General features: G+C 49.8%; 3 protein-coding genes across 3 annotated transcripts; 1 reads left to right on the top strand and 2 right to left on the bottom strand.

Moving 5' to 3' along the window:
* Positions 1 to 905: 905 nt before the first annotated feature.
* On the bottom strand, positions 906 to 32,323 carry CD81 (CD81 molecule). The gene is made up of 8 exons (XM_084264198.1): positions 32,198 to 32,323; positions 21,000 to 21,114; positions 9,054 to 9,151; positions 6,022 to 6,096; positions 3,284 to 3,391; positions 2,295 to 2,396; positions 1,874 to 1,963; positions 906 to 1,173 (listed from the first exon to the last, which is right to left on the bottom strand). Exons 1-8 carry the CDS (start codon positions 32,261 to 32,263, stop codon positions 1,111 to 1,113), a joined length of 717 nt encoding a protein of 238 aa, XP_084120324.1. The 5' UTR covers positions 32,264 to 32,323; the 3' UTR covers positions 906 to 1,110.
* Positions 32,324 to 41,136: 8,813 nt separating this feature from the next.
* On the bottom strand, positions 41,137 to 70,682 carry TSPAN32 (tetraspanin 32; the record flags this gene model as incomplete). The annotated part of the gene is made up of 8 exons (XM_084262719.1): positions 41,137 to 41,232; positions 43,456 to 43,539; positions 45,060 to 45,152; positions 47,470 to 47,571; positions 60,298 to 60,372; positions 67,040 to 67,137; positions 68,463 to 68,577; positions 70,635 to 70,682. 8 exons carry the CDS (start codon positions 70,680 to 70,682, stop codon positions 41,137 to 41,139), a joined length of 711 nt encoding a protein of 236 aa, XP_084118845.1.
* An 8,054-nt stretch (positions 70,683 to 78,736) lies between these two features.
* On the top strand, positions 78,737 to 79,258 carry ASCL2 (achaete-scute family bHLH transcription factor 2; the record flags this gene model as incomplete). Its single annotated transcript, XM_084262716.1, has 1 exon — positions 78,737 to 79,258. One exon carries the CDS (start codon positions 78,737 to 78,739, stop codon positions 79,256 to 79,258), a length of 522 nt encoding a protein of 173 aa, XP_084118842.1.
* Between the last annotated feature and the right edge of the window lie 42,638 nt (positions 79,259 to 121,896).

Genomic DNA, 121,896 nt, shown 5'->3' with positions numbered 1-121,896 from the left:
TTGAATGGGTGATTGATGCAAAGATGAAATTTTAAACATGTATGCATATGGCTGGGGAACACCCAAGCGTCATCCTGCAATATACAAATGCAAGATTTCTAAGATTAAGGACTTTTTTTTTTTAAGTTTTCTTCTTTTTTTCCAGTATCATTTGCATACAAGCATTAGCTTAACAGTGGAAACTTAGTACAGAACTAGACTCTTCCAAAAACATACATCTATAAAGAAACATTGAAGAAGGTTAAAAAAGTTACTTAAATTTCAGTTTGTTATATTTGAAAAACTGGAGCTAAATTCACTCCCAGCCACTGACCCTTTAATGTAACGAATCAGTGGAAATGAGCCAATTTATAAAGTCATAGCCCCAAGAAAAAACAAAAGGGAAAAAAAAAAAAAACCACAAAAAGACAAAAACATCCCAAACTCTTCAGAGTACAAAAATTTAAGCGTGATTTCTGTTAAGGACTGACCTGGTGATACAAACCAGTCAGGGAGGAACAACACACTGGCGCTTCCCCGGGACGCATCGCACCCAGGCGACGGAGGCTGTTTCCTCTCCTCTCTCCCAGGCTTTGGGCAATCAACCAGGCTTCCCTACAGACAGCTTGGAAATGCCAGGGAGTTGGGGTGACAGTAGGAAAAGATGAGTACAAGCGAACAAAAATGCTAAATCCTGCTTCAGCATCCTATTACGCATATTAAAAAAAAGTCAGTGTCGAAAAAGAGAGTAAAAACCAAGGCAAAGTTTTCTGCTAACAGGCTGCAGCCTTCTCCTTTGTACATCTTCCACCAACGTTGTTTCTGAGTTAACAGGGGTGGGGAAGGGGGAAGAAGGACTTGATCTCCTGTGACAGCAGCTTTCCCCATCACACAAAACTGATGTGTAACTAACTCAGCCACAAGGATACGGGAAAGTATTATTTATTTAAAAAAAAAAAAAAAAGTACTTCAAAATAAAAAATGATTAAGTACTGCATGGTAATATTGGAAGTATATATACATAGTTTTCTTTGTCTTTTGTTGAAATGTCTCCTGGTCACTTGGTAGCACTTGGGATCCTCTCTAGCGCCGTCCACCCTGCACCCCCTTTCCCTCCCCGGCTCTCACGGCTCAGTAGACAGAGCTGTTCCTTATGCCACAGCACAGCACCATGCTCAGGATCATTTCGAAGATCTGTCAGGAGACACAGGGGCACCAGTGAGGCACCAACCCGTACGACATGGGAGCTCCCCCCTGTCCCAAGGTCCCCCCACTGTGTGTACACACACTCATGACAGAGATAAGGGCAGAGATACTCTGTCTTCACTGCTGTTTTTATTAGGAGTTGGCCAATTTGGGATATTATGTTCTCCCCTCTCTTGCTGGCAGCAGTGGTGGTATGTTGCAAGCCCCCCAGCTACGCAGCAACTGCTCTGAGATTCCTTTGGCATCAAAGTTCAGCCTTTGCACAGGCACTGGGTTACTAGCCCATGCCACCCACTGCTCACTGGGGAGCAAACCCCACTGTGGCAAAGAAAGCAAATCCCCTCCCATTGCAGACCCCAGTGACAAAACAGTGACCTGAAAAACAAGCAGTTTTGGAGGCAGTGAGGAGGGTTGACAATCCTCTGCCCTTCTGGACAGGGTTGCAGGTGCTCCTGCTCTGCTGCACTCTCCAGGCACCTGCCCTAATGTCCTGACTCCATAGGGGGATGACAAAGCCCTTGGTCTCACATCCCAGAGCAGCTGGAGTGCAGAGAGCCAGCACTGCATGCTGAGCCACAGGGGCATCCAGAGGAAAGGGACAGATCCAGCCCAAATGGAACAGGACTGGGGCACCCCAAGGCAGCTCTTCTCATTCCCCAACAGCAGGAAGCTCTGCAGTCACACTTACCATTATCACGGCGACCACGATGGCAGCGATGCCGATCAGGTACAGCTTCCCAGAGAACAGCTCGTCAATTTTTTTGTGGCAGCTCGGGGGCTGAAGCAGAGAAGCACACCGATCTGTTAGAGAGCCTGCTTTCCCCTCACCCACCCTCAGCAACGCAGGTCTGCTTCTCCCTGGTCCACTCACATTCCTGGATCCCAGCTCTAGGACTTCCCACCAGACTTGACCCATCTGTGCCTGACAGCCCCATCAAACAAGAACAGCAAAGGCAGAGCAGACAGGAACCTTCAACATACCTCTAACACCATCCCAAAATTAAATGAAATCTCTACCCTTTATCCAATTCCCAGTTAATCCCCAAATTTCCCTGGCAGATGGGGTTTCCTTGGAGGAGCCGTGCTGAGCAAAGAGCAACTGTGCCTACCTCATGTAAGAAGTCCGAGATGAGGTCCTTCCTTGGGCACAAATCTTTTTTCCACAGAAGATTGTTAATTCCTATTGGGTTATCAGGACCACAGCAGTCCAGCTACATGGAAAGAGGAAACCACAACAGAAAAACAGCATTATCAGACAGCACACACTCATGCAGCGTTCTCCCCACCATTAAACATCCTCGAAGCCAACCAATACTGAGAAGGCATCTTGGAGGGGGAAACAAAGGCGGGGGGATGGCGGAATAACTCTCCAAGTTTTATGTTTTTCTTTTCCGTGCAGATTCTTGCTACAATAATCCCAGACAGGTCTGGCATTAGTATCCTGAGATTTTGTTTCCTGCTGAGCAGAGGAAGCACTGGGATCGGTTCCTCAGAGCGACATTTTTCTTATGCTGAGTTTTACTTAAATTGGGGGTGCTGAGGTAAAGGAAAAGCAACTTAATTAGCGCTTAGGCCAGGCTTCCCAGCACCGCGTGAGAGGGCGCAACTCTGTTTCTTGACATATAAAAAAGCAAACACAACAGGGTAAGACCTGCGTGTACCATGACCTGCTTTAGATCCTGCTTTTCCCATTCATTTTCCTGACCCTGATTTTCAGTTCTCTTCTCTCCCACATTCTCATATTTTCTGACTTCAACAAAGTCCTACAGAGAGAAGATTTCTGCATAGAGCTTGGAAAGCAAGCAGGAAAATCCCAGTGCTGAGATTATATTTGATCCAGTTTACTCCTACGCATCAAAAAAATCCAATGCTGCCTTCATTGCCTGCCTGAGGAGGACTTGCAGTTTGAATTATGTCCTCTGCTTTGGCAGGGAGGGGTGGTTTATGTACAGCAACAGTCGCTCCCCACCACTCAGCCACTGACAAACCGCAGGCAGAAGTTAACCAGGCATGATTCCCAGCACCCAGGATCTGCCCATCAGCAGCTTTTTGACCGACTGCACAAGCAGAGCACGCAGCGAGACCCAGGACATCTTACCGTTTCATGGAAGGTCTTCACTACAGCTTTCCCATTGTTCATCTCTGCTTCTCCCATGAGCGCTTGCTGAAACGCCTGATCATAGAACTGCTTCACATCTTTGGCTATCTGGGAAAGACAGGGGAACAACTCCCTTTTAGCCAGAGCAGGAAGGAGGAAACCCATCCTGCAGATGTGCCTGAGAGGGACAGGTTCCCTCCAAAGGCACTCACAAGTAGATGAGCAGCATTTAAATAGATCTGGATCCAAATTATTTGCACGGGTGCATAAAAAAAAGACCTGTCTGTCATAAGGCTCGAGTCCCTCCAGCTGCAGCGTGGTAAGAGCAGCAAATACCAAGACCCTCATCCACCAGCCAATAATACCCAAGTGCCCCATGAGCTCTTTCTAGCAGGCAGAGACAGCCAGAGCCTGGAGGGTGAACCGCAAGACCTGAGATGTGCTGTTGTGCTCAGGGATGCAGAAACGGCTTGTTCTGATCCACCCAACACGCAGAGACAGAGCAATGCACTTCCCACCATGGCGGCAGAGGCTGGACATGCTGGGGATGTCAGGAGGACGTGAGGGGCACAAGCAAGGTCAGCTGTAGGTATGGGCACTGCAGCTCACTGTCTGGCTCAGAGGGGATGGCAGGAATTTGGGAGACACTACACAGGCATCTTGTTTGTCCGAGAAGCTCAGGTGCTTTTAGATGGATGTCAAACTCTATTTGGGTCCCTCCCTGAAGCTGGGCACTCCAGTCTTGTAAATGGTTTTATGAGAAGTCTCCTCTGTACTCTAGCCCTGCCACCTTGGCTGGTAAACTGCAGCCACCCAAGGGGGTCTGCTCCACAATGTGGAAAACCCCTTGTTTTTAGGGAAAACAGCCCTCCAATAACTTGGGAGAGATGGATGAAAGGAGCATATGCAAGAGAAGCACATGAAAAAAAAAAACCCAAGCAAGTATGACAGGGAAAATGCTTTCTAGAACATCTGCTCTTGGCAGTGCAGGCTGGATTAGCACAGGAAAAAAGAAACTGCAGCAAGAGGCAGCATGATTTCAATTATCCCAGCATTTCTCTGTCACTGCTAGAAAAAAGTTTGCTTTGGAGGGTGACGTTCTCCAAACAAACAATTTGAGTCTGGTACAATGGGGAGGGAAAAAAAAAATCATGCTACTTCTTGCCTCCCCATCCTGTATTTAATGCATCTCTAAGGTGGCAGGCTGAGGGAGAAACATCCTCCAGCTTCATGGAAGAGCATCCTATGTGACAGGAGATGACCTTCCCTCCCAAGGGGCTGCAAACCAAGGTGGAATGGAGTCCCTCCCTGCCAGGAGCAGCTCTTGGTGGCTGGGATTCATTCAGCGCTTCCCTCCCAAGCCAGATCACCCCCGAGATGCCCCTGACTGAGGCGAGGAGAAGCAAGCTGCCTGCCTTGGGAGGGGGGACTTCCAAACAACCCACTCATCATCATGGCTGCAAGAGCAGCTGAGGCCAACAGGCTGCCATCACTCATTTTAAACTGCAAAACTGATTTTACGTGGCTGAGGTCATCACTCTTGTATTAGCAAATTCTGAACTTTATGCTTTGATGGCCAAACGCGTGGAGGGCAACAGCCATGGGGTCCTCCCTTACTCAGGCTACACGTTTTGGACTCGAATCAGGATTCACAAACTAACATCTGCAGGAGGCACAGCCCCTCAGCAAAGGTTAATTAGCTCACCAAAGTTGCTAGGAAACAGCACCCTTCCTGCCTAATAATACATTTAGCCATGGAAGAGTAAGAGTTTATTCCGGTGAAGTCATCCTCTCTTTGGTGAATGACTTCGAGGGTGTTTCCATTCACAGCTGAGCTAGTCATCTGTGGCCTACCAGCATGTGAAAGCTGAGCAGGGCACCACCTACTTACACAGCTGACTTAGTAGTAAACACATTTCCTACTCTGCCAGAGTCTCTCCTTGGCTTTGAGTAGAAGCTGTACCATTCTCCCCTCCACACCCTCGATGGCGAAGTGATCAGCACCCAGCCTGCTACTTGCTGCAGCGTGGCCATGGTTGCTGTGCATTCAGTTTTGCTCTTTGAGACCAAACTCTGCACGTGTGACCGTAGGGAAGGGAAGGTGAGCAGAAAGGGAAGGTGGAAAGCTGAAAATTTTCAATCCTACCCTTTAGCTAACACCTCCTCCTGCCATATGACCTCATCCAAGCAGTCCCTAGCAGGTGCCTGGCACAGACACGATTTCTACCCCTCACGCGTGCGCAAGCTCAGCCCTTGCAGAGTTGCATCCCAGAGTGGGTGATATGACACCATCAAAGAGCAATCCCATTAATGCCAACCCAGGCTCTCCCCAGACGGTATTCCCTCCCTTCAGGGCCACATGACTGGGTTTGTGCTTTGGCTCTTTAGTACCTAGGATGTGCAGATGGCTTCCCTTCATGACTTCATCTGTGAATCAGCTCACACCGTGACTGCCAGTGTGGCAGCAAGGAGGAGACCCAAGCGCGACAGGGCTATTTTTATTCCAGACATTGCACTATATACCGTAAGGGGCAGCTGCTACCATCAACTGCTCACATTTAAAGTTCATCAGCTGGGCCCAAGAGGAGTTAGGCAACCTGCCCGGATCACATGGCTAATGCAAACCCCCGTGACTCAGGCTGGGAGCCGCTTACGAGCAAACCAGCTCATGCCGGGATCTGCTGGGGCTCTGCCCCAGCCTCCCAGGAACACAAGCACAGGTTTTGGAGTCATCTTACTTGGTCTTTGTTGACAAATCCCCAAATTCCAGCTGCAACTTCACAGGCAAACAGGATCACCAGACAAGTGAAGAACTGCAAAGACAAATCAAGAGACGGACGCTTAATGAATCTGGCTAGGAGCAAAAGCTTGTAAAAATTTAGGTAGGTAGAGCGGCACCTCTACTGATGGAGGAGACCAGAGCAAACACACTGACTTCAAATCATATTGTGTCATACACACGCTTAGCCCAAACACATATTCTTAGAGTTCTTCAGATGCCACCCCACATCCAGTATTCCCACTGGGATGGCTGAATGGGTACCAGCAGCGCCTTTCCCACACAGGGGCTGTCAGGGATGAGGATGCCCGGTACACCTAAAGGCACATTGGTCCTCTTCATGCATCTGCAGGACCATCCAGACAAGCTTCTTGCTCCACCACAGATACTCTGAGGACAGGAATTGCCAGTGCAGGGTTAAAAGCACATTTCAGCTGCTGAGGAGCTGCGGGGAGTCGGGGTGTGATTTATGGCCAGTTCTCTTGGCATCCACAGCCCTGCAAGGCTACTGCAGTTTTTTGCATAAATACCAACACTGATGTTTTCCCACAGTCCCACCCTGCTCGTGCAATTCCAGCATTCCTCCCTGCCACCACCACCCCCTCCCCCCACCCAAAGCCTTCCCTCCATCTTTCTGTTCAGATCCCAGAACATGTTATGACAGTGCCATAGACTGGACATGGGGAGCTGTAAAGCTTATACATCAGAGGCAAGTGAGAAGGCACAGACAGGCAGCCACACACAGCCAACATTACCTCTGTGACAACATCACCCTCAGTGACTTCTTCCTGGGAAAAGCCCCAAACTAGGAAAGTTGTCATGGCATTAAAGAAGCAAAAGAGGTGAATGTAGTCAGGGGAAGAAAAAAAAGAATCACAACATGGGGTGGGACAACAGCCCCTGGCTCCTGGGCAGTCTCTGTTCCAGACACATTCAGGGCGTCTTCTTCAACAACAAATGCCATGACCTGTCTCTCATGTGCAAGAGCAAAGGTCTATCACCAGAATGGAAACAGGACTATTGACCAGACAGCAGGAAAGGACTTCCGACATCCATGAACAACCAAAGGCTATTTAAACACCTATCTATCCCTGATTTTCCAAGAACGTCTTTGGGGGATTGGGCCCCACATCCCCCCACCAAGGAATGACATTGCCCTAAACTATGGGCACAATGCCAACGTAATTCTCTGGTTAAGCACTAGGGCTCACTCTTGCAGAGGTTACCCTCCAGCAAAGGATGGCTCATTTATCCCAGGTATGAAGGTACCACTTCCTGCAGACAGTTCTGTAAACTGGCTGCAAAACACTAGAGATGAAGCTTGATGCTATGGAAACACAATGATGTTCCTGGCCAGGTGGCCAGACATGCCTCCTGGGGAACAAACTCTGCTCCAAGCGAAGCGGTTGTCTCCTGGCTTCCTCACACCTTGCTGTTCAGCTTCCAGCTTCTGACACGGGATTTTGATAGCATGGAGCTTTCTGGTACTTTCCCCTTTTGCAGTATGCCCATAGCCACTCCATCAGCTGGCTGCAGGAAAGGGGAGAGCGTCTGCTTCCCTGCAACACCCTGAGGAATGCTGCCTGGAAATGTCCTTGGAGCACAGGTGGAAGCCTTGGCCTGCGGGAAGCGGCATCATGAAGTGTTTCCAGCCTGCTCTTGGCAAGCCAAGGTGTGATCAAACACGAGCAGCACATGGCAGCTAGAGCTGCTAATTTCAGCCACAGCAGCCGGTTTCCCTGTCAGGGCTCAGGTACCTTGTACCATGTGCCCTTCTAATCCTCTTTCAAAATTCAAGAGGCAGTGAGGAGTAATTCACGTTCTGTAATCGCTTGTGTTAACAAAACCCCAAAATAATCCGAAGCTGCCAGACCTCACCACGACAACCCCCCGTCATAGCACCAGCTCCTCCTTTTCTCAGCAGCAGTGTTAATGCCCGCAAACTCCTACTGACAGCCAGAAGCTCTCATCCACCGACATTCAGAAGTGCTTTACAAAAGCTGGTGAGAAGCACCCCCTTCTTACTGGGGAACAAGCACCTAGACACGAAACCATCTGCGGGAGCGAGGGAAAGCGGCTCCATTTCCTCTGTCCCAGCTGAATCCACACCCGTGAGTCACTGAACCACCACCAAGATTCTTCCTTCCAGCCCGCGGAAGCCAAGCGCTGCAAAGCCCTTCCAGTATTTCTTCCAGTATTTCTTTTTGTGATGTTTTACCCCCTCTCTATTTCTTTTTTTTTTTTTTTTTTGCACTGAGTTTAAAGCTGAACCACATGTGAGGACTTGCTTTAAATAAATGGGTCTCCCTTACCCCCAAGGCAAAGGCTTTTGGTGTGGCTACAGTTTATATAATTAAGCTCATCCCGTGCCAGGAATCCTGAGCTGCTGCCTCACATCAAGGACGCCTGTAGCACTTCAGTAATGGATTTTCCAGGATGTACCTAGATGTCCTTGCTAAGTTATTGTGGGAAATCTTGCTGTTTCCTTGCCCAAACAGATAAAAATAGTAAATGATTCCTTAAAAGAACTGGAATCGCCACAGGCAGCTTTGAAACAGAGCAAAAGGGGGAGCTGAAGGGGACATCAGGTAAGAAAAAGGGTTTAGTGGTGTTTGGTAAGACGGCCAGATACTGGGGGAATAAAAGCAGGGGGAATTGCACATATAACAGAGAAGATGAATCTCCCAGAATCCTCCTGTTCACACCTCTTCTGCTGTGCTGCTGCCTTCAGCCTCCGTCCTGCAGCCGAGCAGAAGCTGGAACTTGCAGCATGCCTGCCTGCTCAGCCAGAGCTCCAGCAGGTGTGGCAGCAATGCCCACAGCCAAACATTGCTGCCTTGCTCCGTGCAGAGGCCCAGCTACTTCCCACCTACGTGCTCAAGCGTCCTCCCGGCCCCATTCATTGCAGAAGTCTCCAGGCATGGATGCACGCACGCTGCCCGGGAGGGGCCTCACGGTGCCAAGCAGCATCCAAAGCTTTGTGTCTCTCACCGTTCCCAGAAGGCACTGAGACTCCTGAATAGCGCCGTAGCATCCCAGGAATCCCACGAACATCATGACAGCTCCGACTGCGATCAGGATGTAGATTCCTGCAAGGGAAAGAGACAGAGGTGAGCATGCTACCACAGAGCTTCGTGCGGCAGCGTGGCAGTGCCTGGCCACATGTGCTGGCTCCCAGAGCGGCTAATTACAGTACACATAATTAAGGCCTAGGAGATACAAGTAGAGGTGGCAGCAGGTATAGTAGAACTTACATGAGTCAGATCTCAAAGCAACTGAAGCTGCTAACAGCAGAACTTTAAAAACCCCATCACCCCCAAAGTGAGAGCAGAGAACTTGAGCGACAACGGGACGCAGCAGGCAAGGCAAAGGCTTTACAGTGCCCTCAAGCTGCACTGCAGGGCTTCCCATGGCATGCATTCTGTTTGAAATATTTAAGCAAAGGACATGAAAATGATTAGTGAGCGCATATTTTTAAATAAACAATAAGGCATATGGTTTATTTATATTGAACATCATAAGAGTATTTACCCAGCTAACATTTTAAAGATGGACAGGCCACAAAACTGAGGGAAAAGCACTGCTTAAGTGTCCCATTCAATACAATCTGTCTTTTGTTTGTTACAGGTTCTTCTACGGAGAAGAACGCATGTTTTACTTCAACTTTTTAAATCTGTACAGTCAACTTACTCCATAGCTAGTTCAAAGCTTGGAAACTAGGTATTAGGAGGGCACAGAAAACAGAGGAATGGAAGGGTTTTTTTTCATCCAGGAAACAAGAGCGTGGCTCAAGGCTCAGGTCTGCTGCTGCTAGTAATCACCATTGCCTCACCAACCATGAGATTGGTGAGACCACAGGGATGACTTGGCCAAAATGGTAGAGCTCAGTCTCCTTTTCCAAACCCCAGAGCTTTCTCCTGGCACATGCCGTATGTTCAGCGCAGTTTTGGTTAACTAATATTTTCAAGTGTTGTGGTTCTACCATTTTAATAAGCGTATCTTAGCTTCCACTCGAAAGCAGTTTGACACAAGATAATCAAATAAATAATTACAAATGAGACAAGACCACAGTCACCATTTCTAACCGACACCAAAGAAGAAAAAAAGAATAATCATATGTGGGGCATCCCAGAAGTAACAGCAATACAGTGAATCATGCTAGCGCTTGGGAGACGTATCACTGCAATTAAATGTTTTCTTTTGCTCAGAGTCAAAATGTTTTTATAGTTATTAATCAGCCTGTCAACTCTCCTTTAGATACAGCACTGAAGTATAAACACAGCTCGAGATTAAATCTGCCTGTACATGGTCGACATGTTTAAGGTTTTTCTTATCTTTGTAGCTTTTAAACAATCTTCTGATAATTAAAGCACAAAGTGTAAAGGGTATGAGCTGAGAGCAGAGCTAAGCCAAGGCAAACCCTTCTCTAAAAAACCCCAGATACATAACAACAGCCTCCACTTGTTTAAAATCCCCTTAGGGGTAAGTCAAACTTGGAAAAGGGTCAACTTCAGCTCCTGCTTCTTCCCTCTCTACAACAAAAGTCACCAGCACCCAAACAATGCAAGGGCCAACTCGGCGAGAGGTGGCAATGGAAACGCGGCCCCAACAGCCCAGCGCTGGGACCCTCTGGATGGGTTTCTCACCAGCACCACGCTCACACAATGCCTCCTGCTATATTTAGGTGTCACAGGAGGGAGGAAGCCAGCTGCAGGGGAAGCGCCGGCACAATGGAGCATGCTGACCCTGCAGGAAGACCCTCGTCACAAAACCTGACGATCTTTGTGGCCGGTGACACCAACATCCTCACGACAACATTGCCAGCAGAAGGAGGGGAAGAAAAAAAAACCCAACCCCCCCACACCCCAGGAGTTGAACCCCTGATGGGTATCAAAGGGGCTTCAGCAGCATCCCGTGGCCAGAAAAACCCAAATGGCAGTTGGGCTGCTGAAGCCCCTGAAGAGGGGACAGGTCACGTCCCCGCTTGAAGGTGCAAAGGGAAGGGAAAGACAAGCAGAAGAAACCCTGCAGGAGAGTTTCTTGGAAAGGACGGGCCAGCAGTTAAAGTGTGGCGGGCCTGTCTGACCTAGTATTAGGTGATTTTATCCAAGCAGTTGGAGATGGCACGGACTGGAGGGACCAGTGGTGTCAGCGGGTGGAGAGCCAGCGTGGCGAGCTGCGGGATAGGGTGTGCACGGGAAGAGGGGCCCCAAAGGGACTGGAGGTGACGGGAAGGCAGGAGCACATCCTGCAAAGGGAAGGTTGTCTGCTGGATGCCTGCCAAGCTCCAGAGAGCTACATAACTGCTGTTTCAAGGAGAAAAACGTATCAGTAGGGGTCTCTCAAAAAACACTCTCTCTGTCACCAGAACCTGCTAACACCCAAGTACCAGCACTCATCACTCCGGCTTGTACCAGTGATGCTGCTGGTTTAGGTTTTCAACCCAAACCACATCATTTTTTTCCATCTTATAGCCTTAGGTGGCTCCACGGGAGAGCCTTCATTACAAGTCCTTCTGGGAAAATCAACTTCCTCATCCCTGTCTGCGGCAGCTTCTCACTTCTCCTATGTTAGGAGAGATGGAACTGGGCTGGGGGCAAGTCATCTCAACATCTACAAAGTCACCAATTGTGCTAATCACCTTGGTTGATGGGTAATAAGCAGATGTAGCCCATCTGGAGACCAAGCAGAATGATGCTGCAGGGATCCCAATGACCAAGTCACTCCCACAGATGGTCAGAAGATTTTATTCTCAAATTCTTCAAATTAAACACTGCAGAAAACTTCCAGGCTGAACAAATTTAGGCAGGAGATCACAGAATCACAGAGCAGCCCAGGCTGGAAGGGACCTTAAAAGATCATCTGGTATAAGCTTTTGTGAGAAATGGAGCCTACATGATACTATCCAGCACCCTGTCCAATTACACCTCAAATCCTCCAGCAATGGGCGCTCTACCATGACCCTGTGGAGCTTGTTCCAGTGAATGATTGTTCTCACTGTAAAAATTTTAAAAAGTCTTTCTTATATTGAGATCATCAGAAGAACATAAAGAGCTGCTGGCAGCTCGGAAAGATTTGCTCTGAAACCTAAGAGATAAAAGCCCAGTGAGAACCTCAGCTGATGGAAGAAACTAAAAAGGAACAGAGACATTTGCCAATTTATAGAGGTCTTCCAGAGGCCTCTGTACTTCCTTCTTGCTGGGATTTGTGCAGCCTTGAAAAAAAAAAAAGTCCAAAACCAAGTCCGACCTGCTGAACTCCCACCCCAGACAAGGCTGTGAAGACCTTGGACAGATGAGCAAGGTCCCAGCTTCGTGCTTCTCTACCCACTTGTGCTTTGCCAACTCCTCCCCAGAGCCAGTGCCGCTGTCAAGCAAGCAAACGGCAAGGTGAAAAGGAGGGAAGAGAGGATGATGTGCACTGAATGCTGTTTCCTGACCGGAGCTCAGTGGATGCAACCAGTGGGGTGGGAGCAGCAGGAAAGCACAACCAGGCAGGGGAGAGCGCTGGCAATGACCGGCCTGAACTCTGAAAATCACAAAAACCCTGGAAGGCTTTTGGGATAAAGGCCAGCTTCATTCCTCAGCACAAACAAGTGGCCGTTACGGAGTCGCCTTATGCTAGCGAGGGCCAGAGCCCTGCAGCCTCCTGGGAGGCAACAGAGCAGGACTCTGCCCCGGAGCTTATTTGAAAACAAGCACAAAATATTCAATGCAACAACGGAGTCTCGTACAATGAGCGCTAGCAGCATTTCTCCACAGAAATACCATGCTGAAGGCTGCAAAAGCAAAGACAACCAAAGCGCCCAACCACACACTTTGGATGGTGCCTGCTTTCCAACACCCACCCTGAGGGGCCAGGCGTGGGTCTCTGCCTCCAGCCAGGGTGCCAGGCAGCTGAGGGGCTGTTCCACAGCAGTCACAGCCCAGATGGGAACAACCAAGCCCTTTTCCCAGAACACAGCCGGACACATCTTAGCTTTCATTCCTGGCAGACAGCAAGGATGACAGCCGTGGTCTGGGGCTCCACATCTGTGAGCGAGGCACCTGTCATCCCCATCCTGAATGGCACATTATGTCTTAAAGCCAGGGGAGACTTCCCCCAGCCCAAGCTTCCTCACCATCTAAGGATCAGAGCTGGAATTAACTCCTGCTAGCCTGTCCTGAGTGAGAAACTCTTCCCTGGAGCAGCATCCACTACTTCAGGGCTCCGCCCGAAGCGGGACATTTCCACGTAAGCAAGGCTCCATCTGCCTTTCACATGCCACATCTCAGCTTGTTTGTACTGCTGCTCTCCCAGGGGTTTTCAAACAAGAAATGCTGTTTGCCATTAAAAAAATGGAATCAAAGAGGTATAAAATGCAAACCATAGTGCCTACAGACAGGGGGAGATAACTTGAGGAACAGCCAGAGCTGCAGCAACAGGTACTGCGAGCAAAATCTTAGTACCAACACGCCTCCACATCCCTAAGCAGCGTCACAGAGTGATTTCTAACCCTACGACACAATTCTCCGGATAAGGCAATAGTAAACACGATTGCCAAAGCTGCCAAGTGTGTAACCAGCCGCCTACAGAAGTGAGCTGTGAGCCTCAGGACCTGTAGCTTGGAGCTGGGGAAGGCACAGTAGGACACGTAGGGGTGGGTGCTGTCAAGACTGCCTGGAGTCCTCCGTCTTCCTTTTCAGATGAAGCCTTCAAACGGAAAGCTTCAGGAAAGACACTAGCCAGTTTTAGTTTCGGCTCCTCGTTGCAGAGAGATTCAGCGTCCTGTCTGAATTCAGAGCACAGCAACCACGACCAGATCTCTTTACTCAGAGCATCAGGATGGAATACATCAGAAAAAGAAGCAGCAATGGACCAAACATTATCCCCATTCCCCAACACAATCACGGCACGTGCAGTAGCTGTAGCAACCTCCTAAAGCTGTAGCCCGATGGAAAGCCCCTGAACGTCAGGCTCAGGAGATGGGCAGTCACTGAGCATGTCTCTCTAGATGGTGTTGGGGGGAAAAGAAAAAGCAGCCAAGAGCGCAGCTCACGCAGGTGATACAGGACGGAGGGCCCTCTGCCTCAGGACCAGGTAGGAAGCAGGATGCCCAGTCCTGGGAGCAGGGAAGGGAGATAAAAAGGAAGTATTCAGCATCAGTACTTCCTCTGGCATTAAAGCAGCATACATAGTGGTGCCTGCAGGGTTGTGAACCCCATGTCCTCTCCCTGTGGAGAAGTTTAAAAAAAAAAGTAAAAAAAAAAATTAGAAAAAACAAACTTTAAAAAATAGAAATAATGAAAAATAAAAGGAGGAACATGCACAGCAGAGTCCCTCTAAAACAAGCAGGGAGTGGTCCATCCCTAGCCAGCCCTCCCCCTGTGCCCCACCATCCCCATCAGAGATGCCGTGCAGTTCCAGGCATGGGCACTCCCGGGCAGCACCCTACCTCTCCCCCATTTCGCTCCTTTCCCAGCAGCTTTAACTCTTTAAGCTAATGGAAGCCAGTCTCTTCCCCTAGGTCACCACAGCAATGTTTCCAAAAGACAAAAAAACCCACAAAACCCCAAACCAACCAAACCCTGTAGCACCACACCAGGCTTCCCAGGAAGCTCAGACAGCTCCCCACACCATGCCTGCCCCCTGCCCCCCGTGGGATGTGCTTTAAAAAGGGGCTGAGAACAGAGTGAAAAGAGATTCCTGTGTTTACTGTCCCAGCAGACGGGTGCTCGGGGTGGGGGGGGGGGGGGGTTGTGACACACACGCTGCACATCCAAGAGTTTTGCAGGCCTTGTAGGGAGGGCAGGCGGGCTGTGGTGCCTACCCCGCTGTGGGTCCTGGCCTGGAGACGCTGAACACGACGGGGCTCATCACCAGCCCTGCTGCAGGGAAGGGTGGGGCCATCAGAGGTTGCCAGAATAAAGATTCCTTCCTACACCGCACCACAAAGCCTGGAAGAACACCCTCTCTGTAGGAAGAACTCCTGACCATGACATCCCCAAGCCACAAAGAAGCACAAGATACAGGCAGGGAATGGAAAGTCCCTCCAGGATGGGTTGGGAGCGGGAAAGTGGTGGCTGCCCCAGCCAGCAAGGGAGGGTCTCCTGGACATTTTTGTCTAACTGCTCAGTGGAATTGGCCCATCAGTGCTTTTTTGGAAGTGGAGTGGAAGAGAGGGGGTAGAAAATCAGAGGGTTTTGCTGGAAGACGACAACTGGGAAGCCCCTCTGTTCCTCTCCAGCCCCCCTTTCCCAAGAAAAACATTGCTGCTCCGCAGCTGCTAATGACTTCCAGATGGAGCAACAGTGTCGCAAAGCATGGAGCGCTCTCCTGGGGCTGCATGGCTCACATGGGGAGATAAAAGGCTGTACATGCTTGCCCTTGTCTGCAAGAACAAGGCAAGAAGGAAGCAAAGGACACACCTCTGTCAGAAAAGCAAAGAGGAGGTGGAGAAAACCCCAAACAATGTCCTTGTCGGCACACCCGTACCCAAACAGACTCCATGCAGAGATGCTACGTTCAGATTTCTTCTTTTCTGCCTACCCCAGAGATGCTGGAAGGAGGCTTTAGTTTTGTAACATCAACATGCCCTCCAGAGCAGGGTGGAGGCCTACTGCGTGTCTGCAGGACTGGGACAGACAATGGTGACGCAGCACAGGAGACCCAGGCTGGACACGCTGGCTCATTCTCTTTTGCCTCAGCCTACAATACTTCTAGAGATCAGTAAGTGCCCTGGGGTCTCCCTGACCACCCACAGAGCTCAAATCTCACCCAAGGATTTCTTGTGAACTTTGCATGTGTAAACACGTGTCAGGCCTTCAGGCCTTCAAAGGAAAGCTGTCGAAGCTACAGGTTTAAACGGCTCTGAAGAGCAAGAAACCACCTTGGGCACAGGTCCCCATGGCACAGCCAACAGGAGGGGACAGAGGAGGACAACTACACTATTGGTAGTTGGGTAGATCTGAATCCCAAATAATCCAAAGGCACCAGTTTAGAGCCTTAATTCATAACCAATTTGAGTCTGCAGAGTAAATGAGTCCCAGAGGGTTGCCATGAAGGTAGACTGAATTACAATGAAACACAAGTTGCTTTTCTAAAATAAATTGAATTCCACGATAAGAATACACACACAGAGGATGGTTTGCATTGTCAGCTATATTGTGCAAGCCAGTATCGACAAAGTGTTTTTCCTCAAAACTATTATTTTTAAAAGCGCTGATGCTGTGTGCATCCTCTGAGATCGCTGTAGTGCCTCACACCAAGGCGGGAAAAAACCCGCTAGAGTTTATTCCAGGACCTGGAGCCCAGGGTTCCTGGGCTCTTCTCTAGCCCTTTCAGAACAAGCTTTGCCAAGGATTTGCTGTTGAGTCTAACCCCACCATATACAGAAGCTGACACTGCCTTTGAGAGATGCCTAGTATTCCTGTAGGGGTGGGGACAAAGATGGGAGCATGAAGAGAAACCAAGGCCTCCCCATTGCTCATGGCAGGTCCATACTCATTGTAGCACTCCTGGCTTCCAGAGCCTTTGCACCACACCAGAGCTCTGCGCAACAAGCCCACACTTCTGAATCCCTGGACATCACTGTGGTTTATCCAAGGCAGTCCTGAGAAGGCTAATTAAGACAAAACCTGCTGTTAGGCATAGAAGGGCAGGCTCCTCCATGACTGCTTAGCCAATGCCAGTCTGTCTGGATGATGTGCTGGAATGCTCTGCACTGATGGCCACATCTGGGACCCATGGTAAGAGGGACTGAAGTATCTTCACGTGCTGCAGGGGCAGCAGGCAAGCCCGAGAGAAGCTCAGGCAGGTGCCCTGATCCCTACCCACATATATGCTGCTGCTCTGCAGTCCCTCCTCTCCATGAGGGTCTGACCCCCCCTGAGGCCAGCAAAGCCTTATGACAATACTTCCAAAATTCCTGAGGACACCCACAGGAGGTTGCCAGCAAGGGCCACTGTGCCGACTTCAAGGACAAGCGTGCAGATACGACTGCAGTTCAACTCAAATGTTCATGCGTTTGTGAGAAAGACTTCAAAGCATCCCTGTGCTTTCTGGCCCATTTCTTCCAGCCCCGTCTGCTTGAAAAGCAGCTTGAACTCATTTCCAGGGCAGAAATCATTATCCTGGATTGTATTTGTACGGAACAGGACGGAGAAAAGTCTGTGATTCACCTCGTTAGAGAGCCTGCGTTCCCATTAGCCAGTCTCCCCTCCAGCACTACTGCAGCACACTGCTTCACAGGCATGCTATTAACGTTAAAATTAGCCCAAATCCATTGCTGCCCCCAGCCACCCCCTACCCCCTCCACATACCCCCCTCCCCCACACCCTAGGCTTTGCTGCCTGGTCTGCTTGGGGAGTGGATCCACAATCATCAGCCTAGTTGCCAAAGGAAAAAAAAATCCATGATAACAAAACCCCCACACAAATAATGAAATCAAAACCTGTTGCATCTGTTGGGGATGCGGGGAAAGGGCGTGTCAGCGGCAGCCTTGGTGGCTCGGTTTAACCCACCACTGTATGCCTGTCCAGATCCTTACACCCCTCCCAAGGGGTCCTGATGCCACTGCACCCTGGGGAAGGGACACTGCCCACCAGAGGATTTACTAATAAACCACAAAAAACCCTAAACAGAATCCAAACCAACCTCCCTCCACTCCAAAGCTACATGGAAAACCGCACCCCAGCTCCAGGTGCCTTTGCACTCTTCCTCCCCGCTGGCCCCACTCCCAGGGCCGAGCTAATTAGAGCCACAGGTCATGTCGCCCTGTCCCTCACTGTGAGCAGCTGGATGCACATTTCCTATTTTGGATCTGGAGGGCGAGAGTGAAGCGGAGACCGCCCGGCCACCACGCTCCGCTCCTGGCTGGGCAGCTTCAGGAAAGCAAGGGAAGGGCAGGCAGCAGGGATGAGCACCTGACAATGCTCCCAGCACACCGGCAGCCAAGCCAGGGGGAAATGTGAAATCCAGGGGTGGTGATTTAAGGCAAACGAGAACCGTGGCTTTTGTCCCCACCCTCCTGAAATAATTTCACCTGCAGCGGCTATCTCTGGCATCACACAACCAAATCCTTGAAAGATGGGGATCCTGACATTACCCTGTCCTATCTTCACTACCATCCCACCGAGACAAGGCAAAAGCAGTAAATCAATCCAGGGTCACTTCCCTCTTCAGGATCCCCAGGGGCTCTCAAAGTCAGTGATACCACAGCACCAACTTACTACAGAGAGATCAGAATGCTCAAGTTTGTACTGGTGTCCGCAGAGACAGACCAGCTCAGCCTTTTCCCACAGGTTCTCATAACTCCTTGAATCACAGTTTTGTTCTTCCTAAAAGTGGTGCTTCAGTGCAGAGTCAATAAATATCCAAGGTAACTGGCTGTTAGCACCCAACTTATCTGTGCCTCTACCTATCTTGACGGGATGTTTCCTGACCTTTCAACATTTCATCCTCCAGACACAGAGTTAAGCCAGTGCAAGAGGCAAGGAGGATTTTAGTTTTGCACCTACAAATAAATGCATGTTTTCCCTTGTAGTCACAAAAGCACTGAATGACGGTGCTCCAGCTATCCCCATTCCTGTTTCTGCTTGGTCTTTACAGTGCTGAAGCAGTTAACTTGCCATGTGCTGAAGCGTTGGCGCCACAGCCAACATGGAAGTGCCAAAAGCCAAGACTGCAACAAGTGGTTAGGGGATCAGATGGTTTAGGAGCCACGCTGAGGAAAAGCCCACAAACAAGAGCTCGTTTCATACCCTCCCAAGACAGCCCCACGAAACAACTCGTTGGATGCAATGCCAAAGTGCCGGGGCGAGGGGGTGGTGGTACTGCTTGCAGGAAACCCCAAGCCCAGGAGCTCCCTCCTCATGGGCTGGACAGGTGAGTCCTGTGCCTGCAGGGGTTGCAGGAGTGGCTGCCTGCGACCATCCAGCTGCAGGGGAAGCTTAGAGCAAGGGCTGCTCCTCTCCTCCTACTCCAGTGTGTAACTGGACCATTTCCTTCCCCAGCAGCTCCCCCCTTCGCCAGCAGCAAACTCTGCATGGGAGAGGAAGGAAGCCCAATCCGTGAATGGGGGCTGCAACCAAGAGACTTGGGCACCATCAGCTCACCATGGTGAAAATCTCTCCCCAAAGAGAGCTATCCTGGTAGCTGCCCTGGTCCCCACATCCTCCTCCTCCCACTTCCCCACTGCCATCAAATCCAACCCACTGACTGGCTGCGCTATCTTTCCTCTCCTGTAGCACAGACATGCTGGGAAAAATGGCTTAACAAATCAGCTTTAACTTTGGGACAGGGGAAAGGACACAAACTAGGAGACACAAAACCACCACTTTCTCCATTCCTCCTCATCACTGAGTACAAACATCATGGTGCAAGTCTTCTGCCTCTGACAGTTTTTATTGCCTCCCCCTGTCCTACAGCACCACAGCAAAGCTTGTCTGGCCTTTGAAAGCCTCCTGACAGATGCCAGGGCCAGCACCCCACACCAAAAGCAGTTTGTAGGGGGAGGGGGGAACCAACAAAAAAAAAAAACCAAACAGCTCCAGAAGCTCCCAAAGAAAGAACATCATGCGTATGTTGGATGCCAGAGGAGAAAAAGAAGGGAGTATCAATTGTGGAGGGAAAACAAAACTAAATAAAAAAGTGGAAAAAAGGAAAAGCAAAAAGAAATCCCAGCCTTCAGACTCCAGAGGGCTGGCTGGGAGAGGCAGCAGCTGAAAGAAATGCTCTGCTATTATTACTGCATGGAAATTACAGCTGCCAGAAGGAATCCAGGCCGATCGGTTGCTGAATATAACTTTAAAAAGACAGCCAGCCTCAAATCATGAGCGTCAGAAAGCCAGCGTGGTGGGGAGACCTGCAGTCCGCTCCCCATTGTCTTCTAAACAGCAAAGGCTGAGGACAAGGACAAAACGGAAAGGGGTGAAAGAGAGGGAAGCACTGGGTCCTCGCTCTCCAGGTCACTCCGGTTTTAGGAGAAATTTGTTAACCAGGGAGACATCCGTTGTCAGCCCCCAGCAGGAAAGAGGTGTTTGGGATGGTTCCTGGAGAGAGTTTAATTTCTTAAGAGGTCCCATTTCTCTTTTTAAAATTGAAAGCCTACAACGCAGAATTGCTCTGAATGCAGCTCTGGGTGTGAGGGGGAAGACAGCAAAGGAGGAAAACCCACCACTATTTACAGAGCAAGCATCTACTGCACAGACAGGGAGAGGACTCAGGGATGCTGTTTCGTGGGCGAGCAGGGAAAACCAAAGGAAAACCCCTCCCAGAAAGTAATTTCAGGCACAGGTGAGAAGAGGACACTGGATGAGATGGGTCCTCGCCCTGGTAGCCTGCACTCCAAGCCAGCCCTTCCTGCAAGCCACTCCCTGCATCCACAGGGGATTGCTGGGGAATAGGGCAAAAATAGGGGGGTTGATCTCACAGCAAGCCCATGTGCTGTCAGATTAATAAAAAACATGCTAAGCTTAACTGTTACACACAGAGGCTCCACCTGCCCCTCCTGGGAACACAAGTCACAAGCTTGCCAAACTTCACCTTCCACTGCCAGCCGCTCTGTCGGCTACTTTTACATCCCTTTGGACAGGAAACAAGACACGCTTCCAAGAAGACCTCCCCCCCTTCCCAAAAACGTACTCCAGCAGCAGGGGGGGGGAGAGATGGGGGACTGCAGCAGAAAATAGCACTGGAGAAAACCCACTACCCCCTAACACGTCCTTTCACGCTTTTAGCTGCCGTGACTTTGGATTCTGCACGTGGGCCATGGCCAACAGGCAAAGAAAGCTTTGACTGGCATGACAGGAGTGATTTTGGGGAGCACATGGGGAGCAGGAGGTATTTTTAGTCTGACCTCCTTGCTGCTCACCCAGAGCTTTCCTCCCCGCTTTCGGGCACGCTGCCATCCCCCTCCCAGGGCATGACACCCACGCAGCATCCCCCAGAGCTACTTACCGACATAGAAGGTGTTGGGGGCCTGCTTGTCCCCCAGCTGCAGGTAGAGGATGTTGGTTGTCTGCGAGTCATGCCGGAGCCACAAGGCCACTCCCAGGATGATGCCTCCGGCCAGCTGGGGAGAAAGCAGAGGGAAGCAGGTGTTACCCACTGCTCCGGCCGCACCACCCAGCGCGGCCATTTTCAGGCAGGGGCAGACGGCTTGCTCTTCACCTTTCTGCAAACTCTCATGCACTTTGTTCACATACAAGAACACCCTTCCCAACCACCGTCCCACGTCTGCAGTGTTCTTTACACCCCGTGCCACTTGAGTCACACAATTCTCCCCTGCTTTACAAGAAGACCCATCAACTCTGGGGACGTGCAAAGCCCTTTCCAGTCCTTGCTGGCGATTTCTTTCCTATTAAGGCGGAAGGCTCAGCTTCACCCAAGCAGCACGAGATGTGCGACTGAGGCTTTTAAGAGTTTTTCAATGGAAGGCAGGATCAGCCCCGACCACTCTCCTTTCCCAACAGGCTGCCACCACCCCATTTCATTTCTCTGTGATGTACAAACAGGGTTAAGGGTTTTGTCTAATCTGCTGAGAACTGGGTAGGAAGGAAGAGGAGAGTGGCTCAGAAAGCGAGGGGAGCATCACTTTCCCTCTGCCCCCAGTCTTGTGTATACATTACTTCACATCCAGGATCAGGCTTCCAGTTGGAGCACACCTAGTGGGACAGTGCTTTCTGCACCCTCAAAGTCTGGTCCGCCTTGGGATGACGTGTCCAACCGACACAGCACCAAAAGGCAGTAAAACTGCAGCAATGCAGTTAAAGGGCAGAGACACTATGGCTTTGAACTGCTGCCATGCCTGCTCACAGGGGATCCTAAATGCCTCTGACCCCTCTAAAACACACTCTTCACAATATCAACACCTCAACATTTAGCACAGTGTTTAGGAAGAAAGATACCTAAGAAACCACACTCAGTGGGACTCAGTAACACTTCCAGTAGCATCTCTGTGTTGCATCCCGTTGCTCCATATACCTCCCCCGTCCCAGGTCTTGGGGAAGTCCCACATCAGTAGGAGACAGACAAGGATTCACACTGGCTGACCTCACAGCATTGCTTTGATTAATATTGAGTTTTCTTCGGAGGTGTCCCAGGAGCACGGGAACCCTTGTGGCCATCACTTCCACTGCTCAGTTCACTGTTTAATTTCACAACCTGACAGAGAAGCCTGAACGCAGGTCCCCATGGGCAGACTGTGAGCTGAGACCATGTTATGCTGATCCTCTGGCACATACAGCTTTCCTTAATACCCTAATACAGGGATTGAAGCAGAGCAAAGCCTCAGTTCAGGCCACAGCACAACCATGCCACTTTTGGAGGCCACCACGAAGATGTTCAATGGAGCTGAGCAGCTCTGGAGCAGCTCTGTGAGCCAACAAGGCTGAAACCGCTGCCTTGGCCACACTTCTTGTCCTGTGGAAGAACAGAGCGCTCATGCACACACATGTGCAAGCAGTTGTATGTGACAGAGCCCTAGGGGCAAGGATAAAAACATACTTCATACGTGGGAAGAGGTGTTCTGCCCCGAGTATCAGCCCAGCTTACCACTGGAATGGTCATTACACTTTGTGTCATCTTGACATAAATGACTTCCTTACTGTTTTCTCTTCCAGGGAGCAGTGGAGAATGGCAGCAGAGGACAGGAGTGGATGGGGGACACTACAGCAGGGAAGGCATTACTGAGAGGAACTTGAACCAGAGTATTTCCAGAAAGACTTGCTATGTTCTCTGTGACACCACCACCACCCTTCCATTTAAAACCATGGGAGAAGAGGGAGGTGCGGGGTGGGGAAATAAGCAGTCATGTTAAAAAGAAAAAAAAACCCTCAAACACCAAAAAAAGCATTTAGCATCACATCTACAAAACGCTGGAAGCATCTATTCAAATACTGATTTAAGTTTTGAGTCTCCTAAATCCCTGAAGCTATTTGTCTATAAAAAAGGAAGAGAACTACCAAAAAGTACAGAGGTAAAACCACCCTGCTTTTCAAAAGGGTCCAAGTCAGGTCAGCTCCGAGCATGGGAGTCACCACAAAGGTCACATTTAAAAAAGAACATAACCCAACCAAACCTGCATTTGTTCAGCAGAAGTCCAAAGTCCCTACTCGTGCAAGAAGCGCGGCAGAGCCTTGGAGAGTGCATGAGGACTGGGATTTGGAAGACCAGCTGTAGGGGCAGGAGTCCGGCTTTGCCCCTCTGGAGGTCAGCTGGCATTTTGTGCTGCCACAAGTCTCAGCCCTGATGCTTTTACAGGGGTGCCACCGAAGCTTGGGCAAACCCACACGACTTGTGCAGAACTCACAGGACAAACTGACCTTGGGGCTTTCCACTTCCTAGAAGGAGAAAATCTCCCAACAGCTCCCCAGAGAGGGAGAGAAGCTTTTATAAGCCCCTCCCCAATTTGACCCCCAAACTAACCAGTTTTTAACAGCACAGCAACCAGTACAGCTTCCCCACTGACACTGTCCCTCGTCCTCCCTGTACCTGGGAGAGCCCAAGGTTCTCCAAATGCTTGGCTAACAGAGAAGCATCATGAAAGCTGGTCAGTGCTCCAACCCAGCTCCAAATAATGCAACTTATGACTTTGCGGAATGTTACCCAAATCCAGCCTGGCATGGCTCATTTATTGTCAGAGGACGTAACGAAACCCATGTTTAATCTTCTCAGGAGAATGCTCCCAAATTTAAGAGTGCTTAAAGTAAAGATCTTTCCCCCTGCTACCCACAGCAAGGCTGGGGAGACACCAGTGTGATGACCAGCAGCTGCTTTCCTATCTAATTTGCCCCAAAACGCCTGAGACAGAACCAACAGCAGGCTGCAAGCTATCCTCAAAATATTTCTTAATCACTTGGGAGCATCGGCTAAAGGGATAGAGCCTTTTCCAACTCATCAAAGCCACAGCAGCAGTGAGGTCTGCGTACAGCAGCCAGCTGAACCATCTCCAGATGTTCCCAGTTTCAGCCCAAATACGCCCCAGGAACACCCCACGCATCCCGCACTGCCCGACTCCACTCCCTTTTGTAACAGAGCACAGAGGACCTCTGAAAAGAAGTTTTAATCCAATGGCGGCTGGATTTCTTAAAAGAAAGCAATGTTTGCTTACTAATGAGAACAGGGTTTAGGCTACAATGAGTAACTCTTTCCATGAAAGCCATACATCCTTCCACCACCAAGAAGCGCAGAACACAATTAGGGCATCTTTCTTCCCAAAACAAAGACAAGAGGGAGAGAACCTCATGAGCTCACAAGAGTAACCCTGCCTTCCACTGCACCACCTTGCTCAGGATAATCTCATTTGCAACACGACTACTTGTTCCAGACACAAGCTGGTTATTTTCTTCCCTCCCTGTCCTACAATCGCTGATGACATGGGAGCCAGAAGGACTCCAGTCATCAATGGCAGCATCACATGCTGGTCTCCAGGCTGCCATCATCATACATTAAATATCCGTGTCCCCCCGCCAGAGGTATCCATGAGCTCGTGCAGGTTACCTCATCACTCTGTGCTTGCCCAGCTAGTCAGGCAGCAACATCTTAGTGTCTGGGGCCATCACCCGTTGCTGATATACCCCCAGAGCCCAGCACAGCTCTCCACTGAAAATTCTGGGCCAATAATCTAAAGGCTGCAGCTTCAGCCACGCCAGCACTGCATCGCTTAGATCTGCACCGAGGAGCAGACCTGCCCTGCTGGCCATGCCCCTGAAGGCGCCTGCAGAGGTGGACGTGGCTGAAACAAGCAACTGCTCGGACTCCAACTTTCCAGAGTTTTAAGTGTTACTAACTTTTTTGGCTACTTTTTCAGACTTGCACTTTCCTTTGCTCTGGAATGTTTCAAGCTCTTATCCTGCTGCCTTTCTTTGTATGACTTTTTTTCATTTGAAATCCCAGAAACATACTGCCCAAATCCCAAAAGAAAACTACGCCTCTATGAAAATTACACCTCCTCCATCTTTACTACCCCTTCACTGTGAGCATAGAAGGGCACCCAGTCCAGGGCACAGGATCACTGCTGCATCACTAGTGCAGCCCAGGATGGCGATGGCCCTGGAAATTGCAACCCCACTGGCACGGCAGAGGTGGCGCGTCAGACTCCAGCGTTTCCTCTTTACTGCTATTTTCCAGCTTCCAGAGATTTATTGCTTATTCCACAGACAGCCAGATTTTTCCAGCTGGATCCTGCCTCCCCAAGGCTTGCTTTTTGCGGGGATGCCATTCCCGCTTGACACAGCCAAGGGAAGCCCTCATCAGATGCTGCCTAGGGAAGCAAAAATACAGCCCTCTGAAAAGCGATGGGGTGGTACTCCATGGGATGGGGTACCACCATCTGAGCATCACAACAACAGCAGCTGTGCAGCCCCAGTTTGCTGTCCCATCCACTGTGCACATAATGGAGCTCTCCCCTTCCCCAGCTGCACCATTTGCCCTAAAATCTCCCAGATCCATCCGGAGGGCAAGGGAACAAGTCCATCTTTTACAGCTCAGTCTCTCCTCCCCTCCCTAAGAAATTCCTATGATTCAGTGGTGCAAGGAGTGACCCTGCTGCTCCCATCTCTACCTGTTGCTCCCCAGACACTCGCAGATGCCAGGACATGCATCAGTCCACACTCCCTTCCAGCCCTTCTCCTCCTCCCTTGCCTCCACCCCTCTCCAAAATAGGTTTCCTGGCAATGAAGTGGAGGACGAAGAGGAAGTAGTCCTGGCTATAGGGTGGCTTGTCAGGCACGTGAAAGCAAAGCAGACATCCTGCAGCTCAAGCCGTCTGAGGAGGGAAGTGGAGGTGCCAGCAGTTTCCCAATGCCTTATTTTTAGCAGCGACACTTCCTGCAGTCAAGACACCACTTCCCAACCCACACAAGCTCAAACGCCAGGAGACTGTCCTGCCTTGCTGCAGGAATGCCACTGGCAGAGCCCACATCACAATGCCCGTGAAATACCACAGATACAAACCAAACAAGAAGCGGGATACTGCCAAGAAAGCTTAATGCATTTTAGCTGGTTTATGCTTCAGACAGATGATTAGAGATTTTTAACAGATTTTCCTGCTTCCCTTACACTGCCTGGAAGCCGAGCCCTTTGAGGGGACAGCATCTGGATCCCACGCAGGGAGCCCAACAGGGGCTACCCACGGCTCCTCTCCAGCACGGTCTTGAAAGCAGCCAAGTTGGAATAAAACCAGATCCTGTCTTTCTAGGTGCGAGGAACCAGTTTGCAGCAGGATGAAACAGCCGGCCAAAAGCTGAAGCATCTTGCCGTGCAAGAAGCCCCTCCATACAGCCAGGAATGAATTGCTAATTTTGGGGGGTGAATGTTTTGCTCCTGGGTCATTTGTTAAGTCTCTAGGTGGAGCAACAGGTATCGTATTCTCCATTATGTATGGTGTAAATAATGAAACCACTTTGTTGCTGCACCTAGCACAGGGTGGGGGGGGATGAAGCGAGGAGCTAGTGACTCAGAACCAGACGGAAATGCTGACTGAAAGGCAGGACAATCCCTCGCAAGATGTGCGCTAGGCCCTTGCAGGCTTTTCGCTCCCACCTCAAAGAGCAAGGTGGTCAGAAGAGGGATGTGGGACTGCTGGTGGCAGACAGACGTGCTTGAGCAGTGCCAGGCCTGCCCACACCCCGCCTTCCTGGAAAGCGGGTGAATTGCTCTGCTGCCACAAGTAGCTGTGACCCGCAGAAGTGTTGAAACATCGCGGGGTGCAGCGGGGGCCTGACAGCCAAACAGCAGCCCACGAACCTGGGAAATTTGATTTGATGCCGTAATGGTCTTCATGTTACGACGGTAGGACTCAAGCCAAAAATTCACTGAAAATTCTGAAGTGAGAAGCGCTACAGATTGTCCCCATGCCGCTTGTCAGGGTGGACTGTAGGAAGCCCTAAAGCGCTAGCATGCCAGGACTGCTACAAGGCACTCCGGGTGTCAGTGGGGAAGTGATTTAAATGAGACAAATGTGGTTGCAGTTTGACAGTCACACAACATAAACACTTCGCCGCCAAGCCTGGCACAAGCACTAGGAAGCTGCAGCAAGGACTCCTTTCGAAGGTGTAGGCAAGGTCCGGCCATCGCCTTCTGCAGCCATCGCCATGCTCAGTGGCCACCAGACACCAGGCTGAAAGTTTGCTGGCAAGGCCCTGTGCAGAAGTTGCTGAAGCAGGGGGGTTGCGAGGAGCCCTGTGCCCCGCAGGCAGGAAGGTGGAGGAAGGCAGCCTGCAGCCCACTCCCAGCAGCAGCTATTAATAGAGCTGCTGGACGGGACGAAATTCTCCACCAGTGCCTATAGTTACCAGCCCCACAACACTGTGGGGCTTTTCAAAACAAGCTCCAGAGGAGCACTCCCAGAGGAGCAGAGGCCAAATAAAGCCTGATGCATGTGAGAAGAGCAGGAATCCGGCACCAAACTCCAGAAGCAGGGTCCTCCAATGGGTAGCACCAAGTCCTCAGGCTGCTCCCCACTCCCCACAGCCTGATCTCTGCTGCACGTAGAACACTGACATCTACCAGAAGGGTTTAACCACCCTTGGCAGAGAGGAAAACAATTCCAGATATCACTTTAAAATGAATTTGGCCCCATACTTAAGCATTTAACTACAACAGTAATACGACTGATTTCCCTTTTAAATAATACAGTGGAAGGCACTTGCACAGTACAGGATCAAAGTGTTTCTCAAGGCGCTGTACGTGGGTTAATGCTTTTGCAGGAGATAAGCATTACAGGGGTTGACAGAAGAATAACCTCAGGAAAACAGGGCAATATCCCCTCTGGCTGCCAGCGACACTCCCTGCAGCCCAGCCCAGCCCATTAACTGAAGTCAGGCACCCACCTCTTCAATAACGCTCTGCATGCAGAGGCTTCAAGAAGATGTTTCACAGGCAATGGTAGGACAGCATTCACTTGACAGAGAGCCCAGAAACACATCCCAGAGCCATCAAGCGGTAAAACTTGGGTCCCGGTACTGAGTCTACTACAAAAATCTCTCCCTTGCCCTTCAAAGACAGGCATTAAATAGCTGCAGGGTCCAACTCACATAGAAATAAATCCACTTGCCTATACATCACCCCAGGATACCAAAGCCAAAGTCAGCTGATGAAGATGCTGTTTGCATGGCTCTCTGTGACTCCCAGGGAGACCAACAACCAAACCAAAGCCCGCACACCGCAGCAGCACAGCCTGCTAGCTACAATCACAAATGGCATTTAAACAGCACCCCCTGCAAACCTACACCCAAAACAGAATGCTGTTGCTTTGTGAGTCTAGGTAGTCATTCTGAAGCCACGCCACACCATGTCAACGATCAGCCCTTCCGTTCCCCATTTAAACACGTTAAGTGCGGTAAACAGCCACCCTCCTCATCACATCAGGATGCAACCACAAACTGCTACCACGGCCTTCCACAGTCATCTCTCATAAAAGAGTCGAACATTTTTGCACACACTTTGCAGACTCCAGGGGACAGCTGACAAACTTCCAGTGTTGCACAAGAAAACTCGCCTCCTTCACTCCATCTTTTCTGACTACAGACATGTCAGACTTTCACTTCCACCTTCCCTCTGGCTCTTGCCCTTTGTCCCCATTGCGCCCCAACTGCACCACACACGAGCACAAAAAAAACCCCAAAACAACCAGTTACATAGTGCATGGAAAATGGCATGAGGAGCAAGCTCTTCCTTTTAATTAGACACCTCTCTGGTAGGGCAGTCAGCAGTGCTCTAGACCTGGAAGGCTGCCATGGGCTGTATTAGCTAATAAGCTGGGCGATCCTTCCCCGAGCAAGCCAATTTCTCCTTGGTTATGTTTAATTACATTTTAAAATAGCTCTCTGGCTTCCTTTGGCCTCTCCAGGGACTCTTTGCAACAGTGGTCAGTTCAGCCACTGAGCTCTGCTGTCAGATTGGGGTAATTCAGGAGAGCAGTGGAAGTCCGGGAGCCTACCAAGAGTGGGACAGGGGAGCAGCTGGCATCCCACCACGTGCCCAGAGTGAGCTGGGACTGCCTACTGCACCAGCATCAGGTACCAACAACGCTCCCTCTCACAGGGAGCATTGCCTCACCACTGGCCACCCCACGGTTTTGGGACAAATTTGCAGCACAGAAAAGCTTTTCCCTTACCAGCCCCCTGTGTCATGAAGCAGGTGAGATCCATAGGTACTGCCCATGGATACCCCCACCATCTTGGGTGCTGCTGTGAAACATGCGGGGACCCCTTCTGTTCCATGATGGGCACTCGTGTATGTGTGGTCCAGTCAGCTGACACCACTCCCTCCTTGAGAGCCACCCTGGGCTGCGCAGGTAATCCCAGCAAGCCTGCCACCTTCTTTACAAAAACACATGTACAAAAGAAAAACCATCCCCAAAATGAAATGAAACCAAAGCAGAGAGGGCTGCTGAGGCACCCCAGGAAGCTGGCAGTAGGGCCGCCTTTTGCTTTTCAACACAGCAGCTTTGTGAAACCACTCCTACGCTGCCAGGGGGAGGAAAGGGGAGGGGAGGCAGAGGGGTGTCAGTTTATTTACACTCTGGCAGAACTAATTAAAAAAACTTATCAGAGATTCTTTCTTATTTGTTAACATTGTTAAGGTTGAGAATTGCTTCCTTTCTTCCTCTCAGGGGCTGGAGCTGGCTCCTGTGAAGCACGATGAGGCGCTGCCAAACTTCGGGCTCTGCCTCCTGCTTGTTTTCATCAACAGCGCCCAACCTCGGCTGCGCACAAGGCAAACGATAAGCAAATGAGCGTGAGGAGCCCAATTGCCCTCTTGCATGGTAACCAGCTGGCAGGGCCACAGTGTGCCCCATCTTGCACCTCCCTGGGGTCATGGGGTTCTGACACAGCCACCCTGCAGCAACGGTGCCCAACACCACATCCAAACTTTAAAGGCCACCTCGTAAAAAGGATCTTTGTGCTCTGGTGGCGACCAAGACATCCCTCCTCATCTGGGGACACAGGGTTGGCTGCTTACTGTGTTCCCATGGTGGCAAAACTAAAATTCCCCTCAACTACTGGTATAAAATAACAGGACAAAGGGGCTTGAAAACCAAACGACCTGGTGTTCCAGCCACCCTTCTTTGGTCAGCCAGCCTTGCAGAAAGCAGCATTTTTGTTTCTAACAAAGCCAAGGCTCCCTGTCCCCACCAAAAGTGGTCCAAAGGGACTGGCTGCAGGTGAGTCCAGCTGGTGGGTCCCAGCTCACAGGCATCCTTCCTTGGGAGAAGCTGAAGCATCTCTCACCAGCAAGTTGTGGGGAACAGGCATCCAGCTCCCTTCACGGGGTAGAGCAAGGCACCAGAAGTCCTAACTGGGAAATTAAATGGACAGACTAATTCCGCTTGGAAGCAAAATGCCTGTTTTGCAAGCACACACTGGGTTGAGCAAGCTCACTTAGGAGCGGTGGCTGTGCCGAGCCTCCTGCATCCTTCCTGATGCCCAGGAGACCCTTCCTCCCTCACAGCTACAGCCAGCAGCTTTGGTGACAAGAATGGCAGGAAATTAGGACCAGAAGGGAATAAAAAGCCCCAGGATAAGCACAGTAACTCTGAAGGAACAACATTTCAAAGACAACCCTACCCGCCTCTGTCCTGCCATTTTAAGTGTGAAGTGGTTAAAAAGAGCCACCCTGGACTGTCCCGCATTCATCTTGCGGCTGGCAGTGCATCGGGTATCAATTAACACCGCTGTCGTCAGAGCTCCTCATCTGTCCCCTGGTCAGCGTTATACCCAGAAACAAGGCAAAGAGGCCTGAAATCAGACTGGATTGGGCAGTGCTCGCTCCCATGCAGCAGTCAGCCCTACAAGTAAGCCTCCTCAGGAGCTCCTCCATGCACCCCTGGGGAGAAGGCAGGAAGATGGGCAGAGTAGCTCTCTGTTCTGAGGCAGGGCTCAGTCTGGAAGACATTGCTCCTGTTCCCACTTCTCCAGCCCTCCTTGCTACGCTCAGTGCCGTAAGCAAACGTTAAGAAAACCCCCAAATTCCCTCATCAACAGGCCAAGGTGTCAAATGAGTGGCACAGCCTGACCAGGCAGGCAGTGTTCAGCAAGCAGAGCCTGGCCCCTGCCGGGTGGGGCCTGCCGTGAGAACACCAGCGTGTGGGGGAGCAGAAAGTAACCGATTTAAAAAAATAAATACAATAAATAGCAGCCTCCTTGTGCTCATTTCATTGCCCCCGGGTGCAGAAGCAGGGAAAGAAGCGTTTCTGGCCACGCCAGCCTCTCGCTGCCAGAGGCTGTTTCCAACCGGGACGGACCTAGTTTGCAGGGAAAGCAGGATACACTGCTTTTTGCTACATTAGCTGCACGTCTGTATGGATTATTTCATGAGAAACTTTCTCAGGAAAGTTAACCTCTCCAGCCTGGGTAAAATTTGCATCCTAAAGTAACTTCCCAGGCGGCAGAGGCAGCAGTCCCCAGCTCGGGCACAGCCCAAAGGCAGGCGCCGAGGCAGGCTCCGGACGAGGTGCCAGGGCTGCTGAGCCCCGTCCGCTCCCAGCCAGCTCCCAGGGCGGCGAGCGCAAAGCCAGCCCCGACCGCCCGTATTTTTTTGAGCTCCCTCGGCTCCTCTGCGGCGGACAGCCGGGCCAGCACCTCTCCTCCCTCCGCCTGGCAGCATCCATCTATCTAGCTATCCCGCCCTCCCTCCCTCCCTCCTCGTCTGGCCGAGGAACGTTGCTTTCCCAGGTCAGACCCACAGCAACAGGGCGTTTGGGAGCAGCAGCCCCCAGAGAACACACCGACCTGCTGCGGCCCCCCCGCCCCACACGCCGGAGTAAGGCAGGGCCCCCCCCCCCCTCCACTCGGAAAGGATGCATATAAACATATCTTTATATACATATATATATGAAAATATGAATATATATACATGTGCAAATAAATATGCGCATACATATGTATGTATTTAAAAAAAAGCAAAGGATAAGCAGTTTAACGACCCCTTCCCCCCCACCCCCCCCGCGCCAAAAAGACAATAATAAATAAAGCAATCCCTAAGGCACATCCCAGGCAGCAAATTTTAACGCTGGGGGAACAACGGCGACGGAAAAGGGGTTAAAGCCAGGCGCAAAAAGCAAGACGAGCCATATTGGAGCCCCGTTAATTTAAAGCACTGGGGCGGCTCAGTCCCCCCTGCCCCCGCCGCCGCGGTGCCCCGGGGCTCACCCAGAAGATGAAGTTGAAGACGAAGAGGAGGTATTTGATGCACTTGGTACAGCCTTCTACCCCCATGGCGGCTCGGGAGAGGCGGGCGATGCGGGCGGCGACGGCAGCGGCGGCAGCTCCCCTCGATCGCTGCGGTCGGGCTGGGGCGGCGGCGGCGGCGCGGGCGGGCGGGCGGAGGGAAGCGGCCCCGCCCCCGGCCCGCCCCCCGCTCCGGGCTGGGGGCCGGCGCATGCTGCCCACCCCCTCCCTCCCCCCAATCCTGGGGCCGTCTGGGGTTTTTTCCCCTTTTTCCTCTCCTCGCGTGTCCTCTTTCCGTTTATTTTTCCTGGATTTGTGTGGGTTTTTCCCCCTTTTTCTCCTCTCCAGGGGTAGTGCACCACGAAGACTTTCCTACAGGCAAGTGGCAGGTGTTGGGGGGGGGTCCTGTAGCACCACCAACTCCTAAACCTGACCAGCATCCTTTAAACCTCACCGCTGTCCCCAAAAATCTGACCGGGCAGCGTGGGGTGCATGGGGATACCACTGGGAATGGGCGCAGGGTGCATCAGGAATCATATTTCTATATACAGAACTTTTAGGGTGCATCCATGAGGCGACCCCCTCCCCTCCACAAAATAAAAGGGGAAAAGGGTTATTTGACATTGAATCTCACAGTCTAGAATTCAAGGAACCATTTTCCCATTTGCTTACCCCTCCTATTTTATCCTCAGATGTGATCTTCCATACATTTTTTGCCTAAGCTTCTGGCTTTATTGCTGCAAACAATTGCATCAAGCCACTCAGGACATTTTTGCTCGGTTACGGGGTCGGATGAGCATCTGGGGGGTGTCCAGGACACTAGCTTTTCGGTTGCTCACGTGAGATGTATGTGTAACACTAACATGGGTTTCTCAGCACTATGGAAGAATATCATGCATTGACCTAGCTGAGAGAGAGTTCAAGGGCTTCTACAGGCTTAGGGATTCAGTCAGGTTGTGTGTCTCCTGCAGAAAGTAAAGAGATCTGGTTCACACTCGCCAACAGTTCAAGTCAGCCCTGAACATCTGGGAGGTGTCTAGGGCTGCCCACCAAAGAGATATCATTCACATTCACCAACAGTTCAAGTCAGCCCCAGTGGCTTAGAAATTTTAGCTAAATTTTAGTTAAAAAAAAAAAAAAACAAAGCTGTACAACAGCTTTTCCCAGTTTCCCAGTCGTTTGGCCAAGCCCCTCTTTGGCCCACTTGCTCACCCCTAGAAATACAAATTGCTCTCACCCCATGTTATACTTCCAGCAAGATTATTTGCTTCTTCTAGGGGCAGGCAATGAAAGCGTCAGAGGACTCCTGGAAAAGGCAGCAGCCAGCAGCTCCAGCAAAGGTCAGGATGTACCACACTAAATACAAACTCAGTGCCTGCATGCTGTGTCGTACCTGGAAACCTGCCCTCTTTCTGCCTGAGTACCTTCCTCTAGCAAAAACGTGTCTGGTAGGAGCTTCGGAGCCAAATGCTTCCACACTCAAGTCTTCCCTGCCATGCACCCTGTAAGCAGGCGTGTGCTGTTAGCTACACACACACGAGTTTCCTACACATGCAGGCTGAAAATGAATCAACTTGTTCCAAACTCATCCCACTGCCCTGAGGAATGAGTCGCTCCTGGGGTCCATTGTGTTCATCAAACCCTTCTTTGCCCCTCAGTAATAGCCCATGGCACTCTGCAGAGGTGGAGACCGGGGATGAATAGAAGTTGGCCCCATTCCCCAATTACTTATGCTGGGTACGTCCCTGATTGCGAGCTTGCCATGGATGCATAAACCCTTTGTCTCTAAGCCACATTCACTCATCCAGCCTTATAAATGAAGGCAAAGGCTCACGAGGCTATTTATGCACATAACTGCTATCCCAAATTATCAGTGTGACCCATCTGGTTGCAGCAACAGCCGTAATCCTGTGTGGCTCCTGCTCATCCATCCAAAGGATAACAGCAGGATCACAGAGCTGCTCACTTGCTACATCACAGCATCCCACAACATCTTATTTTCTGAACTTTCATCCATTCCAGCTATAAAGATTAAAACAAAAATAGACACACACAGAGCCCCAAAGAAACAGAGAGGTTGGAGATAGGAGGCTACATGAACCAAGGAGCCTCTTGTACACTCATGTGGCTGTTTCCAGAAAAACTCTTGGAGGTGCCACTTGGCCAGTCCGTGCGAGGGAGAGGAAGGAACGAGCTGCACATCGATGAGGCCTTCAGCAGCCCTGCCGGCTACGGAAGAAAAACCAACTTTTGTGCACTGGCGAGCAGGCAGTCCCAGCTGCAATCACTGCCACAGAGTTGGCATTGACGCTGCTTCCAGGGAGCTCAACATGGCTTTTTTCTTTTTCTTCTTGGTCACAGTTTCTTTTCTTTTCTTCCTTTCTGGCTTTTATTTTTCTTTTATGCTGGGAAGTGCAGGAAACTTAAAAATGAGATGTAAATCTTTTCATACCCTCAAAAAATTGTATTAGCAGACAAGTTGAAAACTTCTGGAGCTTTCCTTCGGAGCCAATGCTGCCCAGGGCTCAGGTACAGATGTAGCTCTGGCAAGGGGAGCAGGAGGACACTGCCCCACCAGCTCCTGAATCAAGACGCTCCCACTTACAGGCTAAAGCCTACTGGAACTAAACCGGGTTCACCCATCTTGCCATACCAAGAAGATCCTCTCCAAAACTTGGGAAAAAAAAGGGATTTTCAAGCTTTGTTGTGTTTTGGTTGTTTTGGGGTTTTTTTAGCAGCTCAGCTGGGAACATTTGAAAACTTTGACCTTAATGTACAGGAAGAAAAACAAGTGACTATGGAACAGTGTCAAGATAACGTGTATTTTTTTCCCAAGCTTACATGTGATTTCAAATGTTGTATATTCATTTGTCATGCTGTATTTCTTGCTGTAGGGCCCATGAAGTGCAGAACCATGTTTCAAAGACTCTCAGCGGCTTTATCAACTCTTTATAAAGAGCTGCTGTATAAGTAAGTAAAGCTAATTTGTACAAATTCAGTCCATGTCTCGGTGTCACATGCTGGTATCAAGTGTAAGCGCTATGAATAGAGCTGATGACTTCCTTCTTCCAGAGGACAGGTTCGGCTCTGCAGAGCAGCCAGCTGCAGGCAGGTCTGCAAAGAAGCTGCCAACCTCCCAAGCCTTGCACCATGCAAAGAAAGAAAGTGAACTCGAAAGGGGGAGGGGGGGAGGCGGGGAAGAAAAGGCCCTGAAACCCCCAATAAAAAAAATATCTCTTTGCCCCTGAGCTGCCATTTGATTTTGGTTTTGCAGCTGTGTTTTGGAGGCAGAGTGCAGGAGCAGAGAGTAAGGCACTTTTGCTTTTCCTGTCTGCTGCACTTGGCATGGCGGCTAGGGCCTTGTGCTGTGGGGGAGGAGCTGTGAACCTGGTTATAATTGTGCTTGTGAGTTTTGGCAAGGCAGGGGCCTACCAGCAGCACTCTGCCACCCAGTCCCTGGCACTTTGAGCCTGCTTCTCCCAGGGAGATGCTCACCGGCCTTCCAACAGCTCTGCCTTAAGAAAACTTGTTTTAATAAAAGTGATGGATGATGCCTCCTACGCATCATGCCTGGGAAGCAGGCAAGCAGGGTTAAAAAGGTTAACATCAAGGATCTAAGCACCTAACACCCTGGGTCTTCAGGAGATCTGGGAGAGCAGATGGGAGTCCCTTGTCCGCTGGCACCAGAGACTTGCTGCCAACGCCGTACTCTGGCTGCATGGCCTGGGCTTGCGTGGAATCTCCTCTGCCCTTCTCACAGCCGCTGCAAAAATCATGGACAAACCATGGGAATAAAATGCATGTCATTTTGCAGGTGAGGTCCTACTTGGCTTTTAACCACTGAATCTTATTTTCTGTGGAAAATATGACAGAAATAGCTTGGATTTCCAATTTACCTGTGATGGTAAAAAACCCCAAACAACAAAAAAACCCAACAAACAACCCAAACAACAAAAACATAATAGCAGTATCACCAAAGTCTTCAAATAAGACATTTGGGAGATGCATGAAAAGCAGCTCAGAAATCATCCTCTGAGAGGCCGAGAGTCCCAGAGCGCATGAGTATAACTTCCTAGGCGGCTGACCAACAATACACAATACTGTTTTCCAAGGCAGGCACCTGATCAAGGGCAACCTGCAGGGTATAGACTGATTTCTGGAGTTCTGTCACCTCAGGAGAGGCCTGCCTGCACCCCTGGGAACCAACCAATGCCTTCATTTTGAGAAAAAAAAATGTTAAGAATATCATCCCCACATCTAAGGGGACATCTCCAGAATATCTCTTCTGTGTCCCAGAAGGAGTGACTGGCACCTGCTCCTCCAGAAGTCCCCATGCCCAGCTCTAGCAAAATCATCACTGTGATAGCCTGGGAGTCACGTTTGCCTCACAGCTGTTGTTTTTTTTTTTTTTGGGGGGGGGGGGGGGGCAAGTGCTGGCAAGTAGAGACCTGTGGCTGTGTCTGAAGTTTCTGCTTCTAATAAATTCAACAAATGGTTCCCGTCTGTGCCTCTGTCTCTCTGACATCTTTAAATATTTATGTCAATGTATCTATGGTGATGGTCAGGTTATATAAAGGAGGGGGAGGAGGAAAAGGAAGAAGGAGGGGTGGTGGGGCAGGAGAGCATCAGCAAACGCTAGCACAGTCACTCTCTCGTCTCAGCTCAGGCTGTGCTGCTCCCAAGCCCAGAAAGTGAACGCTCATTTTTCTCAGGGCATTGGAGAAGGCCAAGCTGCAGCTGGGCTTAGCTGTGCTTTGCAGGATGCCATGGGGGAGAGCGAGAGCCCAGCCCATCAACGCAGAGAGCTTCTATTGTATAATCAATGTATAATTCATTAGTAGGTGAATAAAGACTGGAATAGCTTATGGCTGATGTAACGGGGCTAAAAAGAAAGCAAGCACGTCCGTGAGCAAGCTGGTGCACACGGGGTTAAACAATGGCACTCCGTGATGCTGGGGAGGTGGGGGGGTTGCCTTGGGATAACACAAACAACTCAGCTAGCCGGCTGCCACTGACTCCAGGGAGAGCTACATGGGGATACACATCTTCCTGGCCAAGCTGCTGGGAAAGGCTTTTCCTTTTCCCGTGCTGGAGTCTCAGGGAATAGCATCTGGTGGACAGGAGGGGTTTAGGTGTGGGTGGGCATCTCTGGGCTCAGCTGAAAGTATTTCTCCCAAGATGTGCGGGCTCCTCAGAAGGTGAGCCACTGCCCTGTATCCCTTCAGATAAACAGATGGGTTTTGTTTTTCCTCACCACTCTTCTGGCAGAGGTAGATACACATATTGTCTCCAGGCACTAATTTGTTTGATGGACAACCCCAAAATGCTGGGTGACTGAAGATAGCCCTAGATCTGTGCTGGGGGCGAAAGGCACATCTGCAGTGGCAGACACTAGGGCAGGTAATAGCAAAACATTTTGGAGCCAAGCCAGGACACCAGGAGGCTAAAAGATTCCCATTCTCACCACCAAATCCCTCTAGAGTCAATGAATTGCTTGACCTGTGCTTTTTACAAGTGCTCTGAGCTCCTCAGGTTTGTTTGTTTGGTTTTTTTCCCAGGTACTGAAAAACCCAATTTGCAGAAGCCCTGAGCATCCTCAGCTGCACCCTGCTCACCTGCAGTTCTGCACAAAGACACATAGAAACTGGCATCTACCACCCTCGCAGCAGGCCCTGGGAAAGGTCTCTTGGCTGGGAGGCAAGCTGTGGTCAGGCCACTCACAGGCACACAGAGAGCCCTCCGTGAAGCCTCAGGGAAAAGGAGCACTCACACTGGCAGAGCAGGACCTCATCAGCACATGGGCAGTGAAGGACAGAGAGGAGCACAAAATGTTTCTGGGTGAGACTCCCCAACTCCTTAAGTGATCACCTGGTCTTAGGTTACTCCCTCTTCCCATGTCCTCAGATAGACCTGTGGGGTTTTTTCCAAAATAAAAAGGTAATGCTAATTAGCACAAGCTAATGCTTACCCACAGGGAGGCCAAATTGTGACTGCTAAACAGGTGATCTTCACAGAGCTAATTGATAATTGCTGGGTCTTAATTGACAATTAAGTGGAGCCAATTCACAGTTAAATATCTAACTTTGCACCTTTGGTAGCTTTTTTTCCCCTTCTTCTTTCCCCTCTTGCCTTTGCCTACATAAATATGGTTTCTCTCCTACCACAGTTTGGGTGTTGACGTGCTTCCATGTGGCTGCTCACAGCTTCCAATTGTACAAGCCCAGGAAGGCTTAGTGGGTCTGGAGGTGTTTCCTAGCCTGGCTGCTGGCTTTGTATCCCCACTGCTCAGCTCCCAACGAAGTTTCTCTCTTGCTCTTCCCAGCACTGGGCACAGAGACAGACTGGTGCAAGTCATGTTCCCATCCCTGCCACAAGCTTCAGAAATCATTACAGAGGTGTGAAACAGCAGCTGTGCACACCCCCCCACATGGCAGGTGCTGGAAAGGTGCCTGATGAAGTTTCAGTGATCACAAGCGATTCAAGGGAAACAAGAGATGGCAGAAGGGGATATGATAGACTTTCAGGCTTCTTTATCATATAAATGCTACTCCTGTCCATAATATTCCCTTTACCTTAAAAAGGTATGGACACCTAAAGTTTTAGCAGTCCTGGTGGTGAAGTCTTAAGAGAGATCTCTACTCCTCAATGAAGCTGTAAGCAGGTAACCCACAGCAGTAAGAGGCACCACTGCTTTGCTCAATCTCCAATGTTTTTTTGGAAAGGCAGAACCTCATCAGCTGTCCAGCCAACGCAGTGCAGTGGGCAAGACTTGACTATGTAGTGTTTGAAAAAGTGAAACTGTGAAGATTTATTTCATTACAAATACTCATCTTTATTGCTTACTTATTGAGTATTAGGAATACTCATCTTTATTGCTTAAACAAGCTGCTTTTTCCTGCCCCTGCTTGCATTACTCCTTATGAGGTTACTGTCTGCTGCCCCAGCAGCTGGCTGAGGGTAGGATGAGGCTGATAAGCAGCTCCTTTCCCTCCAAGGAACCAGCTCCATCCCCTCCCTCACGGGTGCTAAGGCGTGTTGCTGGGACAGGCGAGTGCCAGCTGCCCAGGGAATATCTCCTCCCAGCACGGAAAGACTTACTGAGAGCTCTCCATGACGCAACCCCCTGAGCGATGCAGGCAGCCTCATGCACAGCAGAAAAAGAAAAGGAATGACAGCCTTTTGCAAGAAATTCATCTTTATTGAAGCAACCATGAGTCACAGGAGCTGCCAGCTGGCCTGAAGAATAACAATAGCAGTGGCATGGACAATAGCAGCTGGAGCTCACAAGGGAGATTGTCTCTCTCTAGAGAGCAATATACTTAACAGTATGTACATGCACACACACGTGTAAGTGAATCTTCCTCCACTGCTAAAAGTGCGTATGTTGGCAAATGTGTATCACCACTAAATCCCTGCTAGAAAAAGGCACGTTGGTGACTGCCAGAAGGTAGCTTGAGTAATACTCTGGAACAGTTGGAACTTGATCCTGCTTCCAGTGAAGTCAATGGCAAAGCTTCGCTGGTTCCAAGGAAGAGCGATGAGGAGCATTAGCCCTTCACCTCCCCAACACAATTCTTTCCAACGCAAGATATCTGCAGCCATGCCACGATGTGAAGCAGGTGCTGTAGTCTATACTGCTGTTCTTGTACGTGTAGCAACCCCTACACAAGGGCCAGGACCTGTCCTGGACATCAGTATGGGGGTCTCCACATTTAATCTCAGCAAACAATTGCTACTTACTGTTTTTGATGGCTAAAAGCCACAATGAAGGTTCGACAGACATTTCATATAGCCATATAGCTTACAGCAGGTTTTCCAGCAGCTGCTAAACTATTGCAATGATGGGTTTCAGATCTGGAGCAGCTCTGCCTCCTTGCAATAAGTGCAAAGCACGCCAGGGAGCTGTCTGAGCACCGATTTCTCCAGTTGATTGAGGCTTTTTAGATTTCTGTTTATTATTAATAAGGTGATGCAAAGAGGACATGGTGTTGGACATTGTATTGTTTGACTTGGGCAGAGATCAGTCCTGTTCTCTTTTAGACATTGGCCCTATGTATATCTATAATATCAAAGTCCCTTTGTATTGCCTAGCAGCGTTGTGGAGTCGTGGAGCTAGATAAACATGGATATGGCTGGAAGCTGAACACGCCCCTGTGAAATCAATGTGGCATCAAACTCTAGGAGGTTGACTAAATCCCAAGAATTAATAACGTATATTGCATTAGCAAGGAGGGATGTGTACTTATGCTGGTCATTCATTTCAAAGCTCATGAACTGCTTTCTGATTTTGATCCTGATCTCTACCGAGAGCTCTGTGAATCTGGCAATATTTGAAAACAGGGGGAAAAAAATACCTGTGAATGGTTGTTGGGTGCCTACATACTTGAGCATGATCAGAAATGTGCCCAAAGTCAATCATAATGAGTGCCCAGGCTTGGAGAACACATTTCCCATCAGCAGTGACACACTTTGTGTCCATGCACTTGCTGACAGCACAAGATTGGTCCTGGGCTGTGATCCAAAGCCATCTTCCTAGAAACACTGCATCCTTGGGAGTCACAGGGAACTGCTCAGATGACAGTGCAAGAGACTGAGCTTTTCTCTCTGGTTTTGTTGGGGTATGTCCATCATGCTGGTGGAGCTACAGCCCATAGGTGATCAGCATCTCTGACCCCAGGTACACGTCTCAGTCCTCGCCATGTTTGGCAAAGGTGCAGAACTGCTCTTCTGAAGAGCATCTTCCGCTCTGACCAGCATCAGAAATGCACAACAGCTAGTAGTGCAGGAAGGGGAAACGTGGGCCACGTGTCCCACCACCTGACCCCACACAACGCCTTCCCAGGGGGTTCGGTGGGTGACTTCAGACATCTTCCTGCACCAAGAGCTGGCTTTGCCTGGAGGGATGCCTGGGCAGTGGGTTTCTACCTCTCTCGTAGGATGTATTTGCCTTTCCGGTCCAGGTTGCTGCTGAAATGGATGGAGAACCAGAGGAACGAAGTCAGGATCATCCCATAAATCTAGAAGGAAATAAACAAGACAGGCACACAGTTAAATGCTGAACTGGTTATTATGCTCCATCTGTACAAACAAGTGATCATGAATGTTGCCTGTTAGCCCATTTGGCACTTCTGAATTTATGTATTGGGATGTCATGTTCTTCTTGAGAGTTGTTTTCCAGTAAAATTCCGACATGGGAGGAAAAAATGTATTGAACGTGCAGTTAAAGCATCAGATTGGAATTAGCACGGTATGGCTCAAGCCCTGTCCTAAAAATACCAAGGAATGGGAAGAAACTAGGAAATTCAGATTTCAAATTCCTGCCACAAAAGATTCCTCAATGCAAACAAACATATCCCCCAGATAATAATGGCCTTTTGTAAAGATAATATAAGGAAAAGGAAAAAAAACCCAAAACCAAACCAAACCTCAGGTATTGTTTGGAGCAAAACCCCCAAGAACGCAAAAAGCCCTGACAAAACCCAACCCCCACCCCATGCACGTGCAGGGCTGGGAATACAAAGGACAGTGTACTTCTGCTGTATTGTGGTATATCACACATCAGGATTTACACAGGCGCCATATCAAAGGTAAGGCTGCTGCTGTAGGAAGGAGAGGGAGGGCTGTAACAACTCGCCCTTCCCTAAACGCCTGCCTTAACATGCAAGTGCCTTCACTTGCAGCTTGATCTGGGGACACGTGTGCATTGTTGGCCGAGGGACGGTGACATCAGAGCAGCTCTAGCCCTCATTGAATGCTTCTGTTGCATCCTGCCATCACAATAGCAAACCATGCAGTGAGATTTCCTCTAGCACATGCATCAAAGACAGCTGCCTTATCTGGCTAGAGCATCAAGCTGTGAAAAAGATATATATGTATCATAAAAACATTCCCCCTCTTGTCTGTATATAGCTACAGAAAAATTCCTCCTATACATGAGAAAAATTAGAAAGTGACACCAAATATTCACGTGAGTTCATCTCTCCAGCTCCATAGGAATGCCTGATAGTTTGCCTAGTTTACTACTAAGCAGTATAAAATGCAAAAGTGTTTATTCTTCTGGGCTTTATTTAGATAGAGAAGAGTCTTCTAATTCTTAACTGTACCAAGGCAGACACAAGTAGTTAAACAATCTCCAAACACACATTCAGCCAGGAAAGGTCACCCCAGCTGGGAAGCAGCATGGAGATATCACAGCAGACCAAAACTCCCTTCATGGTGAAGAAAGTAGTCTCTTGGCACGTAGTCCTTTCTAGTGTGCTTCACCACACATGCAGAGCCCTTGTGTAGAGGTAATTATGGTGATACACCTTTGCCAAGCAGTGGGTGGGCATATAAGTGGGCTTGTTTTAATTAGCAATGCTCTTGAGCTCCGAAGGGACTGTTCCCATGCAGCCACCAAGACACCCCTCACTGCTGAAGGACACACTGCTCTTGCAGCATTTAATTTTTTTTATTTTGTCCTCCTCCAAGTAAGACTCTCAAATTCAGAACAGAGCCCTTCTAGCCAAGCCATTCTCCAAAGATGATCCTGCCCCTCCTCTGCAAGATCCTCCTTCAGAGATGGTGCCTGGGAGCCCAAGCAACAGGCCCTGCTCCTCTCCTTACCAGCTTGTGCTTCACCCACCCACTGCCTGAGATTCACCTTACCAGGTTCCTTAGTGGTCATTAATTGGATGAGGTCTTCCCTTTCTGCACAGGTCTCCAGCTCCATGGCTGGTGCTCAGTAGCTTTCAAGTCCTTTCAGCTTCAGCTGCATGGAGTTCCCAGGCAGAGCTGGGAGGCAGCCAGTGAGCGATAGGCAAGGAGAAGCAGTAAGTTTCCTAAAATTTTAAGCTTTTACTGCATCTCCTTTTCCACAATTACTACTAGCTTCCTACCTGATCCACGTCCAGGTGACACGGCCTCTTGCTTGCAGGAGAAGACGTGCAGGCAAGTCTGGGCAATGAAATGCAAATGCTGCTGCAGCCTGCTCCCCATTCCCAGCTGCTGTGCCTAGTTTGGGCAAAAAACCCATGCAGCGAGCCTGTTGCTGCAGGAAAACCCCTCCCATCCATCAGCTTAGCTAAGACAGGTCCTGGCCCTTTCCTCAGTTCCATGGTGGAGACCATCACCACTTGTTTCTCTGCTGCCTGTCTCCAAAAATCACACAAAATCTTCACTTCTGTGGGCTACTATAGGATACACTTTCTCTGATGCAGCCTGCCTCTGAGGACTAAACGCGAAGGAACAGACATAGCTACCGTGAAGCCGATGGTGATGCCCAGGAGTGCGGAGACAAAGCCCATGTGCTTCTTCAGGAAGTCCTGGATCTGTTGCAGGCAGTCCTGGGAGGAGAAAGATACCCTTTGCATCAGTTCACTGGGCAGCTTCATCCCCCTCAACAGCACTTGCCACAAGCCCAATAGAAAAGGAGGCAAGAGGGGGATGCAGCACTGCAGAGCTGGGCTGCTTCGTGGGCAGCTGTCCTCTTTTTCTCTCTTCCCGAGTGGCAGCAAGCAGAAAACAACTGTGGTGTATTTTCTATTGCTACAATATGCCTACAATTTTCTAGGTATGATGCATTTTGGACTGAGGGGGATGCATACACGCACAGGTGAGGCTGGTCATGCACAAGCTTTTTCTCTTTCCACCCGCTGGAAAATGGAAACAGGGAAGTGAAAAGGTGGAAAAGCAGAGCACACCTTAATGCTAAATACGCTCCCCAAAGATACTGATGAATGGTTCAATTTTGCAAGGTGTGACAAGCGTTAATATACCTCTGCCTTAAGCATGCCAGCAAGCCCATGGGTATTCAGGAGGTGCTGGCCAAGAGAGCCGTTTCAAAAACAGAAGAGCACGCCCTTGGCAAAGTGATTTGCAGAGTGAGGTAAGAGCGCTCAAAGCCAGGAGGGAAAGTGCTGCAGCAACCAAACTCTGCAAAAGGCAACCAGGGGAAATGGAAACCATTAGCCACGGGGAAGGAGTGGGACAGAGTCACTATACAGTGCTCAGTTTTGCTCTGCTCTCCAATCCTGCTCTTTGAGCACAGTTCAACCCTGATTCAAGATGTGATGTCCTGGGCTGACGTGTGCCTGCGCACCAGCAGCCTGTTAGCACTGGACATCTATGCTTAACAATGTTTTTGTATAGCTTTAGCAACATGGTTTTGTTTTTCCTAGGCAAAACAGACATATTGCTGCTGGCAACTTTAGCTACCTCAGCTGATTTGGCTACTCCAGTGAAAGAAAAATAATCATACAGTGTACAATGTCTACATTGTGGCTTTGGGACAAAGGCAGTCTGATCTCGGTGGCTTCTTTGTCAACCTCACTGAGATACTACAAAGAGAAGGAATGAAGTGTACTTGATGAAGCTACTGCTGGGCATCATCATCTGCTTCATGAGAATCTCATTTTAATACCTGTTTAATGCTCCTGGGGAAAAGGAGTTACAGCAAATCCCACATATGCTGTTAGTGGGACTTTTATTAAGCCTCAGAAACTAGCATCTCAGGGAAAAGGCCAACAGATTTTTTTTTGAGCTCAGATACGAGCTCATGATGTCTCACATTCTCCACATGCACAGGAGATAAGGAGGAAGCTGGAGGGAAGTGACAGGCTGCAAACACAAGAATTTTGAAAACTTTTTAGAGCTGCAAAGGAAACCACATCTATAGGTCTGAGACCTGCTGATCCACTGGGGCTCCTCCATCAGGTGAGATGCCTTCTCATTGAAACAAAACCCCAACAAAATGAACCCCAACCCACGAAAAAGCCACAATTCTCATTAACAAACACCAGTGAGGTTTTAACAGCTAGCAGGTAGTGGCACAACCCTTCATGGGGGGAAAAAAACTTCCCCTTACCTGTCCTGCATCATGCACCTGGCCAGGTGGGCACATCTTGCGCTCAATATTCGTCATGTCCCCAAAGGGAGAATGCTTCCCACAGCACAGGAACTGCAAGAGAGGAAGAGGTCTGCCAACTTCCCACTGGGACACTCCCCTTGCCACCAGCTGCTAAGGAAGGAGGTGCCCCACAGCAATGGATCACGCTTCCTCCCTGCTGCCCCAGGTAGGGCTACACAACCAGGGCTGCAAGGAGCAAAGCACATTGTTTTGCAACCAACAGCTGCATCAGTGGAGGTTCGATTCAGAGGAGGTGGATGGATGTGGCCCCAGACTTGCCCATGCTCATCTAGGACTGCTGCCTGGGGTTGGGACCAAGTCTGTGGTGACTCCAGCTCTCACAGTGGCTACTCTGGAAAACCCAGGGATGCAGACACGTAGGTTTCCAGCATTTGTTATGGGCTAGGGGGTCCCCAGCAACACCCACTGTGGAGCTAGTTAATTACAGCTGGAGTTAACCAAACAGCTTGGAGCTCTAGCAGAAAGAAAGAAAGAAAAAGGAAAAAGAAAAAAGGAGTAGAAGGACTGTTTCTCCATCAATTAAAGAGGCTAAAACAAGCAACCTATGAAGTTGGGTATAGTGCCTGGTTCTTATTGCCAAGGGAGACTCTGGGTGTGCTGTTCCACATCACCATTGAACCTGGTCATGGCTCCGAGGGCCACCACCATAGTTGCAATGAGAAACATTTGCTCTTTTCTGTGTTTTGAGAAGCATGGATGAAAGCAGTTTTGGAAAGTGCTTGTTATGAAGACTTAAGAAAACAGGGAAAGATAAAGGGAGTTATGTGGGAGGTGTCTGAAAACAAGCTGACCTTCCTATCCAGCCCTGCTGCATACCACAAACTCACTACCCAAACAGGCCCTGCTGAGTGAAGAGACATGTCCTTTACTCAGCAGGGAATTGGGGGTTTCTCACTGTGGGGGGACATCCTCACCCATTTCCTGTGACTTCGAGGGCAAATATTTTCCATGTGGTATAAACAACCACCCTCACCTATGTACTGCACTATGGAGAAGTCACCTCTGCCAACAGCACACTGGGTGATGGGTTTTGGGAACTTACTAGAAGCCACTAGCTTTGCAAGAAGCCATGTAGTCTCCAGTCCTCATCACCCATAGGCTTAAAGGTAGACAGAAATAGATTCATTTAGATTAGAAATGATCCTTAAGATCATCAAGTCCAACTGTTAACCTAGCACTGCCAAGCTCACCACTAAACCATGTCCCTAAGCACCGCAACTACATGGCTTTTAAATACCTCCAGGGTATTTAAATCACCTCCAGGGATGGTGTCTGAACAACTTCCCTGGGCAGCCTGTTCCAGAGCTTGACAAACCTTTCAGGGAAGAATTTTTTCCTAATATGCCATCTAAACCTCCCCTGGCACATCTTGAAGGCATTTTCTCTTGTCCTATTGCTTGTTACTTGGGGAAAGAGATCTACACCAACCTCAATACAACCTCCTTTCAGGTAGTTGTAGAAAGAGAAAACATCTCCCTTAGGCCTCCTTTTCCCCAGGCTCAACGACCCCAGTTTCCTCAGCCATGCCTCATAAGACTTGTGCTGTAGACCCTTCAAAAATCTTGATGCTCTCCTCTGGACATGATCCAGCACCCCAGTGATCTTCTTGGAGTGAGTGGCCGAAAACCGAACACAGCACTTGAGGTGCAGCCTCACCAGTGCCGAGAACAGGGGAACAATCCCTTCCCTAGTCCTGCTGGCCACACTATTCCTGATACAAGCCAGGATGATGTTGGCCTTGGCTGCCCAGGCACACTGGTGGCTCATATTCAGGTGGCTGTTGGCCAACACCCCCAGGTCTTTTCCACCTGGCAGCTTTCCAGACACTCTTCCCCAAGCCAGTAGAGTTGCCAGGGTTGTTGTGACCCAAGTGCAGGACCCAGCACTGAGCCTTGTTGCACCTCATACAGTTGGTCTCAGCACATTGTTGCAGCCTGCCGAGATCCCTCTGTAGAGCCTGCCTACTCTCAAGCAGATCAACACTCCCACCAAAGTCAAAATACTTCTGCTGGACAGTATGGAATTTCACCCCTCCTCTCTGACTGGGGACACTAGAGACATGTATCTACTTTCTCATATCATAGGGAGTATGGCCAAGGGCCTTGCTGAGACAGACAACAGATGTATCAACTATAGGGTGGAAGCTCTGAAGATGGCCCTTTCCTCCTGTTGACCATATGGTTGGTCAAACCTGGGAAAGGAAGGGAAGAGAAAACTTTGCAGCTGACTGGAGGACCCAGATCCCAAGGGAAAATGTCATGGCAACATCCATGAGCACAGGCATCAGACCCAGCCTGCTGAAAACATAAGGAAGATACCTTAGAGCAAAGGCTGAAAGACAACTTACTGCTTCATGGATGGCAGTCAGCTCATGCCTCCTGAAGTTGGAGACATTCCTTCTCACCTCCTCGTACACAAAATCGTACACATCCATCATGCTGTCTTCCACCTGTGATGAAAGCAAAGATCTGTACATGCAAACCACTGACCATAGTCATCTCTGGAGGGAAACACACTCCTCTCACATTCCCCTAGAAGTTATTCCATGTATAGAAAGACAAGCAGTGCAGCTATTAAGCGACCAGCACACAGCAGCAGGGGCTGGTGTACAACCCACCATGTGCCAAAGGGCATCTACAACACAGTGAGTCTCATGAGAGAGGCTGCGATGCTGCATGGGTACTGCCTCCTGCTATGTGTAGACTCATCAACATCACCAGCTGACATCTGGAGCTTTTGGCCAGGTTTGTATTTGGTGTCAGAGAACTCGGGTGCCTGTGACCAGCATACCCCCAAATTCCTCTGCTCAGCAGGGATGACACCATCTCCCCATCCTGATGGGGTCTGTAAGGACAGGTACACATAAGCATGAGGTGCTGAAATACAAAGTTCAGAGGACCTCAGATAGCTGGTGGCATCCCAGTGACAGAGCAGTTCCTTTTAAAAGAGCCAAAAAAATTCAGTAGTGAATCAGACCCCAAATATTTACCAAGCGTGTGAGAACTCGCAGCTTGACAGATCCCAGCCAGCTCCTGCTTGGGTTTCAAAGGAAAATATGACAACTGCCTGCAGTGCAAAACTGGAATAAAAACTTTATTCCTTCCTTTTGTCTCCCCTCTTTTCCTCACCAGCATCAATCTGAACAGGTCTGTAGGCAGCGCTTGGCTTTCAGAAGGGGAAAAAAAATCAGTTGGTGAAACAGATGGAGCGGCTGGACCCTCAGGAAGGGATGGAATGGAGCTGTTTCTCAGTGAGGCTTTTCAGCTCAGTCTTAAGGGGCTGCACTTGGAAATCAGGAGGAAGAAACCCAATGCTGTGTGATTCATGGCAAAGCATGGTGATTACAGCCATTGCTGCAATATTGCTCTACCCTGCTTGGCTGTCTGAAATGAAAACAACCAGTGGAGGTTGACAGCCAGCGAGGGAGAGGGAGGCTGAGAGGATCACTTGTATCTGACTCAGCTCCGTGTCACCGAGAAAAGACTTCAAAGGCTCACACTAGAGGATTTTCCATGGTCATCATGGCACAGAAGTGGAGGGGCTTGGGGGTTTCTCAGTGTTTATCTGCCATATCCCAGGATGCTCCATCACCTATCATGGAGAAACTAGTAGGTGAGGCCAGAGCAATCCAGCTTTAATGAGAGAGGTTTGAGGATGGATGGGATACAGCTATTCCAAGCCAAGGAAAAAGTCCTCAGTAGCAAAGTCTGTGGTGTTGAGGTGTCCTGCATGGGTGAGGAGAGAGGATGTGCATTTTGTCAACCCCTATATCAGGCTGCATTGTGTGGCTTGGGCACAGCAGCAGGACAAAATCTCAAGCAGACTTGTGCACTGTCCTTTCTCTAAGCAGACTTTAAACCCCAATAAAAAACATTCAAGCTTTTCTAACTTCTTGTGGTCCATGAAGTAGCTTTCCAGCAGCAGCAATTAAATAAATGGATTCAATAAAACCAGTGTCTATTTCCACTGAAGAATTGGATTAAGAATAATGAAAAAGAATAATCTTTTGACCTCCTCTTCTGGCCTCATGTTGCTGAGGAAGGAAGAACAGAGCAGCTGCCACTTTAATACAAGAGATTATTATCTTTTGAGTATCCCAACTCCAGTATAAGATGTGGGAATAAAAACTATTTGTGTTGTGACAACATGCCTATGTATCTCAGTAAGATGATGGTGATGCACATGTAATTTTTGCCTCTTCAGGATGCTGAGCTTCTCTCCCAAAGGCCCAAATTTGGATGCCTTCAACTTTAAAATGGGTTCAAAAGCAAGTTGCTAGGTTCAGGCAAGAGTTTAAGGGTTGAAAACAATTCTGAAGTTTAACTATTTCTACTGAACATGGAGCCAGGAAATGCTGGGACAGTCAGTTTTAAGCCCTCTGCCTTGCCCAGGCACGTTCCCCAAAACCTCATGAAAACTGGCAAAAATGCCCGTTGACTGCAGCGGTTTTGGGGCCAGATTTGCTGTTTGCTTTACAACTGTATTTGATTAAACCAAGGCAAGATGAGACTTTGTCCAGTGACATTTCATGTTCACAGACCATCAGAGTCTCCCCAGAAGCAGAGCAGGCTCTGACCATGCCACAGAACCCCCATTCACTATGCAGGACAGTCAATGTGCGTTAGTGTTCTGTCCTGATAATAAACTTTGGGGCCTAACTGAGGCTGATGTCCTCCTCAACAGCTTCTCAGGTGATCCTTCTACACTGAGCAACTTGGGTGGAGGGCAGCTGAGCTGCCCAGATGTTGGCTGCTGCCACACTGGTGAGCTACTGCCAGCCTCCTAAGCTATGAGATGATCAATTTGGTCAGTAGAGATCCTGCCTGATGCAGTGGGGCACGTTTACACTTTCCTCATTATTTTAGGTACCATGTAATGACATTAAACATCAAGACAAAGGCTGTTTGAAGGATAAGAGTGGAAAGAACTGAAGGAACAAGATGCCCATAACAAAACCATGGGAGAACATGATTCCAACCATTAGAAAAAATATGGGAAGAAACCATGAGTCACTGTTTGACAGCCAGCTCAACTACAGGGATGGCAATGATGATGAAGGTGCTCTCCAGCAACATAGTGACCCCTGTTTCTGTGCTTGCCTGTCAGCTGACTTCTCAGTTATCTACTGATTTGTTTTAATTTTTTTTCATTTTGTCATCCAGTCTCCAACAACAGAAAGCACCAGGGATTAAGTGGAAAATGTTTTATAGCAATAATTTCCTTTTAGAATGTGTGTCTGGACGAGCCTAAGAATACGATTTGCTCATTAGTCACACTCAGTATTTCTATCTAGCATTTATATCCAGCTATTATCCGAATGCACTATGCAGATCCTTGTAAGGGAATATGAAACTACATAAACATTTTTTAAAGGGTGAATTGACTGTAGTTCCTCCACATCCTCTTTCTGATTTCAGCTAGGATCATTTGATTGTGAAGGGGGAAATTGCTGTCTTCACACAAAGCAGAAGTCTGTTTTCAAAGATTACTGCAGAGAGCTTTCTCATTTAAATATTTCAGAGGTAGGTAAAAGTACTAAATCTCAGTGTTTATCACTGGTTGTTTGCTTTTTTTTTGCAGGAGACCATGCCACAGAGCATACCAGAGGTCAGGTTTAATAAGAGAAGACATAAAAAAGCAAAAGATTGTACTAATGAACCATCATCTTTACAACTTTTCTGCCTGGGATGGGGTTACATGTATAGTTGGAGCTGCAGCAGAGCTCTGAAGCACCAGTCATGCATGGCAGCATCTATCCAGCCCATAATGGCCTGCTAACTCTTGCATATCTAACAATGTAAAAAATAAAACCTGAAAGCATGCCACAAAGTCACCAGGTGGTTTCATGACCTATTTCTATTTATAACATTATCTTATCCAGCAGATGCAAGTTCTTGCCTATATTTTCCTTTGATCTGGGATGTAGCAGTGAAGATCCAGACTGCAGCACTGCTTTGTTCTCAACTGCCAACCTCAACAGATTCCCATCGCACATTCCACAGACCAGCAACTCTCAGTCCATTGCCTCAAAATAGTTAATTTTTTTTCCTGTTTCTCACACCAGGTGTTGGAGAGGAAAAAAAAAAAATGTATATATAAATAATTAGAGTGCTTTCTTTCATGGTTTAAGCAACATGATGCTGTTTGAGTGGTTATACTGAGAGGGTTAATAACATGCTTTAAGAAAGCTACAGCTGTGCCCCAAGCCTTAAGTCAGACAGCAGTCCATGCGTAATGGACCGGTACAGCTGGAGAAGAGAAAGTCTGTCTGGGCTTATTTTTGAAAGGTCTTACTCTCACCTCACATGTAAGCATCGTTCTGGTCAAGTGGATTTCCCTTTTTTCAGTGATGTGTAGCAACCCACTGCAGGAGGAGTATTTCTGGACTAAGCTCTCCCTCGGAAGGAAACAGTCAATGCTCATCAGTGCAAAAATCACTGAAAGCTGAAGATGAAGCAGCAGCTGGGCTTTGGCTTAAGAAAAATCCCCAGGTGTAAGTGATATGGAGGTTACACCTTACAGTCATTCTTTTCCTGGAAGATGCTGGGTGAAATGTTCCAGCTCTAGATTAGTCAAATAATTGCTGCCTCCCATTTCTGTCCGCATGCCTTAATGAAACATTCATTTAGGGACGTTATTGATGGGTTGTTGGATACAACAAATGGAAAATCACCAATGAGATTGATGTGGCTGACTCAGTAGAGTAGCATTTTTCACTTAAAGTAAAAGAAAGGAGGAATTTTTATATTGTTTATCATCCTCTAAATCCTTTATGCCCCAAGAAGCAGAATTTATGACTGCGGGTAGGCATTTATGCTCAGCCATTAGTGTTCTTGCCCCTGGATATTAGGAACTAAAGTAAATTTCAGTCTTGCCTCCTTCAAGAGGAAAATTGACATTTTTGACTTGGGTTATTTATTTATCAAGGATAATTTTTACCTGTAATTGGATTTGAAAAAGGAAGAGCAGATGAGGTGGTCAGCCTTCAGTTCCTGAACCCTTTGCAAGCCAGAGGTGTCAATGAGTTCCCCCTCCCACTGCCATCAAATAGATGTGCATCAGCAACCTGAGCTAGTTGCTTTGATGCATGTTGGAAAACTAATGTCGTCTTGTATGAAGAACAGTCTGAGACCTACTCAGCAAGCCACCTCTGCAGCACTCATTGGCCAAAAATCTCTTCGAAGAGCTGGAGCTCAAGGAGAACATAGTGAAAGGAGGTGACAAGGTGTTTGCAAAGACCATCTGATTCCTTTCTGATTAACAGGAACACTCTTGACACACAGAAGAGGAAGGCAAGCACAGCAAGCAGAAAGAAGGTCCTCCTCTCCTGTAGGTCTTTGTGCCTTTGAAACTGAGCACACATGCCACAGCCTCAGAAGAAACTGCAACCTCAGCACTTTATGTTCCTTCAGTGTGGCCAAGAGGGATGTAGTCAGTAGCAGGAATGCACATGTTCACAGCATGTCAGGGCAGTGGGCTGGGGCTCCTTGCATTTGGGTAAAGCAATGATGCAGTAGTGATAAAACAGAGGAGGAAGAACTGCTCCGTGTGCCTTAGCCGGGTTGCAGAGCAACTCCCACCCTGTGGATTGAGCACGTGGCAAGATGGGCTTGACCAGGCCTTCACTGCCATATCCAACACTGCCATTACAACTTGCCACAGCATTATGTTTCCTGCCAGACAGGCAATTAATCATCACCAGCAAGTTTTTGCCTGAAATCTGCAGATCTGGTGCTGTACTCGTTGTAAATAGCACCAGCCTCAGTGTATCAAGGTCCTCTTGGGTTTTGGGGTTGTTGTGGTTTACTTTTTGTTAGGTTGAATTTGTTTAAACAAACTTCAAGTATTTCAGTCCATTATAGCAGAACTACAAAACCAACAGGCTGCCAAGGGCCCCCATCATTCAGACACATGGCCCAGCAATTCATGAACCCCCCCCCCCAATATCACGGTCAACTTATCTCAGCCATCCCACCTTTCTCACCTGCAGCACTTGAAACCAGTGCCAGGCAAGACTGTTTTCCAACAGAAAATATTGAAAAACACAGTTTTAGCTTAAAAGAAGTTGTATCAGCCAACAGAGCTTGTCCTGGGTCAGCACTGCCACCTCTGAGCTGGTGGTGGCCACCACGCTGCAGTGAGCATCCTACATCCCACGTGAAGGTTGGCTGTGCCACAGCAATGGTGACCATTCACGGGGCCTCGGGTACCACAGCTGAGGCTGCGGAGACGGGAGCTGCAGCTCAGGCTCTGCCACAGAAAGCAGCAGAAATGGGGCCGCGCGGGTTCAGCGTCAGGGCAGCGATAAATTATAAAACTCATGAGCGCAAATGCCTGTGTGGCACATCAGACAAAGGACAGCAGAGTCTTGCTGGGGGGAGCAGGCCATTATTGTGCGATGAGAACATAAACACTAGGAAAAGAGTCACGATGTTTAAAAGCACTAAGGAAGGGGGAGGGGGTTTCCCCCTTTTTGTTTTTTCCATAGACTTCAGAGACTGGGAAAAGCTCAATGCTTACTTTAAAGTGATTGTGCCTGGTAGAGTAACAGCAAGAGCAAGGAGACATCAGATCGTTCAGTGTTTTGGCAGCCAAATCACTGCTTTTCAAAGATGCTCCTGAAAGACCCTCATGAGTGGCTACAATTCTGATCCACCGGGTCAAAAAATGGAAGGAAACTACCTGCATGCTTCAGGTCTGGCTTCAGGAGGCACCTGAACGGGACCCCGTGAGAGTCTGCCCCAGCACACACAACCTGTGGGAAGAACAGGAACAAACACGCCCTGGGGAATCCACAGGCTTGGCTTGCCTGGAAGGACCTCTACAATCCCCCTGAAGAAATTACCTGGGAAGTGCGGGGTCACTCCTACACACCCACAAGCCACGCATGTGCAAGTGCTGATTTTGTGGACACAAAGCCAGGTTTTGTTCCCAGGACCCCAGCAATGCTGCACCTGGCTTTGCAGAGGTGCTGCTTAGGAGGAAGAGTGGCAGACAGAAGGCCAGTGCTGACCCCATATGCAGGGAAGGAAGCAGAGAAGCTGCTCTTTTCCAGTACAGGCCCCAGGTGCAGCAATGCCTGTTGTTTACAGCTGCAACTGTTAATTCCAGCTCTGCACCCCAAGCCTTGTTAGAAAATCACCACCTCAAAGAATACCACCTTGCTCGCTACCAAAAGCATGAGACTCTTGTTTCTCCTTTCCAGAGGTGGGAAGAGCAAACAGGCTCCTCCAAAGAAAGTTTCGAGCCGACCGAGACTGCAGGAGAATCAGCGTGTGGGTGGGTGATGTGTGTTCCCCATCCCAAAAACCAGCTCAATCCTTGTGTTGATTCTCTGAGCACGCACAGTGCAAAGCGAAGAGGCTGATGGCTTTCCGTGCATGCACAGTCAGAAGCCACTGATGAAACCTCCTTTTGAAATCACCCAGCAACTTGAGAGGCAGTTTAAAAACTCAGGGGTTACACCCCTGCAGCCAGTGCAAACCCCAGCAGCCTCTGCGCCCACGGGACGTGGGAAACGAGCACAAGCAGCTATTTGCATAAACTGCAAAATCTTCCCTGAGTTGGGAGGTCACAATTCACTCAGTTTTAAGCTAACTTTTGCCTGTGAATGAATCTCTCACTAACAAGCTTGTTCTGTTGCAAAACCCCTTTGACGTTGCAATGATTGTGTGAATCCACTGAGTCACCCTGCAATCCTGACCAGGGCTGCTGGAAGGATCTCCTGAGCTGCTGCAGAGAAGGGGAACAGCAGAGGATGGTGTGGCACTGGAACTCCTCTGGCCTCTTTCACAGTGGGGTCGAGAATGAAACCCCAGACCTGTTTTTGTGTTGTTTAGCCATGGTACCAACAATCTCTTAGACTGCAGCTGCATGGCGACCCATTCCTCCAGGCTCTGCAGGTAGGTTTTTAAATCAGTTGTACATGGGTGAGGAGAGAAGGAAAGCTGGAGAGGAGGAGGAGGAGGAAGCAGAAGCCTTCCCTACCAGCTGTGCACAATGTAGCATAAATCTCTCATGTCCTTCTCTGCTCCCAGGTCCTAGGTGCATTGGACTGCACTGGCAATGACAAAGAGACCTCACCTAAACAGGCAGTGGTTTGTGGTAAAGGAGCCACCAGAAAAATAACTTTGGAAAACAAGATTCAGCTCTGAATTCAGCTCTGAATCTGAAGATTCGTGTCTTCAGGAGCCAGGACTTCCTAAGGTACCCCTGTAGAAGTCATCCTCCTTGCCCTTTCTTGCACATCATCATCTCATACATTGTGATTGCACCACCCACATCAATCCTCAAACAGGCTTGTGCCACTTTCCTACCAAGACCACGTTTTGGCCAGATGGCCCACAGGGAGGGAAATCAACTGAGCTCCTCACCCTTTTGAGACCCTAATCTGCACTAGGTTGGATATGGAAAGGGATCAACTCTCTCAAGTTATTCAGGACAGACAGAAAAGTACAGTAGAGTTTCAGAGGGCTTAGAGACAGGGCTAGCCTGTTTTTGGCTTGAGAGCATGATGACGCAGAGGTGAAGGAGGAGTGCTGGGTGCAGCAGGTGAGGACGGGGCTCAGGACCAAGCTGAGATAAAAAATACCAGAACATGAATGGCTCAGCACTGCTGCTAGCAGGAGAAAAGGTCCTTCAACAATTACAGAATCACAGAATTACAAGGTTGGAAAAGACCTTTAAAGATCATCAAGTCCAACCATTCCCATCCTAAACTAAACCATATCCCTAAGTACCTCATCTACCCTTTTTTTAAACACATCCAGGGATGGTGACTCAACTACCTCCCTGGGCAGCCTGTTCCAGGCCCTGACAACTCTTCCAGTGAAAATTATTTTCCCTAACATCTAATCTGAACTTGCCCTGGCACAGCTTTGTGCAATTTCCCCTTGTCCTATCTCCTGTCACCTGGCTGAAGAGACCATCACCCACCTTCACCTGGCAATTTATTTATTATTTATGTAGGAGAATAGATTACTTCTGGATTACAAATATTTTACTTTCAGATTTTCCTCCAAGAAGATGACCTGCCTAGAGAAGTTTTCACACTGCTGCAAATGACATCAGCTCCTTTTCTGTTGGTGCCACTAACTAATAGGCAAAGTGTTTCCTTGTAAACTGGGGGGCGACCCTAACAAAAAGGCTGCCTGATACATGCTGGCAGGAGAAGGAGAGATCTGGGATGTTACTCTGACTTGTTTGTTCTTTCATTGTCTTTTCAGGCCCTACCAAGCAAACATACTTTGGGAATGAGTAACGTATCAGTTCCTCATTAAAAGTACTTCAATGGAAAGAGATTAACAGAAAGAGGTTGCTGCAAAGCAGGCTGAGAAGACAGTACAGAGGAGGCCTGGACCTCACAAAGCCCATTCGCTGGTAACATCGATGGGTTATCAGAGCTGAAATGATTATGATGCTGAACAGAAGGATCAACCTTTACAGGGCAAAGCATGTTAAACCTCAGATTCATGTTTGTACTTGTTGTTTTAAGAGTAAAGACAGACGACACTATCTGTGATGCAGTTAACCTGAAATTAAAACTCATGGCTTCTGCCTGAGAATTTGTTCAGGAGCTACAGGAGGTCACGAAAGCAGAAAAGAATGTGAAACGAGACAGGTGGCATTTTGTTTACAGTGCCCATGTCTGAGAATATGGAATATTCACAAATCCCTTTTCTTTTGGTCTTGTCGCCCACAACTTCTCTGTAAGCAGCGCTGTAAACACAACTCTAAAGGATTCACAAAGGCAAAAAGGGCACCTTGCTTTCATCATGTTCAAAGGACACTTCTCTCTGCTGCCTCTTGAATACAGCCGTCAAAATCAGTTTTCAATTGAAAATTGGGCTTTTCCATTTTGGATGGTTTTCTGTAAGAAGGGTCTGCTTTATGAAGGGAATTTAGAGGGGTTTTTTTGGGTTTGCTTTTGGGTTTTTTGATCAAGAGGAGTGAACAACTAAGAGTATCTGCCGTGGTTTGGTGCAGGAGGGACATCCTGGCTTGCAGAGGGAAGGGGAGGCTGTTTTCAGCGCTGCCTGTGCTTGGCACCTTGCCCATGGGGAGGGGGAGGACTGGATCTACCAACACCAGCACCCAGCTGACATTTCCAAACAGAGCAGGCTGACTTTCTGTCTGGCTTTTCACTGGAAAGTCGATGTATTTACCATGGGGAAAACACAAATTTTTTGTTTTAGCCATGAACACAAGGGTAGTTGGCCCTTCGGTGCTCACACAGTTGCTGATTCAGGCACACCTAATGGGCATGTTCATCCATATTCCGTTTTACATCCACAAATCCTTTTCTTTTCTTAGTAGCTGTGTACAACCTGTCTATTTGGCTAGGTTTGATTCCCCTCACCCCCCCACATTACCACAACTAGCAGTTTCTGACAGCACTGAGAGGCAACTTTGAAAAAGTCAAGACAAACGTACGTGTCTGTAATGAGACTTCAGGAGCTTTGCCCCTGATCCATTTGGTTTTCTGTGCCACTGCACTGCCTGTCTTTCTGTCCCAGAGGGCAGTCACATACCCATTTCTCTCTCACATCTGCATTTTTCTCACTAGTCAGACAGGTTACTTTTCAAGAGAACCCAAATTTACATATGTTTTGTAAGTGATCCTCCTAATTAAGTCTTTCCTCATTTATATTCCTTGTTTCTTTTTGCATTTTAGGAAGCAGAGAAACCCAAGACGATCTCTAATGGTACTTTAATTTTTCTGTTGTCAGAAGCACGGCTGGTTTTCTTTACCCAGAAAGTAAACACTTCACAAAAAATAACCCCTCATTTTGCCTAGTGGAAGCTGTTTTGCTTTTAAAGAAGCCCAACCAACTCCTCAAGCTAACCGTAACACATGGGTGCATTTATGGGCAGGGCACTCAAAGCAAAAAAAAACCCAACAAAACACAGCAAACCCCAAGAAAATAACTTGAAGTAAAACCAGATGTAGTGATCAAGAGATACAGAGAGAATATAATTCTCCTTTAAATATTTTCAGCAACATTTTTTTTTAAAAGCACATCCCTGTATTAACCCAATATACAGCCTTTCCTTGCAGCCTTTTTACAGTACACGTTTGTGGATTAGAAAGAATAACTAAATAGTCTGTTTGGATAATGCAACTTCACAAGACCAATCAGACACACTTTCTGGTGCTAATTTTCCTTTACTAACACAGCTTTTGTTTGTGCCTCTCGTTGCAAACTCCTGCAGCAGGAAGAAAATGTGCTCAAGGCCTCCCTTCTGTATTGGTCATGAAAACAAAATTATTTCCGTGTTTCCAGTGAAACACAGCTAATTTGGATAGTTTTGCCTGAAATCAGGGAAAATACACAGAGAGGCTGTGGAAAGACTCATTTTCATGGACGTCTCAGCTCTGATTGAATCTGCTTCAGATGAGTGTAGAGATAGAAGATGCTGTGCCATCAACACTCACCCTAACATTTCCAAAGCATCTGGACAAATCCAAGGAGGAGAAATCAACTGAGAGCATTAAAGGCAAAGGCATCAGCAGGTGCTACCAGCAGGTGCCTGAGCCACAAATTGTTGGCATCCGAAAAAGCATTGCTTTGTGCTCGTTGGGTCTTTATGCTCTTGCCTTGGCTAACAGCTGGTGAACCTGTCTGAGAGCAGGTACCTTTGGTCTGATCCAGTGTGACCACCTGCCTGTTTCAAAGGATTTTCAACTACCGTGGCCACTGGTCAGCTCTGGACAAACATTCGTGAGAAGCAGGATTTTACCCCTCACCTCACCCTTGACTTTGCCTTTTAGACTTCTGATTCTGGAAGGACTGGATTTCAAATTTTGCAGAACACTGAACCATTATGGGACAGGGCTTCCAGTCCCTGAGAAGTGCAATTGCCACAGCCCTGCCATGGATTGAATCGCTGGGGTTGTGATGGAGTTGTGCTCCTCCAACACAGAATGAAATCTCACAGACAGCCTTCTGACAGACTGGTCTTCGATGCCCCACAACATCCGTGACCCTAAAGAGATGAGCTGGTAGCATTAACTTGACCCTAATACATTGGGAAGATTGCAGGATGTGGCACCTGGCTGGGGAGGAGACGGGGACTGACCCACTGCATGAAACATCTATTCAGGTCCCAAACACCTGATTACTGTTACAGATACTTGCAGATATTTCATGCAAGTATCTGTTTAAAAAAAAAAAAGTAATGATTTTTTTGCACTCCTAAATACCCTAATTTTTATATTTTTTTTAGTCTGAGGGATGCAGGAAGGGAAATTAATATTGAGCAGCAACAAATTCCTCTGAACGGGAAGAGGAATAATTATACAAAATCAAATTATATCAGATAGGGAAAGGGTTAAAGGGGAGCCTACTATTTCCTACTACTAAATACTATGTCCAATTTCTGTTTCCCCCAGTAGCCTGTTCCCTTGGACACAGGGGTATGGCAGCCCTGGGGTGAGCATACTCATTGCAACACACAGGGCTGTCCCTCAGCAGTTCTGCATGCTTCAACTCGGCATCCCCCAGCACCTGGCATCTCCAACACCATCCATCTACCACAGCAGCAGCAAGCTCTGGGTTAACAATTCAAACCCCAGCTTTCTTGCAAATTCAACCTCATAAAATCTTCTTTCTGGTCCAAGGTGGCAGCAACCCAAACCACCATTGTTCACACGCGTGTTTTTACTGCACCGCTGCTGCTGGTTACTAAACACATCTCCTTGGTGTATCTCCTGGCCACTGCCAGAGACAACCTGAGCAGCCACAACCTGCCACTGCCTTTGAATAGAGGCTCATGGCTGATGTTAGCAAGAATTAGAGCTGCCTGGAAATGACTTTTGAAAAGTCAAGCATCTCATTTAAAACAAAACAAAAAACCCCAAACAAAACATCCCTTGCAGAAAAATCCCCAAGCTATTTAAAATGAGACTTGGATTTTGTTTTGCCTTCAGTGCAAAGCGTTTGCCCCCCCATGAGTTTCCATGACTTCTCCCTTCAGATAAGCCCTTTGGAGATGTGGCTGATGAAGGAAGGGTTCTTGCAAAGGATGGATGCGACAGAGCATGCATCTGATAGACCTCAGCATGGACAGCTTAATTACCACCAGATGTCCCTTTTATGGGAGAAATAGCTGCTACAAAAAAAACTCTCTCTCTCTGACAAGATGCTGGTGGTATTTCCTAGCAGCCAATGCTTACCTCTGTGCTGTGCGTGTATTTCCAGCAGGCAGCTGGGATCAATCCATTGAAGGCCAAGGCAAAACAGAGAAATCCCTGAGGATAAATACAAAAAGCACCATCAGTTACAGCACGGGGAGAAAAATATCCATCTGAAACTGCTGTTGGGTTGTCTCTAATATGCTTGTTTGAGCAAGTTTAGTTACAGCTAAACATCACCTTCTTTTAATATCCTTCGTAATGCCGGTTACTCTCTGTCATGAGGCTTCTGATTAAACCGTGGCAATTTGAAGGGATTGACCAAAAAAGCACCTAGAGCAGTTAACCTATTCTGGTCAAGTTTCCCTTGGGAGAAGAAAAAAAAACCCCAACCCTAAAAAACCCCACAGAGACAGATATTTAAAGTACAGGCCTCTTCTGCAGCAGGACTGTGCCCCACAATAGCATCCCCTTACTCACAGGATTCGATCTCCTGCATTTAAAACTCAGCTACTGCTTTCAAAGATGGGTAAACCCTCATGAATAGTCCATAAAGAAGCAAGTAACTGGGATGGAGACCAACCAGCTCTGGAAAAGGAGCTGGACTTTACCCTCCTAACAAAGTGGCAGCTGCACAGCCAAGCCACCTTCCTTAAATCAGCACCATCTTAGTTAGACTAAAGGATGACAGGAATATAATCAAGGCCAGAGGCTGACCCTGAAGTGTCTAAACAATAGCGGCAACGAAGACGCAGGAGGCGACTTGACTTTTGTCTTCTTTCCTAGGCTTGCAGAGCTGGAAGTTAGATGCGTTGTCTCCTTATTTGAACAAATCTGATAAGAAAACCCCCAAAAAAACCCCTGATGTAAACAACTCTTGCCTGTTGTGACAGCTGGACCAAAGGATCTTGTTCACATTTTAAAAAAAAAATAAATAAAAAGAGGAAGGAAGGAAAAAAGTGCCTGTAAAGCTTTTGAAGGCCAAATGGGCTCATCAAATATGAATCCACAGCTTAATCCTGGAACGGCAAAAGATGATGAATAAGCAGCAGTCAAAAATCGTTGCCCTTACAAGTTTTTCTGTGAAGCTGTTCCTCTTTCAACACGAAGTTATGTAGCAGAAGATTACCCAACTGACTGCAGCTTATTTTGACTTCACAATTTTTTTCCCATGACTGTTTTAATGGTATGATATAGCTGAAATCACTTTTAAAAGATTAAATCTTTCAAGAAAAATTGCTGAATTCAAATCTAGGGAGAGGAGGAAGAGCACTGCTGTTACCAACTCTGCTTCACCAAAAATCTTTTGCTTAAAGAATATGGTTTAGAAAAAAAGAAAAAAAAAAAAAGCCTAAACTCCTCTGTATGCAGCAAGAAAGGAAGAAGTGTTACTTTACATCCTGGAAAGGAATGTGAACAGGCCAAACAACTGCCTTTTTCTGGTCCTTGTCCATCTGCTGCGGGCTGCTCCCAGCAGGATGATGCCCTGCCTGGGGGCTTTGCTCCAGGAACAAGGCTGACGTCAGCATTTCCCCCCTCACTCCTGGCTCCCTTGTTTCAGGCTCTGCATCAGGAGGCACTTGAGAAAACCCTGGTAGGGCTCTTAACGAAAAACATTAAATTATGTATGTCTGATCTCTCCTCTTCTGATTTTTTGGCAGCTGCCTGGCTGTATGGTGGTGAGATCACTCGCTGCCTCGCCAGGAGCCAAAACAGGGTAACAGGAGGAGCGAGACCCTAAAGGAGAGGAAAGTCTTGATCAAATGGTGATGTGAGAAGGGGGATGTAAGTAGCAAAGATAGGGAAGAGCAGGCAGAGTGAGATCCCACGGATCAATCCACAGCACAACCTAGGCCAAACCCAGTCGGGGTGGGTGGCTCAGCCCCTGCAGGTAAGGCTCAAATCAGAGCAGAGGAGGTGAGGTTACACGGGTGTTTCAGGTTGCCCCTCACTAGGACCAAACCCTGTAACAACCCTCCTCCAACAACTTCCTCTCCAAACAAGCAGCATAACAAAGTCAACATTTCCACCAAAATCAAGCTCAAAGACAAAGAAAAGAAGAGAAGATTATGGCGGATGACAAAATCAGCACCGATAGTGGTGTGAAAGCTCTTCCACACATTGTTCCAGTAAGTTGAGAGGACTCAACATGGACTTGGAGAGTGGGAAAAACAGCATGCCAGTGGCATCACACACATTTCTCCCCCCATGCTCTACCTTCCTTCCCCCCACCAGCACTTACAATGTCTCTCCAGGGCCAGAAACCCCAGCAGATTAAAATCCTCCTTCTCACCTTCCTTCCTCAGCCCCACCCCACATCTCCATCCTTCATCTCCAGCATCAGCTCTTCCTTTACTTCTGTCTAGTTTCTCTGGGAACACTGAGATGCAGCCTCTTGGGGACCTACCCCCCCATCCAGCCGCTGTGGAGAAATTACATGGCTCTGAGAACATCTTATAAATGAATTATAGCCTGCTTTTTCACTTCTCAGCCAAAAGGCTTTTGGAAGAGTAACTTTCTAATTACATTAGAAGACATTTGGATGAAAAAAGAAAAAGGCAACATGCAGTTTGCATACAAAATGTGGAAGGGTCAAGGCTGGTTTACCATCTCCCAGACCATCAGAGTGGGCCACAGGCTGCTGCTTGCTCCCTTTGCAGGAGGCAGCCACATTAGCCCCGTGGAAGGCTGTCACCAGCCAGACATCAATTACTCTTTTATGAATGACCTTGTTTCCATCCTTGCTGCAAGGAACAATTTGTCTTCTTCGAGGGACTTGGCAGAAACAGCCTCTTATCTGTTGGTGGGTGTATCTTTTAATTCACCTTTCTGAGGCTTCCCCTTCAGTTAAGGGGGTTCCACTTGAGACAAGGGAGGGATCATGTAGCTCAGACTGGGTTTGGCAGCTCTGACAATCCCCTGCACACCCAGAGAAGGACCTGATCTGTCCCCTGCTCAGCTCCAGCTGCTTTTTGGTGCCAATGTTGCCATTGCAAGGGCCAGTTCCCTGCCAGGCTTCACAGCTCAGGGGCAGGGAAGAGGGAAGCTTATTTCAGATTGCATCCATCAGGTTGCATCCTTCCCTCCCTGACCATCTGAAAACACATGACATTTTTCCCATTCCACACAGCAAACATGAGGCAGTGATCTCAGTCCAAAGGAGGAATCCATCCTCAGCTCCAGCTGAGCATGCAGGCTCTGCCCATGCCTGCTCCCCAGGGAGTACCAGCACATGGATGCCTCCATGGGTGAGAGAACAGGAAAGAGATTCATTGTGCAAGGAAGAGGCACTGCGGTGTTATTAAGGACCCTACACACTTGCCTACACTGATAGACCTGGGAACAGTAAAACAAACAGCTTCTGCTGTGCACTGGCCATACCGGCACATTGTTCCTGGTGCAAAACTGGGTTATATCAGGCATTCACTGAAGCTTTTTTATCCCCACAAAAATGGTTTGAAACAGCTGCTCCATCCTGAACACAAACTTTGGTCTAGAGAGAAATTTTAGGCTGGAAAGTTCAAGCCTAAGAATTTCAGCTGGGGTATTCTGATTGGCATGTTGCTCCCTGCTTTTTTTTGTTTCTTTCTTCCCCTCTATCTGAACAGCACACGGTGCTTTAAACCCCACTGGAGCCCAAGTCCTTTCTACAAGCAGTACTAGCAAAACTGCAGTTTTCCTTCCTTCTCCTCCCCTGCAACAGCAACATGGCATTCAGGGGCCCCGAGAGCCACAGGATGTTTATGTTGAGGACTGACTGCATGATGGACCATGGATCACCGGAAAGTGGGGCCTGCAAGAACCAATAAACCTGACACTACTCTCTCCCTGTTTAAGAGGAACTTTGGGGATAAAAGTCTGGGATTTTTGAATGTATTTTTTATCCTAAAATCTTCAGAAACCAGCTTCCTCGGTGCCTCAGTGGATGCACAGTGATGTCCATCTGCTTTGGTGATGTTGCTGCTGCTGCAGTGAAACAGTGAGTCCTGAGACATGTGTGCTTTAACCCATTCCACATGTACTGGACGGCACCAGTAAGGCCTGGAAAGACCAAGGCCCTTCCTCTGTATACGCACAAACCTCCAGGTAGCCAGGTAGGGTCAGCACACATAATTTAAACAGACAGAAAAAAGTCAGTAGGGAAACCAAGGCACAAGATGGGGATGGGAATTCACCCAATAGGACAGTGACCAGGGCAATGCTCCTCTAAGCCCCTCTGCATCCCGGCTAGCATTTCCCCAGGGCAGCTGGTTTACCAAGTGGCATTGTGGTGGATTAGCCACATCGAAGCAGACATCCCCTGAGAATGGCTCCGTTTCCCATCCAGCCACAGATGTCAGGCACCAGTACTAACGGTGTCTTCCCTCTTTGATTAAAGAGTGAATTAAATGGCCTGCTAAACGAGAGACGTGCTTGCAGGGGAGGAAAAGGCCTCTAGAATCAATAGTGGGGGAAGGTGCAAAATTCTCTCTATTTAACAAGCAGAAAAAACTGCTCCAAGTGGGGGTACTGGGGGGCTGATCGGCACTGCCAGCTGCAGCCTGGTGGGGATCAGCAGAGCACGGTGCAACACTAAGATGTTTCAGAGCCCCACCAGGGACCCTGCTCCTGCCTGCGACTACCTCTCGCTGCAGCCATCAGGGGCTGGCCCGCCCTGCCTCCTGCTCTCGCTCGCAGACCCGACATTAAATACGAGCCTCGGGAGGGGGTAGGAATTGATGGGAAAACAAGCGGCGGGCTGGCCCCTGCTGTAAAATACCGCAGAACGGGGCGGAGGAGCAATATAGAGGAATTAGCAAAGCTGCCATGTGTGATTTAAGATGCTGATGAGCTGCTTGCACAAGAGCGAGCAGAGCAGAAGGTTGCTGGTGACTAGCTCTGGGGGATTTCCCAGACCCCTTGCTAATTTCTGAAGGGCTGGGGGCATGCCACCCCCTTGCAATGGCTGCGGTATCCGGTCCCTTACCCGGTTCATTTCTCCGGCATCTCCCGGCACCGCGGAGCTCGGCGGGCCCGCGGCCCCCTCCAGCGGCGGAGTCAGAGCCGGGCGGGCGGCCCCGGGCAGCGGCACGGCCCCTCGCTCCTTGCACCCTGCCCGGCACCTCCCCACGCCCCCGGCAGCGGAGCGTAGAGGCAGACAGGGCATCCCGTTATCCATCCCGCGCTGAGAGCGGGACGGGCTGGATGGCGTTGCCGAGGGCAAAGCACGCCGCACGCTCCCTGCTCTTCCCACTAGGAGGTGATACCCTGTCTTTGCTGCAATGGTAGCATCGGAGATCCAAAGGACCCAAACTGTGAGTGCTAAGATGCAGCGAACAGGATGCCTTAAGAGCCACAGAGAAAGTAAATCGTCTGGGTTTTCTGCCAGCCCGGGGTTTCTTTGGTGGTCGTAACTTATACTGAACTGGCAGGGCTGGGGGAGTCCGTGGGGTGCTGGAGGAAAGGGTTTGCCTGTCCTCCTGCCCCATGGCAAAGGGAAAGGAGAGCTGCATCAGCTGGCCCTCGGAGGAGGACAGCAAGGCTGGAGTTTGCTTAATTATGTTTTCCTTCAACTCTCACTTCAGAAAACAACTACAATTTTAACAGCCCCTTTTACCTAGTGGCATGTCCCAATCCATACTGCACACAGAGTAAAGCAACCGAATAACCATTACAGAGAATTTCAACCATATTTTCAGGCAGCCCTGACAGTCTCCTATAGCCTGTACTTACTCAGCTGCTGTTGCTGATGTGGTAATTGCAGGTACACAGTAAAGCATCCTTCAGCAAAGAGGGGACTTACACATACTCTGCTAGCAGTATTCATGGGAGAGAGAAAGACTGAGCATCAAGAAGATGAAAACATTAACTTCAGTAGGTGCTTTGCACCTTTAAAGGTATCTGCTGCTTCTCATGTCTAACATCAGTATTGTTTTTCCCTATTCCATAGATTAGATAAATGCCTTGAAAGCTAGTTTATGTATGGCAGCAATGCAATCCTTTTATATCAAGCGTGGCTTCATGCTCTGCAACCTACCTGTTAACTTCCGCCCTTCACTCAACAAGGGCCAACATGCAGTGAACAGCTTGTTTCCACTCATCCCTCCAGCCCCAAGGCTGGAAGCTGCTCCAGTCAGACTAAAGCCCTGTGTGCAAGCTGGTTTTATAAATGGTGCAGAGCTCACAATCCAGTTTACTAATGCTGGCACGGTCCAGGCCCAAACAAGCACTTTGCCATGGATGGTGGAGAGGAGAAAGGTGGCATTTCAGCTCTTGTGGTACCCCTCCACCTTCTCCTCGAAGCTGAGGGTCCATCCCAAAGCCCCCATGCCTGCTGCTATGCTTTGTACTCCCCACACCACCACTATGGTGGATGTTTGCAGCAAGGGGGAAAGGAAGAGGGCTTAACTTTGCTGTCACAAGTCAGAGGAATAACGTGGGACTCAAAATCACACTTCCAAGGTTTCCCTATGTGTTGACTTGGTGAGAAAAAAAACCACCAGGAATCGTCACTACTGCAACTGCTTTGGCAGATAAGCATCTCCCAGTGATCCAGCTCTAAAAGCACCTTGGCAATAGAAACAGGGCACAGATGGATGTGTCTTCCAGCTGAAACAGCTCTACAAAGTCATGCCTTTTATAACAATGTCCTCTTGCAGCACAGTCTGGAGCAGCAGGACGTCCTTCTCCGGGCACACATGCTCCCAGGCACAAGGCAAAATCACCCCCAGCACCACATTTTAAGGGTATCAGCCCAAGGTTGCAAAAAGCACACCCCACACACAAGGTCCCTCTGGATACGCACCATGGCTGTGAGGCACTGCGATTCCCGCACTGTGGCAGCAGAGCTCAGCAGGGCTGCGAGGATCAGGGTCATACTGAGGCAGATCCCAAAGTAGAAAGCTGGAAAGAAGTCAGACATGGGAGCTGTTGTCAGACACCAAGACTTTAGGGGTAACAGAGGCCTTGTCTGATGCTTTTGCCCAAAGAGTGGCCAAAAAGTGTGTACTGGAGAGCTGGCCCAAGAGGACCGGGCTGAAGAACTGAACTTGTTTTATAATTTATTAAGTATGCCCCCAGCTGTGTATGCTTTGCTTATCTGGCAGGGCTGTAAACCTCTGAGTGGTTCCCACAGCTCCAGCAGAGGGAAGCACCCTGAGAGGGTGTGGGTCCACCCGGCAGACCGCAAGCTGTCAATTATTTCAGCACTCTGATAAAGACCCCCCTGAATGGGGGGAACTGATGTGCAGCAGCTGTCCCACAGCCCCTATCAGGACTTCTGGCGTTGCTAATCTGGTGCAACACTCACCCTCTGGTTTCCTCACGGCTAAGGCAGGGTCGCCGCCTGCACCCTGCAACAGGGCTTGGGAGCACAGTGCTGCAAAGGGCCTTGCAACCCTCACTTCAGGGATAACCATGCCAAGAGACAATGCTCACAAGCAAAGCCAGGGAAATGTCTCTGGGGAGGGGTGGCTGGGAAGAGGGAGCCTGCCAGGCAGATTAAAGACCAGTCTGTATAGCTCCCAGTGTGGGTAAGAAAAGCAGGGGGGGGGCTGTACCTTAGCTGTGGACTAACATATTTGTCACACCTGTCTTGTTAAACTGAAATTGAGAACCAGGATCCAGAGAGGGCATGAGCATGTTTAAGCCCAGAGCATAGCTTGGGAAAGCAGCAGATCAAGCACAACAGAGGCGAGTGGTGTATTTTAGTATCTGGGCTGTTCTTGTGTCTTTGCTCTAGCCTTGTACCCAAGGCCCAGTTTGCATTTCTTGCTTGTGTATGGAAAAGAAGCTCCATATATCCTCCAAAACCAGGTATTTCCATGCATTTCTCCTTCCAATTTTCTACATTTTGCTTCAACTCCTACAATAGTCCCTGTTCCCATGCTCCCAGGGCCCTTCCAGCCCAACTGCACCTTTAGCTGAGGACCCCCCCACCTGTGCTTTCATTGCAGCACAGGGAAAGGCTGGGGAGACAGTGAATAGAGGGACAGCAGTGAAGGAGGTGGCACCTGAGCCCCCTGTGCTCCTGTAGCGCCTTTTGGTGCCAAACATATGGGTCTGATACAGGAATAGGTGTCTGCAGGACTGCGTCAGCCCTTGTGCATCCTCCACAGGCCAGTCCCTGCCCCTTTCCATGATGCCGCTGCATTTCCTTTGACTGCTCTGGGGGATTCTGCCGCTCCTGGGATTCCCTGAGGTCTTGGTGGGATGTGACCATGACATACCTGCGTGGTGGATGACCCTGTAGGAGTTGCTCTCCAGGGAGATGTCGCTGATGAGGCTGAAATGGAGCCCATAGTGGGTCACTGTGCTCAGTGTGGCAATGGACAACGCCAGCAGCTGGAAAAGAAGGTTTTTAGGAAGGGATTGACAAGGCAGAAGCTCCTGCTGAGTACACACCAAGCTTTGAGGTGTATCCGGATGCTCCTGAGCCCCACACAGATGCAGACAGCTTGCTCATCCAAAGACCACTGAACATATTCCAAAATGCACATAAAGGACAAACCCTCGACACTTAAACACACTAAAGCTCTTTTTCTCTCTGGCATAGTGAGCACATGTGGCACTGCACAGCCTGTGGTCTCTTGGCCACTGTTTGTGGGTGAAATTCCCACAAGGTGAAAAAAGCCCAGAGGATCGATGCTCTTGCAGCACTCACGTAGTCCCACCCTGCTCTGCAGAGTACACATGTGCAGTTACACAGGCTGCCAGCTTCAAGAGTGGGTTTGGGCTGGGGTTATATTCTCTGCTTTTTGCAATGCTAGCCCCATTGCCTGCCTGTGTAGAGTGCAAAGTGCTCAGCCTTGTACTACTCTAGCCTGTGCTGACTTATGTCACTGCAAGATGCCACTGGGCTGTCCGTGTTTCTGTCCCATTCCATAGAACACCAGTATGCTTAAAGCACGGGGTAACTTCCAGCATGTTACCCTCCACGCTGCCCAGAGCAAGTCCAGGCAATGGAGAGAGAACATTTCTGATGGCACCTGGCTCTAGAGCAGGGCTCCTTGCAGCATGGCTGGTGGCAGAGCTGGGACAGGGGCACCATCAGCGGGACAGTTAAAAAAGCTCCTACTAGTGCGATGAACCTGGGGAATACAAGAAGCAAGACCACTCCTAGGTCCCAAGGTTTCAGCATTTTGTGCCTTTACAATACAGAAATATAATCCCTCTGTCAAAAGTGACAGTCTGGTGTCAACATAATCCCCACTATACGACATTTTCTTCCAGGGTAGACTAATCAGCAGCTTTTGCTGTAGCATTATAGTTTTGGAGATTTAAATACATTGAAACCATAGCATTTTTTGGCTTAAAAATAACCTAATTTGTGGCACCTCCTGATCCAGCATGCTGTGCATTACTGCATGTCTCAATCCATGCCCAGCAAACTGCTAAGTGTAACACCAGTTAGCACAGATTTCTGAGAAACATCAGTCTAAAGTCCTTCCAACAGCGATAAGGTGATTCTTGCCATCCACAGCGGCTGTGCCTTGGTGTCTCCTCTAAACACTGTTGGTAGCAATCCACCCTTGATTTTCTCCAATATTCTGGTATTTGCAGGAGGGAACAACAGCCAGCCACTACAGACAGTGGTCACAAAATGCTGCAACTTGGACAAGCTACAATTTTTATGTGTGACCCAAAATAAAGCATCAATAATTATTATTATTATTATTACTATTACTACTATAGCAGCAGCATCTTTCCAAGCCACTATTCTATTTGAACCAAATAGAAATTATTATTTTTTAAGCTTGCAAGTTTTGATGAAGTGAAAGGCAGCAAGCCCATACAACTTGAAAACATCCACAAGAAGCATTTGCTAGTTTCCACTGTTTCCCATCAGCTCTAACAGCAAATGGCAAGAAGTTCCCCTTGAGTTTGCTTCAGAAGCTGATAAAAAGGATCCTTAGGCTGCTTTCACTTTGTGGTTCATATCCCCAGGTCTCTCACATAAACTCCCACCAAAGCCCTGCAGTTTCCTAGCCTCACCGATCCCACCTGCGTCTGACCACCCCCCCAGCAACAAGCATGACTGCAGCGGGTCCATCCTCCCTCTTTTGCTCCAAGGACTGAGAAGCAAGTATCTTTTTGCCGAGAACGACCCATTCTGTGGCAGCAGCCTTTCCTTTCTCCTTCTGGCTGCCGGGTTGTGAAAGAGCTGCAGCGGCGTGACACTTCTGAGAAACCAGAAGTCTATCGGCAGAGGAGGGGGCGACACTGGCGACCGGTGATAACTGCCCAAGGCACAACGATAACTCAGGCTTTGCTTGCCTTCTGTCAGCAAAAAAAAAACCAGAACGTGGGAAAACCCGTCCCTCTCTGAGCAGGGATGGGGAAGGCAGCAGTTTGCCTTGCCCCGATTCTGCAGAGTTCCCCCCCCAAACTTGCCTGCTCACCATGACACAGAGGCTGGTCACCAGCAGCTGGCACTTGGTGGTCCTCATTCCGCACCTCAGTCCCATGGCGGCTTGTCCCCAGCGAGAGGTGGCAGTTGGTCCCTCCAGCTCTTGATAAAGCCTGGGTTTCCACCAAAGAGAGGCATGGCCACAGCGGGGCCTCTCGGGAAGTGCAGTCCCCACCACGTGCCGATGCACCTCCTCCTGCCCGACTATTAAATCCTGTTTAGAGCAGCTGCCCTCTGCCTGGGCTTTCGGTGGGCTACCGACAGCTCTGACACACAGCCAGCTGGGGCCAGGAGGAAAGGCACACAGAAAAACAGCCTTTCATGGAATTCAAAGCAAGGATTCTTTAAAAAAATTTTGAAACCGTCCAGTCCAGGGTCATCATCAAAATACCCTGGTTTACACTTTCACTGGGATGCAGTTTTGCTTAATGAGCATTGTCACTATATATATATGTATTTTTAGATCTGCATAAATAGCATTGGGAAGAAGTTTAGGAAAAAGTTATTTAGGAAAAAAATATAACCTGTCGTTTAAAAAAGACATCAAAAGCCCCAAAAGGATCTGTGTAAGAGCCTTCCCTCCCCCTTTAAAACCCACCACAAGTCAATAACCTTTGGCTGAGCCTCTATTAAAGATTTTGTTTGCAGATGAGGGAAAAGAATCCCTTTGGTAGTATTTTATTCAAGAAAATGTATATATGTAAACATAACAGTCTGCTCAGGAGACCTTCCCTGTGCACTGACACTTTGACTCCCCTTTCCCCTCTCCTAGAACAGAAGACCCCATGGACCCATGGCTGCAGAAGACTCAGGTGACTTCTGGCTTCAAAACCGGCTGATGGCTGGATGTATATTTCCCAAAAGTAAATTGCAAAGAAGTCTCAGGAATGATCTGGCCAAAGGGAAACCGAAGAACCGAACCAAGTGCCTTAATCAGCCCTAGTTTTTCCCTACTGGGAAAGAGGTGAAACACAATAATGGAATATAGCTGCACACACACACACACCCCGCCCCAGGCAGCAAAGAAAGGGGAAAAAAAAGGCAAACCCATCCCACATAAGGAACTGTAGCTACAAGAAAATGATAATGAATAAAAAGGAGGGGAGTGAAAAAAGGAAGGAAGATGCATTTTGTAGAGCAAATAGAAGCAAGAGAGAGTTGCTCAAAGCCAGAAGCACAGGAAAAAGCATGACATGATTTTCTGACTACACCACTAGCTTTCTTGCAAAACATCTTCATTGCAGCCTCTCAAGACAGGCGTGAGAGCTGCCACAGCCATTTCTGAAAAGCGGTGTCGTCCCCCCATGGCTCACAGGTCCCTGCCCTGCTGGGGCTCCCTGAGGTCCAGGCAGAGACATTGACATACGTGTGCGCACAGAGAGAGCTACTCCAGCCACCAGCTGGAAAACACCTGAGAAAGACCAAGGGATAGACAGCAGGGAAGGAGAGTAGCGTGGAGAAAACTACAGAGAGAGTAGGCTGGGGAGGCAGCTGATGCCCAGGTGCAGATACCGGGCACCAGCCGCAGCAGGGCAGGCTCCAAAGCGAGCAGCGCTGCAAGGTGACCATGTCCACATGGACACCCCCCCCCCCCGCCCCCCATGTGGCAGGTGGGGAAAGTGCCTAGGGCTGGACCCAACTGCAGAACCTTTAGCACCAGCCACTATTTCTGGTGCTGTGGGACAGACAGGTGTGTTGTCACCTGGATTTTCAAGGGGAATGACCACCAAAGGGACAGGGGTATAAAGGCAGCAGGGTTGGTCCACAGGTGGAGTTAGGCATTAAATCTGGAAGGGTCGCAAGGAGGTGTGAACCACAGCTCCGTGTGTGAAACCAGCCACAGAAGCAAGAGCGAGGGCCCAGCCACGGGCCCTGTTTCACAGCCAGGGGCATGAGATCAACCATGCAGCCCATCTTCGTTTTCCCCTAGCCCCCAGTCTCCTTTCCCAAGCCCAAACGCACGCTGCCGGAGACCTGTGCAAAGCCAGATCTCACACTAGAGGTCCTCACAGGCCAGCAGAAGCTCTTCCCGAAGGCTTGGACGATTCAAGTGGGCTTTGTGAAGGGAATATGGGCAGTTCCCTTCCTGGCTCCACAGAGGTCTCCTCTGTCCGTGCAGGAGCCTCCCGCCTCACTGCAGGACCACACGAGCGTTCACAAAATCTACACCCCTTGGAAGGGCTCCTAGTCTCCCCACAAAAGATGCTCTACCTCTTTTTGTCTCCAGCCATAAAAGCTCTCAAAGCAGGTCTGTCACTTTAAATAGCTGGGTTTAAACTGATGTTTCCTACGCTGTGGTTACAAATGCCAGTTCCTGGTAGCTTGCCCATGTCCTCCGATGCTTCAGATACTTCTCCCACCTCCAGTGCTCGGTGCTTTGCCTCTGTGTCAGCTCCCTCAACTACCTGCTCCAGCACTGTGCTGGATTTAGGGCGGAGACATTTTCTGCCGCTTCTCTTGTCTTCCTCGTTTATTGTATGTATGTATGACTTGAAACATTTCTCTCTGGGGCAGAACACGTGAATTTCTAACATCAAAAAATAATAAAGAGCAAAAGAAGTTTCTCCCTCCCACCCAAAAGAAGACCAATAGCCTGAGCATTAGTAGACCTGGGGCATTGGGAGGCTGGGCTCTGCTTGAGAGAGACACGTTCGGCACATGCAAGAGCACTACGGAAGTGAGCGAAGCAGGGGCACAGGCGCTCATCTTACCTTTGGTTATCGAAAGGGGGTCTTTACAACTCTTCAGTTCCTATGGGATTAAATTTTCTTGGGGTGCCTGTCATTGGTACACGCCTGCCTCCACAGCTCTCACCCCAGGGAGCCCTGGTGAGAAGCAAGTTGACCCCCCAGCCCTCTCCCAGCAGGAAGAGGGGCAGGGCTGGAGGCATGACAGGGAACCATCCTCACAGCTGGTGCAGGGGCTGGATGGCAGTGTGGGTTTTACAGCAAGGCTCTGCCTCCTACCTGCCCTGCCAGGTTTTATCAGTCAGTCCCCTTTGCAAGAGGGCCACTTACCACTCCCAGACATTCTGCAAAAACCACAGGTGACCACAGCTCCTGCCTGTGGCTTCCTCCCTTATCAGCTGGAGTGCAGAAGGAGGGGAGCAAGACTGGGAATACCCCGGAGAGTCCAGGTGCCCTCTTCTAGCCATGTGGCAGCTTGCAGCCTTCTGTTAGGCTGTGAAAATACATACCAGCATCCAGAGCTGTATGGGTGTCGGAAGGACAGGCCACCTCATCCAGAAGGAGCAGAGCAAAAAAGTGGAACAAAGACAGATTTTTTTTTCCTAAGGTTTTTTTAGCTAAAAACCTCCAATCCTCTTCCAACCTGGAGAGAAAAGCTGCCCACGCTGTCAGACAGCTGTCCTAAAAGAGCTGGGGGATTTGATGCATTAATGCTGCACAGGGTGAACTTAGGAGAGTAAACATAAATGGAGAAGAGGCCAAATTCACGCTAGAGTGCTTCCTTGCTGTCTGCTTTTCTGGTTCTCACTCATTCGGTGCAACAACCAACAATGCCACAGCAGCACCCCAGCCCCAGCTGCTTGAACTCCAGCCATGCAGCAGCAGGTAAGAGAAACCTCCTCCTCGACTTTGGGGCACTGCTATTTGTGCTCCCATGAAGGTATAAGCTGGAGGCAAGGGAAAGGAGGTTGCTCCAGGAGGCAAAACTACACCCATCATCCAGGCAGGAGAGGTCCATGCCGGGTCCCTGCTGCCTCTCAGGACCCTCCTCCTTAGCCAGCTCACACCACGCTGGGGAAAATACCTCTCCTCCTCGGCAGAAAATAGCTCCAGCTCTGGCAGATTTACAAGTGTCACTGGCTCAGCCCATTCAGTGCCGCAGATACTGCTGGTAACACAGCCATATTCACCCTGGAGCTCGCTCGTAAATAAAACATGCCCATACCAAACCCCACCGAAGCCGTGTGAATGACGGGAAGCCCGGGAGACCTCACAGCCCTCTGCCTTCCCGGGTGCATCACAAGGGCGCATTGTAAAGACTGCTTAGCATTCATATAGCACATACATGCAATCAAAGCTAGAACACAACTTTTAAACCCAAGGCTGTCTCTTTTCAAGAAGGGAAGGAGAAGAGAATAGGGGGAGGGGCTGGGCTTTGCCAAGCTTCAGATGCACCATACCACTGCACCATGAATGGAAACCAGGCTGGCCGGAGGCTGCTTTGGGAGAAACAAAACTGGAGAGACGACATAAAATCTCCAAAGGACTTTTTCATTTATTATTATTTCCAAGGTTTATCTCAGAAAGCCTTCTGTGATTCCCAGGCACTTTGAAATTAATTGTGGGTAAGAAAAAAAAAAAAAACCCAAACCAAAAAATCAAAAGTTATTAAAAAAAGGTTCACCGGGCCCAAGAAAGGCTACATTTGAAAAGAGCACACACTGATGACGAGTTCCCTTCAAAGAGTAAACTCAAATAAACTTCTTTCCCCACCCAAAAGTGAAACAACGGAGCTTGTAGCTGTAATGCACCCTCTGCTACTTGAACTGCATTCTTTCTGCTTTTCCACGTGTTGCAAACCGTAACTGCCCAGAAGCCAGCTGTGCAAGCGAGAGACCTAAACACATCTCTAGCCCTGCACCCAGCAAAACCAGCTCAAGCAGAGCCCAGCTTGGCAAGTGGGGATTCACCTGCTCACCAAGAGCGGGGCTGCTCAGCTGCCCCCTCCCTGTAGATTTCTGGCATTTTCTCTCTCGAGCCTTATCATGATGGGACCTCTATGCTTTCCACTGAGCTCCAGAATGTTTTAGCAAGAGAACCCAACAAGCAGCTCATGTCATCTGCCTGTAATGCCTGGAACTGTAATGGCAGGAACTGGGTCCTGGTGGATCAGTCCACCATGACCCAGTTCCTGGGGTCCATTGCATTCCTGCCAAGGCACCACGCTGGCCAAAGCCAGGCAGGGCTGCAAACTGTCCACGCCAGCCATGCATTTATCCCTTTTGCCTTACCTGTGCCAGGAAAGGAGAATTTCTTCTCTATGCCCTCTTGGGATGGGCAGCACATTGCTGGATGCTCTCTCTCCCCAGATTATGATCAGGAAGTTGATTGTGAACATAGACTTTGTTTAATGATGTCTTGTTCAACTTGATCTGACACAGTCATTAACTTTATACAGAGATTTCAAAGAAGATTGCCTTTCTCAGAGCACGAGATGTACCTACCTTCAGACTACGGGAAAACCAGCTGTACTGTTAAGAAAGCAGTTGCTTTGTGCCATGCTCAGGCCCAGACCCAACAGCCACATCTGCCATCCAGAGCCCCAAAGCCAATTTGGACAAGTCAAGCTCATCCCCAAGCTAAGCGTGGAATCACTGGGGCTGGAGACTGCATGCTGTCCCTTGAGACTGGATTGACTGGTGTTTGAAAGGTGTGTTATTACTGAAAAAAAAATCCCTGTAGCTATTTTTGTACGATAAAAATCCAGTTATTACTCTTGAGCGTGGCTCTTCAATGCAAAAGGTTTTCTCTGGAACAGCTTCAAAGACGGCAACTTCCTCTTTCCTGTGAGAAAGGCTTACATCAGAAATTAAGGACAGGATAATGAAAGAACATCAGTATTTCTCCCTTGCACTAATGCCCCTTCTGCCTAAGCCAGTAGCGACTCTGAGGTTAGCCCCCTGCGCCAGGCAAGCCAGATGCTGTAGACGAGTGCCCAGGGTTATGTGGCTTGAGCCAAGCAAGTGATCCCATGACCACTTATGTGCACAAGTACATCCATGCACACCAGCATCTCCCCTGTACTTCACAGGAACCCACCAGACAAAGAGCTCCCACCTGCGTCACCCTCCACGAGCTGCTCCCCTTGGGTCAGACCCTTCAGATGAGCAGTGCGGCTGCTTGTGGTTTTTCCCCCAGCTCTAGGGTACGGCCAAGAATGTCTTGAAAACCACCAAATTTGGGTGCTAAGCCTGATGCATCCTTGAGCGGGCTTTCCAGATAACACGAAACACCCACAGGCTCCTCCTTCCTGTCCCTTCCAGGAATTTCAACCTGTCTGCCTGCGATGCTGCAGCGGGTCCCACTCCTTTAGCCCACTGACATTGCAACTGATCCCTGGGAAAAATATTTCTCTTCCAGCTTGGTGGAGCCTTGCTGCTCCCTAAATACCCCAAGCAGGTAGAAAGGAGTTTCACAGCGTGACATCTAGAAATCATGGACAGCTCTTTGTGGTACTGGTTTTGGCTTAGGTACGCCATAGGAGCAGCAGCAGCGCAGTTCAGGATAGCCAGGGGGGTACAGGTCCTTACTCTGATACCCAAATCGTACTGCAGAGCCTCACTGGCACCTACCTACCCATGTGGTGACGGCTCTGCCGTGGGCAAGCACATGTCCCTACCACCAGGTTGCTGCCAGCAACACCAGCTTTGAAGAGCTTTTTGTGAAGCTTTCCTGTTCCCTGCCAAAAAAGGAAGCCTCGTAACTCAACTGCCTCAAACCTTCCTGCCTGCGCGCCTCTGGGTGGAGGGAGACCTTGCAGAAGGCAACTGCCACTTCTCTTACCCCAACTACCTGATGCTGCAAGCGCTCAAATGGATGAGCACCCTCCACGGTCACACCGAGGGGCCGCATCACCACCAGCCTGGTGGCTGGCACAGGGGACAAGGCTAACCCCACCGAAAGGGTTTGTTGGCAATGTTTTAGCACTACACGATTTTTTTGGGTTTTCTAAAGGCTGGGCAGGATGGCAACCCCCAGGACAGCACCTCTTGGCAAGCCGTGCTGAAGCCAAGAGTGGACTGCAGCCCCTGGGTAGTGGGCGCATGTAGCACCCCTCCACCCACCCTACTTAAGTAGCAAAACTCTCTGCGGGTTATTTCACACCTCAAGCTCCCGGGACGCCAAGAAGCATCTCCTTTGGCCTCCCCATTAAATCCAGCTATCTGAAAGCACCTTACCCTGCTGCTGGAGGCTTGCCTGATGGAAAACCAAGCGGGATTGCTTGCCCTGGCGAAGGGAAGCCTGGGTGCAGACCCCGGGCCACGAGTTTTGCGTTTTTCTTCTCCTCTCCATGCCTTTATCCTCGAAACTCTCGAGCTTAAACGTTCAAAGCCAGCCGGCAGCGAACGGCCGTTGTGAGGCGACTCACGCCACTGCCCAACTTCGCTTTTGTCCCTTCGTGCGCGTAAGGCAGCGGCGTCCCGGTGATGCCCTTCGCTTTGCCGAGCGCCCGCCAGCCGGCAGCCGGGTGCCCGCACCGCTCCCAGCCCGGCGCCCGACGGCGGGGCAGCCTCCACCCGCCGCTCTGCGCCGGGGAACGACCCGCGGCTCCGGGGCTGCCGCCGCCTTCTCTCCCCGGCCGCCACTGCCGCCGCGAGGTGCGCGGTTTGGGGGACGGGACCCGGGACCGGCGCCTCACCTGGGGCAGGGGCAGCCTCGGCTGCCGGTGCGTGCCTGCGCCGGTGTGCGGGGGGGAGAGGCAGGACGAGAGGGGGAGGCGGTGCGAGAGGGGAGCCCCTCCCCCCAACAATAGCAGAAGTTAACTTAAAATATTAAAAATACAAAAATAGAAGCGGCGATGAAAGGGAAAAAGCCGCGGAGTGCGAGAGAGGAGCGCAACGCCCCCGCGGCGGGCGGGGCGGCCCCGGAGGGGCAGGGGCGAAAGGGCCCGGGGGGTGGGATGTGGATGTGGATGTGGATGTGGATGTGGATGTGGATGTGGATGGGGGGTGGGGGGGAATGATCTGCCGGGGCTGGCGGCGCCACGCGCCGGGCGCGCGCGGGGGCGGGGGCGCGCGCGGGGGGGAGGGCGGGCGGGGGGCGCGGCGGCGGCGGGCGCGCGTGGCGCGGCATGCGCGGCGCGTGCGGCCGGCGGGGGCTCGCGAGCGGCGGCGCGTTGATAAGGGCCGTCCGGCGGCGGCGCCCGCCGCAGAGGCGCGGAGCGGCGGCGGGAGAGGACGGGGGTGGGGATCAGTGCCCCCCGCGCTGCCCGCTCCCCTCCCCGCCCCCCTTCTCTCCCTTCCCAGTTCCGTCTCCCGGGAGTAGTTTTTCTTCGTTCGAATTTTAAATTCGGGAGCGCTTTTTTTCCACCCCACCCCTCCCCAGCCGCCGCCGTGGCCGCCCGGCGATGAACGGCGGGGTCCTGCCGTCGCTGCCCCCCGCCGCCCCCCGCGGCCGCCGGCGGCCCGCCTCCCCCGAGCTGCTGCGCTGCAAGCGCCGCCTGGCCTTCGCCGCCCTGCCGGGCGCCGGGGCGGCGACGGCGGCCGCCGTGGCCCGTCGCAACGAGCGGGAGCGCAACCGCGTGCGGCTGGTCAACCTGGGCTTCGCCGCCCTCCGCCAGCACGTCCCGCACGGCGCCGCCAGCAAGAAGATGAGCAAGGTGGAGACGCTCCGCTCCGCCGTCGAGTACATCCGCGCCTTGCAGCGGCTCCTCGACGAGCACGACGCCGCCGCCGCCTTCCCCGACGGCCGCGGGCGGGCGGCCGTCGGGGAAGGCGGCGGCGGCGGCGGCTACTCCTCCGCTTCGCCCTCCTTCGCCTCCTCCGTGCCCGGCTCGCCTTGCTCTTCCGAGGAGAGCGGCTACGACGCGGCGCTCAGCCCCGAGGAGCGGGAGCTGCTGGACTTCACCAGCTGGCTCGGGAGCTACTGACCCGGCGGGAGGTGAGGGGGGAGCCGGAGGGGAGGAGGGCGCCGCTTCTCCCCGGCGCTCGGGGGACCGGGGCACGTACCCACCGGGGCTCTTTGCAGATGTCTCCGCAGCCGCGCTCAGCCTGCAGTACCTCAGCGCCCTCGCTCTACGCGGCAACCAGCGTCCTCCCCCCGCCCCCTGGAAAAGTCCTCACACCGCCGCCACCACCGCGGCGGGACCCCGCTGGCTGCTTTTCCTCGCCGGGCTCACCCGTCGTCTTCGGGCTGTGGAAAGTGCAATGGTGTGAATGACTGGAGGGGGCTCTGCTGCCGGCTCCGGGGCAGCGGCTCCACCTGCCCGCCCGGAGCTGCCGACGGAGAGGAGAGGAGACCCCAGCGACCCCGCTTCCCCTCATGGCTGCTTTTTTGGTATTGCTTTGGAGGGGTGGAGGGGGGGAAAAAAAGAATAATTGAAAACCACTTGATGCTTCCTTGTTTCTGGAGGGGGAGGGGAAATTTTTTATCCTTATTATGTCAGATTCTATTTTATATGTAACTTGAACTGCCTATGGGAACATTGGTGTATGAAGACTTATTTTTGTACAAGAAACCTTAGAGAAAAGGAGTGAGATGGTTCTATTTTTAGCAAGTCCTATTCCCTTGTTCTTGAACACTGCCAGCTAGAATGTTTCGGGAACGTACACGGTTTAAATAAAAAGGTGGGGGGTTGTTTGTTTTGGGGTTTTGGTTTGGTTTTTTTTTTTCCTCCAAACACTTCAGTATAAGACTGTAAAGTTACTTTGTGTCTTGACGTGGTGTCTGAGTTTGCCTGGTGTGAAGGTCCACTTCTCTGAAAAACTGAAGTTTTTGTTAAAAAAATGTATTGAAGGCATTTTTGTATGCACTTGCTAGGATTTCTTAAGTTGTACATATGCAGTTTTTAAAAGAGTATCATATTTTATGTAAATTGACTTTATAAATAAAAATCTATTTATAAATGGCTTCGGGGCTGTAAGATGCATGTGTCTGCCAGAAACACCCAGGGTAACTTCTGTCTGGGGGGAGTGGGAGAAGGAAGTAATGAGCAGCACAGCAGAGAAACAGTTCTCCTGGACCAGGTTTCACATGCAGAACGGAATATAAGGAGTAGCACAGCGTAACAACCAGGCTTGCTTTGTTTTCCCAATTCAAGCTTTATGAACTCTGCACTTGATACAAGTAGTTGCAGAGATGTATAGTGAGATACAGATGTGTATAAGAGACAGGGCAGGTTCAGGGCTGAGAACTCCTTTCCTGGGCATGCAGAAGGTGCTGGGGGCTGTGCTGCCCTTGCCTACAGTGATGGGAGGGTCATAGGAAAGTAAAGAGGGAGTGGGTATCTGAAGTTGGCTTGTCCTGGAACCTCAGGAGTTAGGCTGAGGTACCTTTATTCAGGAGAGCAGCATCTCTGAGATCAGTGTTACTTAAAACTCACATATGACCAAATGTCCCACTCTGACTTCAGCTGCACCTACATCTGCTTTATCCAAGACAATAAGCAAACATTAATTCCTCCTTAGAGATTGTCAGAGACTCTCATCCCAGGCTCTGTTCAGTACATTGGGCTCACACTGAAGAAGACCTGCTTCAGTTGAGGTGAGGCAGAGGTAAGGCAGATAGCCAGAGAGCAAAACATGCTAGTGACGGTACAGGAAACTACAGCAGAGGTTGCTACTGCCCTGAAATAGCTCTAGTGAACATTCCTAGTTGAATGGAGCAAAGTGGGCTGTCCTGTAGAATGTGCTGAGTGAACACAACACTGAAAGGGTTATTAAAATTGACCTACTTTGCAGGGACTGTATGTATAATCAATCTCTCTGCTACGTAATTACTAGGAAGGTAGAAGTTTTCAGGCATGTGATCACTCTGCAGCCCCACATTCAGTAATTGCAATGAATGCTCTGTAATCCACATCCATACAAATATTCCACATACACAACTCCAGTAGAAGAGAAAAAAACCCACCAAAAAACACAGGGAAAATGCAGACTCTAACAGCAAGAGCGATGATTATTGTGCTTCAAGTTCATTCCCTAATCAAAGTCACTTCAATAAATAAGCCCTCTGAAAGCCCTTGGAAATTGAAGTGCTTAATACACTGCTGGCAAAGGTTTTGCCCTGTGGGGCTCTCCAGGGCTGGCGTAACAGGGGCAGATGGGGCTGGTGGGATGGGGCTGTAGAGCCTCACTGGGGCTGACAGGGTACCTTTCTCCAGTGGGGCTTTAGGGGCTTCACAGCTAACCTCCCAAGTTCAGTCAGGCATGAACAATGCAGATTCCCACATGGTTATTCTCAGCCTAAACCAGCACACCATCTTTTTCAAGCAAGTGAGGGAAAACAGGATTGCTGTGTTTAGCGCCCAAGTGTCCCATCATGGCAGAACACATTAGTTCAGAGTTTTACTACTGATTGGCAGGGTGTTTGTTTTCCTTCCTTGGGAGCACTGATTATATTTCCAAAGGCAATATTTATCTCAGTCAAGAAACTCACAGCATCGTTACTAAGTTCATCAGCTCACCCAAGTTACTGTTGCAGCAACATTAAAGCAGCAGCATCAACTGTAACTGTATTGGCAAGAAGTTAGCTGTGAACAGTTTTCACTTAAGCAATATTAATTAGGGGAGGGAAAAAAAAAAAAGAAAGAGAGCTTAGTCAGCATCACAAGTTACCTTAATGCTGTCAGCCAGTGTTTCAGTAGAAACTAAAGGGAAATCAGGAACATGCAATTTACTTTGGAAAAAAGATGACAATGAGTTTTCCAAACACTTGAAGGGAAAGAAGGTACAGGGAAAAGCCAGTTTTAGAAACACAAGGCAGACAGAGGGACTTCTTTCCCCAACCATGGTGACCATAAGTCACTAGCAGATTCTGAGGTCAAGTTGCTAAAGAGGATACACCAAAGAGAAGGGTACTGAATCGTTCTGTCCTTTCATAAAGCATGAGGGAGGATACAAGGTCGGCTCTTTGGCCATTGCAGAGACAACAGGTACTTTCAGCCAGGCCAGTTCACGCCTGTTCTTTGCAGCTGCAGCCACCTGAAGACTATTTGGACCAAGTTGGGAATCTTCTCAACTACAAAAGCTCACACCTAGACTCTGGTGCTATTTTACATAAATGGAGGAAAGAGCTGGAGATGAAAGCCCTCTCCCCATGAGAATCACCTCTAAGCAGCAAGAAAAGCACCAGATCAACCAAAGGCTGCCATGGGGGCTTCCAGGTCTGCGTGCCTGCTACCCAAAACCCCTTCGGCAGGCATGGGGAATGTCTCTGATGAGCACATTATCTCTTTTTAGGTGTATAACTAGAAAGTTATCACATCAAAATTCCTGTTCCCCAGGAAGACACAGCCCTAAGTACAGGGCTGCAGGAGTCAGATTCAGGCAGAAGAAATATGCTGAGGAATTCTGAGAATTAAGAAAAAAAGGTGCAGCAAGCCAAGCATGCCGGGAGGCATAGGCTTGTCAGTGTGCAGCTACGAAACACTTCTGTAAGCCTCACGTCATCTACATCTACTGGTGGGCTCCTATTTTCCTATTCAGCATTTCACAGGTCACAGACAGATCTAACAGAGCAGAAACAAGTTGCAGGATGGTGTCAGGATTAGCCACCCCTCTCCCCAGGCTGAAAGAACCCTTTGATTTTCAACCATGTTCATTTCCTTTGGTATTTTGAGATGCTCAGGCTGAAGCTTGTTAACAAAAAACCATAAAAAGCCCAGCATGTGGTAAAAACAGTTCCTTGTGATGAACCATGCCTTATTGGACTATAGTGTTTAAACAATGCTGTCACCCTTCACGGGCAACCACAGGTTCAGGTCCATGACTACACTCCTTACAAATCTCTTCACTTGTTACTAGTAGCATCATTCAAGCAGCCTGCTTGGAGGCTTGTGCACTACAAGAAGCACTAGGAAGCAGGCATGAAAGGTACCCTGCAGCATCTCCACAGCAGGATGGCGTCACTCATCCTTCTTGCAGGGCAGGTGGCTGCAAGCAGAGCCCCAGCACCACAGGGGTCTCCAGGAGATCCCTGCGTCAGAGCACATTAAGCTAAGCCTTAAGAGTCCAAAGGAAGAGTACTTTCTCCATTTACAACAGCTCACACTTACATTAACACCTCATAAAGATCTCAGACCAAGCATGACAGCAGTGAGGTGAGCTACTGCCTGTCAACTAGCTTCTGCCTCTCTCCCCATCTGTGGGGAGCAGCCAGCAGCAAAAAGTGTTGCCAGCCTTTGGTCTGCATAGCAAGGCTTTTCGCCCACCATGGCTTGTGGGCAGACAGCTGTGTGCAGAGACTAGTCCCGAGGTCATTTTGCTCTTTCCATGCAGGTCACAGGATAGCCAGCGAGCAGTAACAATTTTCAGTCATTTCTTATCTGGATTGGATGTGGGCCAGGAGCCTGGGAGTGTGAGTTATTAATGCAGCCCCTTGCACAGTCAACAGCCCGGCTTTGCCCAGTTTGGGTAGTGGCCAACAAGGGGTTGGTTTTCTTCTGAGAAACTAGCATCAACAAAGCATTAGCCAAAGGTATACCAGGGAGTAAAGGGACTAGGAACACAAAAGCAGCACCAGCTGTACTCACAACTTGATGTCACACCCTTAAGAAGCCATTGGTCAGGATGGAAAATGCCTTAACTCCTGGAGACACCACCAGCCCGGAGCTGACAGGAAACGAGTCCTTTCAGAGCATCCCTTGAGAAGACCTGCAAAGAGGTCTCAAGCTGGTCCCTGGGGTTTGCTCTTCGGAGAAGTGACTTGCTGCGCCTCTAAGGGAGGACATGGAGAGGTTTTACACTTACTGGTGCTCAGTCCTTTTATTCTAAGTAATTCCTTCCATCCATTGTTTTCCCCATAATAAAGACCTACCAAGGAAGAGGCTAGCACATGACTAGAAGAAGTGGCATCACTAAGGCACTCCCAGTAAGAGTGGCTCCTTTGGCACCTCTGCTGTCACCATTGCCAAGAGGGGAAAATTGACGGGAAGCATCAGCATCCTTAGCTTAGCTAGGGAAAGCAGACTGGCACTCCCACTCTATTTTAAATGGAGATTCTGCTCTGACTTTGAGTGAGCATATGATCAGGCAGAAATCATTGTTGATATCAGGATAAATAAATGTTTGTTTTCTGTGAAGTGCTGCCTGACCCCTCACTCCTGTTGTCACCTTTCTTTTGTCCCAGTGTACAACAAGGAGGCATGAGAACAAGTGAAGTGTCCCACACAAGCCCTGGCATGGCTGGGCTACAGGCGAGGCAGGAAAGACACTCAGACATCTCAGCCAGCCAGACTCACCAGTATTCACATGCAGCAAGCAAGAACCAGCCCCGCCCCCACCCCCCCAGACAAGACAGGCAATTACTATGTGCTCACATTGTCTGTGTTGTTTTACAACAGAGAAGAAATAGACAGTCACATAGAACATGGAAATGAATCAGAGAAACAAGTGCAAATAAAGCAGTCAGTGGTGGAAGGTGTTGCACCTTCCATCAGAGCAAAAAGCCGAGAGAAACATGTGGCTGTAACCCACTCCCAACTGCATAGATGCTTCTCTTTGTAAGTAGATGTTATCCAGATCAGACATATAAACAGCAGAAAAGGAGAAACTTCTATGGAGATGATTGTTTTGCTGCAGGGACCCGGGCAGCACTTCAAGCTCTGACCTATGGGCATCCACCTCACCCCTAGAGAAGCCTCAGCTTTCTCTTACCTTGATCTCCTTTCATCTCCTGGCCTTAGCCCCACCCCTTAGAGCCTACAGTACAATAGTTATCCAGTCACCAGACATAGTAAATTGGGCTTGCTTTTTAAGTTGTTTGTTTTTGTTTGGGTTTTGGTTTTTTTTATAAAGGGGAAGAAAAACCAGAGAGGCACGATAGCCCCAAGGGGAATTTTCTCTTAAAGTCACTGCCAAAAGAATGGCCAATTTGTAAGTGAAATGTTGACACTTTCATAACACAGCAAATATCTTTCCTTTGAGTGAAACACTTAGTTCTTTAGAAAAAAAAATAATTTTGTCATAATACTAAATACTAGGCAGAAGCATTAAAATACTGTAACACATGCTTCCCTCTCTCTCCATTTCCTACTTTGACAGACAAAATTCCATTGAGGTGCCACAAGAGCCACAGCCCCTTTAGCAGAGCTACAGGCAGAAAAAAAACAGTAAATAAAAATCTAATTTAGAGCATTAGCAAACACAGCACCCTCATAGCAGCACAGGACCTGCAAAGCTCTCCTCACAGGCTGCTGACCCCAACACAACTAAGATCTGTCCATCTTGAGCATGAGCTTCTTGTATCGAAGGGAAGCCAATTGGTGTCACTGGAAGCGGCTGCTCCCCTCATTGAAGCACCTGCACACAACTCCCTGCCAAGGAGGCTCTGTGCCAGCCGGCCAGCCCCATCACCGCTTCTCCTTCCCTGGGAGACACCTGGCACTGAAGTGGCAATGGAGAGGATGAAATGTGCTTTAAACAACTTGAAATTTTGAGTGTGCACTGTATTTCGGTCTGATTTGAATGGAGGTAAGGATGGGGTCTGGGTCTCGTTGCACCCTGGCATGGTCTTGCCTGATTGCCCCCAAACCCCTCTCCAGCAACCCAGATGATTGTCCTGCAGTGCTACATGGACCTTGGATGCTGCATGGATCTGTGATGCTGCTGGGATAGTTTATACCCCTTGGTTTCTGGTCTTGCTAGAGGACAGCCAATAAAGAGCAGTGAGAGCAGAGGCGCGTTTGAAGTGAGGAGACCACAAAGCTCATTTAGGATTCATACACCACCAAAAAAAAAACCCAAACCCAACCACCAGACAGTAATAACTTCAAACCAATGCTGACTGGAATTGAAAACAGGGATGTACTGGCAGAAAAACTTCTGCCTAGGCCAAGTTCAGACGTGGTATAAGCTTAAATTGACTCTGTTTACAATGCCAAAGAGAGCGATTGGTTGCCGGCAGGCAAGTCTTGCCGTTAAAGAGAAACACACAACTTGTTAAAGGGACCTCTGAGCACTCTTTCAGGCGCAGCAGAAATCATAGCCAACCCCCTCTGTGCAGTAAAGCCCTCTTGAGAAAGCAAGGGTAGTGTCCATGGCTTGCACATCTCATGTCCTGAGCTACATGGACAGTTCCTTGGTGGAACTGAGCTTTGGGACAGGGACTGTACTTGGTGTGTGCATGGCAGAAATCATCTGGGGAAAGAGCAGAGATCTGGGTAGGGGGCAGAGGACAAGGGCTTTTTGGGCTACCGAGGACAGCCTGGGGCAGGAGGTGAGGCAAGCTGCCTGCAAGTTGTTTGCTTCTGCTGCGCCTGAGGGACAGAGCTGGGGACCGTTCCCTGCAAGAGAACCAAACAGCCACCCACACTGTGCTGCAGCCTTCCCATCCCAACTTGTTACCACCACCAGCCTTGTACCTGATGAAGAAGCATCATCACTGTGTTGGCACACCATTGCATCACTGCATCCTTGTACAGGATACGATAACCACGTCTTGTGGCTGCTCTCTCCAGCCACTACAGAGGGCACTCGGTACAGAGACAGCAAGGGACAGCCTAGGCATTGGCGAGGAGCTCACCATAGGCTGCTTCATCCCAACAGAAGGCCACATTGAATAGCTGGATTAGCCCTGACTTAGGAGCAAGCTTCTGCATAGCCAGGCAGCGGGTCATGATGCACACCTGCTTGAACAGAAGCAATCTAAACATCTGGATAGCTCTTTTCTAGCAAATTGTATTTTAATAAGGGATGTGAGTGGAGCCTTCTACTGCGGAGTTAAAATAATTCCCTTCAAGCATTGCTTGTTAGCATGCAGCAAAGCAAGCTCTGAACTCCCAGCTATGTTCTGAGCTGAGCATTATGGAAGTTATTAGTTTGCCAGCGCTGATTAAGTTATTTATTGAAAAATAAACTAAGTGCAGCATTTGTTGCTGCTTTCTTTCCCCTGATAATTTATTGTCTGAATTGAGATTTTGCTATATAACTTTTTTCCTTCAGTAAAAATGCAGATGCAGTGAATAAGGTGCATTTTAGAAGTGCAACATTTGGGTTACAAAATGATCCATTTGGGCACTTGTTTGGATAGAATGACTTTTGATTCAAAAATGTTAAACATTCTATTGAAATCTCCAAAGTTCTTACAGGGTCAAAATGTACAACAGACCAATCGCTGAAGCAAAGACTCCACTATGGGTCAACTTATTTTAAAATATCAGTTCTCTGGAAATTTTGAAGAACCTCTGAATTACAGCAGCAAAGTACAGCGATGACATCTGAGCTCCCAGAAAAATCCTGGGCTCTCCCTTTATCTTAACAAAATGCTAGTAAGCCCATGTTATAAAAGGCCAGGCAGCCAGCAGAAACATGGCCAGTTGAAAGAAATAAAGTGTGTTGGCTTCTGGTTTTGTTTGCTCATCTCGTGTCTTGACTTGAGGCAGTAGACTTGGACCTTCTTCCTTACCGAGGGGCTAGAAATGTCAAGGAAATTCAAGCCAGGAATAGTCCAGGCACACGAGGGGCAATTCCCCAGGCTGTGACCATCCCCACAGCAAGAGATTGCCCCCAGCAAACCCCGTAAGGGCAGCTGGGGGCATCTGTAGAGGTGTGGATGCATGGGACAGCTTGTCCTCAAACTCCTCTAGCCACAGGGGTAGCCTCAGTGCTCCAGCTTTATGTTCCTAACTCATCTCAGAGGGTGGGGGACCATATGGCATAACAGCCCTGAACACTCTGCCTGGGATTCAGCTCTGTTATAGGATTTGCAGCCCACAGCCTGCACCAGGGACCAAAAAACTGTGCTGAAACACAGATGACATGGCTCATGTGTATGGAAGGGGGTCCCCTTTATAGGCTTCCCCTGCCAACTTTTCTGTGCTGCTGCCTTTGGCCGTCCTTTCCCCACCACTATTTAACATTAGCTTTGCATCATTTATCACCCCACTTTCTTTCTTGATGCTTTCATCATGGGAGAAAGAGCTGGAAATGGGAGGTGGAGCAGGGGGACAGAAGGAAAGAAAGAAAATTGAAAAAAATGGAAGAAAGTGAGAAGCTGAAGAGGGAGGGGAGGAGGGGGAGGGGGAGGAAGGGCTTGAAAGGGCTGGGGGAGCACAGGGGCAGGGTGGCCCCCAGCTGCCCCGCATTGTGCCCAGCTCTATCCATCTAAATAAAGGGACGGTCCTGACTTGTGTCCCAGCTGGGAGAGGCTTTCGTGCCTTTAGGGTTTAAGTGTTGTCCCCTCCCCCTGTTTGCTCCCTCTCCTCTCCGCCCCCCCTTCCCCACTTTCATCCAGACTTTCATCAAAGCACCAGGTCTCCTCCGGGCTTTCCGCCCCCTCCCCACAGGCACAGTGTCCCCTTTTGTGGCAGCCACCCAGGCGACTTTTTCTACCTCCTTATCCACATATCTCCAGGGGAAATAAGCCCCGGGGCAAGAGGAGGGTGGAAGCTCCGAGGGAGAGTGCTGGTAGGGAGGGGAACAGGCCTTTTGCACTCCTACTTGGCTGGCAAGACAGGGGCAGCAGGTGCCTGGGGGTGGATCAGCCTGCACAGCATCCTGCAGTGGCCCACGGGGTGCAGAGAGATCTTGCAGATTTGGCTCCAAAAGAGAGCGTGACACTTTTTCCACGTTACACAAATGCCCACAGCAGCTGGCTTTGTGGGAGTGGGCAGGTTTGGGTTTGGGTGGCAGAGACCACTCGGCCATGGGCATGTGGGCCTTTCAAGAGTAAATGTCCAGCCACAGGCTGCACCAGGGATGTTTAACAGGGATAAAACACCCACATTTGCTGGTCTGGGTGCATCAAGAGCCTACCCACAGCTCCTCCTGCTGAGCCTGTGGGCTGCTTGCTTCCCTCCTGGCTTTTCTCCCCACACACCCCTCTTCTCACCCCTGTACTTGTTTCCCTTTAATTTCTCTGGTTTATCAATATTTATTTGTCTTCACTTGCTTTGGCAGAACTCAGTCACCTGCCAGGGCTGCGGCCTTCCATGGGGGCTTCGCCTTTGCTGGCTGTGGCGGGTGGCAGTGCGATGGGACCCCTTCAGTAAGCACCCCAAACCTGCTCTTGTCCATCCTCAGGTTACTGGCGAAACACAGGCAGGCAAGTACTGCAGGGCACCTTGATTTTCCACGTGCCAGGCAGGGATGCATCTGCCCACAGGAAACTGAACATGCTGGTGGGAGTGATGGCACAGTATTGGTGGTGGCCTTGTTCACAAGTGTTTCCCAGGCTCTGTTGTTAGGGTTTTTTCTTCTAGAATGGGCTTTAAGCATCTGTTGTACTGCGTTCTCCTGGCATATAATTCTTTAAGCTGGTGAAGATATTTAGAAATGATGCCCTGGGAGTAGTGTAGCTCCACTGGAGGAGTCAGAGGCACGCAGGGCTGATCAGTGAAGACGCAGGGCCGCGCTCCCAGCTGCAGGGGCTGCATGCCTACGGCTGAAGCTCTTCCATAAATGGAGTCAGCCATTTTCTCCAGGGTACTCAGCAGGCATCAAGGCCTCCAAGAGATAGCTAACACCTGTGCCCTGAAGTTTTTGCAGTGGGTATTTTCTTTTAGACAACCATAAGCAGCTCTCTGCTTTGAACTCAGTATTCCCCAGACCCCCCACCCCAAGCCCAGCATGTGTCCCTGCGCAATCACAAATGCGCAGAGGGAAGATACAGCACTCCAGCTACAAAATCCCAGTAAAACCCCTTATTCTGCATGTTTGATGCTCTCAGGCCTTGACATTCAAGCGGTCGTGCCTCTGCTGAGCTCTGCTCCAGCTGTGCACGCTGGCTGCCCTGGAAAGGCAGTGCTGGGCTGGGTGCGTGAACACACCCCCCCATCCCTCGGGGCAGACAGGGACGTGAGAGTGGGCTTGGGTGGATAACCCTGGCTGAGTGGCTGGCTGGCATTTCTTCACAATCTTTATTTGTAAAGGGAGAGCTCAGATCCCTGTGGTGCCTCAAGTTGTCTGAAACAGAGAACTCTTTACTCCAAAGTCCTTGCCTCCGTGTGTTTCAGATCCTATTTTGGCTGCCCAAGGTGATACAGTCAGGTCCTAAATTAGCCTCTTATAATCTAAATTGAATTTAGACCCAGAAAATCCCCTGCTTTCAGATGTTTCTGGTTACACAATAACCCTGGCTCTCCTCAGAGGAGTGAAATGGCAGGATTTTGAAATTCCTTGTTGGTTCATGTTTGCATATAAATGCTGATTTTATCTTTTCTGTACACAAAGTAAACACAAAGCTGTTTTACGATAATGTTGCCGTTGAAACATGTACCCAGGATGGCAAAACAACCCTGACGTAGAGATGTTTCCAGGCCCAAGGACCATGCCTCCCTTCACACAAAGAAGCCGCCCGCTACGAGATGCCCAGCCCACCCTCATCCCTGCTGATGCAGTTCAACAGGCAGATTTCATAAGGCAGGAGTAAGATCCAGAAGTAAAAGCAAGGCGGTGATCATAAAAGATGTTGATTCACCCTGGCTGCCTGAGATGGTGAGCCAGCCTAAGCTCAGGTTCCTGGTAGAGATGAAATTTTCCACAGACCGCCGTGGACCGTGCTGGAAGTGCCAAGACCCACTGCAAGTGGGCAATGATGGCACTCTAACATGAACTTATAACTCTTATCTTTTTTTTTTTTTTAATACTGGTCTACACAGGGAATGTGATTCAGATTAAATAGGGATTTAAAGTAAGACAGCTATTGACATTTAACTATCTGGTGGAAAACTGTTGTGCGAGAAGATGCTCTTTGTGAAAGGACTAAATGCAGTCATGGCCAGGAGCAAAGAGAAAGTGCTGCTGGGAGGAGATGACTGATGTAGGCTAAGTTAGTTCAGCATAATGCCTGAATCGCAGAGCCCAGAGATGGCTATTTTTAAAAAATGACTGTGTCCATGAGCTTGACAGCCTGAGTTATGGAAAAAATATTGTAAAATCAAAGAAAACCACATTTTCTGATCATTTCTTCTCTGTCAGTGGATGTTGCAGAAACTCCATTTGAAAGCCAACAGCCTCTGGTGAAAGAGGCGCTCTTGGGGGCAACAGGAGAGGATAAAAATCCAGCCCAAATATCTGCCTTCGGCCATCGAGGGCTGTGGTGTTGATTTTATGTTAGTCATTTGACTAGTCATCTCCTTCAATTGCCCATGAAGGCAGAGGCATTTTCTGAGAGCAATTCATTCTGCTTGCTGTAGGATGACTATTTGATATTGGATCAACCACCCCTGGGCAATGCCTGTCCCTCCTGATGGCTGTAGGTGGGTCCGTGGTGACCACACGCATCAGCCATAGCCAGCTTTAGGTGGTCATGGGTAGATGCATTGCTCCTGCCCTATATATCTTAGTGCTCACAGGGGCTGAGGCACTTCTCCCCATCCAAGAAGTCATCTCTGAAATAACATCCATTCAGTCCAAAGTTCATGGAGGTCCAGGATGCAGCAGCTTTCAGTGGCCTTTGCATCGTGTCCATACTGTCTGAGGCAGTATCAGGAATGCTCCCTGCTTTATTGCCGGTGGGCACCGTACCTGATCTACAACATGGATCAGATGGAATAAGCCCACAGCCTCATCCACTGTCCATCAAGCCTTCATCTTTAAATGACACTAAATGTATCCAGCAGAAGCTTGATATTGCAAGGGCAAGACCTGAGAATGTCACACAGCTGTTTAACGGGAAGCAATTTAAAAAGTGAACATGCAGTGTATATTACTGTAAGAAACCACCCTTCCTTTCTCATTGCTTTTGGACAAGAGGAGAGCTGTTTTGCTGCTCATGTCAGAAGCAATTGCAGTGGGACAAGCAAATCAGCCCAAACCTCCTGGCACAGCTGCCTGAGCCCAATTCACACTTCTGCAGTGGAAAGCATGGCTTGCGTCCGTAACGCAACGGGTTCCATTGCAAGCATGTCCAGCCCTTGCTATCTTTGCCAGCCAGGTAGTTAATACTGATGCAAATTTCATTCCTACAGGCAGAGTTTCAGCCTGTCTAGAAATGTGAGCATCAGCTAAGACCAGAATGAAAGAAAAAGTATATGAAGTTGTCAGGAATGAAAGAAAAAGCACATGCTGGTATCCTGTCTCTGAATGGAGTCGCTCTTCCAACACAAGCTTTTCATGTGACCTCACTTCAGTGGCTTTTACATCCTTTGTTGTGGAAACTCTACTAACTGACTAATGGCTGCAAGACAAGCCCACCATTACCTTGCCCAGAGCCCTCCTCCTTGTCAGGATCCCAAATCCTTATCCCTCACTGAAAGCCACCGGCAATTTCAAAGGGCTGGGGAGACCTTCTCCTCTCTGCCTCCACTTCTGCCCTTAGCACTGCAGGAGGGCACATATGTACCACACAGGGAATGAAGGGTCACATACACTTCTCTGCCTATAAAGAAGCCCTACCATATATATTTTCTGTAGGCGAGCAGATGTGGCAGCTGTATGTCTCCCAGCCAGCACTGGCTGGGTGTCACTGACCCCCTCCTGGCACCTTCTCCCTGTCCCCATAGCCCCCCCACTCCCCACCCCCAGTGCTCCTGCCTTACCTCCAGCGTCTATGGGCAGTGATTAATGGTGCCCATCAATCAGCCACTGCTGCGATGAATGCGACAGGCAGTTTGCGATTAACCTTGGGGAACCTTGTCTCCCTGCTCCCCCCATCCATCCATTTCCTCCCCCTCTACTCCCCTCCCTACTCCTCCCCCCCCCCCCCAAGATTATTGGGTGAAATGAGGCGATGCAATGCGTATGTACAGGGGCCCTGGAGAACAAGTCTTCTGATCTTTTCATATTGAAATGGAGAGGTCTCAATTGCTCCTTTGAAGTTCATTCTGCGTTAAAAAAAACCCCAAACCCAAACCTCAGTATTCTCCTTCAATAATGCAGGAGGGAACCAGGACTGGGACAGACAGGGTTAGTGGCAATGGCAGTGATGAAAGGAGTAGGCCTGCCTGCCTTGTGCAGGACGTGGTATTGATTGGGAGAAGAGAAAGCATAAAACTGTGGGGCAGTTATCATAGGGGAGAGAGTTTTACTTGACCTCTCCCCATTTTCCCTCCTGTCTGGGTAGCATCAGGCTGCCCTGGCTCTGCTAGTGCTGTGCTGGCACAGGTGAAATACAGTGCTTGCTTTCACGGTGCAATGGCAGTGGGTTTGTAGTTTATTACAATGCCATTCAATGGCTTCAGCAGGGATTGCTCATCTGTGGCACTGAAGGAGAGTGGACGAGAAAGGTACTCCCTTTTCTGCCTGTGCCAAGTGCTTTGGGGTTGCTCAGCTGAACCCAGACTGACATCCTTGCAAACACTGGCGTGGCTGGCATTGATACGGCATGGCACACCTCGGGTGTCACTGGGACAGAGGTACTGTACCTATATGAAAAGAGGTGTCCTGTGATTTTTTCAGGCTCCTGGTTAAGCCAGAGAGGCTGCCCTGAGCTCAGCCCAGCCTCAGCAGTGTGTGTGAGTCTCCCAGGCATTGCAGCTTGGCATGCTGTGGCAGGCTGAGGAGGAAAAGCCGATGAGACCGTTTGAGCTACACCTGCACTTAGCACCCGTCGTTTTGCTGCCATGTTCTGTGTCCATGCAGGGTATTTTCTACTCAAAAGTGCTCAAGGCCGAAGTGTACACCTCTGGGTGAGAGAGTTCCCTCCCCTGCCTGCCTGCATGGTGAAGGCTTATCTCTGGGGCTGGCATTTCTCAGGCAGGCAAGGCTGTTGCTTCAGGATGAGCATTCAATGGGTCACACACCACAACATATCAAACAGCCAGCACCTTTGGTAGAGGCCAGCCCAGGGCTTTCAATCCCAGGAGGGAAGCTCTGGTGGGAGAGATCTTGCCCTGGAGGGTGGGATGCAATTCTTCTTTCCTACATCCAACAGTCCTTAGGGCTCCCTCATTTGCTTATAATCACTGAAAGGCTTTGTTAGTAAGAAATAAAGCTGCACGTGGTCCCATTAGAGGCCCCTGGGGCCTTTTTTGGTCTGTCCCTTGCTGATAAGTATGCAAATTAACAAACGAACTGCAATTAATAGCCAAATCCCTTTGAAGAAACAGGCTTATTCTCAAGTATTTCTGAACAGGGTTTTACCAAATATTTGTCTCTGATTTGAATGGACTTTACTAACATTTTGAACTGTGCTGTTCATATACATATATACACACAAACATATACATATGCAGGCCCGCATGCATGCAAATGTTTGTGTGTCCAGTCACGGTTTGCAGGCTCAGGAGGATGGCGGCTTGCTTTGCTCGTGGATTTTGGGGGAGCCATTTGGGTCAGCATCAGTTCAGGGGCCGGCTCACCCGCCACAGAGGCTGGAAAAGAGAGGCCGAGCTTTGCCACAGTACGCGGGAGGGTTGAGCAAGGCGGGAGGGTGCACGGCTATTAAGATCTCCCTTCAAATGTTATTAAATAATATTTTGCTGCTGCAGCACGACAGGTGTGGAGGCGCAGGCAGGTAAACACAGCCTGGAGCAGGGCAGCCCGCCAAGTCTGTTTCCTTACATAAATCTCTCCACTTCAAGGTATGCAATTAATCCCGGCTCCAGCCTCCGTTCACCACAGACCTTCTTTGTACACATGATGTATTAATCACCAGAAAGGACTTTTGCACCTCTGCTATCATTCCTGCTCTGCAGGCTGCTGCAAAGAACCTCTAGGACCAGCAGAGAACCAAGGACGTGGTGGCAGAAATGGGTTGGCAATGGCATCTCACACTGGACAGATGGAGGACAAGTGTGCGCACGTGTGTGGGTACATGCACGTGTGGGTATGCGTACCTCTCTGCCATACTATGGCGTGCTGCAGCCCATCTGATGCTGATCAGATCCCCTGTTCCACTTTCCATGGAGACAACGGATGTTAATAAGTAACAGCTCCCCACCCCAAGTTTTACAGGGACGATTACAAGAAGTTCTCATTAAAAAGCCAGGAGGACAGCAGATCCCCATCAGGAAGCCTAAGCCTGCATGAGCCTGCATGTATGTCTGCACCTTCGGTATACCCAGGTGGCCAGGCAAGCCACAGGTCTATCTCCTGCATCTGAGTGGAGGGTGAGGGCATGGCCAGTGGGCTGGTGGAGCCTGCCTGCACCACACCAGTCCCCAGCATCCCAGTCCCAGACCCTTTGCTGGCAAGCCCAAACTCTTCGTGCTGTCCAGTGTGATCTCTGCTGGGAAATTTGGCTCCTCTGGAGCCATTGCAGTGTCCAGCTTGGACCGGAGCCCAACATGGCCAGGTGACTCAGGTGTTCAGCCCTCTATTTTCCCCTAAATTCCCCATTTTGCCCTCCACAGCGCATGCTGTGGATGTTTTACATCCCTTTTCAAACAAACAAGACCCCAGGACTTGGCACCAGTTCTGATGGCCCCTCCAGTCCACACTTCCCCAAGAAAGCCCTGTAGCCAAGCAGGGCATTTCTGGGAGGCACAAAGCATCAGGCCGATGGCAGACTGAGGCCGGGAAGGAGACATCTGAGCACCATCCTCGCTTGTCCATTTGTCTTGCCACCCTTGTGGCTGTGGATCCAGCCTGAGCTCTTGGCACAACCATCCCTCTGCTCTCCTCCCCTTCGCTCTCTCCTGCACAATTGCCTTAGAAAGGATCTGAGGACCTTGAATTTACCTGTCTCGCTGTTGGCAGGTACAACCTTATAAGTCTTCACTGTGACGGCAATGGCTGTGGCTCAGATTGGATCAGTGGGGAGGGATCTGGGGGAAAGCAGAAGGAGAGGGAAGCAGATGGCCAGTGTAGGTTAGCGTGTACCCACAGCACTCCTATCTCCAAGGCCTTGTAAAGATTACAGATGCATTTCTTCAAAGCAGCAGAGATTGGAGTGTGAGGCAAGCGAACACCCACCCTGCTCCTGCTGGGGCCACATGAGCCCATGGGGATGCCTTTCCGCCACATCTGCTTGCAAGGGATCAAGGTCTGAGCCTTCATCCCTCTTGATAATGCAGTGGGAGGGAGCCATGAGCAAGGCTGGAGCTCCTTGTGTGCTTCCAGCCACTCAGCTTGGTGTTTGGTGTGGTAAGCACCATGTCTCTGACTGGGAAAACATATGGACAGGGCAGCAGGGTGGCAGGTCTCCTGCTCCGGAGACTTTACCAAAGGGCTGCTCAGTGCCCCTCAGACACCTGTCTGGGACCTCTGTGTGGGGAGTGAGGACTTAACACCTAGTGCTTGAGGCTCCCCAGATACAGCTGAAGTTTCTTCAACCAGCCTGTGCCTGGTTCCTGCTGGGAAGGCTCTGCAGCCCACAGGTAGCTCCCCTGGCCCCTGAGCCTGCAATGCCCCCCTGCAGCACTGTGCTCTGTAACAGAACCACATGTGGGGTACAAGCGCGCGTTGCTTCCTCGGGGGGCTGCCAGCTTCTCACTTCAAGCCATGCACTGCTTTATGAGCCTCCCCCTAAGCCTGCTCACCCCAAAGCTTTCCACTACTTGTTTTCCTTTGGCTTTAATGCTTGCCCCTGGATGTACTCTATTCCCAGAAAGGTAAATACAGTTACTGGGTTTCTCCAGCTGCTGTTTCTCTTGCTGTAGCCTTTCTCTTGAGTGAGAGGCAGCCTGCAAGACTTCAGAGTCATTTGGTAGGAGCTTGAATGAAAAAGAGACTTCCCCAGCTGCACAGCGAAGACTTGCCCGCCCAAGCCACAGAGGGCAAGGCATGGTGTGAAGGCAGAGCACCAACAAAGTAGCCACTCACCCCAAGATAAAGCTGCTGAAGACTGACGTTAATTAAATGTGGAGAACGTTTTTGTTTCAGCATGTTTATTAATTATTATTATGACTATTCACATTTCATATTGCAGTAATGCCTACAGGTCTGAATCAGGAGCAAGGAGTCACTGTGCTGCCCAGTGAGCAAGCACCCAGGCGGGCAGAGTCCCTGCCCTGAAGAGCTTACCCACGAAAACACCACGAGCTCAACCCAGCTTCTCAACCCACATCCAAACAAAACTGTGCTTTGCACCTCAGGGTGCACCTGAACTGCCCTGTTTTAAGCAGCAGGGGACAGAGGTGTGACTGTGGGTCTCATCCTGAGGATTATGCCATGGGGCCACCATTGGTGACCCAGGGTTGGGGAGACCTGCAGAGCTCCCAAAGTGGCCAGGAACCAGGTCCAGAAAGGACACTGAGTTACCATATCTCGTATTTTGCCACAGTCATTGTAGCAAAGGGTTTGTGTCCTCCATGCAGTGCTTTCTACTTAGGCTATTTTTCACTAGGTTGTGATGCAGAGGCAATGGCAATGGGTGACTGCTCCTGCAGCCTCTGGGGCTTGAAACAGCAATCCCAGAAGTTGGGAGATGGCAGAGGCCAAAACTGCACTCTTAATTTCCTGGGCATTGGTAATTAAATAGGGGGTGTTTCCTCCAGCTGCCACCCATCACTCCTGCAAAGGTAAGCCCTTGCCTAGCTCCCTTGAGCTATGATGGAGAATTACTGTTGAACTGCAAATCTCCTACAATTCTGACTACCTTTTTCCCATTCTTCAAGCTTTTCAGTGAGTTGATGCCATTTATAAAGCAGGTGATGGTCTTCATGGTGTGCCCATGACAGCAGAGGGACCCAGAGGGTACCGGCTAGTCTCAGCACTGGGGCTATGCAGATATAGCTCCAGTGCTGGGGCAAGTTCTGCAGTCACTGGCCTCCTTGGGGGGCTGCCTGGATGTCCCCTACCTTTCCCCTCTTCTCCCAGGACAAGTCCTCCTGCCCCAGGACCTCCCTGTCCCACAGGGTCCTGCCACCTTTGGCTGATTTCAAATCAGAGCCAAGAGGAAAATGTTACCTTGAGTCCTTCCAGAAAAAATAGCTGGCAAGCCTTGGACAACTGCCTAGTGAAGCCATCTTGAAAAAAAGCCAGAAAATTGGAATATCCTGATTTTTGGTGGGGTTTATTTCATTTAAGACTAGGAAGGAGAATACAGCTGTCTCTGTGCCCTGGCATTTGGACAGCATCCTTGCAATTGGGGCACTGCTGGGGAAGGAATCACAGAATCATAGAATAGTTTGGGTTGGAAGGGACCCCAAAGCCTATCTAGTTCCACCTCCCCTGCCACAGGCAGGGACACCCTCCACTAGACCTGGCTGCCCAACAGCCCCATCCAGCCTGGCCTTGAGCACTGCTGGAGAGGGGGCAGCCACAGCTTCTCTGGGCAGCCTGTACCAGGGCCTCACCACCCCCATAGTGAACAATTTCTTACTGAGGTCTCTCATAAATCTGCCCTCCTTCAGTTTAAAGCCACTACCCCTTGTCTATCACTGTGCTCCCTGACAAACAGCCCCTCTCCAGCTTTCCTGTAGGCCCCCTTTATGTACCAGAAGGCCTCTCTGGAGCCCTCTCTTCCCCACACTGAACACCACCAATTCTCAGCCTGTCCTCAAAGGAGAGGTGCTCCAGCCCCTCCTCTGGACTCACTCCAACAGCTGAAAGGGGATCAGAGGCTGTCTTAGATGGGATCTGTGGAGGATGGGGCCAGGGAGAAGCCCCCAGCATCCCTGGGCTTGGTGCTACTGAGCAGCTCTGCACTTACTCATCATGCATTTCTACATCCCCGCGTTCCCCAGTGGGATAGGGCTGATTCCAGCAAGAGGGGACACCCACTAACTCCTAGGCACTACCTAGGGACCTCAGGACCAAGCAGAGTAAGAGTGTGCCTGCTCTCTCTCTCATTTGCCTCCCTTTGTCATGCTGATGAAGAATTACAGGGTTTTTTTCCCTTGAAGTCTCCCTCCTCGGGCCCCAAATAAGCCACCTCCTCACCTTGTCCCCCCTCTCCCACCACCTGCTGAGCTTTTCAAGCACAGCTTCTCGACCTGCGCCCTGCTCCTTACCACTGGCCAGGAGCTGGATGATCCTCCCTGCAGCCTCCCTTGCACTGCTATCAGGTTCAACCTGTTCAATTAGTGGTGCCCCAGGCGCTGCGGGTTCCAGCTTTCTCTTTCTGCTTCATTTAATTTGAACACACGCACCTCTCCCTCCTCCCCCCTGCTCGCTTTGAGGCCCGGGGCTGTGTGCTGTGAAAGGCGCAAGGCAGGGCATCACTTACACACCTGAAATCTGTTACAACAAGCCCAGCAGCCGTTTACAAGGAAGTCTTGGGCCTAGATGATGAGTTAGAAGGTCCTTTGCAAAGCCGCCCTTCTGGGGTAAAAAAAAAAAGTGTAGCTAAAGCCCATCCAGTGGTTTCCATTGCTTCTCAGGGGATTGGTTTTCTGCCTGCTTTCATCTTTTTTGGGGGAGGATAACCTTGCCCTGTGCACGCATGTTGAGCCAGCCAGCCGGGCATGTATACAAACAGCGTATGCATCGAGGGGAGGATTAGCTAAAACTGCTCGTTTGCTTTTTTCCTGGCTTCAGAGGGAAGCTGCTATTGAAAGACTTCACTTGCTTGCTTCCATGTGGAGAGGCTTGTCATGGGCACCGCTCTCACTCTGTCCTGGCGCTGGCATGGAGATGCCTGAAGAATATGCAGGATAGCTGGTCAAAAGCACAGATCTGACTTGCCCAACTGTCCAACCCCAGTGTTGAAGCCTCTGCTGGTGGGGTGCAGCCTGCAGAAGCCCTGTGCTCTCACCGAATGTGGAGTGAGCTCCCTGAAAAACCTCACAACACTGACAGGTTCTCCTCCCAGAAAACACCTACACCTGGACCCATGCAAATATGCAAACAGACAGATGTACACACTATATATATATATATGTGATATATATATGTGATGCACCTCCCTGGCATTGTTGGACAGAGAAGCAGACCCTGTGCCTTCATTGGACTCTCACACAGAGCTATGGAGAAGGCTGAGTCTCTGTGTTATCCCTCTGTGTGGGCAGCACTTTCAGAGCTGGCATGGCTGCTCCTCTCCTCCAGCCCTGTGACCAGCCCTGGAGATGGGACCTGTGACGCGGCAGCCGTCTGCCTCGTTATATCTGCCTTCCTCAACGAGGTCTTGGTTTGACAATGAATCTATCCGTTCAGCAGTAAGTATTTCTGCACTGCAACTGGCCTGTTTCACATCCCAGCTCTCTGCACCGAGAAGGTGAGGATTGCGAGAGTAAAGCTACAGAAATGATGGGCAGGGACCGCTGGCTCCAGCGTGAGGAGGGATGCTCTGCCTGCACGCAGTGTGTTGGTGCAGCAGTGCTCTTGCTGGGGGAAATCTGGGGTGTGGGGTGGGAAGAAGAGGCACCCATGCTTTGCATGAGCAACAGGACCTGACAGTGCGTGCTCTGCTGCCAGGGGCTGTGCTCTGCTGTGGGGTGTTCGGAGGCACCAGGCTGAAGGGGGTAACTTGGAGCATCTGAGCTGTGCAGCAATCCCCCACAAAGCTACAGCCCGCTGTGCTCCAGGATAAGTGAGAAATGAAACCTAGGGCTAAAAATAAGGAAAATAATCTCACCCATGAAATTGGACATTTGGGTACTGCCCAGTGTCAGCGGGAAGGGACTGAGGCTCCAGGGAGTGGCTAGTGGCTCCAGAACCGTTTCCCTGCCTGCAAGCCCAGCTGAGTGGAGGAGACACTTGGCAGTTCTCCGGACAGTCCTTTGCTGTCTGTCCAGTGGTTTACAGGGTGTTCGCTCTCGCTGCCTGGCTGGTTGGAATATTTCTGCCATGATAAACCTGCTGGTGATGCCAAAGCCAGTAATGGGTCAAAGCGCTACCAAAATCAGCACAGCCAGACCTGCTTTTGCTGTCAAAAGCTCTGGCTGCTGGGCTAGGACCAACAGAAGCAGCAACAGAAACAACGATGTGGTCATAAGAAAGTGACAGAAAGTCATTGAGCCTGTCAATTTGAGATGAAGATTTAAATATCCCTTCCTTTTGCTGAAGTCCCAGATGGAAATATTATACCAGTCTGTGTAAATCTCCTCCACTGCCACAACACCCAGCTGTCCTGCTCACATGGTGGCAATATATTGTAAAGCATAAAAGCTTGCACGTCTTTATTCTGTGCTAGGCAGCTTCTCCATGTGGTTTCTTAATGCTCCAGGAGTTTATTCTGCAACTTGCCATTTTTCCTACCCATCAACTTAACCAGTTGTTTGTTTGCTTATCCTACACACAGAGAAATATTTGGCCACACTATACTGCTGCAACAGTTTATCCCGAGCATCTCTTTGTTGTTTACCAGAACTCAGTGACTGGGTGGAACAAGAGTTCAGCCTGGTGACCGCTGCTTGGGAGCCCAAAGGAGGAGCTGAGTCGATGCAGATGCCATTCAAGGTCACCTTCCCCCTGTGAGTGGGTGTTAGTGATGCTTGCTCAGCATTTTGCAACAGACTCTTTCAGATGGGGAGCCACTGGAAGCCCCCCTCTGCACTGCAAGGAGAAGCACCGGCTGCTGCTGTGCAGAGCTATCCCCAGCAGGCAGCACAATATTTTGGTAGGGGTGAAGTCGATGAAGATTGTTAAGACAAATTTCAGTGCTGCCAACATCTTCTTACCTTTTTTTTTTTTTTAAAGAGTTCTGTATTGCCTTTTGTCTCAATCTTTTGCAACCTTCAAACGCTGCCTCAAACCTGTTTCAGCTGCTTTCTGTTTTGAAACGGCAAGAAGACAACCATAAAGCTCTCTATAATCTATCTGTCTCACCTCGGTGACTCAGTCTGAAATGCCACGGGCCGCAGCAGTGGCTCTGCAGTCCCTGAGGGGGGGTCGGAGCAAGGGCCAGGCAGGAGCAGATGGGAGCAAGGGGTGCTCCCGGAGGCTCACCCCCATCTGCCCGGCGCCTGGTGGGAGCAATGGGTAGGAATGTGCACCCAAGTGAGCAGATTTGAAAGACAATAAAAGCAGGAACTTTGATGATGATGATTTTTTTAATTTTATTTTTGCAAATCCTTCATTTGGCTATAGATACTTCTCCAGAAGGTGGTACAGCCAGCTACCTAATTTGTCATGCATGTTACCATTAAAAAGGCATGCTTTGAAGAAAAGAGGCTGTGCTTATTCCATTGACCCTGTGCTATCTCTTTATGAACATCACTGAAAGATTTCTATGGTTGAGATGGGTAACAAAGACAAGTGAAAGGCTCTGTAGAGCCACAACTGGGATTTTTCATGCTCCAGGGAGAGACGAGCATCCCAAATCCTTCCCCCCCCCCCCCCCCCCCCGAGTCCCCGAGGGCTTTGGTTGAAGCTGTCCTGCTTGTTCTCCCCTCCTTCTCCTCTCTTTCACTCAGGACAACCCATGCTGGAGTTCTCAGAGCTGGAGAATGAGTGGGAGAAGGAGATGCTGGTACAGCGGTGGAGGGGAAGCAGGGGGTGGGTGGGCAAGCTAGGGAGTGGGGGCTGGAGGAAGAGAAGATGAGGAAGGGCAGGAGTGATGAGGAGGAAGCAGCAGAGTGAGTGCACAGCCAGCCAGAGCAGAAGGGTGGAAGGGGTCCAGTGGGTGAGGTGGGGGACTGCGGCAAAGCGGAGGGGACCGGGAGCAACCTCTTCCACATGAAAGCGGCTTTTGAGATGGAAATGGTGGGGTCAGCAGCAGCCCTCGGACAATGGCCCCCTTTGCTCAGCTCCCCGTCGGCCACAAAGAAACCGGGGAACGCTGCTGGAGCAGCCCCTCTCCAGTGTCCCCGGCCAGGGGCAGAGCCAGGGGCCGGGTCCTGCCCGGGCTCCCTGCTGCTTCACAGGCTGCAGCCGGGCTTGTCGCCCAGGGCCCGCGGGGCACGAAAACCGTCTGGAAGCATGCTAGCGAGATGGGGGGAGGGGAAAAGAAGAAAAAAAAAGGGAGAGAGAGAAAAGCCAAAAGATTTCAACACAAATAATCTTCAAGGAGTGTTCTGTAAACAAAACGGAGGGCATCATGCCAGGAGCACCTGCCTCTCCGCATTGACATTAATTGTTTGGGGAAGGAGATGAAAAAAACCCTCCTCTTGCCGCGTGTGCGGCCGTGTGCCCGTGCCCGGACAGTTGCACACCCGGGTGCAGATGCTGGCACGATGCTGCTGGGCCAGTGAGCTGGCATGGGGCGCGTGAGCACATCTGTAGGTGCTGCAGCAAAGCCAGCCCTCACTCCCAAACCCGTTGGGTACCAGTCCTACATCCGCTTTGCCTTCCCCCCCTGCGTCATTCCTGGGCGATGCACAAGGACCTACATGCTTCCTAAAGCTCTTGGCGGTTTAAGCCTCTCAGTGTCTTGTGTCAGCCTTGGTTCTCGCTATTGTTTTCTCTCCATGTACCGTGTGGGATCATTGCCGGGTGCTGCCAGGTTCCCGACCTTGCGGCTCTCCTGCATCGCCAACTTCCTCGGGCACAAGTTTTGTCCTGTTCCAGGGGTGGGTATAAAGGAGCTGGAAGGCTCCTGCACCCACACAAGCAGTGGGGAAGGATTAGACCATGCATGAACAAGTCCCTAATCATCCGGTTTGGCAATCTCCCGGTGAGCCACCTCACCCCTCCCTGTGGGGAGTTACTCTCTGGGTCTCAAGCGTGTGGCACTCTGGCAAGCAGCACCAGTGCTTGCAGGGGCTGAGCAGGGGGTGATGCTGCGGCAGCCTTGGTGCCAATTCCCTCTCTCCTTCCCAGCCCAAATCCTGGCCATCCTCAGCCGAATAGATCTCCACCTCTCATGAGCATGGCTCCAGGGACCTAAAGCACTGACACGCCAGTGCACACAGTTTAGGTTGAGACCCTGAGGGTACCAGTTGGCACAGTGTCTCCAAGCAACAATAATCGGGGAGCTGCTTCTTCCCTTTCAGCCCTGAAGAACATCAAGGCATGCTGGTTACGTGACAACAGTAGGGATGCGGGTGGGCTGGATGTGATGCAAATACGGACGAGACACAAGCCTGAATCCTTGTCCTGTGCTTGGAGTGTAACTGAGGCTGCTGGAGCTGCCCCCAGGGCACCTCCTGTCTCCCTGCTTACACAAGTAACACTTGCCTGAGGCAGACAGCAGGCCCAAGCAAAGCAAAGGAGAAATCATCTGCTGGTGCTGATGGATTTGTTAACTGATGTAAAAGGTACAGTGGTTTAATCTGAACACCATGGGGCTGATTACAACTTGTTAATAGCCTTCCTGGCTATTCCATTCAGAGATCTTCCTACAGATGCAGCAACGGGCCAGCAGCTAATGCCTGTTTGCTGTTCTACCTTGGAGCTGGCCTGCATGACCGAATTTTGCAGACATTGCTCAATCACCATGAAACAGCACATCAAAACCACTGCATTTGCTCATCTTACGCATGCAGAAGGGTCTGGGTAGCCTGCGTCACTGGGGGCGGCTAACCGTCCAAAACGTCTGGTTTGACAACTTGACCAGCCAAGGCCCCGTGGTGGGGAACAGGTCTTGTAGTGCTTCCTCAGGGAAGGGAAACGTGCAGCAAAAAATTGCATTTCTGGTGGCATCACCCACCTTAAACTAGGGTTATGTGGGTGCAGCAGAGCTCAGGGCACAGTGCAGCACTGTCGGTGTTACATTAGTCTGGGGTTTCAGCATTGATCAGGTCTCCAAAGCTAGAAGAGAGCTGCTGGAAGAAAGCACTGCTGAAATCAAATGTTTCTTGTCCCTTGCTTGGACATTTTATGCCCAAGCTCTCAGTTTTCTCTCTCCAATTGTCTCCTCTTGATAAACACCCATCCTTACTTGGGACACTGTAAGACATCACTTTCTTGGCCTGCTCCTCAGTCTGCCTTAACTTTCTTCTCTCCTGCCTAGTGTCCTCTTCTATGCATCCTAAAAGCACCTCTCCCTGCCCCATTGCTCATCTTTCAGAGATGGTTGTCCTACCCTGCATGCTAGCACTATATGCTCCCCAGTGAATTGCATGTCCCCAAGCCACCAGAGACCATGCTCAGGGCTCCCAGCTGACAGCAGGGACCCATGCAGAGCTTTGAGTCCCCCGAAGGCTGGGGAGACCTGCAGATTGGTGGGGGGGCAAAGGGGGGAAGAAAGGCTGCCTGCAGCCAATGCCTTCTTCCCCCCATCCCGCCCGCTCCCAGTTTAACCATTAACAGGCTGGCTGGCCCCGCCGAGACAATGGTCTGTTTGTTTAGCACGGAGGGAGCTTGTATCGGGGGCCTGGCAGATTTATCAAAGCGGAGTGATTAGCTCTATTAGAGAAGGGATTTGTGTAAACAAAAAGACAGGTGCAATGAGACGATTCCAGCTGGCAAAGGCTTCACAGAGCTTGAAGCATTTCAGTGGCAATAAAACTTCTTCCAGGAAACACGAGTCAGACCAGAGAGCGCGTGTGTGTTTTTAACTTACTCAGCTGGCCCTCCTGAGCGCTGGCCCTCCTGACCGATCATCCTCCCCAACCCAGGTGAGGGGATGTGGCTTCATCTCTCACTGCTCTGCAGGCTTTGTCGGTTCCCTCCATCCCAGGCAGGAGGAGGATGGGTTGCAACACTAGTGCACAGTAGCAGGAGTTCTTCACTGGGCATGTGCCACTTGTCACCCCCAAAACCACATGATGAACTCAACTTTGTAGCAGAAAGGCTAAACCCCATCTTGCTGTTCTTCATGCAGTTCTTCCTTCCTTCATGCAGGGAGGTCCTCTCCATCCTCACCCCAGCTGCATACTTCTGGAGTGATGCTGGACCACCACGGTCCTATCACTCATCAGCCAAGATGGCTTTTCCTTCACCTGTGTGACATGCCTTGTTAGAAGCCCAATGTCAACCTCTGCAAGAAGGGATGAAAGCTGAACCCCAAGAATACTCAGACCTTGACTTATCTTGAGAGCTTTCTTTGAAAGTAGAAAGACAAAGCCTTATTGACAGCACAGACACCATAAGCTAATCATTCAGAACATCTTCTTCCACTGCATTTACAAATTTACTGTAATAATTAACTGCTCTGTGAAATTGTTACTCAGTTTAGACTACACTGTGACCAGAATAAGCATCCTTTTTATCCCCATGGCCAACGTGGATAAGGCTTACTCACAAGAAATGCTTCAAAGCAGTGCTTGCAGCTCTTCCAGGCCAGCATGGTGGAGCAGGAGCTGAAATTTTGATTATGAAAGGTTCTGCGAGCAAAGCAAATCAAAGAAACAAGAGGAACCTCACCATTAGCCAAGAATACAGCTCTGTTTTCTGCTCCCAGTACTACCCATGTCCTTAAAGGATCTCTTCAAAGGAGCCGTACTGATGCAGTAACATTTCACTGAGTGTACCGTGGATGAGAATGTCCGGCTAAGTATGCATTAGCAGTGCTGACCAAGGGCTGGGTTTGCGAGCTGATTCAGGCCCATATGGCAGCTGAGCACCTACTGAGCTTTTCAGAAGCCTAACAGATTATAATCTACATTTTTAGGTACTGACTTGTCTGTGTCTTTAAGCACCCAAGTCAACACTTCAGCCCTTAAACCTCCTCTGAAGGCTCCAAAGGCTTCTAAAGCTTTGTCGTGTGTGCATGTAAATACATAAAGTTTCCTGTATGACTCAGTTTTAGAATTTTAAGAAGTCCTTTAAAACAGTTTCCCTGCAATTAACTCCAAACCCGGGCATTTTTCCGTTGCACGCGTGTCCTGCTGAGCTAAGGGGGAGGTGGGTACACCCAGTGCAGGGGGCCAGGCGGGCGGCAGCGCTGCCTGTGTGGCTGCAGATTCAGTCCTGCTCCCTCCTTGTGGCACTGAAGGAAATGCCCCAGCAACTCGATTAGGCTGGTGCAATTTGGTGGGTGAAAACTCATTAAAGCTGCTGTATAATAAATGTGCTTGAACCCTCCCAATGGGGTAGTTTCAGAAAAAGCCTGTGCTTGCCCTGGTGCCTAGTGAAAAATCCAGCCTCGCTGGTGTCTCCTGAGACCTCTTCTGCACTGGTGTACCAAAGGTCCGAAGCAAGGTGCCACACCACACCGCTGAACTACTGCAGGACTTTTGGGACTTCATTCCACCTTCCCATGCCTTGGTTTACTTTTTTTTTTTTTTTTTACCTTAATACCAACAGGGATGATGGGGTTGATCTCTGCTTGAAAAGTAGCTGGAGAGCGTGCTCTGTAAAGAGATTTCATGAGGCATGGCTCTGCTTACTGCTGGCCACACTCGTAGCTGCATTCTTTGGCTGTCTGGAGGTAGCATTTATCACCAAAGACAGCTATAAAATAAAGCCCTGGGGATATGTTTTCAACAGGTGCCTCAGATTTTGTCTGAAGATGTGAAATTGCACACATCTCAGAAGAGAGCTGTGCAGAAGGCCAGGCCCCATGCACACACTGCCTGCATTGCTTGAGCACTACATGTTTGGACTGCCCAAAGTCTGGTGCCAGCTAAAGTTGCCCCTTCATAGTCCAGCTTCTTTCTGATCCATAAAGTTTTGCTCAAGTTACTTTAGGAAGAGTTCCAGTGGCTCTCTCACTGCTTTTGGGTCTCTGTTGCACTTGTATGGATGACTTGCTTGTTTGGGTCCCTGGATAAGAATGATCATTATTTGTCCTGCTGCATTTCCACCCCGCTAATGGCGACCTGCTAAATCTCGCTCCACGCTATTTCTCTGTTTATGTGATATAATAATGGCATCAGTGCTAGAAACAACTCTTTCAGCCTAGACAGATCTCAGCATGTGGTTTCCCTCTGCCAGGTCTGCAGTGCTGCCTTGTGCACCTTCCTTCATGCTACTAGTTTCACCATCCCTGAGTGTCGATGTCCTCTCTCCTTCTCCCTTTCCACCTTGCTGTGCTGTGACCATTTGCTGTTGTTCATCTCAGCTGAAAACCAAATGGAGAGTAAAGGTGTGTGTTGGGGGGGAAATCAGAGGTTCAGGCAGTGCGAGCAAATCTGACATCAAACCAAAGCAAGATCTAAGAAGATCCATGGTGCTCATGCTTTCCACCCAGCAAACAAACCTCTCTCCTGCTTATAGCTTGGATATTTCTTGTAGGAGTGTTTCTGTTTTACCAGTATCACATAATTTGCATTGTCAACGAGGAGGGCCAGTTCCACTTTGTTTTGGCGTTGTGTCACGCTGTTAAAAACACAAAGCCCTGAGGTTCTGATCCTGCATCAGTCTTCAAGGGACAGAGCACATTTCACCCATTAATATGAAAGCATCAGTTATCTTCTGCATTGAAATGGCAAAATAGATCCATCAGCATGACAGAACTATCTGAAGGATCTTCATTTTTGCCTCCTCCCCAAGGGTCAAACAATAGAGATCGTCGAGATCAGGAAAAAAAACGGGCTCATGAAAATTCATGCAATTATTTTTTGGCAAGTCATCACTACCATTTTGCTTTTGGGTCAGGAGGATGTACAAATTCTATTGGTTGGGTAGAGAGTCTGTGAACGTGGGCTCCCAGCTGCATTGCACACCCCACCAAGGAGTCTGAGCACAACACATCACGGTGAAGAATGGCACACCTGTGATTTCCCCCGGTCTGCACTCCTTCTGCCCTACGCTTTGCCAAGGGGGTCTTTTGTTGCACCATGAGTCAAAACCTTAGTTTGCACAGAGGCAGGAAGTGAACGGGAGGAGAAGGCAAATGAGATTCTCTCTCTATGGCTTCTCAACAGAAAGGTTCGAGTCTACTCTGCCATGTAAACAAATCCATGCAAATGCTGGGTGTTGGCCGTGCCCGATGGCGGCTGTTTCATAGAAGGACAAGGTGCTGTTTGCTGAAATGTGCAATGCCACCTGTACATTATAACCCACTGGTGACCCACTGGCGTCTCCAAGAGTTGCAAAGCACGTGAAAAAGTGCATTGCCTGGATGTCACAGGTCACAGTGCTTGGATGGAAGGACAATGGGAATCCTGTGTGTGGTCCTGGAGGTGAGTCACGGCTGACATCACTCTGGGTGGACCTGGGCTAGCTGAAAAGATGCCAGTGGCTGCTTGCAGCCTGTGCTTGATATACACTAATGTAACATACAGGTGGGTCATGTCTTATTCTGAGTGCAACTCACACTGCTCTCTCCATCTCTCTGTTCCCTCAAGGGATATATTTTTGGCAGCCTGTGGTTGAGGTTGAGACTGTAGCCACACAGGGCGGGAGACAGGACTGTGGACCACACTGGTCTCTCACCACGGTCAGAGGGCTCCCAGCCTAGGATGTCCCTCAGTCTAGGGCAGCCCTGCTGCAATGTGTCACACGTTGCACCAGCAAAGCAGTGATGTTTCTAGAAATGGAGCAGTGCAAACCTGCAGATGCCTTATTTCTGGGTGCCCTGTTCCTATTTTAGCCCTCCTTAGGTGAGAGCAAACAACAAAGTGGAGCCTGAGCCTGATGCAGCTTCTCTCCTTGTAAGCCACCCCGGTGCTTCCCAGCAGCACGGAAAGGCAGCAAGGCTCCCAGAGCCCTGCAGACCTCTCGTCAGGAATATATACTTTTGTGGAGAGGTACAATTCTTCCTGTTTGGTAAGTGCTCTTCAGAGCAAATTAGAGCTTGTGGACACCCGCAGAAATCCCTGGGAGGGTGGAAAAAGAGCTGCCACCCGACCTCCTGCTACTTGGGATTAATTTGTGCTTTGTGGCAAGTTTTCCTGACAGAGCGACGGTGGCTCCGGGGATTCATCCTGCGCTTGCTAAGCCGCCGGCTGGCCCCCGCCACACTCGTCCTGCAGGCAGAGCTGCTACCCAGCAGAAGGCCCATCCCCTGGTTGCTCCATGGCCCCCAGACCTGGGTGTCCATCAGAAAGGATCAGCTGTGATGGGCTGTGGGCGGGTAGCACATCAAATTAATACCTCTCTCTTCACTGCCTCGCAGGGGTGAGTGTTTCCTACATCCTAATGATGCCATCAAGAAAACAAGCCTAGCAATACCAAGAATAACACACAATAGCGATGCTTAAGGGAGAACCAACAGTGTGGCTCATGTGTCACTGCAGGCTGTGAGAGCCCTTCAAGGACACCCCTAGACCTCAGCCGCCCCCCAGGGACATTTGTGGTCCTCCTTCTGGGAGGACAGTCTGGGTCCCAAGGGCACCAGCACAGCACCTTTGTGATACAGAGGTGTTGGGCTGCTCTGAAACTCTCCTGTCAGGCACTCGACACCTTTAGGGGCCATGGGAAGACCTGCTCAAACAATGATGATTAGGAAGAAAGACTTTAAAAAGATTTTAGCACGTGGAAAGACACAGATATTGCCACTTATTAGGGATATCCAAGCAGCTTTGCTTTGTCCTTACCATCAGCAGCCAGCCTATAGAGACAGGTATGTGACAGAAGAGGAGCACTGCAGGTTGGTGACCCAATCTGTGATGGAGGGGTAATATACCTTGTGCCTGAGCACAGCATAGAGCCTGCCAGTGCAGCAGAACACAGCTTCTATTTAAAGAGGCCATGTTCCTGAGTTTCTCATCTGTGCAATGAAATCTCAATTATACTCATCACTTGATGCAGGTATTGGACTGGGAAGCCAAAGCTAATATGTGAAGGTGGTGGCTCTGGGGCTGATGGCCACGGGGGAAGAGAATGGCAGGGTCCTGCTGCTCAACAGCGATGGGGACAGTGGCAACACAGCTCAGATCCTGTGGGTGTAAAGGTATCTGGGTGAAGTGATGACCTTTCCTTTCCTGAGGCAGAAGCCAGCCTCTCCTTGATGCAGCATAAGAGTTTGGCCAGCTCCCTCATACTCAGTACCTCAGAAATCTCTGTGGGCCCTTCCACCTCTAACCTTCCATGAATGGCTGTGAGCCCTTCTCAAGCTGCTGATGGCTTACCAGCCTTATTTTATTTTTTTTTTCTTCATTTAATTTCATTTCATTTCAGGCAGCTCCCCTGTGGTTTGGCAGTATCTGCAGTGAACCCTGCTCAATCTGGGGGCGAGGGGGGGCGGGGTGTCCTGTCTGTTGAAGGCTTTGCTGGGCACCAGCTCCATGCTGCCAGTGGAGCATTCCTCATCCACCCTTTCCACAGAGGTGTGCAAGCCTTTTGTTACCTGCCAGGGAAGCGGGAGGAACAGGATTGCTCAATTAACATATATGTACCTTGGCAGGGCACCAGCCCGAATCACTGGCTCCACCCTGCCTTCCCTTCCCCGTAGCCATATCGCTTCCCCCCTCCTTCTTTGACATACCATTCCTCCTCGCTATCTAGGCTAATCTTCATCAGTCATTGCCCTGATGCTCTCCTGCTCTGACATGCTCTGAGTTTCAGTACAATTCCTGCGGCAGGTCGTGTCACGTCCTCTCACGCCGGCTGCTTTACATGGATCCCTGCTGAGGCACCGCACAGCCTTGAGCAAGACTTCTTCTGCTCACAGTAATTTGGGGTGTCTTTCTTTATTGCTGGCTGCTCAGCTCCCTGGGAGGAGGAGCCGGGGCTTTCGGTTTGCTTTGGAGAGCTGGCTAAAACGTGGCGCAGGGCTGAAACCAGCCAGCATGTTCCAGCTTGAGCTCCTCCTGCTCATGTGATTTAGACACCGAAGGATGCAGATTTGTTATTTCTGGAATGTCAGAGAGTTTCACTTGGGTTTTTTTTTTTGTTTGTTTTCTAGAAGGGCCCAACTGATGCCCTGTTTCTGGCCAGCACACCGTGCTCTTCTGAGCAAAAGGGGTTGGCTGCTGCAGCGCTGTCTGCCACAGCTCTGCTGCTGTGGGGGGTACATCACCTCCCTCACCAGCCCTGTGCAGGGACAGTGAGTGGGGCTCCAGCAAAGGAAGGAACTGATCTGTGCCGTTTGTTCATCCCTGCGCTTCCCGTCCTGTCCTGCCCTGTGCTTCCGTGCTCGCCTCAATACTGTCCTCGACTCCTCCAGGCCATACCAACCCCTTTTCCCATCCCTCACTTGTGCTCTCTGTTTCTGTACATCCTTCCCTGTTTGCTTCATATCTTCATGAGGTTGTGCTTTATCATGTTAGATGACACCTTGTCTCATGGCCTTGCAACTCAGTTGCACAAGCCTCAGCAGGGCATATAAAGAGGTGCCACTCTTTTTTGGTAAGTGGTCTAAGACCTTCTCCCTGTCCACTCAAGCCACTTCTTGCTGACGGAGGTGAGTTATGCAGAGCACCAAACAGTGCATTGCACTGTGAGATTGATAGCAGGGAAAAAAATTGGTATTTTTGGTTGTGCAGGTGAAGTTATGCTGTATGAGAAGCCTCCCAGGTCTGGAGGACACAGAGGTGAACCATCTTTCAGTGGGAGCAGTGAGAGCAAATCAGGAGGCTCACCAAAACCAGACAGCTGTCCTGCATCCACGATTGCCCTGGCTCTAGGTTAACATGCAAAAGAGATCGTGCTACCTTCGTGTTTACATCTGGTATCGCTTCCTTGGGCAAGTCCAGGGCTGGGCAGTGCTCGGTGTGACAGGCTGTGATCTGTGGTCTCTGTGCTTTGTTATGTAGCGGTTACCGGGCAGAGCGCTTTGAGTACTAACAACGTGTTTGCATGTTATCTTTTGCCCTAAGTAATTGCAATGGACCTCAGACCAGGCAGGGCAAGAGAAGGCTGCCCCAGAGAGAGGACATGCTGCATGGGGAGAGGTGCAGCCATGGAGATGGGGACCTGTCCTTACCCTTGAGTAAGTTCTCAAAGGATGTTTGGAGCCAGGATGAGAAAAAAAATCAAACCAAGTTATTAATATAACAAATCGTATCAGCCCCACTTTAAATTTCGAGGTGGTTCTTTCTTGGTGGTGTCACCACTGCTGGGCAGTGAATAAACTTCTGCAGACACCAGAAATCCTCCTTCACAAAGGACTTTGAATTTCCCAATTTTTTCCCCTCTCTGACCTGGAGCCATTCTCCCTGTGATCCTTTTAGCTCATCTGAAACCTTCCACATTTGCTCTCTAAAGAGCATGGTATCTCACCAATGACATGTAACACTCATCCCAAAGAAGGTGGAGCAGACCCTGAGCATTGGGGCCACAGGCTGTCTCACCTGCTCCATCAGGGGATGAAAGGTGCAGAGCAAGGAGGGAGGGGACACCCCATCCCTGATGGGCAGTCATTTTGTGCCTTCCCCCCATTATTTCCACCCCAGCGAGCAGCAGTTACTATTATTTTAATTAACAAGAAATAAGGAAGAAGGAAGTTCTGAATCCAGGAATATAAAAATGCTTGGCCAAAAAGCAGAAAAGAGAGTGAAATGAGTTCAAGGAACTAATTTCCTTTCACAGTGACAGCTTTATCCCCTCCTGAAAAGAAAAGGGCAAGAGCGAAACATGCCCAGTGCAACCACTAAACAGCTAAAAAAGCCAACAAAAATTGGTTGCTTAACAGCTGATCTTCAAATAAAGGTGGAACAGAGTCGTGCTTGTTGCAGGCCTGCTCCCCTATCTTTGCTAACAATGACTAAGATGTTTGTCATGTGCTAATCCCAGAGCAAGTTACTGCTCTGCATGAGCAGTGATGACCCTAAATCTGGTGGTACTTCATGGTGGTGTCTTTAGACCTGCAGTTCCAAACTTAGGTTAAGTTTTTGCTTAGGTTCACTGGACCAGCCCTGAAGATCTCCTGGAACCTGCATCCAGCCTGGGCTGTAGTCCTGATGACAAGACACCCGTCGAATTCCACTCCCCTTGTGCCTGCCTGGGCAAGGGGCAGCTAGGCTCTGCCCTGGGGTCTCTGCTCCCCCTCCCTATGAAAGTGGCCACTGCTTGGCCCCTAAGAGGATGGGGAGGAGGAAGGCATTAGGCAAATATCCCCAACTTCTTAAGATTCCTGCTTAATGAGCACATTTGCTCAGTACCACAGTTTTGCCCTATATCAGTAATCTTATCAGGCTGAGCCTGCCTCTGCCACCTGCAAGCAGAGATATCAGAGGGGGGGGGGGGCCATAAACCAGTTTGTTTTAAGTTCCTAGGCGCTAAAGTCAAGAACGAGTTTCAAAGTGAACTTATCGTTTTATTTTTGTCATAAAAAAGAAAAAAAAGAAATGGGATAAAACAGGACCGGCTTGCTTTATGATTCACTGATTGCGGATGTTTCCTGTTGGGTGCTCGGGGTGCTTGGCTTTCTGTTTGCCACTACTGAAAGGCGACAGCGCTTGGCACCCTCTCGGGCACATGTCGTGCGAGTGCTGAGCCACCGAGCCTTGCACGCTGCTTCCCCGGGCGCTGCCAAGTGCTACGGCTGCACCTCTCTACGTGCCGGCGTGCGCGCAGAGGGACCTGCGGATCTGTACTCCGGCGAAAACCGTGTTTCCACAAGGAGTCGTAGGGAGGTCGCAGAGGAAAACAAGGTGTGGTAACCTGTAACTGCCCGCTGCCACTTCAAGTGGGTTTTTAAGACTGCTCAGACGTCTTACTCATACCAGGTCTGGCTGTATCTTGACCAGTGAGCTGGCGGAGGATTACACTTGACCTCAGCCGTGGGCTCATCCAGCCCTGTGGCCTGGGAGCCCAGGCACCGTCCAACAGTTCGGTGCTGGCCCACTCCTGATTGCATTTGTCTTTGAGCCTGACACAGGCTTTATCACATCCAGGCACAAGCCAATACACGGGACTATCTTCATCATTAAATAATAGAAAAAAACCCCATAAATGCCTTATTTCTGCAAAAATATTACACTTCTGTAAAACTTGGGGTGTTTGAGAGTAATTGACCAATTCCATCATCCCTTAAACAAATGGAAAGTCTGCTCTTTTTAAGATAGCTTTGAAGCCCCGTTCCTTTTTCAAGTGTTTAGTTGCATCAAACATCCCAGAGACACGGAGTGATAGAAATCCCAGAGAAGGTAGATGCTGGACACAGCACTGGTGACATGAAAAATGTTGATTTACCTCTCTTGACTGTTTATCTTGTGAATACCGACAGCATCACATCCAGGTATTGCCCACCTCCCTCATTAAGCACCCCATGCCTGTCTCGGAGCGTAGATACATGGTATGTGGGAACTGTGTGTGTTCCCAGGCATTTGTTTGGCTGAGAAGCGAAGCTGAGCATCCCCCAGCAGAGCAACACAGCGTGCCTTTGTGCCTGGCTCGTTGCCATCGTGGGCATCTCGGTCTGCGTGAGCACAAAACCTCATGTGTTTTAAGGTCTTTAGTGGGGTCTGCCTGAGGATGAGCAGTGGTAGGGGCATGCAAAGCTGGGTGATGAAGCAAGGAGGGGATTTTCAGTACCCAGCCCTAACTGTTGGCTGGTGCCTCTGCCCAGACAGGCATGCTGGTGCTGAGCTGTCGGGCTGCAGGTATGCTGGAGCACCTGAAACCCCATGGCAGAAGTTGCTGATGTAGGTCAGGATGAGGGAAGCCAGCCTGATTTTGGAGACAGGGAAGGAGCCTTTGCAGGGATGGTTGTGAGCTCCACCATTGCATGGGCTCAGGTCTGGGAACAAACCCATCAATCAGATGAACATGCTGCTGAACACATCTGAGTTGCCCTCTCAGGACCAAGACCTGTATCCAAATGCCCTCTCACTGCTATACTTAAAGGGGAAAATAAAAACCTTGAGACAGAAAAATGTGAGGCTCTAAGCGTTGTTTTTCTCCCTCTTTCTCCTTTACTGAACCATGAGGATGTGGGGTAGCTGGAGGCGTAGCTTGCTCAGGATCTGTCAGCTCCCCTGCCCTACCCTGTGCTTTAAACAGGACAAACAGGTTATAACATTAAAGTTTCAAAACCTGTTGGTGGGGGGGGTGTGTGTGTTCCTTGCACGGGAGAGGTTAATGCAGGGGCACTTCAGGCCCCTGGAGAAGGGGAGGGGATGCTTTCAGGTTTGAAATGCAGACACAACTTTTTGAGAATCGGAGCTGGCTCAGAAGAAAACCAAACCTGCTCTCTCCACCCACCTCTCTCCTCCAGCCGCTCCGCAGAGCGCTGCACCTTGGCAGGCCGAGCCTCAAAAACACATCGCCCTGGGCGAGGCTGTATCTCAACCTGATCCAAGCAGCTCTGGCTGGTGCAGCTACTGTCAGCCCCGGGCCAGGCTTCACGCACCCTGTTGGGGAGTGACTGGGCATCCAGATGCCAAACAGCTGCAGGGAGAAGCTGCCCTCCCTTCCCTGAGCGCCACCTGAAAAAGCCCGATACTACCCCAAGATGGATAGCCTTATGGAGCCTATGGAGGTGCTGCCTGTCAGGTCTCTATGCCATTCCCACCATCACGGTGGAAGTAATGCTGGAAGCTAATGGGAACAACTGGGGTTTGGTTTTATTACCCCAACTGTGTGTTGATGTGGGAGGGCTACAAGCAAGCCCCTGGGCTGTGAGATGAGGGGCTTTGATGGGACCAAGGGGAAAGTTCGTGACCTGGGAGGCAGGGAGGAAAGCTCTTGCCCCTGGGCATAGGATCTCTTCTCCCTTCTGCCCCAAGGACCTTGCACAACCAGCAGTTTGTGCAGGGTGAGAGAAAGGAAAACTGCTTTTTGGCTGCCCCATGGCCTGGGGAGCCCTTCTTCTTGTGCCCTTCCCTCCTCACTGTGGAGGCTGGAGCATGGAAGAGAGCGGGGAGCACAAATTCAGGCTGTCCCTATGGCCCTAGGCCAGCACCCATTACTGTAGTAGAAAGTACAAGCAGGAGCTGGGTGCCAAAGCACCTCTCTGCAGGTTGCATAGCTGTGCCCAATCCAGCAACCCCAGAGCAATCCACAAAAGAAGCATGTTCTCGCTAGAAGATAAGAAAAGCCTTGGACAGCTTGAAAAGTTGCTCACTGAACCACAGATTGGGCAACATACCTACGAGCTGCTGTAATGGGACGGACCTTTTGGGGGTCCTAAAGACCCTCTAACAGACACCCCGGGAACAGCAGCGTCCAGGCAGCCAGCTGGTGTTAGCACAGGGCCAGCAGCTCAGGATCTGTCTGTGAGCCAGAGAGAGGGAGAAAGCAGCTTTTTGGGACAAAAGTAACCGTGCACTAAGCATACACATTCTGCAGGCTGCGAGAACTACTGCTTACACTCTAGCAGCACTCACACTGCAATTTGTTTCCTTAAAACTTCTAGAAGATTTCCTGTGGGATTTAATGTATAATTTTACAAGCCAATATGAAGTTTCGACCGGTTTACGGTGCAAGGGTGCCTGGCATCAGGAAAGTAGCTGCTGTGCATGGTCCCAGGGCTATCTGGTACTGAGGGCATGTGCCGTAGATTGGGAAACCCCCAGGAACTCCTAACATGAGCCCCAGAGGCTGGACAGGCTGGACACAGACCTGGGATCCCTCCCAGCTCTGACACAACTCCAGCGTGTCACCTCCTATGCTCAGTGGCTAAAGAGCATCCTTCGTCAAGAGATGGTGTGGTGGGGAGGGAAGTGCTGTGTGTGGGTGTCTCTCAGCTCAGCACAGCCATCCCTGGGCATGAGGTGCTGTGCTGAGCTGAGCATCCTGAGCGGCCCCAGCTGCTCTCAGATCGCGGCAGTGGAAAGGGCAAGCAGAGAGAAAGCTCCCACCTCGCTCGAGCTCCCCTCACTGCCCGTGCCCCCAGGCTGACGGGTCCCCAGGCCCCGTGATGGTGACACCCTGACATTTCCTCTTCTCCTTAGGTCTCCAAGTGTCACTTCTCAGCACAGCCAAGATGCTGCCAAGCTCCCTGTCCCCCACGGTGCTCTGGAGTGCACCCACCAAAGCCGCTGCACCCGACGGGAGAGAGGGAAAGGGGGGCAGAGTGGGGGTGTGATGACAGTGGCTGGGAGCCACCTGCAAGTGGATCAGGATTTCACTCCCAGACATTGTGGGAACTTCCTTGTGGAATAAATTATTTCTTCTAGGTTATGAAGCCCTCCAGTGTCAAGCTGTCATTTTTGCTCTTTTAATTGTATTTTGTGCCTGTGCTGCTCTCTAGGCAAGTCTGCAAGCTGCTTCCAAGCTCTCTCAGCACTTAACCATTTGCAGCCAGAAAGACATGCTGAGACAAATTTCTCCCTGCTGCAGGATGGATCCTTCCCCCCACTTTCACCTCTCTTTCAGAGGCTGTTGGAGCTAGTGGTAGACTTGCAGTTTTGATGCAGCAATATCTTCGTGAAGGAGCAGGGAGAACATCTGGAGAAGACAGGCAGTATTCAAGGAAACACCCTTGTCACTCCTGGTTTAGGTCAGATCTAGGGTCAAGGGAAGTGAAAACTAAATATTCCCAAATCTTTGCTATTCTTGGCAGCTCTCCAAAGGGAGACAAAGGAGTGAAATGGTAATGTGGAATAGAAAGCTAAAATGGATTCAGTAACATGCATTTTCTGTTTGGCAGGTAGCAGGAACCAGAAGCCCAAAGAAGAGGTGTCCAGCTCCAGGCATCCCTGTGCTCCTTCAGCTCGGTTTGCTATTGTGCAAGTTGTAATTGCCAACAGAACTTCCTGAAGTCTGCCCAGAGATCATCTAACCTGGATGCATGAGGACTGGGAGCATCCCTACAAGCCTAGAGGCAGGATGCTGGTTTAACTCAAAAGATGCTTTTACATACAGCAACTGCTCGAGCAATCTCCAAAAGTGGCACTCAACGGCCTTGGAACATTTGCAAGTGCCAGGGACATCCCACCAAAGAGACATTTTTAAATGCTGGCAGCACTGCCTCTTTCTGTATGAAGAGCAGGCTAAGGAGGTGGCCCTACTGCCCTAGCCTTTTGGGCAAGTGAGCAGCTGGCAGGGCAGCAGAGGAGCCCTCCACTTTGTATATCCACAGGGACCCTTGTGGAAGCAGGGGGAAGTTCCTCTGGAGCTGAGGGGAAGCAGAGCATCCCACAGCAGCGATGTCCACACTAACCTGTTTGTATGCTGCAGAAAGAGAGATCCCAGGGACTTCCAGGGAGCTGCTGGAGTGCCTGCAAGAGATTTGGTGGGATTTATACCTTCCCCACCTTCCCCTTGCTCTCACCCTACTTGTCTTTCAGCTGCAGCTCTTCTCTGAAGTGAGGCCTCTGCAACAGGACACCTCTGAAGTAAGAGGTCTCACAGCATCTCCCTGTCAAAGTTCTGTCTGCTGGCTGTAACAGCAGTGACATTTAATGCTCCCTACCCTTGTAAAGACAAGAGCTTTGGGTTTCAACCGGTGGGTGTATGTACTATAAGCAGGGGCAGATGGTGAGGCTGTGGATATCGCTCGGGTATCAAGAGAAAAGTGGTGTACTGGTGCTGCAGGAGACCTGCTACAGGCAATTGCCTGTAAAACCTCCTATGAGATCCAGGATGAGTTTGCAGGGTTGGTAGTTAGATTAGAAATGTTCTCCCTCACATGAGAGGAATTTGCCCTGTGGCAGATCCCAGCCTCTTGCGCTGCAAGATGCACACACATCTGGCTGTGTAAAATGTGTCTGGGTTGTGTCCTGGCTCAGAGCAAGGGCAAGGCTGGGACACAGGGCTGGACCCCCAAACCGCCACACGGTCCCCTGCCATGCAGCATCGCTACAGCAGCTGCTGCCATCCCACCTCTTTTACTTGTGCCCCACATGCTTCTCTCTCAACCTGAAAACGTTGCCTGCCCCTCCGACTAAAGTGAGCAGGTCCTGTTTACTCTTCATTATAATAATTAACGCTGTTACCTTTATTACGGGGCTACCTAGAATCTGCCTTTGAGGTATGTATTAGAGGAGATGACTGCCAAACACATGGGATAAGACAGGCTTTGCCCTGCAGACTTGATAGCCAGTGGTATACATCTTCGTTGACTTGGGAATGTTCTGGTTGTACTGGTAATTGATTACAGGTGCCAATTTGGTAAAACACAGCTATTGAACACAGTTTTATGAACATGTTCCTCCTTTCAGATTCAGTTTCCCACTTCCCTGAACAAGCCACAGATAAGACAATCTCTGTCAATGCTTGCCTGAGACTTTCCGAATCTGTTTATTCTGTTTTCGTTCTGGTCACCCAAAGAAAGTGCTGCTTGGATGGAGATACCCCATGTGCAAACACATACAGCAAGAGCAGAGCAAGGACAATGGCTGTCTTTGGGCTCCAGTCTTTCCTACAGCAAACCAAAGCTGCTACATCCAATAAGATTATATTTAGTGAGCCCTGAGTTCTTCTAGGACTATCCAGTGCCCTGTCATTGGAGCCTGGCTGCAGCTCCTGAGCTCTTTGCTCTCCTGTAGAGAAGGTAAAAGGAGCCTGTGCTGAGGGCAGAAGGAGCAGGGGTGACCATGTGGTGGGGACCTCTGGCTGTCCGTCCTCAAGGAGCTGCATGCTCATCAGCCAGAGCTGATGCTATGGGGTGACCATTTGTCCCCTCTGCTGGGTGTGTGACAAGAGCGTGCTCCCCAGTCACCTCTCTGCTCAGTAGCAAAGTCTATCATATCATTGCATTCATGGCAAACTTGACATAGTTTTTCCCCTTCTTGCCTGCCTTTCTTCCCTCCTGTCTGACCTCCCTGCAAGTTGCATATCACAAAATGGGCTTTGGTCCCCTCCAGCAGTCCAGCAGAAGAAATGCAAAGAGGCCTCCAAGACCGTGTGCTTGCCAAAAATGACAGCGGGTGTTTCCTACAATCCTTCAAACACTAGACAGAGAAAGGCAAGGAAGTGGGGTGTGTGGCACCACAGCAGGGGCTGAGAAATGCATCGGTGAGTGAGAAGGGCTCAAATCCTGTAGTGATGGCACTGGTGAGGGACAGGCTGGGTGAATGGCTAAAGCTGACTGCTGGGATTGAAGGCCCTCTAAGACAGACTAGAAAACTTTGAAGTGTCTCTAAAAAACCCCAAACTTTGAAGCTGACAATAGCCCTGGCGCCTCTGCCAGCGTCCTGGCACAAAACGTGCCCTCTTGGGCAGCTGCATCTGCCCAGCATGTTTACAAAGCACTGTCCAGTGTTGGCAGAAGGAGCTGCTGTGGCCACATAGCTCCAAAGAGAGCAGAAACCAGGAATATCCATGTTCCAGGCAAAGGCTGTTTTTTCTTGGGTTTCAAAGGATAAAAAAGTGGTTTGTGAAGGGCTAAGAGCATCAAAAGAGGAGAAGTAGTGCTGAACATGGCTCATGGCGGTCACTTGTGTCCTTTGGCGATGTGCCCTGGTCAGGACTGCTCTCCTGTGGCTGGTCAAGGGTAAAGTAGCTGGCCTGGTTGAGGCAGCACTCAGCAGCAGCAAAACAGCGGGGACAGATGTACTCAGGCGGGTTTGCAGTGACAGCCAACAGTAAGGGACTAAGGGGTGTCCAAGAGCCTGAACTGATGACTCTCATGGCTCAGTCCTTCAAAACCAAGAGAGGGGAGGGAGCCATCTGCCACGATGGGATCCACTGAGTGCTAAAACCTCCATCTTCCCTTTCAGAACTATGGAACTGTTATTTGGGATGCAACAATTTGTCACCTGTGTACCACCCTTCCTTCTGCAGGTCCCCATTGGTGAGCAGCAACAGGAGCCCAGCACTGAGTGCCTGGAGGAAGAGCAGAAGGAGAATTGGATGAATTTTGTGGAAACTTTGGTTAAGCTGAATTCAGACTAAAATTCCTCAGAGACTTTAAGGTGGATCACTGCAAACTAGAGATCAGTGTCGACCTCAGGAGACTGCCAAAGGGTTACCAATACTTTGTATTATATCATAATTTAGAAGTCTATTACTCTTTGAGTGAGAAACTAATTAATTGGGTCATTTTACCCATGAAAACAATTCTGCAAGCTCAGGACATGTCCTTGGAAATTTGCAGCTTGTAAATTCACAGGAAGAAAAAAGAAAAAAAGCACCATCTTTTAATCTCGTAGTAAACCATGAAATTGCTTCGAGCATGGGTTGGCGTGGGCCTGGGGCGCCTCGGCAGCACTGAGCGCCAGAGGCCCTGCCGCCTCCAAGCAGGCCGCGCCGGGCCCCGCGCTGCGCGGCCTATTGCTCTCGGCAGAGGGGCTTGTCGTTGGCAAGGCCGGGTGGCGGGACGGCCCCG

The sequence above is a fragment of the Gallinula chloropus genome (genome assembly GCF_964237585.1).
Source record: "Gallinula chloropus genome assembly, chromosome: 4".
NCBI classification, from domain to species: domain Eukaryota; kingdom Metazoa; phylum Chordata; class Aves; order Gruiformes; family Rallidae; genus Gallinula; species Gallinula chloropus.
The sequence above is the reverse complement of the archived record's forward strand: the minus strand, read 5'-3'. Positions and strand labels throughout refer to the sequence as shown.

Bases quoted from the DNA above. Each gene is read 5' to 3' on its own strand.
- CD81 (XM_084264198.1), bottom strand. From the start codon at position 32,263: ATGGGGGTAGAAGGCTGTACCAAGTGCATCAAATACCTCCTCTTCGTC. The intron at 9,152-20,999 runs GTAAGTAGCTCT...TTTCCCTTGCAG, and splicing joins CCCCAACACCTTCTATGTCG to GAATCTACATCCTGATCGCA. The intron at 2,397-3,283 runs GTAAGATGTCCT...CTTTCCATGTAG, and splicing joins TGAAGACCTTCCATGAAACG to CTGGACTGCTGTGGTCCTGA.